Source organism: Catharus ustulatus, chromosome 28, assembly GCF_009819885.2.
Source record: "Catharus ustulatus isolate bCatUst1 chromosome 28, bCatUst1.pri.v2, whole genome shotgun sequence".
NCBI classification, from domain to species: Eukaryota; Metazoa; Chordata; class Aves; order Passeriformes; family Turdidae; genus Catharus; species Catharus ustulatus.
In genome coordinates this window covers 4,006,447-4,128,342 of record NC_046248.1, presented here as the reverse complement: position 1 = coordinate 4,128,342, position 121,896 = coordinate 4,006,447, and the positions used below count along the sequence as shown (strand labels likewise).

General features: G+C 51.8%; 4 protein-coding genes across 5 annotated transcripts; all 4 read left to right on the top strand.

Annotated features, from left to right (window-relative positions):
- Positions 1-333: 333 nt before the first annotated feature.
- On the top strand, positions 334-20,914 carry TBCEL (tubulin folding cofactor E like). Its single transcript, XM_033081736.1, has 8 exons — positions 334-416; positions 4,590-4,739; positions 6,912-7,051; positions 8,980-9,161; positions 10,129-10,385; positions 11,952-12,078; positions 12,585-12,701; positions 16,724-20,914. Exons 2-8 carry the CDS (start codon positions 4,607-4,609, stop codon positions 17,040-17,042), a joined length of 1,275 nt encoding a protein of 424 aa, XP_032937627.1. The 5' UTR covers positions 334-416; positions 4,590-4,606; the 3' UTR covers positions 17,043-20,914.
- Positions 20,915-22,893: 1,979 nt separating this feature from the next.
- On the top strand, positions 22,894-47,539 carry TECTA (tectorin alpha). Its single transcript, XM_033081735.1, has 24 exons — positions 22,894-23,138; positions 24,396-24,460; positions 26,100-26,233; positions 27,705-27,992; positions 31,265-31,402; positions 31,949-32,114; positions 34,086-34,498; positions 34,758-35,328; positions 35,821-36,413; positions 36,772-37,345; positions 38,017-38,627; positions 38,888-39,449; positions 40,086-40,285; positions 41,505-41,888; positions 42,341-42,627; positions 42,725-43,005; positions 43,106-43,216; positions 43,567-43,769; positions 44,043-44,206; positions 44,324-44,572; positions 45,011-45,173; positions 45,441-45,528; positions 45,637-45,753; positions 46,647-47,539. The coding sequence occupies exons 2-24, from the start codon at positions 24,397-24,399 to the stop codon at positions 46,745-46,747; spliced, it is 6,462 nt and encodes a 2,153-aa protein (XP_032937626.1). The 5' UTR covers positions 22,894-23,138; position 24,396; the 3' UTR covers positions 46,748-47,539.
- A 1,471-nt stretch (positions 47,540-49,010) lies between these two features.
- Positions 49,011-52,614, top strand: SC5D (sterol-C5-desaturase). The gene is made up of 5 exons (XM_033081873.1): positions 49,011-49,116; positions 49,614-49,831; positions 50,511-50,643; positions 51,038-51,138; positions 51,393-52,614. Exons 2-5 carry the CDS (start codon positions 49,622-49,624, stop codon positions 51,855-51,857), a joined length of 909 nt encoding a protein of 302 aa, XP_032937764.1. The 5' UTR covers positions 49,011-49,116; positions 49,614-49,621; the 3' UTR covers positions 51,858-52,614.
- A 4,204-nt stretch (positions 52,615-56,818) lies between these two features.
- Positions 56,819-102,562, top strand: SORL1 (sortilin related receptor 1). 2 transcript variants are annotated; one of them, XM_033081601.2, is made up of 48 exons: positions 56,819-56,890; positions 65,635-65,751; positions 66,054-66,179; positions 66,446-66,607; positions 67,281-67,348; positions 67,590-67,770; positions 69,554-69,655; positions 70,356-70,525; positions 70,677-70,869; positions 71,051-71,168; positions 71,645-71,718; positions 73,294-73,382; positions 73,477-73,655; positions 74,455-74,641; positions 75,596-75,724; positions 75,951-76,036; positions 77,575-77,747; positions 77,906-78,037; positions 78,154-78,245; positions 78,869-79,115; positions 79,479-79,617; positions 80,817-80,990; positions 81,120-81,233; positions 82,204-82,326; positions 82,672-82,791; positions 84,900-85,022; positions 85,227-85,334; positions 86,031-86,162; positions 86,387-86,518; positions 87,118-87,252; positions 87,517-87,672; positions 88,021-88,170; positions 88,476-88,604; positions 90,104-90,230; positions 90,753-90,922; positions 91,136-91,248; positions 91,530-91,634; positions 92,616-92,688; positions 93,773-93,855; positions 94,105-94,201; positions 94,768-94,952; positions 95,339-95,458; positions 95,541-95,705; positions 97,009-97,183; positions 97,536-97,642; positions 98,488-98,680; positions 99,437-99,649; positions 101,068-102,562. In XM_033081601.2, exons 2-48 carry the CDS (start codon positions 65,662-65,664, stop codon positions 101,133-101,135), a joined length of 6,327 nt encoding a protein of 2,108 aa, XP_032937492.1. In that variant the 5' UTR covers positions 56,819-56,890; positions 65,635-65,661; the 3' UTR covers positions 101,136-102,562. The 2 variants fall into 2 exon arrangements, with proteins under 2 accessions (XP_032937492.1, XP_032937493.1); XM_033081602.2 differs by having other exon boundaries at positions 56,832-56,890; positions 84,897-85,022.
- Positions 102,563-121,896: the final 19,334 nt, after the last annotated feature.

Genomic DNA, 121,896 nt, shown 5'->3' with positions numbered 1-121,896 from the left:
TTGCCTGGGCCCTGCTCGGAGCCCTCCCTGCAGGCACTACAGACAGGGGTCAGGTCCCTTCTGGCCTTGAACAATTCCCTCATCAGCAGGATGCTCCCGTCCCTCGTCTCTGCCACCCTCGCTGGCCCCGCTGCAGGATGTCCCTGTCCCTCCTGTGCTGAGGAGCGCAGAGCTGGACACAGCACTCCCGATGCGCCTGCCAGGGCCGGGCAGAGGGTCAGGATTCCCTCCCTGATGCGCTGCCATCGCTCTTCCCGTCGCATCCCAAGGAAACCCTCCGTGGTGACAGGGATGACGTCATCGGCGTCGCCGTCTCCACGGCAACGGGGGAGCGCCCCGCCACGTGACCGCGCGCGGTGTCACGTGATGTTTGGAGCTGCTTCCGGGTCGATGCGGGACGCGGCGGCCGGGCCTGGGTGAGAGGGGCGGGGGACAGGGGGGGACAGGGGACAGCGGGGGCTGCTGGCACCCCCCGACACCGCCCGGGCACCCCTGGCACCCCTCGGCTGCGGCCCCGGGAGCGGCGCGGTGCGGGAACGCCGCTGTCAGCCGGGGAGAGCTCGGGGCCGTGTGAGGGGCAGGGGACAGGCCGTGTGAGGGGACAGGGACAGGCCGTGTGAGGGGACAGGGACAGGCCATATGAGGGGACTGGGACAGGCCGTGTGAGGGGACTGGGACAGGCCGTGTGAGGGGACAGTGACAGGCTGTGTGTGGGGCAGGGGACAGGCCGTGTGAGGGGACTGGGACAGGTCGTGTGAGGGGACAGGGACAGGCTGTACGAGGGGACAGGGACAGGCCATACGAGGGGACAGTGACAGGCCGTGTGAGGGTACAGTGACAGGCTGTGTGAGGGTACAGTGACAGGCTGTGTGAGGGGACAGTGACAGGCTGTGTGTGGGGACTGGGACAGGCCGTGTGAGGGGACAGGGACAGGCCGTGTAAGGGGACAGTGACAGGCTGTGTGTGGGGACAGGGACAGGCCGTGTGAGGGGACAGGGACAGGCTGTGTGAGGGGACAGGGACAGGCTGTGTGAGGGGACAGGGACAGGCTGTGTGTGGGGACAGGGACAGGCTGTGTGTGGGGACAGTGACAGGCTGTGTGAGGGGACTGGAACAAGCTGTGTGAGGGGACTGGGACAGGCTGTGTGAGGGGACAGTGACAGGCTGTGTGTGGGGACTGGGACAGCCTGTGTGTGGGGACAGTGACAGGCTGTGTGTGGGGACAGGGAGAGGGCTCAGGGCTGACACCCCAAGCTGTCAGGGGGCAGCTGTGTGCTTGTCCTGCCCCAGCCCCAGCAGCAGGGACAGGGGTTTCCAGCAGGGAATAATTGCTGGTGCAGTGGGACAGGGTCAGAGTCAGGCCAGGAATGTGCCAAGGGATAATTTGGTGTCTGTCACATGCTCTCTGGTCTCCTCAGTGCTGTGCTGGGGGAACAAACAGCCCTGCTGGGTTTGAAGGGGGCCTTGACAGAGTTTCACCTGCTTGGGTGGGTTGTCCTGGTGGCTCAGAGGGTCAGGCTCCCTGCCCTGCTACAATCCCTGATAAATCCTGCTGGGATTTCCCTTTCCAAGGCAGGGAGCAGTGGAACTGAATGATCTTCAAGGTCCCCTTCCAACCCAAACTATTCAATGTTTCACTTCTCTGCCTCTTGAGATCATCTCAAAAATAATTTCCCTGAATCATGTCTCGGGAGAACGATGTTCCAGCTCCTTGCAGAGATGTTTGTGCTGTTCCTCCATTCCTTACGCTTTGTTTTCCGTGTATACAAACACATCAGGATGTGTTTGCTGTGTGACTCTTCAGGATGTGCCCCAAAGGCATTTGAGTGGCACTGGAATTTCATTAGCATGCTATTGATGATATCATTCTCCTGAAAGGTCTCCTCTTCTCCTGGAAGGCTCACAGCACAGGGGATGGAAATATTTTCCGTGCTGTTTTCAGTGTTCTCTTTTCACTCATCAGCTGCAGCAGCACCGTGGGTTTCCCTGGAATCAGTGTCAAGTCAGGGTCATGCTTCTCTTTCCAGACACTTGGGAATCCCAGCACAGGAAGGATGTGGAGCTGCTGGGGAGAGTCCAGGGGAGGCACCAGGATGATCAGAGGGATGGAACAGCTCTGCTGGGAAGAAAGGCTGGGAGAGTTGGGATTGTTTACCTGGAGAGGAGAAACTTTGGGGTGACCTTCCAGTATTTGCAGGAGTGACAGGACAAAGAGGAATGGCTTCAAAGTGTCAGAGAGTGCATACTGGGGAGAAATTCCTCCCTGTGAGGGTGGGGAAGCCCTGGCACAGGGTGCCCAGAGAAGCTGTGGCTGCCCCTGGATCCAGCCAGGTTGGATGGGGCTTGAAGCAACCTGGGATAGTGGAAGATGTTGGAATCAAGGACTGGAATGTGATTATTTTTAAGGTCCCTTCCAACCCAAACCATTCTGAGATTCTCTGTCCTTTGTCACTGGGGCCACAGCCCTGCAGCAGAGCACTTAAATATAACAACAAAGGCTATTTGTTGACACCTCTCAAAGCCCAAGTGCCTCGTTTGCACCCTGTGCTGTCATTTAGAAAACCCAGTTATTTTGAGACGTGAATTGTTCCTTGTGCTGTCAGCAGGGACACACTCAGAAATGTGCACCTTGCAGGTCACCCTGTGCTGCCCTTGTGCTGACAACATTCCCTTGAAACCTGTCATTCCCTTTGCACATCCTGCTGCTCCCTGCTCCCAGGCAATTGTAGGGATTCAGAGAAGGCACGTGCGTGACAGATGATTACAGGGGATGTGAAATCCCTTGGGAAGGGAGGTGGGAAAGGTGACTGCCCACCTCACGACATTTTTGTCATCTCACAATGGCACTGGTGTTCAAAAGTAGAGCTTGAGGAAGAAAATGTTGGGGATTCAAAGCCATTGGATGCAAATGTCAGTGGTTTTTCTTCTCAGTTCTGGATTGCTCTCACACATTTTGCTCATTTAAGGTGAGTTTCTCCTGTGGAGTTTGCAGCTGATGTTTGTTCAGCAGATAAAGAGGGATGGAGCTGATGGAAAAGCCACGTGAAGTTGGGAGTTCCAGAATTTCCAGCCCAGGAGGTCTGAATGTGTTGTTTAGAAAGTCCTGTCTGTCTGTGGATGGTGCTGAGCTCCCAGACCACTCTGGAATGAGGCCTTTCAGCCTAAAGCTTTGGCTGTCAGTGCAAATTGTTCCTGTACCATGTGGAATGGTTTAGCCTAAAACTAAATGCCTTGTTCCTTTCAAACTCCAGTTTGAGGGTTTAATTTTTGATTCTAGATAAAGTAGTGACATGAGGCAAGTTTGAGCTATGAATCAGCCAAGCTGTTGAGAGATGAAAATGGTGGGGTTTGGGTTTTTTTTAAGACTAATCCTGTAAGTTGCTATTTGTGAAATTTAAACTTTTTATATAATATAAAAATGATAACATGCTTCTGTCAATTGCTGCTTATTGTACTCAAATCCTTTTGGTTGGTGGGTTTTAGTCTGGTCATGAAGAAGTGAAGTGGAACTTGTTAAACAGGTGATTCTCAGCAAAGGGAGCCTAAGTGAAATCACTTTTGTTTAGAATTTTGTATCTAGATTTGCCTGTAACAAGCCTAAAGGTAAGAAAAGGGCAGATACTTTAATTCAGGATTAGCAGCATGGCTTGCAATAAATGTGTGGCCCCAGTGTGAGGTTTAAAAATGTGATTTTGCTATAATTAGTAGAAATGGTGCCCTATGACTCATTGTACAGTGTAGGAAACCTGCCCTGGTCCCTGCATGCTCAGGATTGTGATGCTGTGTCCATGATGGGTAGCAGGACTGGGAGATCTCTGGAAACAACAATCTCCTCATTCATGAGCCAAGCTCTGCTCCTGTGTTAGAAACCCATCAAATGCCAAGTTCAGGAAAACAGGGCAGAGAGAGAGGCTGAGTCCCACCTGGGCAGGGCCATGGAGGGGTCCTGGTGCCAAAAACACTCCCAGCTGCCTCTCAGTATCTCTGCAGGCAGCTCAGCAGCTGTGATGAGGCAAGGCCTTGTTCCTGTGCTGTTCTGTGCCATGCCCAGATATGAAGGGCACAGTTATTATCTCCCAGATACATTAGGCAGCTGCAGAATGGAATTGGCAGGAGTTGCCTTTGGGCCTGGCCAGATGATGTTTGGTGACACAGCAGAAAGGGGAAGCTGGCAAACAGCTGTTGGAGCAATCTCTTACTCACAAGCAGCTGTTTGCCCCTTCCCCTCCTGGCTGCCCTGGAAATGTGTTTGAGAGTAGCTGTGGATTTCTCTCAGTGCTCGTGGGAGGGGCAGAAGTGACAAGGACAGAAGTCACCTTTTGCAGCCTGGAATTATCCTGGGAGAGCATGTGGGGTAAGGAGGTCTTGAACTTGGCCTGTAATGCTGTGTTTGTACAGCACCAAACCCTCTGGCTTTGGGTTCTTTCAAGAAATGTTTTATTTCAGTCTTCAGTTTGAAACAGGATCTGTTGGATGATCTGGAGCTCAGAAATAAAACCTGTGACCCATCTGCTTGCTTTCCCTGTGTTCTATTAGAATTGTTACTTGCTGACTGCTCATATGCTCTATTTTTCTCTTTTTTTTTCCAGAAGTCCAAGAAGGGAGCATGGACCAGCCCAGTGGAAGGAGTTTCATGCAAGTTCTGTGTGAAAAATACAGCCCTGAGAACTTCCCCTACCGCCGTGGGCCTGGCATGGGGGTGCATGTCCCAGCAACTCCACAGGGCTCACCTATGAAAGGTAAGTTCTGCTTTTTCTGAGCATCTGGGAGGAAGCAACTGAAAGAGAAATCTCCTTGAATTGCCCAGAAAAAGAACCATCACAATTTGTTTTTTTACTGGAGAGTTGAGAGACTGGAATCTAATGAAGGTAGAAAGTGACAGAACTGGTTGCTGTAAAAAAAAAGATTTCTCTACAGCATGACAGAATCAGAGAACAGAGTAGAATCATTTGGGTTGGAAGGGATCTTCCAGCCCTGTGAGGGGGAGATGGACCTAAGGCCCTGTGCAGTCTGTGTGTTGAGGGTTCAGCAGTCCTTGGAGCTTTTTTTCAGGCCACTGATCCTGTTTTATTATTGGCTGCAGAAACAGGTGTTTTGGCAGAGGTGGCTTAAAAATACATAAAATATCTAAATTTGAGGTTGGTTCCCATGCCACCAGCTTGCTTTGATGCCTGCAGAACCAGGAGCTCAGTGTACCCAGGAGGGGACATATTTCAAGCAGAGTGATGAATTGTTGAACCTCTAGCCAGGCTGCTTTGGTGACAAGTGCCTCAGGTGAACTTGCCGTGTACTTTGTCTTCTCAAGGCACCAAATACTTTGTGACCTAGTGAAGAATTGCCCTTTCCTGTGCTCCTGACCTTGCTACCTCGAGGGAATTTAGCCAGATGTGTGTCTGAAGCTCTGTGCTGCTCGTGGATGTCCTTGAGCCTCCCAGACTGCAGAATCTATGTCACCACCTCCTCTGAACTAGATCCATGTGACACCCTTTAGTCTTCCTGCACACTCTGATGTTGGCATTTAATTCTTGGTTTGTGCAGATGGGTGTGAGACTCACATTGATCCCATCAGAGTTGCCCCTGCTTTGTGTCACACATCTTACCCATCATGATCTGTAGGAGTAATCCAAACATCCATCTGGTCAATTTGTGTCATTACCAGCCCCAAAGGGGAAAATAGCCATGGAAATCAGCTGGATGAAGTTTTCAATAACTGGGTTTGACAGAGGAGAAAAAAGGGCCTGAGTTCAGTTGAGGATAAAACACTCTCAAAATGAACAAGAACAGAAAATGGCCTGATGGAATGTTCAGTCAGTACTCTCTGCAGGTAAATTTACATTTCTCAAGCTCACCTGAGCTGTTTGTGTGCTGAAAAGAGGTCACATCTTAAAACATGACTCACAAATACTGCATTAGTCATTCCCTAAGTGCCACACTGTCCTTTTAAGAAACCAAACTCTTTTGAGCCAGAAAACTTGGAAACCCAGATCACTCCAGGTAATTGTTTGCTGCTAAAATCTCTTTCTAGTCATGTAGCTGTCAAGTGTTAAGGAGAAAAGAGGCCACCTATTTAAGAAAAAGCTTGTGCTTAGATTGAAATGGATTTCAGTACTCCAGAGAGGTGGCAAAGCCATGTTGTACATGAAAGTGTAAGAGACTGATGGCTTGCCTTGGCCCAATGTGGATTTCTTGTGTGGAAATTGTTTCCTGTCACAAACCCCCAGCTTTTTGTCATGGTTTACCTTAAGCACAGCAGGCTGTGATTGAGGTCCAAGTCCTTGGTTGTAGCTTTGAGTACATTTACATGAAGAGGAGCTGGAGCAAAACCAAAACAGAAATGGAAAGGCAGAGCAGAAACCTGAGTCTGTGTTCTACACTGAACCTTGGGAAGGGAAGGCTTAGAAAGGAAATGTTTAAATACCTCCTAAGAAATGTTTAAATACCTCCTTAGAAATGTTTAAATACCTTCTAAGAAATGTTTAAATGCCTTCTAAGAAATGTTTAAATACCTCCCAAGTGGGCTCAGGGCCCAAGTGGGCTCAGGGCTAGTGGATAAGGGATTGTGGCTGTGCAGCTGACACTCCCCTAGTCCTGTGTCCTATCTGCAGCAGCAGCTGCCTGGGGAAGAGCAGAAGTTGTGGCAAGGACTGATAGGATACAAGCCATAAATGACAAAGGACAGGGCTGAAATACACAGAAGTACATGGCAGAACTGAAGAGCACTGATAGGAGTGGTGCTTCATGTTTACAACCAAGGTGCCAGTTATAAAATCCGTGTTTCACCTGACATTGGTGTAAATTCTGACATTACTGCTGGGTTTCTCCTGCTGGCTGTAACATCCACGTTTGGGGCTGGGTTCTGTAACTCCAAGGCAGTGCTGAGCAGAGGCAGCTTCTGTTTTTCCCTGTGCCAGACCGCCTGAACCTGCCCAGTGTGCTGGTGCTCAACAGCTGTGGCATCACCTGTGCCGGGGACGAGAACGAGATCGCCGCCTTCTGCGCCCACGTCTTTGAGCTCGACCTCTCTGACAACAAACTGGAAGACTGGCATGAGGTAAAATGGTGATGGGCACCTTACTGGGTACCTTTTCACAGCTATTACTGACTGCAAATGTATTGCATTGATGAGAGTTCCATTTTTGTGGTTTCTTTCTCATTTCTGAAGGTGATGTTTATTTACTTTGACAGCAGCTGAGCAATACATGTGACAAAATTAATCCAGTGTGGCACTTCACTCCTCTAACTTGTGACTTACAGTCTTGGCCCATGGGTGAAAAATCAGTATTTTTATTTTATTTTGTCATGCAAAGCACTGGAACTGGCATTTCTAACACCAAGAAGTTAATGAGCAGTTTAGTTTCTAACAGAGTGGCAGTTGATTCCCAGCTTTGCCACTGCAGTGGTGGGCAAGGTACTTATTCCCTCTCCATATTTGTTGCCTTATCTGCAGAACAGATTTAATAATATTTATCACAAAGGGTATTTTTGCAGCCTCATTAATTAATGCTAAATGCTGTTGTAAAATCCTTTTGAAGTGCTTGGGTGAAATAATGCTCAATAAATGCAATGTAACAGGAGTGAAACAATCTCAATCCATTCAAGTGTCATTAGGTTCCTCACTAGATTATGCTCTCCTTTTATGTTAGTGTTTATTGTTGGAAATATGTGGAAAAAACCAGGATATCATGGGGTTTTGTGCCATCAGATTCTCATGTCTTTAAGCAGGGAGGGAATGCAGTGTTTGCAGTGTCCCAGCTCAGGGGCTGACCTCATACCTGGTCACTCACAAGCTGCACATCTCACACCTGCTCTGTGTTCAGTCTCTTCAGGCTGCCCTGGAACTGAAAGGCTTCTGTGTGTGCTGGCCCCTTCCCCTGAGATAGGATTAAGTTTTCACAGCCCATCCACACCAGATAAATATCTCCCCAACCCTAAAAGCTGCCCGTGCTGGGGATTCCAGATCCCTGGGTAGCCTGTTCCCATGCTTGGCTAATAACCTCATAGGCTAAACTGTGTAATTTAAGTCTCCTGTGCTGCAATTTCAGCCAATTTCTGCCTGCCCTGTTCTCAGCAGGCAGGAGGAGAATCATCACTGTTCTTTATACAACAGCTTTTTATACCCACTAAGAGCTTTAATGCCTCCTTTCCTTATTTTAGTATAATGCTGAAAAAATATAACCTTCTTCCAGGCATCCATCATAAGTGACTTTTTCCTAAATCCTGTGTTTTTGCTGGACTGATGTCATCCAGTTTGCCTACTTAACTCCTGAGGTGTAGCACCCAAACCATGACATCACCTGAGGGGAGGTGTGAAGTGAGGCAGGGTCATTACCTCATGTTTGCCACCCTTGAATTCATGAGACAATCACCCTTTGCCAACAACTGGGCATTTATTGACCCCTGTGTGCCTGGTCTGCCCATCTGTGCCCATCCCAACTCTTTGTGGAGTGCAGCCCTCCAGCCAGGTGTTCTCTGACCCAGAATTATTTTCTGCATTGATGTCTGCTGGTGTTTGAACCACTTCCCACTCAGTTGCCCAGTCAGGGAGGGAATTAGGAATTGGCTGAGCTCTGTGGGAGCAGTGGGAAGCTGGATAAGTGCTCAGAGTTGGCCTTGGAGGCAGGAGAGGTGTCCATGGCCCCTGTGAGCGAGGGCTGGCTCCTGGAACGTGCTCTGCTCAGCCTTGGGCCTGAGGTGGATTTTATGACCTCTCCCAAGGGACTGCATTTCTCTTATCAAGCTGTTCCTAGAGTGTAATTAAATGAACTCTTGAGGAGAATGAGCAATTAACCAATCCATCTAGATCAGGAATGGCTGCAGTATGAATTACAGGTAGATATCCCTATGTTTTTCCCCATATCATTGCTCTATGATGATTCCACAGGGCCCTTTTAGGAGGTGGGATATTATTGCCAGAGGTCTGATTTCTGCCTGATACACATTTCTTTCTTTCTGTTTTTTTTTTCTTCCCTCCCCACTTAGGTCAGTAAAATTGTGTCCAACGTCCCCCACTTGGAGTTTCTAAACCTGAGTTCCAACCCTCTCAGTTTGTCCGTTTTAGAGAGAAGTTGCGCTGGGTCTTTCGCTGGCGTCCGCAAACTTGTGCTCAACAACAGCAAAGCTTCCTGGGAAACAGTGCACACCATCCTGCAGGAATTACCTGAGTAAGCCTGGGAATCTGGGGGTTTGCTGCACTCAGGTCAGGGCTGGGTTATGGGGTTGTGGTGAGGGATGAGGGGGCTGGGAGGATGCAAACATCAGTAGAGAAAAAGGGATATTTTCCTTTGGGAGTTTGGGAACTCCAGGTGAGGTGCTTTATGTTGTCCTAGAAACCAAACTTGGTGGTTTGGTGGTGCTGAAAAACCCAGGCCTTCTCTTCCTCCAAACCTAAATACCAGAGATGAATAATGACCCCAAAAAATGTAGGAGGGTCACACTTCCCTCTGAGTCACTGTGCAGTGAATGGTGCAGGGCATACCTGTTAAATGGGAGGTACCTCTGAGGGTCTGGCCACTTGTCAAGGAATATTTCAGCCTGCTTTTCTCTGCTAAGGTGTTGATTTCTGTGGTTTGGTCACAGGCCACCTTGGCATTCTGCTCCCATGAATGTCCTCAGTGGCTTCGTTTTGATGACAGATCCCTCTTTGTGTGGCTTTGTAAGCAGAGATGATGACAACAGAATGTCCTGCGTGGCCAGCCTACACTTCTCTGGGTTTGGGACTGTCTGGAAACTTAGTGGGACCTGTTCTTTCCTTAATGGATCTGTTCTTTGTTTAATGGGAGTCTTTGGCAGTGACATGGGGGAAAAATCATCATTGGTGTTGTATCAAAACCTCATTTTAAATTAAGCTGAGAGCACTGGGAACAGATCCCAGTCACTGTTGGAGCTGGGTTGGTGGCTGGTTGGGCACAGATGTGGAAGACAACCCCAAGCAATCTGTTATACAATACTGGGAGAGACTCCCTTGAAAGGTTTTTTAGATCTCTGAAGATATGGATGGGAGCAGAGATATAGTTGAAACACCATGTGGAGTGCTCAAAGGCCTTCTCTACACCAAGGCTCTCAGCTGTTACAGAAAGTTGTGTTAAAATCACCTAGAATTGATGACATGATCCTTTCTGCCCTGTGCAGCTTGGAGGAGCTCTTCCTGTGCCTTAATGACTACGAAACAGTGTCTTGTTCTCCAGTGTGCTGTCAGTCTCTCAAGCTACTCCACATAACTGACAATAATCTTCAAGACTGGACTGAAATTCGAAAGTTGGGAATTATGTTTCCATCACTGGACACGCTTATCCTGGCTAACAACAACCTCACAACCATTGAAGAGTCAGAAGATTCCCTGGCAAGGCTCTTCCCCAACCTAAGATCCATCAACTTGCACAAGTCAGGTGAGAGCCTGGTATCTGGGATGGGTTTTGTGGTTGATCAGAGTCTCTCCTCCTGTACAGATGAGAAGCAATGAACTTGCCCATCTGTGTGATCTCCCTGCTGCTTTGGGTAGTCAGTCATTATCAAAAGATGAGTCAGAGCAGTGTGGACCAGTTAATCAAAATGAACTGGAAAGGTTTTTTATGTTGGTAGTTTCCCTCTGTTTCCCATCCCTGCCTCAGGTACTCCAGGCTGGGGAAGGATAAATAGAAGTCTGGCAGTGGAGGGGATGAAAGAATCCCATTTTCCCTTTATTCCCTGTTTTATCTCGGGTAAAATGAGGACATGTGCAGGTGTGCAGCATGGATCAAGCATCCCCCAGCAAAAGCTGTCTGTCTTCTGTGCTCAGTCATTACAGCCTCACAAGTGATGCTGGAAGCTGCTTTTACACTCCAGCCCCAGAGAATTCTCAGCCAACGCTCCAGAAAGAGAATGAGCAGTTGGAATATTGGGAAGAGCACCCTGTGCTGGGAGAGAAGGAGCTGCAGGGCAGCTCGTGGGGGCTCTGACGTGTTTGTGTATGACACACAGCAGAAATTCATCTGCAGGAGTGCTTCATGCACCAGCAGCTTTTGTTCTTTACAGCTTTATATGCTGTGCAAGTGCTGCTGAAGTGTCAGGCAGGTAGAAGGGACTTTATTAACATGTCCTACAATGTAAACATCAAGGAATCCCTGTAATAAAAGCTTAACTAGAGGAGGAAAAGCCTGTTAGGCTGCATTTGAAAGCACTGTCTCACCAAGGAACAAGTGCTCCTCTGGTAAGTAGTTTTGCAGTTTTGATGCCAGGTGCTTAAGAACTCTGGGCTCTGTGTTGCATTTTGATGTTTTGGGAGCTGAAAGTCAAATAGAAATCCCAAGGAGCTTGTTAAAACTTTTTTGGGGGTTTTAGAGAAAGCTGCTGCACTCTGAATGTCTGGCAGGTGAAGACTCCAAGGTGAGTTGTGTTATCTGGTCACACAATCACAGCTCTGCTCAATCCTCACCTTTGTTTGATTTTGCCCTCCCTGCCTGCTTTGTTATCCCAAATGTCAGGTCTTGAGGGGGCTGAAAACGAGTTAAAACCTTTTCCATTAAATGGCTGGATGGCTTCTGGGACTGTTTCACCATTGGGTTGTGAGCAGAAATGGGACCCAAGGTGGTTGTGTGTGTGAGGTAAAGCTTTAGTGATGCCTGGAATGGAAGAAGTGCTGGTGACTTTAGCACTCTGAAGGCAGTGTCCCTTCATAGACACAACACCACTGATGCTGGTCAGTCCCCAGCAGTGAGGCCAAAGGCTGAGTGGTCCATAAAAAAGCCATGGAGAGCATCCTTCTAGATTTGGGAACAGCACAAGAGTATTTCAGCTCCTCTGTCTTGTAAGCAAATGTTGACTTTTTTAGCAGCACATCGTGAGCAAAAAGCCAAGTTCTCAAAGGAGCAGCAGTGACACTCTCCTGACACATATGTTCTTTGGCTGTGCCTGATTATCTTGGATCCATGATGTGTTTTCTGTGTTTGTTAACACAGCTCTTTCCCCCTGAGCAGGTCTGCATTGCTGGGAAGACATTGACAAGTTAAATTCTTTCCCCAAGCTTGAGGAAGTGAAATTGCTGGGAATTCCTCTGCTGCAGTCTTACACCACCGAGGAACGCAGGAAGCTGCTAATAGCCAGGTCTGTTGGTTTGTTCTGCTCAGCAGAAACGTGACAAGGCAGGGAAGGGGTGGGAGCAGGTAATCAGAGGCTGGCAGGAGATGAAGTTCAGTGTGAATGCAGAAAGATTGAGGCTTGATTTTTTGGGTGGGAACAGTTCATCAGAGGAAGAGGTTGGTAGGAGAAGTTCTGTGTGAATGCAGAAAGATTGGAGCTTGTTTTGTGGAAAAGTCAGAGAAGTTAAAATGTCAAATCTGGCTGCTCTGTTTCTCAGGAGATTTTGTGAGTCTCCTACAAATCTGTGCACGTGTGGTGCATATCTGTGGTGAAATGAAAATGCTCAATTTTGAATGTTCTTGTGAAACTACGTGGAACTTTCCTGCTCTCTCAAAGCGATTGAGGCCTGAGCTTCCTGGCAGGCATTCTCATGGTGTTAAAGCTGAGGCATTTTTGATGTGGCTGCCTTGTTGCTGAGCCTGTCTGGGCTCCCCTCCTGGCTGACTGTGGCTCTTGCTGTGTGCCTGCAGGTTGCCATGCATCACCAAGCTCAACGGCAGCATCGTGGCCGACGGGGAGCGGGAGGACTCAGAGCGGTTCTTCATCCGCTATTACATGGAGTTCCCCGAGGAGGAGGTGCCTTTCAGGTAGGAGTTCTCAGTCCTGCAGTGCAGAGCAGGGACAGAAGGGTGGGGATTGGCCAGGTGATGGGAAATATGTGCCAGCTGTTCCATGGAAAACACATCCCTCACCTTCCTCTGACCTTGGCCCCTTTGGTCTGTTTGGGCTGAAATTGTTATGGTGTTGTTGTCTGATGACTTGTAGGGTCACTCCTGAGGCAGATTTGGTTTTAAAAGTGCCTGTGTGGAGTGCCATTAAACAACAGGACTGTTCAGGTCATGACCTTCATTGTTTCCTGACCTCTCCCATGGCTCCCTTCATAATCCACCTGTGTTTGGGAGTGCCCAAAGCCAGGACAAATCTGCTCTCCACTGCCAGACCAGGGCATCTAATCCTCTGGACCATCTGGTGTGTGGATGTGGCTGGCAATGGGAAGCTGTCCCCTCACTTTCAGGCCTGCAAATCACAAGTCTGATGGGTTTTCTTTGCCAAAAAAGTGCATCCAATGATCCGTTCATCTTGGTAAACTAATGAACTTGGACAGATGCTGTTCAGTCTGTGTCTTTTTTGTGCCAGCATCCACTTACTGCTTCTAATGGGCTGAGGAGGGATCATGGAGCATCAGGCCATTGCCTTTACCTGCCCTCTGCCCTAAACCCTCATTGTGCTTTTGGACAGCAAAGCTTTATTACCCCTTTTTTACAGAAAAGGAGTAGGACAGGAGTGTGTGTGTGTGTGTGACTCCGAGGGCACAGACAGAGGTGGGGACACACTGAAGGTCACAGCTATTGTCTGGCATGGATGACAGAGGTGCAAATGGAATCTGCTCAGTGTTTTCCTCTGCTTAACTCTCAGCTGAAATGCCTCTTGTTTTTCTAAAGCACTGGATATGTGACCTGCCAATCCAGTAAGGGGGGTGGGAAGGCTGGAATGGGGAATGAGGGCATGGCATTTTGTGTGAATATTAATAGGGTCAGTGATTATAATATTTGTTAAAAGCATGCTGGGGTCAGTTCAGAGGCAGAGGGCACTCATGCAGTCAGGGAGACAAGACAGCTAGTCCTTTTCTGAGGACAAGTCCTGACTTGTAATTTTAGAGGGCCTTGAAGCGTGAAAATTGAAGGAAATATTGGAAGAAATAACAGCAGAGACAGAGAATGCAGGAGAGGGGAAGGAGAAGGGGAGACTGGGACTGTGAGCTCATAGTGCTGCTCCCAAAAGGGATTAATTTCCATAACATTTCATATTTCTTGTGTTTGGTGGTGACAGAATGTCAGTGATCCATAGATTGCTGGGAAGGACACAGTGGGGTACAGCTGTAGGCACTCATGCTGCCTAGGACCTGGATTTTGGGGACAGGCTGTGTGTTACACATCACCACACAACACTGGGATTGGTTTGTAGGTGGCATCTCACCCATCCAAGAAAACCAGGCTGATTTTGACCAACAGGCCAGCTTTATGCTAGAAAAATTACCTCCCCCTCAGATTTCTTAGCCTTTAAACACTGGTACTGCTTTTTTCATGTTCAAAGGCCCCTTTGTCCAAATCCCTTCATCTGTGCAGTGTTTCCAAGAGACTTCTGCAGCTACCAGAGAGGGTTGTTCTGTCCTGTGGAGGGGTTGGGTGCCACTGCAGACTCTCTCCTAGTGAGGCTGCAGATGGCTGAGTGTCCCCAGTGCTGGGTTTCACAATCAGCAGCCCTTGTCTGAATGGAGACCTGGCAGTCCTTGCAGAGGGATTTTGTGTCTGTTTGTTGCTAAAGCTTCCCTTTCCTCGCTCCCAAATCTGGTGTGGTGGCTCCAGAAGTGGTTTGTAATTAGAAACTAATCAGGGCACACATGTTGTGGCTGGGGTCTGACATCTGCATTGCAGTGCTGCCTCGAGCAGAGGGAGAACAACTTGAGCAGGGAAAACTTCCCAGTGGGAGCAGCCCCCCTCCAGACTGGCAAGGTGCAGGCTGTGATAAGCTCTGTCTCCAGAAGCCCCCTGCTTGCTGCATTGCTGTGTGCAGCTGGAAGGGATCAGGCAGGCAGGGAAATGGAAGGAACAATTTATCTCAGTGGATGTCGTGGTTCTAGGGAGCGCCGGGTGCACAATCCAATATTGGCTGTCTTGTGCAGCCACGGCCTCGTGTCTGGGGGGTTTTAATGAGCCCTCTGCTTGTCTGCTCCACTGTTTATCTGCACAGTATCACAGGCACTTTCAGCCAGGCTCAGGTCTTCAGCAGCCTCAGCGTCTGCCAGGCTGCAAGGGGTGATTAGAAAAGTCTCCAGGGTGCCTATTATTGGGGTCCAAAACATCCATGTACCAGTCTGCCTGGTCCTGATTGATTTGAGAGCAGCCAGTCACTCACACTCCCCAATTTCTTTGCAGCTCACATACAAAGGAGCAGGCTGCAAAGCTCATTCTGCCCTTCCTCAACACAAGAAAATTTCAGACAGCGTTGCTTGACCACCACATATTTGCAGCACATTTTTGGATAATCATGGCTCTCTCATGATGGTTCTCTTGTCTGAAATTTGTCCCCCTCTTTATCCTCTCCCCATCATCAGCCCAGTCCACTCTTAGTGCATGAATCATGACAGTAATTGTGGCTGGCTCAGAAGTTGTTGCTGGTCTGCAGCAGCAGAGATGCTGAGAATTAAATAGATATCCCAGAGGGGCTGAGGGTTTGGAGCAGCAAGAGGTGGGTTCCTCTCTCCCTCTTTCCCATGGGATATTGCTGCTGGCAAATCCTTCCAGAGAAACAGAAACCCTTTGCACTGCTGACACATTGGCTGGCATTTGCTCTGCCTGCAGGTGGGTTAAACGTGAGGAGTGTTGTTTCCCCTCAGCACTAATGGCTTTCCCAAATAAATGGGGCTGCTCCTACCACCCCAGTGCTGTGAGAGCAGGGCACCATCCCGCCTTGGATGTGTCCATGGGACTGGGGAAATCCTAGTGCCTTGTGGCCCTCAGCTCAGTGCCCAGCACACAGAGGGGCTGCTGTTCTCCAGGAACATTCCTGCCTCCAGCAGCACTCCCTGGGGTCACCCCTGCTGCCAGCTCCCATCGCTGCTCTGGGGCTGTGACACCGCGCTGAGCTCATTCAGCTCCGCCTGGGATCGGGAGCACAAAGCGCTTTCTGTGCAGGGGCTCTGAAACGTTACCTGTCCTCAGCAGCTCTCAGCCTTTGTCATCCCAATCCCATTGTGTTTTGTGCTGCCATTCCTCCTCTTTCCCAGCCAGGCAGGGAGATCCAGCCTGGCCCGATGGGAGCGATAGCAGGGGGGCGGGGGTGACACAGACTTTCCATCGCAGGGACCTTGGGAAGAACACTCTGAGAACTTGGCTGCAAGGACAAGGTGACAGTGGAGTGTGTGCCTCTGCTAGTAAAATTCCCATCTTGTTTCAGAGCAGGTGTGAGGGATCAGCTGGCAAGAAGTGCCCTGTTTGTTATCAGCTCTCAAACTGTGCAGCAGCTCACCTTGCTTTAGTGATCTTGATGATCCTGTGCTCAGTGGGGTGTAACATTTGGGACCTAGCTGGCCTTTTGGAAAACAGCAGGAATGTCTGATGATCAGTTAAGTTGTGAGGCCACAGATACTGGGAATCTAAACTGAAGGCTGTGTCCTTTTTGTGAGCACTGGCTTGATTCTGGCACTCTTCAGTGAAGTGTTTTCCCTGGACAGGAGGTGTAGAGTTGTGAGCACAGCGTCCTCTCTTTCTTCCAAATCCCACTGCAGCCCCGGCTGGGATTTCTGAAACTGTAGGAGCCCAAACTGTGCTTCTCAGTCCTGTCAGGAAGCTGTTTTGAGACCAGCCAGCTCTAACATCTCAGGCTACTGCTGGTAACTTCACATTCCTCAGCAAAACACTTCTCACTAGTGGGACACTGAGCTCATGTCAGTGCCACGGTGCAGCCTGGGGACTGTGGGACAAAGTGACGGGACTGCTTGGGCTCTCTGGGCTGGAATCAGGGTCAGTGTTGTCACATGTGGGGAACACTCAGACCTGGGAAATGTGCACTGGCTGCACCATAACTCTGGACTTGTTGAATTTTCCAGGTATCACGAGCTGGTGACCAAGTACGGGAAGCTGGAGCCCTTGGCCGTGGTGGATCTGCGGCCCCAGAGCAGCGCCAAGGTGGAGGTTCACTTCCAGGACAAGGTGGAGGAGATGTCCATCCGCCTCGACCAGACTGTGGCAGAGCTGAAGAAGCACTTAAAAACTGTGGTGCAGCTGTCAACAAGCAACATGCTGCTCTTCTACTTGGACCAGGAAGCTCCTTTTGGTCCCGAGGAGATGAAATACAGCTCGCGGGCGCTGCACTCCTACGGCATCCGGGATGGAGATAAAATTTACGTGGAGCCCAGAATGAAATAGCCTTTTTGCCCACACCCACACGCCCCCACACACCCACACACATGCATTGGGGAGTTTTTTGCAAGGTTTTTGTTTCGGTTGGTTGGTTGGTTGAGGTTTGGTTGTGTTTCTGTAGCAGGTGATTTCTTAGCCCGGAGGAAGTGCCCTGATCTGAGAACCATGCCCACCATCCACTGCAGGTGACCTTGAGGTGACAACTGACTTCAGGACGTGTGTTTCAGTGTGGGCAATACCTTGATGTTTCCTTTGATGCTCCGGTATACTCGTGATTTGGCATGAATGGTCACTTGTTCAAGCTAAACAATGCCAGGGTCCATAAGGGAGGAGACAGCTCGGTGCAGAATTTGACCTGTTGTTTTCTTTCCCTAAATTTTTTGGTGTTTTGCTCCACCAGAGCTCCCTTTGGCCTAGCTATCCAACTGTGGCTCGAGCTTGCTGTAGTATTTTCTTGCAGCTTGGTGCTGTCTCAACCTTTTGTTGTGCTCGAGTTCACAGGAAAGATCTCCATCAGTATTCTGCTTGATTCAGAGCTCAGGTACTTTAGTGCATCCACTTCACTCCACTGGTTTTCTTTCTGTGAGTGCACAAAATGGGGGAAAAGAAAAAGAACTTCCCAGAAAGAAACTTTCTTTTCAAAGTGCACGCTCTATATCCACCTGATTTTGGGGGAGAAAAAAGAGTTTTTGGTTGCTGTACCCATCTCACGTGGTGCCTGCAGCCTGTGGGGATAAAGGGTGTGTTGGAAAGTGAATTTTGGGAGGTGGTGGATGAGTGCTGCCTTGGAAGGGCTTTCAGAACAATAGGTCAACAAGGGGTTAAAGAGCAGCTTCCCCCTTTGACCACTGTCCATCCTGATGGTGAAGAGATCTCTGTGCACTTCACCGTGTACCAGTGGGTGCTGCAAGTGGAATGGCTAAAATTCCTCTCCTGGGAGAGAGGAAGAGTCAAGTTGAAGTTTGTGTTTGTTGCTGTTGCACCAGTTCAAACCTAGCACTTTCCCCGGGGCCCCCGGCCGGGGGTCCCTGCGTAGGCTCCGAACTCGGAGGATGTGTTGGCTCGGATCAGCCTCTGGAAGTGGAGGAACAGAGCAGCTGGACTCACCTTGGCTGTTCAGCAGGTTTCACTCTCTCTTGGCTTCCCCCACGCCCCCCGTAGGCATCGCGTGCTGCTGCTTCACGTAGTCCCTGTTTTCTACTGCAGAGCAGATTCCCCTGCCTGCTCACTGAATCCTCCTTCCTTTCTCTTGGTTCGCTTTCTTGTGTCTTCCCTGCTCCAAGTTCAAGACTTTCCCAATTTCCTGGTTCCAAGCAGCTGCCCAGCAGTTTTTGGAGCTGTGCAGCGAGGGCTCTAGTTACACATGAACTCCTGACCTTCATTTTGAAACGCTCCCTTTGTCCCCACGTGCACTTTTCTTCCCCAGGATGCTTTTGCCCACATCACCGAGCTCCTTTGGTATTCTTGGAGTTGTGTATTTCTCTTCACATTTTACCTGGATTGTGGGGTGGGATCATTGGGGAGGGGATGAAGTATTATTATCTCATAGTCTTCAGGTTTAGGATGTGGGGATTGTTCAGAGGGGATTAGTTCCTTATCCAAAGCGAGGGTTCAAACGGGAGGATTTAAAACAAGTCACTAATTTGTGCCTCATCCCCCTGCCAAAAAACAGCAATTTCTTGGCCCTGTTGAGATGAGCAATAGGGAAGGGAGCAAGATTTTCCATAGGTAGCATAGATTTTCCAGAGATCCATGGTACCTGTAAACTAAACAGCAGGGAGATAGTGGCAGTGTAACATAAAATGATGCTTTTATAAGCTAGAGCTTTACTGAAGATGTATTTTCCACTGGGGCAGCAAAAATAATTTGCTGCCCCATAGCAGAACCCTTAAGCCAACACTTCTGTATGATATATACATACCTACCAATAGGAAAAGTTGTGGTTAATAAGATATTTTGTTATAAAGCAAAGTTTTATGAAGATATGGTTGTTTAATATTAGAAGCCTATTTCAGCCCTTGACCTCCAGTCTAAGTAGTTTATCCCTGAGTGGCTGCAGGGTCTGAGGCAAGCGACCTGTGGGGATGCAAAAGTATCTCTGAGCTGATTCTCCAGAGCAGTAGTTACCTCTGTGGGTGTATTTATGGCATTGTACCTGCTATTAATGAGATGCTGTAACTCTTGACCAACTTCCTCAGCACAATTAAGTGTCTGGCTCTCAGAGAAGGGAATAAACAAAGGCCATTAAAGAGTGGAAGGGATGATAAAGAAGAGCCAAGTATCTGCTTTTAAGTTTGTTTGCCCACTAAAAATTGGACTGTCCATGGAGGGACCAGTGCTGTCATCAGCTCAGAACTGGCAGTAAATCCTGATTTTATTTGTGACAGACCTGGTGGGAACTGGAAGATGGAAAAAGAGACCACAGAAGGTTAACAGGTGCTGGGGAATTGGTGCTGACACCCAAACCTGCTCCCCTGGTCTGTGATGGTGATTTCATACCCACCCTGCCACTGCTCCAGGGAAGGTTTTTCTCAAGGCATTCACCTTGTGTGCAGATGGTGGAGCAGTCATGGATAGAAACCAAGAATCTTGGTTGGCTTCCCAAGGAGAAGGACTCACCCCAAGACCCAGAGAGAGTTACTGTGTGCAGATGATCAGCTGTGGGAAGTGAGAACAAAATGGCACACAAGGATGTGGCAAAATACCCCAAATCATGGGACCTTGTGGGGAAGGGTCTTGTGTGTGTGCCACCCAACAGGGGACCCTGTTCTGGGGAGAGAGGAGAAGGTTCTGAGTGGGACAGGAGGTTTGGCAAGAGGTTTGATTTACACCTCTGCTGTGTCAGGAGGGGCCATGTCCAGGCATTGCCAGCATGTGCCCACTTCAGCTGAATGTCCCTGGGTCTGTCACATCCCCTAGAGAAAACAGAACAGATTTGCAAGCTTGCCTGGTTTGTGTGTCCTTCCATCCAAGGGCTGCTTTTGTCGAGAGCTGTTGTGTTGTTCCTGTTCATGCATAATAGTCAGGCACAGGCAGCCTGCACAGCGGGCACAGCACCTGCCCCACGAGGACTTGGGTGACAGCTGTGTACCAAAGTGTCACCCAGCTCTGTGCCCAGCTCAGTGCTGTGCTGTTGTGCTGTTGGATGTGTTCCTGTTGGATATCCGTGGGTTTGGCCAGATGTTCCGGGCGGATCGCGTGTCGGGCGCTGTTATGAATATGCACACGGAGTGCTGGCTGTCCTCTGCTCCCTGGCTGGGATTTGTAAGCTGGTTTTTTGGGAGCTGCAGGCATGCTGGTAGCAGGTGTGACCCGTGGTGGCTTGGAGGGAGTGCTGCTGGGGACAGGCTCTCCCTGTGCCTGTGCTCCTCGGGTCTGGAACCCGCAGCAGCTCTGCCCCCTCGCCTGTTGGTGAGATTCTGTAGGTTCTGCTCGTGTGCAGCATTTGGGAATGCAAACGAGGTGCTTAAAGCAGCCCAGAGGCTGAAATATTCCTGGCAGCTGTGCCTCCCTCGTTTGGATGTGGCACTTTTGTAGGCAGCAGAGAGATGCCTTCCCCAGAGCGACGTTAGAGGGGCTTCAGCCGTCTCGGGCCTTTGCCTCTGTGATTGCTTTTCTGCAGCTCCTGAAAACTTCAAACATGATTTAAACACAAAGTCTATTCTTGCTCCCTGTTAATGTTGCATCCATATGTAATTTCAGAGAAGAAGAGCTGTAAGTCCATCTGGTTTTGTATTCTGGTTTCTCTCCCCAGGGATACACCTCCCACTCCCACGATTTGCCTTTGGTTTGCTCGCAGACTTAGCGGTGGAATTCAGGCCAAAATAGGTCATTGGTTTGGATCAGTTCAATAAACTTATGTAAGTTTTTACACAAAACCCCTCTGTGTCCTGAGCTTTGCAATTTGCATCCCATGAAACAAACATGTTCCCTGTTGGCACCCCAAAAGTGTGAGGGAAAACTGCTGGGATTTGTTTGTCCTGCTGATGGTTTTGTTTCTGTCCATGACCCCACCTGTGCAAGGTGCCACCTGTCAAAAGGAGGACTCACAGAGCTGGAAGATTTGTTCCTCTTCTGGACTGTATTTCCCCATGACTGGGACTCATCCCCACTTCCAGGTGAGGAATAAAACTCGAGCTCACTCTCAGAGAGACTGGCCTTGAGGTTAAAACAAATTTCACCCTCATGGCCTGCACCAAATGAGGACAGAGATGCTTCTCTGGATGGGAAACAGCTCCTGGCAAATCCATTGCCAGGGCATCTTCCATGGGCTGTGCCAGGTCCTTGAGATGGGAACAAGACAAGGCACTGCCTGTGGTGCTGTGCCAAGGTCGAGCAGCCACAGAAACCCTTGGGGCATCTTTGAATGCTTGTTTTTCCTTGAGGTAAGGCATGGGATGAAGTTTCCTGCTAGAAGAATTAAGAAAAAAAAAAATGAAGAAGTGTTTTGTTGTTCAGCTCTGATGTGTTCAGCACTGCATGATGGGAACATCCCCTGCCAAAAGAAGAGAGGCTGGAAGACAAAGTCTTCCCCAAAGAGACACTGAGACCTAATCAAACTTCATCAGTGTTCACTTGCTCAGGACAAACAGCACCAGAATATTAAACTGACAAAGGAGCAGAGGGAAACCGATTTTCACCAGTTTTCTGTGTTACAAAACAGAATGAGGAGAGTCAATTGATTTTCCTGGAGCTGGTTGTGTTTAAAATGTATGGGAGAGAAGGGAAGAGCCGGGGTGCAGGCTGGAAGTAATCTGCCCCTGGAATATCAGTCAGTGCTGATATCCCCCTGCCCTCCTAAAATAGCTGTTGGCTTAGAAAAGGGTAAAAATAAATTAAAAAATGAAAGATTCCTGCTAGCAAGGCCATGCTTGGAGGATGGAGGGAAAGCAAATTCTGGGATTTGCTGTGGAGGCAGCGAGCTGCCTGGTGCCCTGATGTGCTAAAAGAGATTGCTGAGGTAAGAGACAGCTTTTGGGGGGAACTTACTGAACACACTGCCAGGAGCACCCAGGGAAAATAGTCTGGGCTTCTTGTTGGGCTGCTGGCATTCCTGTCTCCTCTCTGTTCCTGACAAAGGGTGGGGAGGACAGGAGGAATTAAGGCCTCCTAGCAGGGAAAATAGGGAATAAAAGGCCCCCACCCAAAATGACAGAAGGGAGAATCAGCCAAGCTCGGGCTGTTTTCTCACAGCTGGGTTGGAGCAGTGCCTGTCTGACCTGAGCCTTGCTGCAGGCTGAAAAACCAATTCTAACGTGGCTCTGCTGCTGTTCCAGCTCTCCCTCACCCAACATGGGAATGAACCAACCCACAGCAGTTGAAATCTTTTTTGGGGTACAGACTGGACTCAAATGTAGAGCTGTGGGCAGCCCAGAAGAAATCCCTGTGGAAACTGCAGCTGTACAAGTGGAAATGATAATTACAGTCACAGCAATCCCCCAGTGAGTCCCCACAAGCACCAACCCCCAGAGAGGGTGGAAATGGGAACAGCCAGGAAAGCTCTGGGCTGCACTGGGTGAGTTTTTCCTTTTCCACCTGTAGAAGCAGGACTTGGATGGCAAAGCAACTCCACTGAAAGCTCAGGGCAGCGCCTTTGAACAGCACTTTGAGCCTAGCACTGTTTAATGCTAATCCTGTAACTTTATATAGATGGGCTTTTTTTTTCCCCCTTTACACAAAGGAGGAAGGGGCTCAGTTCTTCTGAGGGTTGGGTTTTCTGTTCCCTGAGCAGCAGAGCTGCGAGCCCAGCTCTGTCTCGGTGGCATTTCCATCTGAATCCACCTGGAGGGGGTGAGCTTTGGGGAAGAAAGAGGCTTCTCTCCCTCTCCAGGCCAGAATCTGATCTCCAGATTAGCCTGCTGGTTACCAACAGAGGAGCAACAGTTGTGATTGCAACTCAACACTGCTCCAGCCCTGGAAGAGCGTTGAGGAAAACAGAGTTTTCAGTTGGGAGAGCAAAGGACTGAGGCATCGTTTCAGTCACCAGCAGTGATTGGCACGGGAGGACGGGCATGCATTCTCCATTGACATAGGATTTTGCTCTGCTCTACCAAGACTGGTCTAAAATTTCAGACCTGATTGCTCCTCTAGCCTATGAAACAGGTTGGTGATTTTTTATTTTTTTTTCCATGCCTAAAAAATTGTAGTTTTGGATGGGATGTGTTCAATAGCGTGTTCTTTGCTGTCTGTCCTGTTTTGCTCTTGTCCTTGCACTGCCACAGTCCCCACTGGTCACTCTCTGCTAATGAGACTCAGATTTACAATCTATACAAAATTCTGTCACTCTCCTTTCACCTTTCCAAGACAGGGAATGTGCTCAAACTTCCCCTTCGTGGAATGAACTTTTCCCTGTGGAGAGTGGGCTTGCATTGATGCGAGCAAAGAACTTCCCTTCCACTGTGTTCCAAACTTTCTGAGTAATGGGGGTCAGGAGGGAATGATGTGGGATAAAAGATGGGATTTCCCCCTGTAATCCTGTGCTCTGTGTCATTAGGAGTTGGATGTGCTGATCCACATTTTCCACAAGCACAGATCCATGGGGAGAGCACAGAGAGCCGCTGGGTTTTTTGGGGAGGTTTTTAAGGCTGGGAAGGTGGGGAGACTGCTGCTGTCACCTGGACTGTACATAATGCACACATTTGGTGTGGGAAGCTCCCACATCCCTTCCCAACACTCTGGGAGAACTCCAGACCTTGCTGGGAGCTCTCCCTGAGCCGTGCCCGTGTGGAACAAGAGCAATAGACAGGTGGAGAAATCAAAGCAGGTGCTTTAGCAATATTTTCTATTGGATTAATAATGAGTAACAAATTGCATTAGGCACAGAAGGAATTACAGCTGGCACAGGATTTCTCTTTCATTTTGTATCTGTGCTCTCTCTGTCTCTCATTGATTCCTGCACAAGGAGCTGCCCAGCTGTGGAAGTGTTTGTGCTCCTTCCATGCTGATCCAAGCCCTGAGTGATGGCTGTGGCAGCCAGGGCAGAGGATTAGCTGGAACTGGAGCCCCTGGACCATGAGAGCTCCCCCTGGGATCAGCCAGGAGTGCCCATCCCTGCACTGGGTGGATCAGGAATTGTTCCTGAGTGCTCAGGAGAATAACGAGCCCAGAGAGAGCTGTGGCTGTTCACAGCTTCCAAACATGAACTCAGCTATTCCTGTTGTTTCTGGGCTTCTTTGGCAGTGAAGGAAGCCTTTCCTTTCCCTGTTACCACCAGGGAATTCTCCTCACACCAATCCATGGGACAGGCATTTCAGGGCTCCCTGGCAGGTGAGGAACCTGCAGCTCTGGAACCTCCACGAGTGAGCAGCACTCAGGCAGTTCAGGAACCCCTCAGTGATGTGTTTTGTCTCCTTCCTGTAGGATGAACAAGAGATCATTTCTGGGAGCCTGGGTGGCCCTTTTGGTGATAACAGCACGGCAGAGAGGTGAGTAATTCCCACAGGAAAACATTCCCCAGCTGGGCTGTGCCTAGAGACCCCAGAGGGCTTGGAAAATGACCCCAGAGGGTTTGAGAAATTACAGCAGAGGGCTTGGGAAACACCCCCAGAGGGCTGGGAAACACCCCCAGCTCCTTGGCTGGAGCAAAAACAACAACCTGGGTGAACTGAGTGTTCCTCATGGGGAGGGAAGGACTGAAAATCCTAAGGGGTACTTGTGTTTATAATTTATATGGCTGTGTGTGCACCTGGAGCATTCCAGAGGGAGCAGGAGTTTGGGAAATTTCTGTGTTAGGGCTGCTGAGCAGGTATGGTTGTGTGGCACTGGTAGAAAAAGAAGAAGAAAAATTGAGGAATGTGTGCTGAGCTTCTGTTTAAAAAAGGAATAAAGTCCTTGTAGCTGTGCCTTGGCTGTGATAACTCATCAGGTGTGTAACAGCTGTGAAATGATTTATTTTACTGCCTGGCAGGAAGAATTTTGCTGTGGCCCTTTGGATATGATTGTGGAAATGGGGCTGTGGCTTGGACACCATCAATGCCACCTCCCTTATGTCCAAAAGGGCACACAGGTGTCTTAGGAAATCAGCATGCCAGAGGGTTAGGCCAGATCTCCCCTTATCTCCTTTTCCCAGGGAAATTTGGAGCCTGTGAAGGGTCAGTCAGTGACTCTGCTCCTCCCAGCATGGAGCATCCTCAGGGCTGAGCAGCAGCAGTGTCCCTTCCCTGTCCCTGGGAGCTCAGAGCAGCCTGGCCTTGGCTGGAGCTCAGGGCAGGGCCCAGGACATGAAAGCATGTCCTGAATCCAGGTGAACAGAGCCAGGATTGTTCCAGACCTGGGGGCTCTGGCATTCCAGATTGAATGTCTTGAGGCTTTCCTACATCAGAAAGGGGAGAAGGGGGAGGCAAACCCAGAAAAATCCCTGTTTGCTCTGTGAGGAGCTGGCTGGAGGAACAGGACATGGAATGACAGCAGAAATCTGGCTGGGACAAGAAGGGATGTGTGCCCTGGGGGCAGAAGTGCCTTCTTGTGCCTCAAGCTGATGGATTTTAGGCTGGTTAAAAAAGCAGCAGGCTGAAATGTGTCAAAACCATCTTCTGAAGTACTTTGGGGAGAGATGATGATGCTCACTGGCAGTGCCTTTTAGCAGGAAACTTAATTTTGCTGGGAAGTGTCAGAGCTGTGGTGACCCCTCCAGCAGGAGCCCTGGCAGGCAGGAGGAGGAGGAGGAGGAGGAGGAGGAGGAGGAGGAGGAGGAGGAAGGTGGGCAGTGCCAGGAACATTCTTGGGGGCTGGAATTGGTGCTGCCTGCTGCCCTGAGCACCTCACAGTGTGGAACAGCCACATCCTGCAGCAGGGCAGGGATCTGTTGTGTTTGTGTGGAGCCAGGACTGAGGGGTTTGGCTGGGTCCCAGTCCCAGTGAGGAGCAGCTGTGCTGCACCTTGGGGTCTCTGCTGTGCCCTGACTAACCTGGATGAGGCTTTTCCTCCTGAGCCTGTCCCACATCCAGCAGCTCTGCCCTGGCTCTGAGCACCCTTTGGCTGCTCAGGCTGGGGTTTGGTGCTGTTTTCTGTTCCCTCTCTGCAATCAGGACTGTCCTGACACTGCCCTTCTCCCTCTCCTTCCAGCTCACACCATGGCAAACCTGTATCCCTTCTGGCAGAATGACACCAAAACCCCCAAAGTCGATGATGGGAGCTCACCTGAAATCAAGATCTCTGTGCCATTCATCTTTTTTGGAGCCCCATACAGAAGCATTTATGTAAGTGGAGAAAGCAGATCTTCCCTTCATCCTTTTCCTTGCCATTATTGGCTGCGTTTTAAACACGCTCTGCCTGTCATCAGGAATTGGAAGATTTATTAGCAGCTACCTGACAAGTTCTTAGATTTCATGAACTGATAGGTTTTATGATTAAGAAAGTCAAAGGTATATTTAATGGGATAATGTTCATAGGAAAAGAATCTAACAGGCAATAAATTTTCTTTGTGGGTGATTAAATGGCACAGCAAAGCGAAGGGCTTGACACAAGGGACATTATTCCAGCTCCATGACAAGAAACAAGAACATGCAGGACCTGCAGGGGAGAAAAGGGGCAGCAGTTTTGTGGAGCCCCCAGACAAGGACAGGCTGCTGCTACTCCCAGGGGATGGCACAGCAAAAACCTGGCTAAGGGGACACCAGGGCTGGGCTGAGAGGGGTCCCCTGAGCTCACCTAAACCTTAGACAGAGCCTAAGTCAGACTGACTGTGCCACAGCCCAGGTTTTGTGGTCTCTGTGGGATCAGAAGAGAGGCAAACACTCATCCATTCTCCAGTTTGTGTTGGTGCACAGCAGCACTGGGGAAGCAGAGCCCCATTCCAAACCCTTGTGTGCTGGGGGATTCCAGCATCCAGGGCAGCAATGCCTTTTGTTTTCCATTCTTTCCAAAAATGTTGTTTTGGGGAGCATCTTCAGCAAACTCTGGGGAGGCTGAGGTGGCACCTCCCTGTTCTTGGGGAGCCCCAGGATCTGTCAGAGATGACAAAGCCAGAGGCAGTTTTTTCCATCACTCGCATCCAGTGCTGCAGAGCTGCTCTCCAAAACCTGAGCAATCCCAGGAGCCCAAGGCAGTGTCTCACCAGATTTGGGTGCCATCCTGCTCTGATGGGTGCCTCTCCTGTAGAACCCTATTTTGAAGACTTTTCAGGGGTTTGTGCTGCTTTTGGGGCTGCCTGCCCCAGCTCTTGGCCACCATGGGGAGGATGAAGCTGAATCTGTGCCCAATGGTTGGGCTGTCACCCTCTGCCTGTGTATAAACCCAAATCCTCTTTCCCCACATTTCCTGTCTTAAATTGACATCATGACGCTTGTATCCCCAAATTGACTGTTCTGTTAGTTTAAATAATGAGTTCTGCAACTTTAAGACTGGTTCCAGGAGTAAAAGAAAGAGAAAAGTGCAAAGTTTGTTATCAGAGACGGCACTTGCTCCCCTGCATTCTTCACACAGACCATGCTGTCGGCAGTGGACAGCAGGAGAGAAAGAGCTCTTCTGATTTTAATTAGTTTTTCCTGAGACAAAGAAGTTCCCTGGACTGTTCTTTCCCCTTTTTCTTAGAACTATTCAAACCTACTCTAGACTGAAAACCCAATGGGAGCACCGGGCGTTTACTCCCAAATTTACCCTGACAAAGCTCTGTGCTGGTTTATTCTACAAAACCACCTTGGCTCAGGCAGAGTGGGGGTCTCCACGCAGGTCAACAACAACGGTGTGATCTCCTTCAACGCCCTGGTGAGCCAGTTCACACCCGAGGCTTTCCCGCTGACCGACGGCCGCGCCTTCGTGGCGCCCTTCTGGGCGGACGTGCACAACGGCATCCGCGGGGAGATCTTCTACAGGGAGAGCACGGAGCCAGAGCTGCTGCTCAGGGCCTCCAGGGACATCCGCAGGCACTTCAGGGACATGGCCTCCTTCTCGGCCCGCTGGCTCTTCATTGTCACCTGGGAGGAGGTGACCTTCTACGGGGGCAGCAGCACGACGCCGGTGAGTGGCTGCTGGTGGGCGCGTTACGTCTTGTCCCATCATCTGTGTGTGAAATTGGGTCAGACACTTTGTGCTCTGCTCTCCAGGGTGGGAATATCTATGGGGGTGATGGGCAGGATGGTCAGGACAAATGGAGTGATCTCTACAGGCAGGTCTTGGAGTTTGCAGTATATTTATATTTGCAGTTTATTGTATAGAGCGTGGGTAAAGAGGGCTCTGCTTGGAGCTGCCAGGGCAGCAGGAGAGTGTGGGGTGGTAGGAGTTCTGAGTGAAAGGACAAGGTAAGAAAGAATAAAGAATAAAAAGCTAAGAGAGAGAATAAAGCGAGAGAATAAAGAGAGCAACTTTCCCGTTACAATACAATAAATCATCCTCTATGTTGAATATTCTAATTTCCACTAACCAATCTAATATAAGATACAGATTCTCTAACATTTGCATGCAGCCTATAGAAATCACTATATTACCATGTTGTACTGCTTTCTTATCTCTAAACCTTATCTCAGACCCTTCCTGTCATGCCTGGAGAGGGTCTCTGCTGGCTCTTTGGTATTTGTGGCATCTGGCATTATCCAAACAAAGGAAGGAGCCTTCAGACATCCACATTGCTGCTCTCAGGCACACAGTTTAAAACTACTATCATTTTTATCTTGCTTATGGTTTCCATATTCCCAAAATCCTTTGCTGGACAATCACATTTATAAGGTTTTCCTGATTCATCCTCCCCAACACCCCAGTTCCCTTCTGGGCAGAGGAGCACCACAGTCCTTTCATTCTCTCCCCTGGGAGCCTGCAGGAGCCTCTCTCTCTGCTTTAAGATCTCCAGGGAAATCATCTCCTCCTCAGTGTTTGTAGGATCTAAGCAAGGCTCTGACACCAATTAGGACTTTTTGGCTTGATCACAATGCATTTCTTGCATACAAATTCAGATGTTTCTGATGGCAGCTCCCTGCCTGCATGGGAGACTGATCACGCTGCTCAGAGTCACAGTAATGACTTGGCCATGTCACATGGCCATAAATGTGTGAGCTGAATCTCACAGGAGGGGGATGGCAGGGGGATGTTTGTCAGGGCATGGACAGCTTTAAATATCTGGTGAATTTGTGAGCTGTGACTGCAGCTGATGTCGGGAGGTCCCTGCTGGACTGCTGGGAGGGCCTGTGCTGGAGCTTGGGGTGAGGATAGAATCAGAGTGGTTTGGGATGGAAAAGATCACCAAGGGCAGGGACCCTTCCTCTAGACCAGGCTGCCCCAAGCCTCATCCAACCCATTCTTGAATAGCAAGTGAAGGATCCCAGCTATTGTGTGGATTGTTCAGGATTAGCTATGTGCTGTGAGTGCCAAATCCCAGCTTCTCCTGTCTCGAGGAGTTGGCTCTGATAAACAGTTCAGCTCTTTTCCATTTGTTAGAGAAGCTCTGAGATTTGATGCATATTTTTTGCCAGTCCTGGCAGCACTTGCAGAAAAAAACCCCACATGTATATATTCATATATATATATATATTTGCAGACAGCAAGCAATATAGAGATTCATGTATTGCCTGAAGAATTACATTTGCAACACAATGCAATTTATTTTGCTCTGGAGCAGCCTTCCTGCTCAGCAGCAGCCAGGGCTCGGGGTTGGCACAAGGAACAGCACCATGCAACTTAAGCAGGAATTTCATCGCAATGCAGAAAAACTGCAGGAAATTTGGGAATGTGGCCTCAGGGACGCTGCAGTTGCTGCCTGGAGATGTCACCTGAAAAAATGGGTTCATTTTCTGAGGGCCTGGTTGGACAGTGGGGGTGGTCCACGATCAGGAGATGCAAAGAGGGGAATTTTGGGGGTTGATGGAAGTGTTCTGCATGAGGAGAGCCAGGTGTGAGAGTCACCTCCTGCCACCCTCCCAGAGGCTCCTGAGCACAGCAGGGTTTGTTGCTGCATGGAAAAGCTGCTGTGGCCTTCTCCAAGTGGCACTGCCTTTATGTGTGATGTGTTTGTGATCTCCCAGCACGGCAGAGACTTGGCAAAGGTGAGCAAGAGGAAACCACGAGCAGGAGGAAGAATCCCAGGGAGAGGATGAGGAGTGGAAGCGGCTCTGCTTTAGCTGCCTGCCCTGGTGTGAACTGTGCCATTTGCAGCTGCTGAGGCAGCTCTGCCCACACCTCTCTCTCCCTCCTGACAGCTCCCAGAGCTGCTTTGCCTCTGTGCTGGAGAGCTCTCCTGGCAGGGGCCTCGTTTCCTTGGCTTGCAGGCAGCAGAGCAGCCCTGGGCTCCCCTCTGAGGCATCCTCAGAGCAGGGGGTTTGCTCCAAGGGGATGGAAAATGCCCCCCCAGCCCTCCCCTCCCTCCAGCAGCCACCAGCTTGCAGTGCTCAGGAAGCCCCTGATGCTTTCCAGTTTGATCCATGGCTTTCCCAATCCCCTGGGAATTGGTTCTGGGGCTGCAGTTTCCTCCCCAGTGTGCAGTGCCCAGGTAGCCAGGCTCGAAGTGTTGATCTGGAGTAACCAAAAGAGAGGCAGCCCACACTTTGAGCCCTGCTAAAATCCTGCTTGCTCAGAGGCAGGAGGAACTGTTCTCATGGCATGGTCCCAGGCAGGGGTGGGAAGGGCAGGAAAATGCAGGGAGCTGATAGAAGTGACTGACTGAGTTCCCAGGGATGAGCTCTGCTGCTGGATCTGCAGGGATACAGGGGATGTCTCAAGGGAAGGAGCTGCTTCTGTCTTTCTGCACTGCCCTGAAAGGGAAGATGGGCTCTTCCCACCTGGATCCTGGCTGGAATGTGCCTGGGGTCTGTGGGGCTGGAAATGCAGAGTCATTTCAAGTGGAAGGAGGTACACGAGCAGAGGATTTAGCAGGTAGGGAGGGGATTTGGCAGCCAGCAAAGTGCAGGATATACATGGCTGGCTTGGATGTAATCCACCTCAGCAGCTGTAGGATATGAATGTGGAAGGGAACCAGGAAAGATAATGCAGGAATAAAGCTAAGACAGGGTAATGGGAGATAACAACAGATCACAGCCACCCAAATCCTGCCCACTGCTCCTTCCCTGTGAGCTTATTCTCATGCTGCCATCTATTGGTGCTCCCTTGGATCAGGGATGGTCTTCACATGCTCCCAGGTGGAGGAAGGAGCAGGAATGGGAGCTGCTGGAGCTGTGGCAGCAAGAACAAACATATTTTGGGTCTCATTCCACTTCTGCTCTTCACTGTGAGGCTCACACATCAGTGTGGCAGAAGGGCAGGAGAAGAGCACAATCAGCTGGGAATGTGCCCGTGGCTTTCCACAGGTAAACACGTTCCAGGCTGTGCTGATCACAGACGGGGTCTCATCCTTTGCTTTGTTCAACTACCACGAGATCAGCTGGACCACGGGCACGGCCAGCGGAGGGGACCCCCTCACTGGGCTCGGCGGGGTGATGGCACAGGTGAGGCTCCTGCTCCTCTATCCCCATCCCTGCTGAGCTCTTGGATGGATTTTCCAAAGTGTCCATGCTTGCTCAGGCCACTGGAAATGGCCTTGCACTGAAATTCTGGGCACGATGGGATGAGCACTCCAGTATTTGGTAGTGGCAGCAGTGCCACAGCCTGTCCCTCAGCCTGGGGAAGGGGACATTCCTGCATAAGGATTGCAGGAATCCTGCATCCCCATATTGCTTCCTCACTTCATCTCTCCCTACATTGCTCCCCCACTTTATTTTGGCCACTCAATTCACACAGCCTTAGATCTATATGTACATACAAACATAAATCTGTGAATACACATCCCTGATGCTTGTAGTGCCCGTTTAGCTTTTCATTCACATCCAGACTACCTGAAAACAGAAATTATTACTACCTGAAAACAGAAATCTCCAGAAAGAGCTGTTAAAACTAAAGAAGATGCACTCAGGGGGAAGAGAGGAGTGAGGAAATGCAGCATCACTTTCCCGTTGTCAAGAAGGGTGATGGAATTTGCTCTCTCTCTGGTTTAGGCTGGCTTCAATGGTGGAAATCTCACCAACTTTTTCAGCATCCCAGGCTCCAGAACCCCAGACATTGTCAATATTGAGGAAACAACCAACGTAAATGTCCCTGGGCGCTGGGCTTTCAAAATAGATGGCAGAGAAATAGACCCGGCCAACGGCTGCAGCCTGAGAGGTAAGGGACAAATGGCATTGCTTGTCCCCAGATTTTGGGGTGCAGGGTAACAAAAGGTGATGCTGTTGGGGTTCTGTATGCTCTGTGCTTTACCAGGGCATCCCTGCAGCTGCAGGGACAGGAACACAACACAGGGCTCAGTCCTTGCACATCTCCGAGTTCCTGCCGTAATTGGTGGCAACAGGAAAGACCTGGGGACAGCAATTTCCTCCTACCCATAAATTAGTGAAGCTGAACTTTGGTGCCATTTCCCTTGTTTGTGCAGGAGGAACAGCAGGTTTTGCAGGCAGGACAAATGCCATGTGTCTGCAGCAGTGACAGAGTCTGTGCCTGTCACTGGCAGTGCCGGCCATAAAGGGATTATTCGATGCACACTCTGACTGCACAGGGACTCTGCTGCTGAAAGATTATTGCATTTCCATTTGACAAATAAAACTGTCAGGAGCATCCACTGTGCTCCAGGAGTCTTTCCAGCAAGAGAGGATTGTCATTTGCTGACAGACACTGGAGACATGTGGCTTCTTCATGCCCTAACTTAGGACTACTGAAGGTCCACGAGATTCCAAGGCTCTTGCAGCACCAGCAAAGTTTTGGGTCCAGCTGTTCCAGCATTTTCCAGCTGCTGACCCCAGGAAGAAAGGCTGGACTTTGCAGAGAACCTGGAAATTGGACTGAGCTCTGTGTGTGACAAGAGGAGTGAGAGTACATCCCTCCACTGGATTAAAATCTCACGGTGAATGGCTGATTGCCCTCCACGAGAGGAGGTGTTGGACCTGAGTGACACCCCTTTCCCAAATTCCCCACACCAGGATGGTTGCAGCGTGAGCCTTGCCAAGAGGAGACATTTGTTGCGGGGAAGCAGAAAATGGCTTTTTTTTTTTTGGTAGGAGGCAGGGAAGAGAACAAAAAGTTTAGGAGAGGTAAACTCAGGCAGCGCACGGCAGAAGCCACGCGCCGGAGGAGTGTGAAAAATGGCCAGATGGAGGGGAGAGGAGCTCTCACGGGGACTTGCCACCCTTGTTCCCCAGCCTTCTCCCTGCCTCTCCTGTCTCTCACCAGCCACAGCCGCTCCCTCTCTGCTGGTGGAACACGTCTGCTCCGTCTGGGGCTGTGCGATCACTCAGCGCTCTGCCGGCGCTCCCGTGTGGGGTGGAAGTTGCTTATCAACAGCTCTTTGGTGCTGTAACTGCTACGAGCTCTTCCTGAATGGGAGTAAATTGTTCCTGGGGCTGCTGATGACAGAGTGGCTTTTTGACCAGCAGAGTTATGTGAACAGGGGAACCGTGGAAATGACAGCAAAGCTGGAAACTGCCTCCAAATGGGGCTTTTCCATTGGGAAAACAGCACGAATGCCTTTTGTGCTCTGCAGTACTGAACAACCAGAGTGGTGGGTGTCCAAAATGAGTGGAATAACCTTCAAGTTTTCCAACCTGCATGTGACAGCACTTGCAGCACTCCAGGGACTGGTGGCATGGGTAGGACTCGACGAGGATGCACCACACGTTAGAATCGAAGCTTGGGATTTGCTGAGCGGCTCTTGCTGGGAGTTTGCACAAACAAAGCAGCTGAGAAGCCCAGCAGCAGGACATGGTGGTGGTGGTCTCCATCACAGGAGAAGCCCAGCAGCAGGACATGGTGATGGTGGTCTCCATCACAGGAAAAGCCCAGCAGCAGGACATGGTGGTGGTGGTCTCCATCACAGGAGAAGCCCAGCAGCAGGACATGGTGATGGTGGTCTCCATCACAGGAGAAGCCCAGCAGCAGGACACAGTGATGGTGGTCTCCATCACAGGAGAAGCCCAGCAGCAGGACACAGTGATGGTGGTCTCCATCACAGGAGAAGCCCAGCAGCAGGACACAGTGGTGGTGGTCTCCATCACAGGACCAGCACACCCCCCAAGGGTGCACTCAGAGCGTGTTTCTGTTTCAAGAAGTGATGTAGCGTGGGTTTTTCCCTTTCTGTCTTTCTAGGACAGTTTCTCCGCCAAGGGGAGATCTTTTGGGATGACGCCAACTGCACCACCAAGTGCCGCTGCCTGGACTTCAACAATGAGATCCTCTGCCAGGACATGGCCTGTGGCCCCTTCGAGGCGTGTGAGACGAAGAGAAAATTCTTCCAGTGCGTGCCGGTGGAGAGCAGCACCTGCGTGGTGTTCGGAGATCCACATTACCACACCTTCGACGGCTTCCTCTTTCACTTCCAGGGTTCCTGCTCCTACCTCCTCGCCAGGCAGTGCTGGCCAGGCTCCCAGCTGCCCTACTTCAACGTGGAGGCCAAGAATGAGAACCGAGGCGGCTCCTCCGTCTCCTGGCTGAGGGATATTTTTGTGGAGGTCTACTCGCACAAGATTGTTCTCCCCAAGGGCGGCTTTGGGAAGGCGAAGGTAAGAGCTCTGCTGGAAGGGGAGAATTTACCGGGTCAGCTCCTCTGAGGGGGCAGCAGCACTGTGCTGGCAGCCTGGAGAGTGTGGGGTGGCACTTCTGGGGGGAATGGGCATGGGTGACACAAAGTGCCTGTGGCTTGTCTGTGACTGTCCCTGTGTGTGTGTCCCTACCCCAAGAGCCCACAGTCCTGTCTGTGTCCCAGCATGAGGGCTCTGCTGTTCCATGCACTGGCTCAGCTGCTGGGTGTTGTCCCCACAGGTGGACGACCTGGTGGTGTCCCTGCCCATCTCCTTGGAACTGGGTGCAATCAAGGTCTACCAAAGCGGCCTGTCCACTGCCCTGGAGACTGACTTTGGCCTGCTGGTGACCTATGACGGACAGCACTACGCCTCCGTGTCCGTGCCGGGCTCCTACATCAACGCCACGTGCGGGCTGTGCGGCAATTACAACAAAGACCCCGAGGACGACGTCCTGCGCTCGGACGGGAGGGCGGCCACGTCCGGGCCGGAGCTGGGCGAGAGCTGGCAGGTGCCACACCCCGAGCGCAGGTGCTCCACGGGCTGCCTGGAGAACTGCAGCCTCTGCGACCCCGCCACCGAGGCTCTGTACTTCAGCCCCGAGTACTGCGGCTTCATCAACAAGAGCGGGGGGCCCCTCTGGGAGTGTGGCTCTGTCGTGGATCCCACTGCCTTCATCCACAGCTGTGTCTACGACCTCTGCAGCGCCAAGGACAATGGCACCGGGCTGTGCCAGGCCATCCAGGCCTATGCTGCCGTGTGCCAGGCCCTGGGCATCTCGGTGGGAGAGTGGCGGAGCCAGACGGGATGCGGTGAGTGTTTGGGAGGAGAGGAGCAATGCCAGGGGTTTGCCTGTGTGCTCAGTGAGAGGAGGGGGAGGAAAATCCAAGGGAGGGAATTGCCTGAAGTGGAGGGAGGTGGGAGAGAACAGATTGGTCCCTCCTCTCCATGGCATCACACCCTTGGTCCAGCAGAAGTGTGGCACAAGGCAGGTGTGAGGTGGGAGCTCCACATTGCTCTGAAGATCATCAGCTGCCATGAGAAGAGTTGGAGGCTGGACTGGAATGGGGACTGGTTGGTCAGTCCACCATCCTTGTGGTCTTAAATAGCTGTGGGTGGCTCAGTGGCTCTGGGGCTATTTTGGAGAAGCCCAGAACTGGCCAGGGAGGTCTGTGTGGGAAATGGAGGGGCCAATCCTACCGCTGAGGGGTTCACGGGTCGCTCTGTGTTGTCTCTGCTGTGGCAGCTGACCCTGAGCTGTGTGTGACATGTCCCTTCTGTTTGTCACCCCTCTGCGCCCACAGCGGCGGCCGTGCAGTGCCCGGAGCTCAGCCAGTACTCGGTGTGTGCCAGCAGCTGCCCTGCCACCTGCTCAGACCTCACAGCCCCGCTGGCCTGCACGTCCCCCTGCAGCGAGAGCTGCGAGTGCCCCGAGGGCCACGTCCTCAGCGCCGACCGCTGCGTCCCCGTGCAGGGCTGCGGCTGCGACGTGAACGGCCGCTACTACCCCGTCGGGGAGTCCTTCTGGGCATCGCCAGACTGCACCGTGCAGTGCCACTGCGAGCCTGGCGGGGAGGCCGGGTGCTTCAACACCTCCTGCCCCGAGGGAGAGATCTGCACCATCGAGAACGGCTACCGCGGCTGCTACCCAAAGCGCGAGACCGTGTGTTTGGTGGGGCAGGACCAGGTGCTGCAGACTTTTGATGGCATCACCTTCCCCTACCCGCTGGAACAGTCCTACACGCTGCTCAAGACCTGCCCAGAGAGGGCAGACTTCATTGAGGTGGACATCAACCAGAAGAAGGCCGGCTCGGCTCCCAACGGGCCGCGCGTCGTGCGGGTCCAGGCTGCTGGCCAAGAGGTGAAGATTGGAGGCACCAGGCTGGCAGACATTAAGGTAAAGGTGCTGCCCGGGAGAGTGATGGCTTGTGGTGTGATCCAGTGGAGAAGGGCTTATGGGTCTGTGGTTGTGGACACACAGGGACACTTGAACCATCATGAGGAGGCCCTTTGGGTGCTTGTCAAGTTGTTGCCACAGTACTGCTCCTTCTGTTTACTTTTCTGCCTCTCCCTTCTCCTGCAACTAGCTTTTTTCCTGGAAGAAAAATTGCTTTTTGTGGGGCAAAACCCAAAGGTTCAGCTGTATGCCCTCACTCAGAGGAGGCTCTGGGCCCTGGAGGGTGGGTCTGGGTCAGGGAGTGTTTGGGCAAAGCCACATCACCCTCCCTGAAGCCTCTCCGCCTTGCTCCTGGTAGGTGAACGGTTATGACGTGGAGCTGCCCTATTTCCACCCCTCTGGGCGCCTGGAAATCTACCAGACTGACAACAGCACTGTGATGGAGTCTGAGGGGCTCCTGGCCATCAGCTACTACAGCTCCGGCCTCGTGGAGATCCGCCTCTCCACCTCCTACTTCAACTGCACCGGGGGCCTCTGCGGCCTCTTCAACGACAACGCCACCGACGAGTTCTCCCTGCCCAAGGGCAAGTTCACGGACAACCTGGAGCTCTTCCTGGACAGCTGGACCACCTTCGATGAGATCTGCAACGGCGAGTGCGGGGACCTGCTCATGGCTTGCAACAACGACTCGGAGCTGCTCAAGTCCTACAGGAGCCGCTCCAGCTGCGGCATCATCAACGACCCCACCAACAGCTCCTTCCTGGAGTGCCACAGCGTGGTCAACGTCTCAGCCTACTACAGGACGTGTCTTTTCCGCCTGTGCCAGAGCGGGGGCAACGTGTCGGAGCTGTGTGACTCGGTGGCACGCTACGCCAGCGCCTGCAAGAACGCCGACGTGGACATCGGCCAGTGGAGGAGCCACAGCTTCTGCCGTGAGTCCACCCAAGCTCTTCATCACCCAGGGTGGGGAGAAGAGGGTTTGGAAGCCACCAAACCCAGGCAGAGTCTTTTTGCTGGGGATTTGTGGGCGTGCAGAGGCAGAGCAGCTTTTTGTGTGGGATGCTGGAATTGCAGGCAGTAGTTTCTGGTGCCAGCAGAGACAGATTTCCCAGGAAGTGGTTCCAGGGTGGCATTTCAGGAGGCAGCAAAAGTTTTATGGTGTGCTGTAGGAGCGTTCTGGAGCTGCAGATGGTGTCTGGCGGTGTTGTACGCCACCACCAGAGGATAATTTGAATAACACTGGTTTTTAGCTGTCGCTGTAAACTTGCAGTGGATGGGAGAACATTCATAATCCAAAAGAAAATGTGAAAAATCCCGAGTGTGGAAGTAGATGGTGGGAAGGCTGTGCCTGTTTGTTCCTCAGAGGTTTTGGGGAGGTGTTTGTTTGGGAAATAACAGGAGATATTTGGTACACGGCAGGACAGGTTTGAGATGTGAGGGGGGTGATGGCTGAGGGGAGAAAGGGCTGCAAAAGGATGAACCAGTGGCCACAAATCCTGCTTTCCCCTTTTCCCCTGAATCCGTCACCACCCGCCTTCTGCCCATTCCTCACCCCGTACTGTCGGAGCCGGGGGCTCAGGCTGTGTGTTTGCCAACCCTGCAGCTCTCTCCTGCCCGGAGAACAGCCACTTTGAGGAGTGCATGAGCTGTGTGGAGACCTGCGAGAGCCTGGCCTCGGGCCCCGTGTGCAGGGACACCTGCTCGGAGGGCTGCCAGTGCGACGAGGGCTTCGCCCTGCGCGGCACCCGCTGCATCCCGCGCCGCGAGTGCGGCTGCAACTTCGAGGGCCGGCAGCTGGCCACCAACCAGACCTTCTGGATGGACATCTCCTGCCACTTCCTGTGCTACTGCAACGGCTCGGACAACAGCGTGTACTGCGAGAACGTGTCCTGCAAGGATGATGAGTATTGCCTGGAGGAGAACGGCCTCTACTACTGCCATGTCCGCACCGACGCCTCCTGCATCATCTCGGGCTACGGGCACTACCTGACCTTCGATGGCTACTCCTTCGACTTCCAGAGCAGCTGTGAGCTGGTGCTGTGCACCACCATCTCCCGGCCCAGGGTGGAGCGCTCGGACACGTTCCCCACATTCACTGTCACGGCCAAGAACGAGGACAGGGACACCTCCCTGGCCCTGTGGGTGAAGCAGGTCGTGGTGGAAGTCTTTAATTACAACATTGTCATCCACCGTGCCTACAAATACACTGTGCTGGTGAGTGCAGGGCCATGGAGGTTGGGGTTATTTCTGCAGGTGTGACTCCCAGACTGTGGAGAAAACCCTAGGCATGGAGCTTTATGGCTTGCAAGGTTTTCTGGGGGTCAGAATGCTTGGGGTTGCCAGGCACAGCTTTTGGAGAGGATTTCTGTTTTGGCTGCCTGTGTAGAGGTAAGGTCAGCAGGGACCTTTCTCTGGGCATGCTGAGCCACCCTCATTTGTGTCCCCTCAAAATGTGCCCTGTTTCCTCCCTGCAGATCAACAACGAGCGTCTCTACCTGCCCCTGAAGCTGGGCCAGGGCAAAGTGAACATCTTCGCCTTCGGTTTCCACATCGTGGTGGAGACCGACTTTGGGCTGAAGGTGGTGTACGACTGGAAGACCTTCCTGTCTGTCACCATCCCAAGGGGCTTCCAGAACCTCACCTACGGCCTCTGTGGCCGCTACAACGGCAACCCCGAGGATGACCTGGTGGCGGCGGGGGGGACCCCGGCCAGCAGCATCAGTGACTTTGTGCAGAGCTGGGCCAAGCGGGACGCGTTCTGCCGCGTGGGCTGCGGGGACCGCTGCCCGGCCTGCGGCAAGGTGGAAGGATTCTGGAAACCCCAGCAGCTCTGCAGCCTCATCCCCAGCCAAAGCGGTGTCTTTGCCAAGTGCCACAGCAAGATCAACCCCGGCTTCTTCTACAAGAACTGCCTGTTTGACACCTGTGTGGATGGGGGGGCCATGCAGACAGCCTGCAGCTGGCTGCAGAACTACGCCAGCACGTGCCAGACTCAGGGCATCGCCATCACTGGCTGGAGGAACTTCACCTCGTGCTGTAAGTGCCACCCTGCCTCCAGGTCCTTCTTTTCCTGGGGTGCAGGGGAGGGGGAGGCCAATGGCCTGGCAGGCAATCCCTGCCATGCTTGCTGGGTGAGGTGGGTGAAGCCTGGGACACTGTATTCTCTTGGAGCTGTCACAAAGTGCATATGGTACAACAGGAGCAGGGATGGAAAAGGAGAAGTCTCAAGGTCAGAAGGGACAGGGATGGAAAATGGAAAACCTCAAGCTCAGAAGGCATCAGCCATCCCCCACTGTTAAGCAGGGATTGTATCAGTCAGCCTCAATTCCAGCAGTGTGTGTTTGCTCTAATGAAGCTGCAGCCCCTTGTCAATAAGATGACGATGTGCTGTTCAATCAGGCTCCTGAGGATGGGCACTGCACGCATCCCTGGCAGCCAATCTGTCTGGCAAATCAGATGGGAAGTAATTGTCTTTGCTAACGAGACTGAAAATTAAATTTGTGTCGTTTTTCCCTTCTAACAAGCAAGCTCATGGCTCAGGGGCCCTGCTCTCACGGGGTGGTGAGGCCACAGGCTGGCACCATGCATGACAGGTCGGAATCAGTCCCTGGTGGGGAGCCAGGCTGGTTGGGCCCATGGAGCTAATCTGTGTCTGTTCTGTCCCCTGCTCAGCTGTCAGCTGTCCCCCCAACAGCCACTACGAGAGCTGTGTGTCCCTGTGCCAGCCCCGATGTGCTGCCATCCGGCTGAAGAGCGACTGCAGCCACTACTGCGTGGAGGGCTGCCAGTGTGACCCTGGCTATGTCCTCAATGGCAAGAGCTGCATCCTGCCCCACAACTGTGGCTGCTACTCTGATGGCAAATACTACGAGGTACGCAGCTCTTGGGGCCTGCTCCCCTCCTCTGGATGATATTTCTGGGCAGAGTTTGAGTGGGGATGCCAGTCAGGATGGACTGGTAGCAGGGCTAGAGAGGAGAGGGATGTCCTTCCTCGGTGTGCTGCACAGGGAGTCTTTCTATCCAAAAAAACATCATGCAGTCATTGGGTGAAGGTGACCTGGATGTCAAGCACAGGAGGGAGCTGGTGGAGGTGGGATGGAGAGAAGGATGGTGACTGGGAAGACTCTTTGATGAGTGCCAAAGGCCAGTATTGTATGATCATGTTGTGCTAGGAATTCACACATCACAGATTTAGTGTTTCACATGAAATTTGCTTTTTAGTAGCTACTAGATGTCACTGAGGAGTTTGAAGCAGCAGAGTGCAGCAGAGTGGTCATATCATAGCAGGTTGTATTTTGTGCCAGTGAAACTGCTCTGTGTAAGGTGCCTTTGCTCCATGAGGAGCCAGTATTGGGGTACTGTCATTTCCTGGTGGCTGGCAGAATGTGAGGAAGAGGCCAAGGGGGCATTAGGCACTGTGGCTTTGTGTGTGCACAAGAGGTGAGGGAAGTTGTGGTGGCAGTGCAAACCTGGGTGTGGGTAGCAGAGATGTTGCAAGGTGGGTGCAAGCTGCCAGCGTGTTTTTTGCACCCTTTCCTCTGCCCTTCTTTCCTGCTCTTGCTTGTTGTGAGACAGAGGGGTGTAAACCTTGTCCCTGCCATCCTCAGAGGCTGGTGGGGCAGCTGGTGATGGGTCCCTCTTGAGAGGAATGTTGGATTTGTCTTTACAAACAAGCTGTGGATCTGCTTGTAGATAAAAGAAACAATTGGATGGATTCCACTGATCGATAAATGGAAAAAAGATGTTTGCCTTTACAAACAAACTTTAGGTTTGCTGATAAACGAAATTGGATATTGAAAGATAAAAGAAGCAATGGGGAAAAATCTATGAATTCTCTAAAAATTAAAAATTAAAAGAGAGGGGAATCTCAGGTATCAGGTGTTCTGGGAAGTCTGTACCTCTCAAGTACCTCAGCCAATGGGGAAGGAGAAAGAGAAGTGCAGCCAGGAAAACAGGATAAAAAAAATCTGAGAGATCCCAGGGGATGACCCATGGCCTCTCCCTTTATTAGAGTAAAGCAAAAAGGACTCCAGTCTCCTTTTTGGACATGAACCTCAGGTGCTTGTGCATTAATTTTGCTGACACTTCCAGCCCAAGCAGCTGTTCTGGAGCGGGGACTGCACCCGGCGGTGCCGCTGCTTTCGGCGCAACCTGATCCAGTGCGACCCGCGGCACTGCAAGTCGGACGAGGAGTGCGGGCTGCGCAACGGCGTCCGCGGCTGCTTCAGCACCCGCAGCTCCTTCTGCCTGGCGGCCGGCGGCGGCGTGTTCCGCACCTTCGACGGCGCCTTCCTCCGCTTCCCCGCCAACTGCGCCTTCGTCCTCTCCACCATCTGCCAGAAGCTGCCCGACTTCTCCTTCCAGCTCATCATCAACTTTGACAAGTGGTCCTCGCCCAACCTCACCATCATCTCCCCTGTGTACTTCTACATCAACGAGGAGCAGATCCTCATCAGTGACAGGAACACTGTCAAGGTGAGTGTTGCTGTAAGGATGGGAAGTGGTGAAAGGACACAGCAACACGACTTTTCTTCTAAGCAGAAAGATGGAGTAATTGTATTGAAAAGCCATGGCATTTATATAAGGAAGGTTGCAAAAAACAAAGTAGAAAAGATTCATTGGTCAAAGAGGGCAATACCTCTTTGAAAACATGCTATCTGCAAAATATCACGAGACACACGGCTCATGGTCAACAGGTGAGGTCTTGTTGGGGTGTCCAGCCCCTCCAGAGTGGGGCTGGGAGGGGATAGTGGACACCAGGCCAGGCTGCACAATGGTCTCCACAAGGACCCCAGACTACACTTAATGTTTGCACAGCTGGGGTAGTGGGCAGCAGTGGTGGAATCATTTATAAGTGCTTCACGCCTACATTCATAGGCAGAGAATATGGGCAGGGACATCAGCTCCGTGTCCTTCTCTCGCGCCAGGTGAACGGAAGCCTCGTGAGCATCCCCTTCGTCACGGGGCTGTCCACCAAGATCTTCAGCCAGGAGGGCTTCCTGGTCATCGACTCCAGCCCCGACATCCAGATCCGCTACAACGGCTTCAACGTCATCAAAGTCACCCTCGGGGAGCGGCTGCAGAACAAGGTGTGCGGCCTCTGCGGCAACTTCAACGGCGACCGCACCGACGACTACGCCACGCTGCGGGGCAAGCCGGCCGTCAGCAGCGTGGTGCTGGCCCAGAGCTGGAAAACCAACGGCATGCAGAAGAGGTGAGTGGACACACAGCCCTTTCCCACCAGCTGGGAGCGGGAAGGGGAGCAGGGCTGGCCGTGAAAGGAGCCCCCACGACGTGTCCGGTGCCCACAGCTGCAACGAGCTGCAGTACTCGCAATACGCCGCCTCCTGCGACAACGTCCAGATCCAGGAGCTGCAGAGTGACAGCTACTGCCTGAAGCTGACCGACATGAAAGGCTTCTTCCAGCCCTGCTATGGCCTCCTGGACCCTCTGCCCTTTTATGAGTCCTGCTTTCTGGATGGCTGCTACAACCACAAGAAGGTGCAGCTGTGCGGCTCGCTGGCCGCCTACGGAGAAGCCTGCCGCACCTTCGGCATCCTGGGCACCGACTGGATCGAGAAGGAGAATTGCTGTAAGAGAACTGGGGCTGCTCAGGCTGAGAAGGGCTAGAGGTGGCTGCCCCACGGTCTGAGGGTAAAGGTTGTGTCTGTGCTGTGTCTTGTGCTGTTTAGCAGGAGTGGTGGAAGATCCCTGCGTGGGCGCCGACTGCCCCAACCGCACCTGCGAACTGGACAACGGTGGGGAGCTGTGCGGCTGCATCGAGCCCCCGCCCTATGGGAACAGTGAGTCCTCTGCTCCTGGCCCTATGGGAACAGTGAGTCCTCTGCTCCTGGCTGTGGGGTCAGTGCCGAGCTCCACGTTGGGCCATTATGCCACAGGGACTTTGGGAAGGGACGGGCTGAGCGCTTTGACCTCTGCCAAGGTGGGTTTCCCTGACCATGTACAGTTCAGGAGGGGAGCAGAGAGTAGGGAACAGCTTTAATGGACATCTCTGGCTTGGGAGCACTTTGAGCAGCAGGGATGTAGGATGGGCAGGGCACACCACAGGAGATGATCCCAGCCAAATTCTGGTGGTGGAAAGAAGCTCCAAGGAGCCATTTGTGGTGATCTAAAGTTGTGTCGTCTCCTCCAGCCACCCATGACATCATTGATGCGGAGGTGACCTGCAAGGCTGCACAAATGGAGGTGTCCATTTCCAAGTGCAAGCTGTTCCAGCTGGGCTTTGAGCGTGAGGGTGTGCGGGTCAACGACCGCCACTGCCCCGGCATCGAAGGGGAGGACTTCATCTCCTTCCAGATCAACAACACCAAAGGCAACTGTGGCAACTTGGTGCAGGTGAGCTGGGACATGGGGCACACAGGGCTGGGGGTGTGGGACAGTGATGGCAAGCGATGCTCAGGAGGTGCTTTAATGGGCTGGGGGTCAAGGAGAACACAGGAAGGTTTTGTAGAGTTAGGATGCAATTCCAAGCCCACCATTCCATACCCTTTCTGGCCAGAGGTGGAGGGGCAGCAGGTCCCTTGCCATGCAGCCCATTTAGAGGTGCTCATGAGGAGCAGGGAAGTGGGGACAGCTGGAATGAAGCAGTGCCCTGTGTTGCCTCTGCAGTCCAACAGCACTCACATAGTGTACAAGAACACGGTGTGGATCGAGAGTGCCAACAACACGGGCAACATCATCACCCGCGACAGGACCATCAACGTGGAGTTTTCCTGTGCCTATGAGCTGGACATCAAGATCTCCCTGGATTCAGTTGTGCGCCCGATGCTCAGGTAGGAGCAGGGCCTGTCACACAGAGGGGTGAGGCAGTGCTGGTTCTGAAGCAAGGCAGCAATTTGGGGTTCAAAATCGTTCCACCAACTGAGCCAGTGTTTTCTTGTCATCATTAGCGTGATTAACCTGACGGTGCCGACGCAGGAAGGGAGCTTCACCACCAAGATGGCCCTGTACAAGAACTCGTCCTACAAGCACCCGTACCGGCAGGGCGAGGTGGTGCTCACCACCCGGGACGTGCTCTACGTGGGGGTCTTTGTGGTGGGGGCCGACTCCAACCACTTGATCCTGATGCTGAACAAGTGCTACGCCACCCCCTCGCGGGACAGCAACGACAAACTGCGCTACTTCATCATCGAGGGAGGGTGAGCCACCACGAGCCCTGCTGGTTTTCATGGTGTCTGTTGGTGCTGAAAGGGTGGTGGCATCAGCTGGGACAAGGACCCTTTGGCCAATGAAATGGTTGAGCAAAATCTGGGAAGGGTGAGGAGCAGTGTTGTTGGAGCAGGAGTTGATCTGCTTGGTGTAGATACAGCCAGAAGCCCTGTGTGTGACAGAGACAAGCACTCTGCTTGTGTCAGTGATGCTGTGGACAACACATAAGTGCAGGGCAGGGGTATACGGATATGGAAACACCAGAGAGAGGTGACAGAGGCAGGGCATGATACCCTTGTCCAGACAAGCCATGGCAGGGTCTAAGCCCCCCACTGTGGAACCTGGGGTGATGACCCTTATGGGGACAGGGACCCCAGGGAGGGTCCCAGTCACAGGAGGGTGGTGCTGAGCATCAGTGCTTTGCACAGGTGCCAGAACATGAAGGACAACACCATTGGCATAGAGGAGAACGGGGTGTCCCTGACCTGTCGCTTCCACGTCACCGTCTTCAAGTTCATCGGGGACTATGACGAGGTTCACCTGCACTGCGCCGTCTCCCTCTGCGACTCCGAGAAATACTCCTGCAAAATCGTGAGTGGGGCGACTGCAGAGGGAAGGGATGCTGGATTTGAAGGGCTCTTCCAGAGTGCAGTGAGCCCTGCTCATGTGGCATCAGAGGTGACCAGAGGTGTGAGATGGGAGGGTTGTCTGTCCCTCTAGGCTCTGCCATGTGGGCAGGGACCTGTGCTCTCTGAGCCTGGTTGCAAGGTCCCTTTGGGAGCTGGGACAGCTGGAGGGGCACAGAGGGGGACTGGGCAGAGGCTGAGGGTGACAGAGGTGGTGTTTATCCCCAAACAGAACTGCCCTCAGCACACGAGGATGGCCAGCGCCTTCGCCGAGGAGTCCAAGGAGCAGATCCTCTCAGTGGGACCTATCAGGAGGAAGCGTGAGTGTGGGACCCCAGGGGAGGCTGGGGGTTTGTCTGGCAGCCAAGGACCAGGGGCTTGGGGTGTGGGAGCATGGCTCAGGTGTTCCCCTTTGCTGTCGTGTCCAGGCTCAGACTGGTGCGAGGACAACGGAGGCTGTGAGCAGATCTGCACGAGCCAGGCGGACGGGCCTTTGTGCAGCTGTGTGACAGGGACACTGCAAGGGGACGGCAAGAGCTGCAGGGGCAAGTACTGGGGTCAGGGTGGGCACAGAAGGGGACTGCCACCCCCAAACCAAGGGGCTGTGTCTGCTGAGAAAGACAGGAGCTTCTCTTTGAAATGGAGAATGTAAACCCCCTCCCTCCAAATTATTGTAATTTTGAAATCAAGGGGCTCTCAGCAAAGATATGGGAATTAGGAATAACAGTTCTTTACTAGGGAAATTAAAATAGAAATACAGCACTACAAAGAAACAAACCCCAAACCCTGACACAGTCAGAGTACAGCCTGACACCCGTCAGGCAGGGTGTTGGCAGCAGTCCCATTCCATGGTGGCTGCATCCTCCTGCAGTGACAGATGTGGCTCAGTTGGAGCAGTGCTCCTGTACAAGGTGCAGTTTCCCTCTGGAGCTCCAGTGGTGATGTGGAGAAATCCGGTTTTCCTCTGGAGTCCAGTGGAGAAAGGGGCTCCCTTAGTGTCCCAAAACCTCTGTTTTTATCTTGGTAAGAAATGCTGGGCTCTTCCCCCTGGCTGGAGCAACTCCCAATGGGATGCAGTAATTTTATCAGTGCCACAGTGGGACTCAATGGCCATGAGCAGAAAATGACTGGCTGGGGGAAGGATGGGTTGTGAAAAGATAAAGAACACTGCCCTGCCTGGTTTCAATGGATGGCCCATTAGCAGAATATCTCCCACAGAGATCAGGATCACTGTCCCCACCCTCAACAGATGGTGATAGAACAGATACCTTTGACCACATCCTGTATTGTAACGTGCAGCTTATAATCATGAATTTACTGTAAATGCCGTTGGCAGAGTCTGGGAGCCCAGCAATGAGGTCGGGCATTTGGGTGGGCACCAGCCTGGCATGGTTTGAGTGGAGAACCCCAGCTCACGTGGGTCTTGTTGTGTTGGCAGCCTCCAGCTCTTCAGGGGAGCACCGTGCCCGAGTGACCCTCCTGGTGGTGGCCCAGCTGTGGCTGTGGCTGCGCTCAGCTCAGCAGCACCTGACCTCGTAGGCGCGGCCACGCCGCCCAGCCAAAAACTGTTCTCGCGCCAGCCTGAGTCTTTGTAGGGTAGGAGACAGCCCCCCCTGCCATGGCCACGCTGCTGCCAACCCGGCCATGCTGCGAGGAGGCAAAGGGATGTGAGCTGGAGACAGGTTGGATGCAGACCTGGATGTGACGGTGACTTGCAGCCAGCACAGCGGCAACAGCAGCAAGACTGAGCAGGATGTTTGCCAGCAGCGATGTGGGGCTGGGGTTTGGGGTTTTTTAACAGCTTTCCATCATTGGTGTGGACTCAAGAATGGGGTTTTGCAGCTTTTCCCCAGGCTGTCCCTTGTGGCGTGCACTGTAGGTGGGTCACACCACTGTTGGTAGTGTGGGATGGGATGGAGCACGTGCTGTCCCCTCACTGCAGGTCTCCACTGTCCTTGGGAGCTGCCAGCAGGGTTTTGGGAGCTCACAGACTCAACCAGAGGTAGGTGCTGGGGCACAGGTCATGGCCAGAGCAGTGCATTGCCATCTCTGGATGCTGTGACACCTTGGGACCGTGTCACCCTCTGACTCTCTGGAGCAGAGGTGGTGCTGAGGTTTGGTTCAGAGAGCCAAACTCATCCACGAGGGTCTGCAAATCTTGGCATTGTGCTGTGGTGGTGCCAAGCTGGTGCCAAGAATTGGAAAGAGGTGCTTTGTGGTGGGCAGAGGAAGGAGGGATGAAATTCCCTGCCGTGTTTGTGTGGTGTGCAAGGGCTGAGGGTCAGAGCAGGGTTGGGGTCTGCAGTCACAGGGCAGCATTGGGGTGCCTGGTGAGAGTGGGGAGCAGCCTTGGGGTGCTGGTGGGTGTGGGGGGGCTGTCTGTGTTGGTGTCTTGTCTCGTGTTTGTACTCTGTGAAACGGCTGCGTGGGAATAAAAAGTGTTGTAATCCTTCGTAAGCGCTGGTCCTGTGTGATGGGGAGCACCTACAGGAACCCCAAATCTTAACTGCTGACCTCAAATAACCCCAAACTGACCTAAAATAACCCCAAATTTTTCAGGAGAGAGTGAATTTGAACTCTTAATAACCCAAATGACCTTTAATAACCCCAAAGTTTAATTTTTGACCTTTAATAATCCCAAACTGACCTCAAGTAACCCCAAAACTTAATTTTTGACCTGTAGTAACCCTGAAATGACCTAGAGCAACCCCAAAAGTGACCCAAAGTAATCCCAAAAATTTTCCCACCTCTATAGGATCCCTGTTATCACTGGAATTGGTGGGGTTTTTTTTTAGGATTTACTATTGCTTTGGGATTCAAGGATGTGGTTTCAGCTCTGCTCAGAGCCTCCATCCATCCAGATTTCCACACTGAGTTTAGGATTTAAGTCATCCTCTGCCTCAGACTTTCACCCCACATTTTGAACATCACCCCATAAAAAAACCCCACTTATTTTGGCGGAAGCCACACTTGTATCAAAGCCAATAAAAATGTCTCTATGTTCTAATAAGAAGAGCAAACAAGCCTGATTTAAAATATTTTTTATTGAGAAATAATAGTTATGTGACACTTTTTCTTTTAACTCAGAACAAATATTTCCCTCAGCTGAGCCTAAAACCATTTTATTCTCATGCTTAAATAGAGATGATTCCAGAAGGAATCAAAGTTCTGCACAGGATTTCCTCATTGAGCAATTATGGATTTTTTCCCCTCACCTTCTTTCCACATCAATATCCTGCATCTGCCCCAGATGGATAAAAATGTGCATCAAAAAAATGGAATATTCTGGAGTCCCAGAACTAGGAAACTAGGAAAGAGGAGAAAACTCAGGAAAAAACCCAGGAAAAAACTCAACTCAGGGAAATTGGAGTGGCATACAGGAGGTGAGTCTGGAGCTAAAAGCTGTTTCAGAGGCACCTGCGGGGGAGGTGGGGAATAGAATAAAAACTCATAATTAAAATAAACAGCGTTACGAACTATCCGCGAGGAGAAGCTGTGGCTGTCCCTGCATCCCTGGGAATGTCCAAGGCCCTGGGACAGCGGGAGGTGTCCCCGCCCTGCAGAGGGTGAAACCACGGGCTCCAAGGTCCCTCCCAAGCCGCGGTGGCACCAGGGATGTCCCCGGGCACGGCCAGCGATGGGACAGCAGCGGGACAATTCCAGAGCAGGACCCGCACGGACCGCAGCTCCGCCCACCGCCAGGCCCCGCCCCATCCCCGGCCACACCCACCAAAACCACGCCCCCAAACACGCCCCAGCCAATGGCTACGCCTCCAGCGCATGGCTCCGCCCCTTTTAGCGCACTGACGTCACCGCCCGAGGTGGCGCGAGCCCTTCCGCCGGTGACGTCACGTGGCGCTACCGCTTGGCCCCGCCCCCGCCCCGCGCCGCTCCGGGACCCCGGGCAGGTAACGGGACACGGGGCTCGGGGTACGGGGTGGGGGTATCGCGACATGGGGTCACGGACGGGGGGGACACCGCCGGCATGGCCCCCGCTCCCCGCAGCCCGCGGGTGCGTCCCCGCCGCTGGCCGTGCCACCTGCGGCGCCTGTGCCACCTGTGCCCTCCCATGGCCACCCCCCTGCCAGCCGGGGATTGCTGCGGGATCGCCCCCGCAGGGCACGGCACGCAGCCCGGCGCCCGCTGTGCTGCCCCAGAAGGGGTTTTGCACCCCAGACCCGCATGCCGCTGTCACCCGTCCCGGTGCCACCCACAGCCCGCTGTCCCTGTCACAAGTGCCCCCTCTTACAGCAACAGAATTAGCGAGTCCCCCCCTCCTTGCTTTACACCCACAGCTGCATGTCCCAGGTTTGCCTCTCAGGACAGCATCCCACCCTGCCACCCCCCTGCCCTGTGCGCTGGGGAGGGACATCTCCGAGCAGTCACACAGCTCTGGTTCCTGCAGGAGCCACCATGGATCTGGTGCTGGAAGCCGCGGACCGGCACCTGCTGACCCCCTACGTGTACCCGGCGGGGTGGCCCGAGGACGAGCCGTGCCGCCAGCTGCTCAGCCTTTTTGTCATCACCAACCTGGGGGCCCTCGCCCTCTACCTGCTCTTCGGCACCCTCAGCTACTACTTCATCTTCGACCACGAGCTCAAGAAACATCCCCAGTTCCTAGAGGTGCGTGCGCCTTGCTGACTCCTCACCCTGCATGGCAGTGTCCTCTTCGCTGTCCTCTTGTCCATTCCAAATGTCACCTGCCTGCTGTGGCACGGGCTGTCCCCGCTGTCACATCCACCTCTCTCAGCCTTGATCATCCCTGACCACAAGTGCCACAATCCCCTAAACCAGGGTGTGAGCCCTGCCCTGCCCCAAGCACAGCTGTCCCCATATGAGCAGTGCCCTGTGTCCCAGCATGGCACAGATGCCATGAAAAAGGGGTGGCCAAGATGGGGCATTGGGGCACTCAGATGTCCCCTGTGCCCCTGGGCCCTGTTGTCACACCCCACAGAACCAGTTGAGCCAGATGTCCCCTGTGTCCCTGACCCCTCTTGTCACACCCCACAGAACCAGGTGATCCAGGAGATGTCCCCTGTGCCCCTGACCCCTCTTGTCACACCCCACAGGACCAGTTGAGCCAGATGTCCCCTGTGTCCCTGACCCCTCTTGTCACACCCCATAGAACCAGGTGAGCCAGGAGATGTCCCCTGTGTCCCTGACCCCTCTTGTCACACCCCACAGAACCAGGTGATCCAGGAGATGTCCCCTGTGTCCCTGACCCCTCTTGTCACACCCCACAGAACCAGGTGATCCAGGAGATGTCCCCTGTGCCCCTGACCCCTCTTGTCACACCCCACAGAACCAGGTGAGCCGGGAGATCGCCTACGCCGTGCGCTCCCTGCCGTGGATCAGTGTCCCCACTGTCGCTCTGTTCTTCGCCGAGGTGCGGGGCTACAGCAAACTCTACGACAACATCGAGGACTCCCCGTATGGTGAGTGACCTCCCTGCACCCCCTGCCACAGCAGTGTCCTGTCCCCACCTGGGTCACCTCCCTCAGCCCCCATTTCTCCCAATGACAACCCCGAGAAATGCTCCTGGGTGCCTCCTGTGCCAGGCTGTCAGCCAAAAACCCAGGTTCTGTTTAGGGGAGGCACCCATACGCCCTCCCTCAGGCTTGTGTCCCCCTGCCTGACACACTCCACCCTCCTGGGCACGGCTCCCAGCACCTTTCCCTGAGTCACAGGGGACAGCCTGACGCTCTCACTTCAATGGGGCAGACCCTGACATGACTCAGACGTGTCTCCCACCATGAGGGTCACTGTGGAGACGCTCACAGCCTCCTGATACCCGCATGTGCCACCTCTAACAACCCTGTCCCCCTCCAGGCTGGTCTGGTGTCTTCCTCAGCATGCTGTCCTTCCTCTTCTTCACTGACATGGGCATCTACTGGATACACCGTGGGCTCCACCACAAGCTGTTCTACAAGGTATGGGACAGGACAGGGGGCTCTGGATAAGAGTCCTTGTCCTGCTCTGGTGACATTTCCAGGGAATGCATGCTGGGGTGGGAATTGCTGAACAAGGCATCACCATGTGATGGGAGCTGAGAGCCTTTTAGGACTCACATCCCCCTCTCAGTTTGGGTGCTGATGGCCCAGACAGCATCCCTTGGGGCCATGAATCTGCCTGGGGGGACCTTCTAGAAGGGCCCAGCCTGACTGACAGCGCCCTGTCCCCGCAGCGCTTCCACAAGCCCCACCACCTGTGGAAGATCGCCACGCCCTTCGCCAGCCACGCCTTCCACCCCGTGGATGGCTTCATGCAGAGCCTGCCCTACCACGTGTACCCCTTCCTGTTCCCCCTGCACAAAGTCACCTACCTGGGCCTCTACATCTTCGTCAACGTCTGGACCATCTCCATCCACGACGGCGATTACCGCGTGCCGCGGCTGCTGCGCCACGTCATCAACGGCTCTGCCCACCACACCGACCACCACCTGTACTTCGACTACAACTACGGGCAGTATTTCACCCTCTGGGACAAGATTGGTGGCTCTTACAAGAGCCCCACGTCCTTTGAAGGAAAAGGCCCCCACGATTACTTGCGCAAGCTGCGAGAGAAAGAGGCGGGAGCGTCCAACGGCGTCGTGGCCTCCAAGAAAGACCCAGCGGTGTCCAACGGCGCCGTGGCCTCCAAGACTGACTAGGCTTCCTCCAAGTGTGTCCCTTCTCTGGCTGGGTCTTGTCCCATTCCTCACCAGCCACCCAAGACTGTTTACCACGGACAAAGAGCCCCTGTCCCTGATGACGTGACCAGCGTGGGGTGATTTTTGGTGAGCGTCCGAGCCTGCCCCGGTCCCAAAACGGTGGTGGTGCTCCACACCACAGATCTGCCCTGCTTCTCCTACTGCTTCCCCTCCCAGCTCCCTCTGGATCTCTGCTAAGCTCCCTGCGCTGCTTTAGTGCTGTGCTGATGATTTACAAGAGGAATAACATGGCACAAATAGAACAGTAATTTGGCACAAATTAACGTGACTCGTGGCAGGGTCTTTGTTCCACTGCTGCGCTCCTTTGTTGACGATTCATGGTTCCCATCATGGTGTCCATTGGGATGAGCTGTATTTTGGAAGAAAAGCCTACCTTTTGGAGGTGGTGTGGCTTCCTCTCATGGCTCCCTTGGTGGGACTTCTTGCACTCAGCCTCCTTCCTCTTGGGATGTCCCATGGAAACATCATGCCTGTAGGACAGAGATGTGCTTTGAGTTTTGTGGGTCTCTCGAGCTCCCTGAGAACACGAGGGGGAAGGGAGGAGGAAAAGGCACCCAGATGTGAGGGGCAGGAGCTTCTCCTCACTCAAGGGTTCGTGGCCAGCTTCCTCCCTTAAGGGCTGTGTTTTTCCTGCTGAAATCTGGTAACCCCGCCTCTGGGGTTGATCCATGTTCAATAAATCTCAATTGCCAATTTGGCTGCTGTTTGCTCCCTTCTCCCTGGCTCATGCAAAGTCTCCTGGGGCAGCAAACCCGTGAGGGGCTTGTCACAGACCTGTGCTGTGCTGGCACCAAATTTGGGCCAAAACAGCAGAAGATGGACAAAATACAGAGTGGCCAGAGCCACCTCCAGTGCCCCAAACCTCCTTAGGAGGAATCCTGTGCTTTCCCATTCCCTGGTTCCCCAGTGTCACCAGTCACTGGAGCCCTGCTGCCCTTACTGGGCATGGAGGGAGGCCCTTCTCTGAGTCCCTTGCTGTGGGGACAGCCCCTCTGCTCCTCACCCAGCCTCAGCTGTCCCCTGGCAGGGGGACACCACCCCTGTGGCACCTGCTGAGCACAAGGGGCACCTGTCCCATGTCCTGCCAGCACAGTCACACTCTGCTTTCACCTTTTCACCTGCCCATCCCAACTTGCTCTCCCCATGTGCACAGCACCCCTGACCTCTGTTTGCTGATTAACCTGGGGCCTTGAGCACTGCCTAAGGTCAAGGCACAGCCCAGATCAAACACAGTGACATCACAGTCAGCCTGATTCCCAATCCCCATGAGACCCTTGGGAAAAGCCCCAGACTTCTCATGAGCCCATCCTTCCCCCTAAGCTGAGCCCAGTGCCTGTGCAGCCCGTCCTGGGCAGCTTCAGGACAGACAGTGACACCAGGGCAGTAAAGTCCTAGGATGAAATGACCTCACTGCTGGTGCCCAGTGCTCCCTCCCTGCTCTGCTGGACACCCAGCATTCCCAGCAGGATGGATGTGCATCCCCCCGGTGCCCAGGCACGGGCAGATCGTGTCCTGCTGGTCACACACGCTGTGCCAAGGCTGCTGGCACAGGACACGTCCCCCACGGTGGCCTTGGGCCACTGTAGCTCAGAGCAGCAGCTCTGGCTCTGGTCCCCTGATGCTGCTGTTGCCACAAGATGGGGATGTTGCTCAGGACAGCCATGGCTGGAGCTGCACCTGCGTGGATGCCCTTCCTCCTCCTCCTCCTCCTCCTCCTCATTCCCCAGCCTGGGGCTCTGCCGTGCTACCTCTCTTCGAGGACACACAGGGGGTGTCCCTGCTCCAGGGACCCCATTCCTCATGCTTTTCCTGACATCAGAGCCTTTCCTGCTGATTTGTCTGCAATAGCCTTCCTGTCCCACTGCACACAGAGCATTCCCTTCCCTCCTGTCACCCCCCCACGATGCTGTGCCACACATCCTGCACTGAACACCATCCTCAGAGAGACCCCAGCACACAAAGTGACCCCTGCTGTGTGAATGCAACAACTGGGTGCCTCTGACCCAGCCCTGAGCCCTGCAGGACACCCTACAACCATCATCCTCCTCTGAGGAAGGCTCTGACACCAATGCCATGGGTAGAGTGCTGCCTTTGGCTCCTGTTTTGCTCCCCAATTCAACGCCAGCAACAAGCAATGGTTCCTTTAAGCAGCTTTACTCTCTCAGTGAGGCTTTGTGGGGAATGGCTGCTCCAGCCCCTCAGTCCCCCACACCCTCTGGGACCTCTAAAGCTGAAACAGGGGAAGGTCTCAAGGAAGAGGGGAAGGAAAACCAGGGGGGCAGGGGCTCCTCACCTTGCTCTTGGAGTTCACAGCTTTTGCTGCTGATGAAATCCAGATGGGCCTTAAAATAAACTCTGCACTGTTCCCCTCTCCCCTTTGCGTCTCTTTTCAAGAAACAAAAAATACCTTGGCAGGGGAAACGTGTGTTTCCCTGCACAAAGAAAGAGCCATTCATCTGTGAGCATTTACCAAGGCTGGGTTCACCCTAAAGCTCTCTCTGTGCCCACCACAGGGAGCTCACAGGGGGACAGGGACCAGAGCTGGAAAAGAGACAGCAAACCCCCTCAAACACCATTTCCCTCCATTTAGCACCTCAGCAAAGGTACTTCCTCATTCCCTCCTATTTCTTATTTTATTCCTCACCTCTGGATCTTTTTTGAGTCTTTCTCATCTGGCCTAGAGAGCAGCTGGCTGCAGGGATTCCCACACAACAGAACTCCCTCAGTGACTCTGCCCATACCCACGGTGACCTCGTGTCCTCCAGGGGGACATTGCTGTGAGCCAAGACCTCTAAAAGCTTCATTAGGAGGGCTTATAATTGTATGGACCCGATAACTGAAACACACTAACTGGGTTTCTAGGTGAAAGCACCTCGGGGAAAGCTCTGGACAACATTCCTGCTATTAAGGCAAGTGGAAAAGGGGGAGCAAGATTGCCTTGGGGCTGTCCATGGGATTTATAGGCTCTCATTCCTTCACTGCTGGGCCACATCCATTTTCTTGATGGGAATGCTGGAAAGGTGCATATGAGGCAGAGGGGATGAAAGCCATCAGTGTGTTCTCAGAGATACAAGAGGCTGAGCCATTTCTTAGCAGCAAGATTGTGCCTAAAAAAACCAGCTCTGGCTTACAGAGACAAGCTGGGGCTGAGCACCAGGCACAGCTCAACTTTCCTGTCCTCTCCCAGTGTCATTTGAATCTCCTGCCTCAAATCCTTGCTCCCCCTTTTCCACTTGCCTTAATAGCAGGAGCCCCAGGCAGGGATGGCACAAATTGCTCTCTGAAAGGAAGCACAGTGACCAGGGCAGCAATCCCCACACCTGGGAGTCCAGCTCCCTCAATAAATCAGAGCTGTGGCCACTGGCATCCGTCCTGTGCTGTCCCTGCATAACCAACCAAGCATCATCCCCTGCACTTTGGTGAGTTATGGGCATGTTACTTATGCCAAGTGTTCTGTGGGAAGCACACAGCACTGGCTTCAAAACAAACCCACCTGCCCTGGGTGGGAGAGGGGGCAGAAGGTCCTGGAGAGACCCTCAGGGTCTCTGACTTCCCACTCCCACCACGTCTCGCTCACCTTCCCAACTCTGCCCAGGTAAAAAAGATGACACAAGCTGAGATAAAGACTGAGGGCTGCCAGAAGCATACCAGGGGGAAATCTGTCACCAAACCTTTTGCAGCTTTTCCTCTTGACATCCATCCACACCTTCACCTTCCCATCCAGAAGCAGACCCAGCTCTTCATCACACCCAGCAGCAAGGACCTGAGCCTGTACCATGATTTTATGGTTCACAGCACTGTGATTCTACCAAACCTCACCATCTAATCCTGGGATGTTTTAGGCCCACATCCCAGGCTGAGGACACACCTGCAAGATGGAAGTGGGAGGAAAAATGAGGTTTGTTTTTTTGGGGGGGAAAACCTCACTCATTCCCCAGAGAGAAGCAGCTGCAATGCTTTCATTTGGGTTTGTTTTATAGAATCCCAGAATGGTTTGGGTTGGAAAGGATCTTAAAGCTCACCCAGTTCCAACCCCTGCCATGGGCTGGGACACCTTCCACTGTCCCAGGCTGCTCCAAGGCCCATCCAACCCAGTCTTGGACAATTCCAGGGGTCCAGGGGCAGCCACAGCTGCTCTGGGCACCCTGTGCCAGGGCTCATCACCCTCACAGGGAAGAATTTCTTCCCAACATCTAATCTAACCCTGCTCTTTACCAGTTTCAAGCCTTTCCCCTTTGCCCCTCCACAAGCTCCTAAACAGTTTCGTTTATTTCAGCACAATTTCCTTCCATTCACTCTCTCTCCTTTCAACTTGATTAATTTCTCTTTACTCCATTCCACAGAAATTAACCTGAACTTCTTATTCCACTCCATCTCAACGGGCACCCGAGCATCCCCCGGAGAGGCAGAGGAACACGAAGAGGAGAAAGGGCAGGGAGAGGAGCCACGAGGAGGGACCCCGACCTTTAAAAAACGAACCACAGCCATCAACCACAACTTACCTCACTCCCCCTCCTCGGGCATCCTCCGCAGAGGGCGAAAAACACGGAGAGGGAGGAAAAGGCGAGAAGAAGAAGGAAAAGAGCGAGAAGAGGGGAGGGGGCCGGAGCACGGCTGCCCGGGGGAGCGGCGGGGGGGCTCAGCAGCAGCGCTGCCCATGCACATTCTCTCCGGGCGGCGGCGCGGCTGCCGCTCCTCCCGGCCCCGCTCGGCTCGGCTCCGCTCCGCCCGGCCCCGGCGGCACGAACATGGCGACACGGAGCTCCGGCGGGGCCGGCCGTGCCTGCCCGCTCCCCCGCCGCCTGCTGCCGCTCCTGCCGCTGCTGCTGCTGCCGCTGCCGCCGGCCGCGGGGTCCCGCTCGCCGCCGCTGCTGCTGCTCCGAGCGCCGCCGGCCCCCGCAGCCCCCGCCGAGCCCCCGCGGGGCCGCCGCGCCGCGCCGCGCCCGCCCGAGCCCATCCAGGTGTACGGACAGGTGAGCGCTGCGGGGCGGGCAGGGGGAACCGGCATCACCTCCGTCCATCACCGCCCGCTCCCCATCCTTCCCCGCGTCCCGCCTGGGGAGGGAAGGAAAGGAAGGCTCGGAGCGGGGGTCGCAGCTTTGCTGTGCCCCGAGCTCTGCTGTGCCCCGAGCTGTGCCCGCAGCCCCCGCAGCCCCCGGAGCCGCTCGCCGCGGTCACGTTCGCGGTGCTCTCGGTGGGAGCCGCGGGCTCGGTGCCGGCGCGATGCGCTCCCGGAGGGAGCAGCCAAGGGCAGGGATTGGGGCCGGGCATCCCCGCCGCGATGGGGAGAGGAGCGCGATTCCCGCAGGGATGCTCGCCCTGAGCAGCCGGGCAGGGGAGTGACGGCGGGGAGGACATGGCTATCGGTGAGGCACCGTGTCCTTCCCCGCCTGGCTGTCCAAGGATCCTCCACCGAGCCTTGGGAAAGAAGGGGAGCGGAGTTGCTCATGGCAGGAAGACACAGAAACTGCTATTTCTGAAAGTAGGCTCAATTCACTGGCAAGCTCGCTGCCAGGACCGTGAAGGCTCCCCCTCACCCCTTCTTTTCCATCTCTTTTGGGTGGTGATGACAAATGGCACTTGGACTTTCGGCTGCCGAAAGCTTCAGCCTTTTAAAGGCTCCACTTTTTTTTTTATGTACTCACATGCTGTCTGCACTTCGCTGCCCTACTTGATCCTCTTTGCTGACACTGCTGTGTCCCCATCACGTGCCCAAAATGCTGATGGGTCCCCACCAGCCCACGGAGGGACACAGCACACTTGAGGAGAGGCTTTGAGCCTTCAGTGACATCTGCCTTTCCACCATCCTTGGATAGTGCTTTATAATTTCCCCTTTTTGCTACTTGTAGGATGAGAAGGAGCTGCTGTCGAGGCAGGGCTGGCCCTGGAGCTGCTGGAGGGGCACACATAGGGCTGGTGCTGTTCCTAAAGCCCTTCTGTTCCCTTGTTTAGGGAAAAGCTGTTCCTCCTCCCCTTGAAAATCTGCTTCGCCTCCTCTACCTCCTCAGCGTTTGGCTGTTTTTAGCATAACACAGCTACCCCATTTTAGAAGAAAACATGACACTTGTCTCTTTTCCACGGCAAGACATTGGTGGCACTTTCCCTTCTGTCTCCCTGTGCCTTCTGTCCAGCCCACCTGGCAGGTAGAGAGCTGCTGTGGCAGGAGTGTCCCTGTCACCTGCACACAGAGCTGCAGACCCAGGAGTGTGCAGTAACCCTGTCACTGTCCAGGACAGGATAATAAGAAAGCAGTGGGAGTTCAACAGTTTGTCACTGTTTGGGCTTTTCTCATTGCCTCAAGCTTCCAGAGGGGATTTGCCTGGGGAATGGAGCTGCTCTCACTGGCAGCAGGGCACACAGCACCCGTTCCTTCCTCTGCTTTGGGGCAGGAACACAGATTTTACAGTCCAGCTGTGTCACCAAGAGGAGTTGCTCATCACTAAACAACATTTCTGAGTTCTCCCAAATGCTACAGCGCTTTAAATCAGAGCTCTGCTTTTATAAAGGGGACAAGAGGGAGCCCGTGTGTCCTAGGCTGGGTTACAGATCTGACCACACAAGTTCCTAATGCCTGGGAAGCCGGAAAAGCCGTGCTCAGGGGTCTCGTGCCTGGTCACAAGCACCCAACAATCCCCGTGACCCCCCTCCCCCAGCTCTGTGGCACTCCAAAACCAGCAGAAAACCGTGCAGCCAAAGCACTGCTCTCTCAGGGCCATCAGCATAAGGGGCAGTGCTTGGAGCGAGCATCCCTGTGCCGTGTCACTGCAGTCCCTGATCTGGGACACATCCCGCTCCCGTGCCTTTGGCAGGTCACTTGGCCATATGCTACGCACTGGCTCGTGCCCCAAAGCTCCCTGTCCGTGCCTGGCTCTCTGCTGTGGCCCTGAAGCAGGCTGGTGGGACAGCTGAGAGGCCAGGCTCAGCTCAGGGCTGGGGAAGGCAGGGTTTGCTGGTGTGGGTGATGTCATCAGGGGAGCAGAGCAGGGACGCGTCGCTCTGTCTGGAACCGAGCAGGGGAAGAACATCCAAACCCTTTGGAGCTCCTCAGGAGCCAAACTCAGCTTACTCAGCACTGTCAGAGCCCTCTTGCCTTGGACACCAAAGCACAAGCACAGGATGATACTTGGATTTCTATCTGGACCCTCACTGCTGATCGCATCCTTGCTGGGCAGGCTGCAGCAAAACTTCCCAGGAACATCACCAAATAACAGGAGCAGCAGCTTAACCCCCTCTGTGGCTTTTCCTTGTTTTTTCTGCCTCTGAAGCAGCAGCAATCAGGAGACCAATGCCCGACTCTGGAGCCTGTCAGCTTTGAGACAGAGCAGGTTTTGTTCCCGTGCGCAGCCCTCACCTCTGTGCGATTGTTGGTGAGGGTTACAATGGACAGACTGTTTGAAGCAGGACTTTGACAGCAGAGAAGCATCCCCAGGGCACGAAAACTTCATCCTCAGGGCCAGCAGGGCTCCCTGAACCCCTTCCACAAGCAGGGCACCTCACCCTGCCCTCCTGCTCCTGGCACGAGCCACCAGCACAGGGGCTGCTCTGCCACCCACCCTCCTGTCCCCTCACAACCTCTGTGCTCTGCCTACACAGCCCTGCTCAGACCTGGAAACAGGGCCTGGCTCCAGCATTTTCCATTTCCATGGAACCTCCCCACCATCCCACATAAATCCTGGCTGCTGGGTGTGAACCAGCCACGAGCCACATGGACTGTAACAAACATAGGAGAGAGAAACTGTCCCTGTGGCTGCCTGTGTGTGTGCAGGGCTGAGGGTGACCCTGGGGATGGGTGTGCAGCCAGTGTTGTGTCATTTTGTGGCAGACAAAAAGGAAAATGCTGGGGCAGGAGCCCAGGTTGGGTCTGCTGGTCCTGAGGGGGAGAGGGGAGTTATGAGAGCATTTACACTGCTAAGACATGTCTAACATTTACCTGCAGACATTCCTCCCCCTTCTTTGGAAAGGGTTTATCTAAAGCCACCCCCTAAAGCACACAGCTCACAAGAAATCTTTGCCTTAAACCATGCTGGGACAAAACACATCTCTGAGGGCTGGTGGCTCCTGTGGCAGCCACTTCTTGTCACTGCTGTCACTGGAAGGCTTGAGCCTCTCCTGTGCTCATAATCTGCATGTGGCTGTCACCTCCCTGTCCCCTAAACCACAGTTAGTGCCTGCCCTAACATCATCTTTCTCTTCCCCTTTTGGGGGGAACTATATCATTGCTCAAAACCTTCCTGTTTCCTGATGACTTACCCCATCTTGAGATAAAGCCCTGAGTTTTCATCATTTCCAGGCAATTTATTACGACCTGACCTCCTATCAACCCACCACTTGACCTTGACCCTGCCCACCCCTCTGTGCTGATGGAGCCCTCAGATAACCCCCTGTGCAAAGGTGCAGAGCTGGCAGAGAGCCCTGCTGCTCTCAGGGGAGGCAGAGGTGGCTCTGCAGGGTGAGCCCATCCAGCCCTGGGAGCGCACACATCAGTCACGCCGCGTCGCAATTGAACCATACTTAATTCTGACCTACTTTGCCAGCCTGGCAGAGCCCTCCCAGATCAGACTTTAACCTTCTGGAAGTGCCCTGGGTGGTGACAGCGTGTCCCAGCTGCGTCCTTTTCCTCCTTCTTTGTGTTAGCAGGTCACCCTCCCCATTGCTGGGTCTTTCGTGGCCATCCTGAGAAAATTTCCCCACTCCTGGCATTTTGCTTTTTGCCACAGCTCGATCCCTGGAAGCCACACAGTTCCTGCTCCTGGCACTGTGGTGGCTGGGAGAGGTATTTGTGTTTTTATTCATTGTGTTCCCCTCCAGCAGATTCCTCACATATCCTCTGGTGTCCCAGGGGCATCGCTCAAGCTTTCCAGAGCTGCAATGACAAGCTCATGGCACACTCTGGACCTCTTCTGCAGCCTTCCTCCTTCCTTGTGGGGAAGTGATTTCATCAGCACTTCCCAAATGTGCTGGGGAAGCCTCCATTCCCATCACACCCCTGCCCCTCTATCAATTTAGGAGAGCCCAGCTTGTTTTTTGGGATTGTTTCTGGATTCCTGCCCTGACCCCAATCCTCCTACTCCCCTACTTTCTCCATTCTGCTGGAAACAACAGCTCGGGGAGAGCTCTTGTGGTGTGGCAGAGAGAAAACAGCCCTGCGAGCAGATGATTTCAGTATTAACTAAATTAACACGGGGCCTGGCACTCTCCGAAATGACTCACCCGTGTTTCATATCAATGATTTCAGACCCTGGCATTTTCAGTCCAAGCCACAAGCAGCGCCACGGCAGGCACAGGCTGTGTTTTAAAATACCATGGCAGGGCTGGGAGCAGATGCTCGGGAGCAGAGCAGAAGGTGCAGTAATGAAGCTTTAGCAGGAGCGTGGGGAACGCGGCGTGCCCAGAGCGCAGGAGCCACCCATGGCACGCTGGGGCCGGGCTCTTGCGTCAGCCCTGCCGGGGGGAGCACAGGGAATGGGGACAAAAGGCCTGGCACTTGTCCTCTGCAGCTTCCAGCGAGCTGGAATGGGGAGGAGCACGGTCACAGCACCTTTTCTTTTTCTGCCCTGTGCTGTCCAGGCAGCAGCTCTGCTTCTGACCCTTTCTTCAGCTTCCCCCAGCTACTGGGCACAAAATGTTTAGCCCATTCCCCTTCCCCACACGTGTCCTGGCAGCCCTGAAGCCGTGATCTGAGCTGATGGCAACACTTGGATGGTTCCAGCAGCCGCTCACAGCCACACAGGACCCTTGCTCTTTGCCACCCCCGCTTATCAAACAGCAGCAATAACTTATTAACTATCCAGAAATTCCCTGGGAACTGCACTTGTTTGTAGGCCACTGTGAGGATGGGAAAACACCCCAGTGATCCCAAGGAATCTTTGTTGTGCACTCAGTTTTACAGCACTGAGCTCAGCCCCCGAGCTGTCACAGCACATCACCTCCGAGGAATCGCCAGCGCCCGGCTGGAGCTGCAGTCCCAGCCCTCCAGCTGGAGCATCAATCCTCAACAAAGCAAACCCAGCGAGCTCCCAAGCCCCCTGGACACCAAGAACAGCCCCTAATGCTGTCCTGTCACTTGTCACTGCTGTTACAAGTCAGCCAGCACACGATGTTCCTGCAGCTCACCACAGCCAGTGGTGGGATTTCTGCACGGGGAAGTCACGCTGCCCACACAGAGCAGGGGCTCCCAGGCTGGGATTTAGAGTCCTCTGGTGAGGAAAGGGCTTGAGAGCAGCTCCAGAGAGCTGTCCCTGCCAGTCACTCATCCCCTGGCAGCCTGCACCATGGCATGTTTGTCCCATGCCATGTGGGGTGAGCCACCTCCACAACCAAAATCCTTCTCCAAACTCCAAATCTGAGCACAGGCAACTAAGAGGGATGTGACAGGAAGGGAAGCTGCTGGCTGTGGAGTCAGCACTGCACTCACCCAGGTCTGCTCCATTCCTGACATCCATCACCTCTCCAGGCTCAGCAGGACTCTTCCATCTCAGCTCCCAGACATTCCCTCTGCCAGCTCCAGCTGCATCCCTGAAGCTCATACCTGCTCTCAGATGGCAGCTCCAGGGGCTGTCTTCTTCCCATCCCATTCCTGCAGGGCATTCATTTGTTGGAAGATGCTGTTAACAAAGAAATAAATACATAGCAAAGCTACAAACATTCACTCCATTAACTACAGCTACAAGCAGCCTCTGCTCTGTCTTGGCTCCACTTTTCCCCTCCTGGACTTTATTTGGCACCTTACATATTAGGAGGAGAAATTAGAATTTCATGCATATTTCATATATACTTAATCACTTGGCAAAGACCAAAACACTTTCCCATTAAGTGGAATTTATGCTAAATGCTGTTTCCATTAGGCACCAGTCACTGCCTGTTCAGAGGTTACAGCAGTTCCCCAGGCAGGTGTCCCCTGCTAGGGGAGGTGGGGACACTGTGACAGTGCCACAGCAGCAGGGCAGGGTCCCTAACCCCTAATGTCCCTAATGGGACATCAGCTGCTGTCTGTTTGTCCTGTTTGGTGCTCCCCTGAGGCACTTGGGGCTGCAAGGCAGCAAAACCAAAAGTTTGAGTCTCATAAACCCGACCCAGCATTGTACAACCCCTTCCTGGTAGAGTTACAGCATCCTTGTGCTGCCTTCTGCTTTACTCCTTCTAGTAAGAGCTTCTCCAGCTGCTCCAAACCTTCCTGCTGAGCCCTCCTCTCTCCTACCAGGGAACCAAACCTTGCCTGTCTCCATTTGCCTTTATTTAGGGACTGCCATCATCAGACTGCTGAGCTCACCCAGGACTAACAAAGCTCAGCTGGACCCCTGAACCCAAACACATTGCCCTTGGTTTTTGGGTTTGACTGCACTTCCCAAGTTTTCAAAAAGGGATCTTGCTGTCTGCTTTATTTTACAAGAAATAAAGCTACAGAGGTTTACTGTTGAGATTAAATCAAGGTGCAGATAGGAATGTCCTCTGGCTTTCCTGCTTTTGAAACTCCAAGGGTCGGATTTCTTGTGGAAAAAAAAAAAAAAAAAAGAGAAGTACTATTAAAATTGACACTATGGTAGTAACAAACCCCTCTTGACTGAGAGGATCTAAAGGGCCAGGTTCTGTGTTCCTAACAGTGCCCAACTCCAGCCCGAGCACAGCTGGTCACCCAGAGAGGCTGCACCCAAAATAACCAACAGAGATGTCGGAGATTTAAACAGGGTTATTCTGCTTCCAGAGCAGGGGAGGGGGACTGGGAGTGCCGAGCTCAGTTCCACACCCGAGGCTGTCTGAGTCCTGTTTCCCTGCATCCTCAAACAGCATCTCTTCCTTTTAATTTTTTTTTTTAGTCTTTTATTATTATCTTTTTTTATTCCGGCGGGCACGCAGGGCTCCGGCTGCCTGGTGTTGTGGCTGCTGCTGCTGCCTGACCTAAATCTGCATCCATAGCCGGGAGCTCCAGCGGGGTTTGCCTGGTGTGGGGGTCCCTGCCGGGGCAGCCAGGGATGCTCCAGCCCCGGAGGATGCTCCAGCCCCAGGGGATGCTCCTGCCCCAAGGGATGCTCCTGCCCCGGGGGATGCTCCAGCCCCGGGGGATGCTCCTGCCCAGGGGGATGCTCCTGCCCCAAGGGATGCTCCATCCCCGGGGGATGCTCCTGCCCCGGGGGATGCTCCAGCCCCTGGGGATGCTCCTGTTCCAGGGGATGCTCCAGCCCCCGGGATGCTCCTGCCCCGGGGGATGCTCCAGCCCCGGGGGATGCTCCAGCCCCGGGGGATGCTCCAGCCCCGGGGGATGCTCCTGCCCAGGGGGATGCTCCTGCCCCTGAGGATGCTCCTGCCCAGGGGGATGCTCCTGCCCCTGAGGATGCTCCTGCTCCGGGGGATGCTCCAGCCCCAGGGGATGGTCCTGCCCCGGGGGATGCTCCAGCCCCAGGGGATGGTCCTGCCCCAAGAGATGCTCCTGCCCCAAAGGATGTTCCAGCTCCGGGGGATGCTCCTGCCCCAGGGGATGCTCCAGCCCCGGGGGATGCTCCTGCCCCAGGGGATGCTCCAGCCCCGGGGGATGCTCCTGCCCCAGGGGATGCTCCTGCCCCTGGGATGCTGCAACCCCGGGGGATGCTCCAGCCCCTGGGGATACTCCTGCCCCAGGGGATGCTCCATGCTGTGGTCAGTTCTTTTCCCCTCCTTGTGAGCCTGTTGCATAAGAGGGATTTGAAGGTTTCTGCTTGACTCTCCCCCCCGCATCTTCTCCCAGAATAAAGACCTTGTTTTTCCAAGTGTTTGCTCACTGGAGGTTACAGCAGCCCCTTCTTGCAGGCGGTGCTGCTCGCTGATCCCGGGGTCAGCCAGAGCTGCAGGGTATCAAGCCTAAGCAGGGCTTATCCCTGTATTTTTACAGCTTCCCAAGGCCCCGAGCAGGGGTTAGCAGGGCTGGGCTGAGCTGTGGCGTGCGAGGGCTCAGGCACGCACATCCTCTGCTGCAGGGAGCAGGGCACCATCCATCCCTCCATGGCCCAGCTGAGCTGCTCCCCCTGCTCTCCCAGCACGCCTGGCTGTCCCTGCTGGCTGCTGACAGCCACTGAGGGTTTGTCCTGCACTGTCAGCTCCCACCGTGCTGCTGCTGCCAGAGCTTCCCCATAGAAACCAGCCCTGTGCTGGCAGATACAGCACAGGGAACAGCAGGGCTGTGCAGGGCTCTGTGTGTGCTGGAATCACAGAATGTCCTGAGTGGAACCCATGGTCCTGCACAGACATCCAGCAATCCCACCCTGTGCATCCCTGGGATGCTCCTGGAGCTCTGGGGGCTGTGCCCATTCTCTGGGGAGCCTGGGCAGTGCCCAGCACCCTCTAAGGGAAGAGCCTGTCCCTGATATCCAGCTAAACCTCCCCTGAAACAGCTCGAGGCAGCTTGAGTCCTGCCCTGGTCAAGGCATTGGTGCCTGGCCCTCTGCTTCCCATCAGGCAGAAAGCTGCCTCTGTTTTCCTGTGGCCTCATCAGCCTGGATTTGAAAACACTCCTCAGTCCTTGGTTTGAGTTTTCATTCTCATCATCTCCTGAATCCTGTTTGTCTGAGGAAGAATAAAGTTAAAACTTCCCCTTTCAGGCACGTCCTGCCAACATGTTCAGGAGACATGCTGCTCTGAGCGAGTTTTCCCAAATTCTGGGATTTCCAAGGAAGGGGGGCATGAGCAGGTGTTGGCTGTCCCTGTGGGTGAGGCTGTGACTCAGGGTGTCCTTCTCTTGGTGTTGCAGGTCAGCCTCAATGATTCCCACAATCAGATGGTCGTTCACTGGGCAGGAGAGAAGAGCAACGTGATTGTGGCCTTGGCCAGGGACAGCCTGTCCTTGCTGGGTCCCAAAAACAGCGATGTGAGTAACACACCCTGGCCCTCTCCAGCTTCACCTTCTCCTTCTGGGCCAGGCAAGGTGGTGGTGGCTGCTGAGCTACAGCCTGACTTGCTCTTGTGTCCAAGAAACACAAAAAAGGCTCCCAAGTTGGAATTCAGAGGCCCAAAAATATGAAATGTCCTCTGTGCTGCCCCATGGGTTCAAGGCATGGTTGGGAAAATCTCAAATCTTTCCCTGCCTCATAGTTCACTGAGTTTTCACCAAATCTGTCAGAAGGGAGCTCAGAACTTTGTGCTTCTCAATGTGGGGCTTCTCCTTTGCAGGTTTATGTGTCCTATGACTATGGGAAGAGTTTTAAGAAGATTTCAGAGCGGTTCAGCTTCGATGGGGGGAACATCAGCGAGGTGGCCATCGCCCAGTTCTACCACAGCCCGGCTGACAACAAGAGGGTGAGGGGGGCCTGGCAGCTGGGCCTTTATCCCTGCTGTCCCAGGGAGCTGGACACCTTGGGCTGTCCCTGGGGCAGAGGTGGCGTGTGCCAGGCACTCCTTGTATGGCAGAGTGTGCTGGGGTGGTTGGGACAGTCTGATTCTTCTCCTCCAAAGTTTGCCCTCCCAAAGGCTCCCCTGGGATGAACCAGGGAAAACCAGACCTTCATTCCTGGCAGCCTCAGCTCTGCTCTGACCTTCTCTTCTCCCCTGTTCCTCCATCCCAGTATATCTTTGTGGACGCCTTCGCCCCGTACCTCTGGATCACCACCGACTTCTGCAACACCATCCAGGGCTTCTCCATTCCCTTCAGAGCAGCAGACCTGCTCCTGCACAGCAGGAACCCCAACCTCCTCCTGGGCTTCGACAGGTCTCACCCTAAAAAACAGGTGGGCACTTTGCTCAGGTGGGACCCAGCATCCTACCCCTGCCTGCTGTGATCTTCCTGGGGCCTGTTTTGTCCCCATGCCCCGTGCCAGGGCTTCGTGCTTTGGCCATTCAGGGTGTCTGATCTCACAGGCAGAGCTGTCCAGAGCTGACACCCCTTCCCTACAGTCTGGAGAATGAGATATAATACCTGCAGGCTGCCTGTCTTATTTCCCTTCCTTTTTCCTCCATCCACAGCTCCCAGCCACATCCATCACCCCAGCTATCGTGGTCATAACTCACCACAGAGCACTGGCAGCTGAGGCAGGATGGCCTCTGCAGTGTTTCATGTGGGCCTGTGGTTTGGCTTTGGGTCCTGAATAACAAATTGCTGCTTGAATACAAACACTTTTGTTTTTTTTTCCCCCTCTGGAGCTGTTGGGTAAAGATTGAAAATAACTGCAGCACCTTCAGATAGACTCAGTGAGTGAAACCTGGAGGTGAAACAGTGGGAAATCCTTGTAGAAGGCTAAAGGACAGTTCTTTTGTTTGGGTTATTCTGTGAGGAAAGTTGCTGTTGCTCCAGGAGCTGCCACATGAAAAGAAGCCATGAGAGCAGACACATTGGGTCTCTTGAAGGATTGGGTCTGTTTGTGTCCCAGTCCCATCTGGCATCTCTCACCTTTGTTATTTCAGCTCTGGAAATCAGATGACTTTGGCCAGACCTGGATAATGATTCAGGAACACGTGAAGTCCTTTTCTTGGTATGTGTTGCACCCAGCTCCAGCCTGCTCTCACTCCTCACCCCTTGCCCTGTGCAAATCAAGGGTCTGGGTACCAGGGCGTGTTCCAGCCCTGCCCCTGCTCCCCTGCCCTGCACTGCGGGGATGTGGCAGGGTGACAAGTGACAGCCACCCACTCCAGCACCCAAGGGTGCTGCCCATTCCCCCCACCCCATCTCCTTGCTCCTGCTCCATTCCCACCAGCCCTGCTCTGTCCTCCCAGGGGGGTTGAGCCCTACGACAAGCCCACCACGGTGTACATCGAGCGGCACGAGCCCTCGGGGGCCTCCACCGTCATCCGCAGCACTGACTTCTTCCAGAGCCGGGAAAACAAGGAGATCATCCTGGAAGATGTGGAAGATTTCCAGCTCAGGGACAAATACATGTTTGCAACCAAGTCTGTGGTGAGTGGCAGCGAGGATTCGCTGCTGAGGGTTGATGTGGGCACGAGCATCTGCCAGGGGTGGTGCCACTCTCTGCTTCACCTCTCAGATGATGTTTCCATACCCCAGGCTGGGCAGAAGTAGGTCAGCCTACAGAGGGCTGGGACCTGGGAAAAACCACAGGATGGCTGGGAAGGACATGGGGTGGGGGTGGCAGGGGAAGGGGGATGTGGCTCAGCAGCTTGGTGGTTAAAGGAGGCCGCTTGTCTGAGCAGATTACCATCAAACGTGGACCAGGTCCAAGCAGCCTAATGTGCTCCAGCCTGGAAAGAAAGCTGCATTTTCAGTCTGCTTTGCTAAGAAAAGAGGATGTGGGTGAGCAGGAGTGATCTTGTGGTCCCTCTGCAGCTGGAGCCTCTCTGTGGTTTTCACAGTTCTTGGCCAAATTCGTACAAACCTGAAAGAAAGCAAGAAAGTGTCTGTGCTTCCTCTGAGGGCCAGGTCTTTCTAGATCAGAAACAGCACCAGAGGGATAAAGTCCTGATCCTTCTAGAATTTCAGGAGCAGAAGAAAAGAAAGCATCTGCCACCTGCAGCTGCCATCAGGTGTTTTAAGAAGGAACCCTTTTTTTGAGTGTTTTAACCCTAAAAGGGTTAAAAAGGAACCCCTTTTTTAGGGGTGACTGCTGGCAGAGCCAGGGAGGGTTTCCCAGGCAGTAAGTGATGGCTGTGTCACCTCCAGCCCCCTGAGCAGGCACAGCAGTGTGTGACAGAGGCAGGGAACATTTGCAGAGCAATTTCAGCTTCTCAGGAGTCTCCCTTGCAGGTAGCACAGCCTGTAACTCCCAGGGCCCGGCCCCTTGGCGCTGTGCCTGCTCTGTGGTTTGCAGGAGATTTTATCCAGGGCTCGGTGCTGGTGTAGGGTGAAGCACTGGGGTGGTTTGTGTCTGTGCAGAGCAGCCACTGAGCTCAGGGACAGCATCCTGAAAGCATGAGGAGGGTTTGGGCTCCTTTTGGGGGTGCTTTGGAGCTTTTTTGTGCTTCTGGAGCGCTCAGGGGCCGCCAGGCAGCACGCTCTGCTTCCTGCTGCAGCTGTGATGACTGAACATCAATAAAATCACCCGTGTTCCACAGCATGGCAAGCACTGCTGGGAAACACTGAGACAGGGGGAGGCTGCCTGCAAACCCCTCACTTGGGAATCACAATGCACTTGCCTCCAAGGCTGGCCACAGCAGGGGCTGAGGAAAGGACAGGCTGGGTGGCAGCAGCGCCCAGGGCTCTGACTTCTGCTCCGTTCCGTGGGAGGAGCGGTTGCTTAGTGATACAGAGCCTGGGAAAAAAAAGGGAAAAAAAAAAAAAAAAGAGACAACAAAAAACCAGGCCGCTTATTTTTGGAGCCTAGATCTGGGTTTAGGTCCTCACCATTGGCATACTGTATGAAATATGAAGTAGGTTGCCCCCAGGTTTTTTACTTTCTCAGCTTCACGCCGGCGCCTTTTCGTTTTGTGCAAATCGGTAAAAATAGGAAGGAAGGACAGTGTGCTCTGAGGAAAAAGGAGGAGTTAAACCCAGCCTCTTTATCCCCACCTGGCTGACCAGGAGGGACAGTTTATCTCCTTGTTGAGCCCTGCCTGTGGCAATTTAAACCCTGAGTGGGGATCACTCCCAGCATTGGGCAGCTGCCTCGCTTTGCCCTTGTGAAGGGAGGGGGAAGTCCCAGGCACTGGGTGATCCCAGTGGAGATGAGAGAGGGTGATTTTGGGATTTTAGAGCCCCTCCTAACGTGCCCCTGTGCTCTGCACAGCGTTTGCTTGGCAGCTCACAGCCCTCCTCGGTCCAGCTCTGGGTCTCCTTCAACCGCAAGCCCATGCGGGTGGCTCAGTTCGTTACCAAGCATCCAATTAAGGTGAGTGGTGCTTCCCGAGCAGCTCCTGGCTCCCTGCCTTGCCAAGGACACCCTGTGGTGTCAGCAGCAGCTCCAGATGCTGCAGGAGTGGGAAGGGACCTCGCATGACCCTGCTGGGGGGGTGGCAGAGCAAAGGCTCATGTTGGGATGATCTTGTGGTTTACATGGTGGACAGTCACTGGGGATGGGGATGGCAGCAAAGCCCAGATACCAGAGAGGGGCTGATCCCACTGCTCTGACTCTGCTTCTGGGGACTTTATCTCTTCCCATGGCATGGGGTGCACTGGCATGATCTGGAGCATCCAATTCTTGCAGGCTGGGGAAGCCCAGGGCACCACCAGGGCTTGCAGAGAGTTCCTGATCCTTGAACCAGACATGCCATGGTGTCCCCAGGCTGGTGGGGATGAAGAAGGGCATGAGGTGCCAGTTCTTGGTGCTTGGCAGAGCAGTGGGGTGCACTTCCAGCCTCGGGGGGCTCCAGAGATCCAGCACACATGGGGCTTGGCAACCAATGCTGCTTCCAGGGGGCTGTGCAGGACAGGAATCACTGTGGGGGGAACACAACAGGAAAAGCAAAGTGAAGATTTCCCACCTGCTGAGTGGAAAAAATACAAAAAGGTGGAAGCAAGCTAAGAGGGAATCCAAAGCCTGTGTATAAACCATGCACACACACATGGAGCCTGTTCTTGGTGTCCCAAAGGAATATTACATTGCTGACGCCTCGGAGGACCAGGTGTTTGTGTGTGTCAGCCACGACAACAACCGCACCAACCTCTACATCTCGGAGGCAGAGGGCCTGAAGTTCTCCCTGTCTCTAGAAAATGTGCTCTACTACAGCCCAGGGGGAGCTGGCAGCGACACCTTGGTCAGGTAAGACAGGACCGACCCGATGGAGAATGAGAACGACCAAAACCCGTGATTTTTGGCTGTGCTGCATCAATGCATTCCCTTTGCCTGACAACCCCCCCACATCCCCAGGCTTAGGGGGAAGGCTTCCATTTCCATTTCCCTGACCCCACAGGTACTTTGCCAACGAGCCCTTCGCTGATTTCCACCGCGTGGAAGGCGTGCGGGGCGTCTACATCGCCACGCTGATCAACGGCTCCTTCAGCGAGGAGAACATGCGCTCCGTCATCACCTTCGACAAGGGCGGCACCTGGGAGCTGCTCCAGCCCCCAGCCCAGACCCACTACGGGGAGCACATCGACTGCCAGGTACCACAGGGGGGTGGGGGACAGAGAAAACCCCCCCAGGTGTCAGCCACAGGCTTGGCAATCTCAGATCTTTTCACAATGCCACCACGGAGTCTCTCCTTGCCTTCCCAAGCAGAAAGGGATCTTGCCTTGCCTAGGTAGGGTGAGGGGTGGATGTTGATCCTCTGTTCTGCTCTCCCAGTTGTCCCAGGGTTGCTCTCTCCACCTGGCCCAGCGCCTGAGCCAGCTGCTGAATTTCCAGCTGCGCAGGATGCCCATTCTCTCCAAGGAGTCGGCTCCAGGACTGATCATTGCCACTGGTACCGCTTTTCCCTTGGCTTGGGGGGTGTTGTTGTCAGGCAGTATTTAGTTTGTACAAGCAGGTAATAAAATGCAATTAAATGGAGCATTTTGCTGTACTTTCTCTGCTGCAGTCCCCGTACAGTAATTACAGAATGAGCATTTCACTGCAGCTCAGAGATGTGAGAAACCTGCTCTGTTCTCATCCTCTTTCCTCGTCAAGGGCTTCTTGAAGATTCAGAAATTCCTGTTTGTCTCGCTCTGTTACTGAAGAACGCACACATTTTGTTTAATCATGTTTGTAGCCATGGGTTTTTCCCCCATCTGCTTTTGAAACTTGTAATAGTCCTTGAGATATTTGCTTTTGAAGGGATTAATTTATAGTGTGAAAAATCATCTCCTCAATCACAGATAAAAATAGTTTGGAGGTGTCTGGCTTCCTTTTAAGCAATCACTTTGCATTCCTCAAGAAGGATGATTTCTCCCATTCTCCCAGGCTCTGTTGGCAAGAACATGGCAAGGAAAACCAATGTTTATATCTCGAGCAGTGCTGGAGCAAGGTGGAGAGAGGTAAGGCTGCTCTTACACCTGCCAAATCAGCCAGCATGGTGGGGGAACAGAAAGAATTTTGGCAGCTATATTGATGAGTTACATTAAAGGTGATTTCATGTGAATCCAAGAGCTGGAAGACACTCAATTCCTAAAATGAGGGAAAAAGGTTTTTAGATGAAGAACCAGAATGTGGGTTGGTTGGAAATGAATCTCTGCTGTAAGAGGTGGATTCAGACACAGGAGAGCTCCCTCCTCTATTTGTCCTTTACACCTGAAGGACTTTTCCTCAGCACAGGTCATTTGATGTCTTTTGGACAGGACTGACAGCCAGGATTTTGTGTGAGAGTGTTCAGAGAGGCTCTGGCTTCTTCCAGAAAAATGGGATGCTGCCCTGGGTTTATGGGGAGTTTGCTGCTGTTTACTGAGTGCATGTTCTGGTCTGTGGCAGTGTTTGTGGTCTGCCTGTGCACTCTGCAGCCAGTGTAATGTGGTATTCCAACATCTGCAAGCTATTTAATCCTGGGAACTGAGCAGCCTCCTTCTCCCCCTGCGGTCGGGGTGAGGTCTGGGCAGCTGCACTGGTGCTGGGGACTTGCCACAGGTCTGGCTGATGCCAGAGGTGGTTCAGAGGCTGCTCCTGGCTCCAAAACCCATCTGGAGAGCAGCTGTGGGGACCCTGCAGCCGGGCAGGAGCTGACAGATGGGGCAGGGTATCCAAAACCAGAGCCTTTCAGGTGCCAAGCTGCACAGGTTTGCCCTGGAGTGCAGTTAAAACATTCTGAGGAAGTGTTCAGCACCAAGCTCCTGACTGATCTTTGTTTCATGAGCAGTGGTGCAGAATGACCCAGCAGTGGAGCTGAACAGCACCACAACTCCAGCAGCAGGCTGGGAGGCTCACTGCTCTGCACATCACTGGGCTGATCTCACAGCCCAGAGGAGAGAGGAACAATGCTTTCAGTGCCCTGAGAATGTCCCCCAGTGTGACAGCACGCCCTGTGAGCAGGGGCTGGCATGGACATGCTCCCTCTTTTCATGCTCTGGGCTCCCTGGATGGGAAAGCAAAGCTGATTGTGTGCTGGAGGTGTAGGTGAGCGTGAAATCTGAGCTTCTTGACATGGGATGGATGAATGAATTATCTCCAGGGCTTGCTTCTGCATGCCATGGCCCCACATCTCTCTGAACATTCACAAGACCTTCCACAGCCTGAGAATCAACTTCTCTGCAGTCCTGGGGAGGCCACGAGTCACTGCTGGGTGTCAGGAAAGCCTCACAGAGGTGACAGATGAGAGGAGGAGTGATGGACTCTGGTTTTGTGTCATGGCACTTCTTCCAGTGATTCTTTCCATGCACAGAGCACAGGAGGAGCAGAGACCAGGGCTCAGGGCAGCTTTTACACACATCTCTTAGGGGAAATGGGCTGGCTGTTCTCATCTGCAGAGGGTGTCCCATAAATGCTTGAACCTCTGGTGCCTCCAGATACTTGATTAGGCCAAGGCTGAAGCATTAGCTTGGGTCAGGCAGAGTTTCTCACACAGCCACTCTCCCTTCATTCAGCACAGCTCTGATCACCTCTCAGCACTGTCTCTCTTCCAGGCACTGTCTGGACCCCACTACTACACCTGGGGTGACCACGGTGGGATTCTGGTGGCCATCGCCCAGGGCACCGAGACCGACCAGCTCAAGTGAGTGTCAGGGCACAGGGACTGCCTGGTGCTCGGGCTGGGGATGGCAGAGGGTGCCCCTGGCATCTCTCCCAGTCTCCTTTTTTTGGTGCAGGTACAGCACAAACGAAGGGGAAACCTGGAAAGTCTTCACGTTCTCGGAGAAGCCGGTGTTTGTGTACGGGCTCCTGACCGAGCCCGGCGAGAAGAGCACCATCTTCACCATCTTTGGCTCCTACAAGGAGAATGGCCACAGCTGGCTGATCCTGCAGATCAACACCACTGACGTGCTGGGTAAGGGGACAGGGGGCAGAGCCACCTCTGGGGGTGCAGGTAGGAGAGAGGGCTTCTCCTCACGCCCTGTCCCAAGTGTCTCATGTCCTGCTGAAGGCACTCGTGTGCCCTGTGCTCTCCCTGTATTCATTCCCTCCTCACTGAGGAATTCGTTGAAAAGGGAAAAAAAATCCTTCTGAAGGCTTGTGCCTATGAATGTTTTATAACCCATTTCAGCTTTGATTGCGAGGCAGCATTTTAATCAAAGCGCAGTTAAACCCAGCAGAGGAATTTGCTTGACTAAAATTTATCACTGATTCCCTCGACATTTTGTTGGGAATGGATCTGTTTGGTAACCAGAACGACTTCATTCAGATTCCCTGTCACTGCCACGGAGCTGCCTGTTCCCTCCTGTCACTGCATGCTCCCAGCTGGAATTCTGCTTGCCTTGCCTTTCCCTGTGGGGGAAGTTTTGCACCAGGGGAGGGTGGAGAGAGGAGGGAATCACAGAATGAACTAGACTGGAAAAGACCCATCCTTATCAACCAAACCATGGCACTGAGAGCCACATCCAGTCTTGTTTTAAACACCTCCAGGGATGGTGACTCCACCACCTCACCACCCCAATCACTCTTTCAGTGAAGAATTTTTTTCCTGATGTCCAACCTAAACTTCCCGTGGCACAGCTTAAGGCTGTGTCCTTTCCTCCTTCTGGGAGAAGAGACATTGCTGTGGTGTGGGGCTGGATGCCAGCATCTCTCTGTCTTTAAAGCTGTGAAAGCTGCACCTTTCTGCCCCCCAACCTTGCTTCTCCTCTCAGGGGTGCCTTGCACAGAGAACGACTACAAGCTGTGGTCGCCCTCGGACGAGCGAGGCAATGAGTGCTTGCTGGGCCATAAAACTGTTTTCAAAAGGAGGACTCCTCATGCAACCTGCTTCAATGGGGAAGATTTTGACAGGCCTGTCATGGTCTCCAACTGCTCTTGTACGAGGGAGGACTTTGAATGGTAAAATACCAATTAATTTCTTCTAGTCTGGGTTGTAAATCCAAGATAAGTGTCTGTGACCAATCGCTCCGAGTGAGCAAACATCCAATTTATGTAGCTAGGAGTGTCACTGCTTCATTTTATAGCAGAGAGGAAGCTAAACAGACTGAAAACATCCTTTCATTAATATCAGGGCATGAGACTTAATTAATTGTCTTTAGAGCCTTTTGGGAGGCTCTGAAAGGTTCCACGGAAGAAGGAAGTGTTGTTAATCCATCACCTTCCAAATGATAATGGATAATTTCCCATCACAGACAGAGATCCACTAAAATTCTTTGTGGTTCTATAGCCACAGGGGTGCAGCTGGCCCTGCTATTGCCCTTTGACTGCAATTCCCACAATCCTGACACTGCACAGCTTTCAGGGTCAGGAAACACCAAGGTTTGGGGTTGAAATGGAGCTGCTTTTCAGGGACTGGGCTTTCAGTGGAGCTCACACCAGACTGCCCCTGTCTGATGCTGTGACCAAGTCTGGCTCACCACGAGCAGACTGAGAGCAGGGCTGGTGGGATCCTGCCTCAGAATTCAGCCCTGGGCTCCCTACAGAATCACACTCTCTCCCAGAGTGTTTTCCAAAGAACAGCCACACTCTAACTCCCATTTTACCAGCAGCACCAGCCAAGAGGCAGAGCAGTGACCTGAGCCAGCAGAGCAGCAGGGCTGGGGCGTGCAGCCAGCTTTGCAGAGCTCATTGCCCTGCTCTGCCTCGCTGCCTCACCTTCCCCAGCCTGCCCAGCCACTGGCACAGCTGATCTGCAAAGCGTTCTTGAAAGATCCTGTCTGTGCAGCTAAATACTGATAATAAATGAATGGTCACTTTGGCTTCTTAGAAATGCTATGCAAAAAACTCATGGTATAGCATGGCTGCATTTTTTGCTTTTCCCTGTCCCTCTCCACATCTTTCTTCTCCTTGCAGTGATTTTGGCTTCAAGCTGAGTGATGACTTATCCTTAGAAGTTTGTGTTCCTGACCCTGAGTTTGCTGGGAAACCTTATGACCCACCAGTCCCTTGCCCTGTTGGCTCAACCTACAAGAAGACTCGAGGGTATGTGCTGTGCTTGGGAGGGCAGCCTGATATTCCAAGTGCTGGAATTTATCTTACTGGTGATTAAAAAAACCCCAAACAACCACAAAACCCACAAGAGTGGCAGCAAACAAACGGCACGTTAGGACATACATGGCAATTAAACCCCACAGCTTGTTCTGGCTGCACAGGGTGGTTTGCTCACAGTTTTTCCATGGAATAAACTGCCTGGCTCTGTGTGTTGCAGCTACAGAAAGATCTCTGGGGACACTTGCACGGGTGGAGACATCGAGTCGCGGCTCGAGGGGGAGCTGGTGCCGTGCCCGCTGGCGGGTGAGTGTGTGCAGGATCTGCTCTGGGCACAAGGGCTCCATTCATAAAACCTTTGGCTGGTGCCTGAGGGACCAGGCACAGAGTCCCACAGGGCTCTCAGACAAAACCTGTGACACAGGAGCCTGGGTGGGTTACAAATCGCCCTCTCCTGTGCTGTGGCCTGAGCTTCTCAGGGTCCAGCTCAGGAGCAGTGTCTGCCCACAGTGCAGAACCTTCTGAAGCCCTCAGGGGCAGGCTGCAGGCAGGAATCCCTTCATCCTGGTCACATCCTTGCTGCAGCTGGCTCAAACCCAACCAGAAAGACAGGAATTAGATCAAAGGATCATTAGATCCCCATCCCTGGGAAGGTCCCACAGTGTGCATCTGAATGATGGTACTTTGGGGCCAGACCTTCATCCCTCACACCTCTGCCTGCCAGAATCACCCCCCAATCCTTATTTTCTCCCCTGGAACATACAAGGCACTGTAGCAGTCCCGTGCCCCTGTGCTGCCAGAGTTATTTGCATTCTGCTCATTACAGCTCTAATTTAATCTGCCGTCACGAGCTGCGTGATCAGCATTGCTGCCGTGCTGCAGCTCCAGAGCCTCAGGCAGGGCAGGGGCTCGTGGAAAAGCTGGGGAGCTGAGCAGAGCATCCAAACCCACCAGCAGCAGCTTCCCCTGCCCCGCTCTAAAATTTTTCAGCGCGCCAAAGATATCCCAGGTGCGGAACAGCGCGGGGAAGCATCCCCTGTGCTGGGACTCCTGCCAGCGCTGCACTCAGCTTTACTCCTGACACGTTATTCACCCCTCTGAGCCCTCTTGAGCTATTTGGAGAGCTGTGTTGGGCATGCTGAGAAGGGCCCTGCTGATTGCAAAATAAACCTGCGGTCCCCAGCGGGCCGGCCTTTGAAGTGCCGTGTTCCCAGAGTGTTTGCGGATGTCTCCGGATCCGCGCTGGCTCGCTCCATGGAAACACTTTCATGTACAGTATCTGTTTCATATCTCCGTATAATCTCATTAGGGATGCACAGCCAGAGTTACTTACTGACATTAGCTCTACTCATTAATAGCATTATTGGACTTGACCAGTGGTGGGGTAATGCCCAGGAGACTTTGTCCTGGACCAGGATCCCATTACCTGGATTCGGGAACAAAACCCACTCTGGGATATTTCCTGCAGGGCTGGTGTCCCTGAGGACTTGCAGAGTTGCATCACTCCCACTCTTTTTAATGGTTTTTTTTTGTTTGTTTTTTGAGGAAAAGGAGATCAGTATTTTGTTTCCCATTGGCAGCACTAATGTGGAAAGAAAGGGGCCAGGGCAGGTTCTGCAGCCTTCACCTCCTTCTCCTCCTCCTGCTGGACCAGACAATGCCCACAGTGTGTGCCCAGCCCCATGAGAGCTATTACCACATTCCCATTAACCTAATCCCACTGAGACAAAGGCTCTTTGCCTCCCCGAGCTGCTAAAACCAGGGGTGAAAAACACCTCAGATTTTCTTCTTTTTGCCCCTGGAATAGCCCAAAACAGCCACTAAATCAGGCACTGTTGTTGCAGAGGAGAACGAGTTCATTCTCTACGCCACCCGCTACTCCATCCACCGATACGACCTGGCCTCGGGGGTCAGCGAGGAGCTGCCCCTGGCCGGGCTCAGGGGGGCTGTGGCCCTGGATTTTGACTACGAGCACAACTGCCTCTACTGGGCTGATGTCACTCTGGACATCATCCAGGTGAGCATCACCTCCTTGCCACCCGGGTGTTGCATCCACACCCTGAAAAGCAAATGTTTGTCCTGCTGCTCCTCCCCTCCGAGCTGTCTGCCACCTGACCTTCAGGCTGAGGCAGTTCCTTGTCTTTTATTCTGATTATTTTTATTTTTTTTTCCCAGCGTCTCTGTCTCAACGGCAGCTCTGGGCAGGAAATAATCATAAGCACTGGGCTGGAAACAGTGGAAGCTTTGGCTTTTGAACCTCTCAGCCAGCTGCTCTACTGGGTCAACGCTGGGATTCCCAAAATCGAGGTACAGCTCTGCCCAGCCATGGCAGTGCATATTTCATTAAGGAGCAATAATTGCCTGTCACAGATTTTGTATTTTGTTGGTAGCAAACACTGTCCTGGGTTTGGTTTTGGGTCTAGGTTGCCAATCCAGATGGAGACCTGAGACTCACCGTCCTCAACTCCTCCATACTGGAGCGACCCAGAGCCCTGGCTCTGGTGCCCCGAGATGGGTAAGGAAGAAAACATCACAGGTATTTCTCTGCTATTCCCAAGGGAAATTGCTGCCCCTTCACCACTTCCTCCTCAGGGAGGACAGCTTGGTGAGGTGAAACTGGGGACAGGCACAGCCCAGCCCTGCCCTGTGGAGCCCACTGCCAGCACTGCGTCCCCAACTAAGGCACCAGCTCCTCAGAGCACAGATCACCAACTGTTTATTCCTCCCTACCCATACATATCCATGAGTAAATAACTTTTCCTGCCTGTAGAACTGGTCTGGTCAGTGGGGAAAGCTGCAGTGATGCATGAGGAACTGAGCTGTGCTCGAATTCAAGAGCCAAATGCGAGTTCCATCTTTCTGGGGTTTGGCCTTGGCTGCAAATGTAGATCTGACAAACCAAAGCAGTTCATGGCAAGGTAACCTGCAGCTGCACTCCCAGCACAGAGCTTGCAGCTCAAAAGCCTCTGAGCTGCTCATAAATCTGCTGGTGGTGTTCATTAGAATTGCAGAGCTCCCTGTTCAAAGGCGTGTAGTGCAGAGAGATGTAAAGCATTCCAAGCTCTGCCTCTCCTAACCTGGTTCCTTTTGTTGAGCTGCTCTGTGAGGATTTGGAGTAACCTCTCTGCCTGCTGCCAGGTTGATGTTCTGGACAGACTGGGGGGACTCCAGGGCTGGCATCTACAGAAGTGACATGGACGGGTCGCTGGCCGGCTGCATCGTCTCGGAGGGCGTGCGGTGGCCGAACGGCATTTCTGTGGATGACCACTGGATCTACTGGACTGAGGCCTACATGGACAGGATTGAGAGGGTGGATTTCAATGGCATGCAGAGATCTGTGATCCTGGACAGCCTGCCTCACCCCTATGCCATTGCTGTGTTTAAGGTTTGTTTTCTGTGTTGTTTTTCCCGTTGGTGCTGGAGGAGCACTCTGAATTTGAAGGATAGGGATGTCATTTGGAGCAGGTACAGCACTTGCTCTCTTTCTGCTTCTGGCACATCCCCACTAATCCCTGAAACGAGCAGGGAAGTGCAGTCAAATCCAGGACCAACATTCCCAAGGCAATGTTTGCATCAGCAGATCACTCTGTCACTCTCATTCCTCCTCAAATCCCCCGTGGGGTGGGGACACTTTTGATTCTCCATTTTCCCCCACATCCAGCATTTAGGGTGATGAGTGCAGGCAGCACTGATGAGCACAGCCCTGGTGGTGCCTCTCCTCACACTAAGAGCCAAGCCTGTGTTTCAGAATGAAATCTACTGGAATGACTGGTCACAGCTGAGTATTTTCAGAGCATCCAAAAACAGCGGCTCCAGGATGGAGATCTTGGTCGGCCGACTGAATGGGATCATGGATATGAAAATCTTTTACAAAGGAAAGACAACAGGTAAGATGCAGATGATCCTCCCTGGGATTTAGAGATGTGTTCATCCCCCCTTTCCACAGGTTCCCAGCCCACTGGGCCATCCTGGCTTGCATTTGCTGAGTGTGTCCCCATTCCTGCAGGGCTTGAGGCTCTCACAGAGACAAGGAATGAGTTTCATGAGTGCTGTATTCTGCTTTTTGGCTGCCAGGAGAGATGCTCCACAGGGAGAGAGCTCCTAGGGCACTCAGCTGTGGTGGCACCTCATGGTTTATGTCACAGATCCTGGCTTTTCCATCAAAGTGTTCCATAGACCAAAAAATTCCCAGGATTTCAGGGCTGCACCAACTTTGTCCTCCTTTAATCTTCTGTCTGCATTGTGACAAGGCAGTGCTGACCCCTGTGTGCTGTTTATCCATTTCCAGAGGGGTGCCAGAGCACTGAAGGGCTCTGCAGTCTCTGCAGGAGACTGGAGGGGCAAGGGGCACTCTGGGGGTGTAACACACATCCTCTGGTAGACCTCCAAAGCCGTTTGGATGAGATGTGTCCATTGAAGTCCCCCAAACTCCCTGGAGCAGATGGCTCTGGGCATTCCTAGGGGTGAGCTCAGCACTGAGCCCTGCAGAGCTGGCTCCTAATGGGGTCTGAACCCAAAGCAGGTGACACTGGGACCCCCATGCCAGTGACACTGAGCAGATGACATTGATATAACTGTGCCTCTGTCCTGGGCTGGCAGGTGACACTGGGACTCCCATGCTCTGTCCTGAGCTGGCAGGTGACACTGGGATATCAGTACCTGTGTCCTGAGCTGGCAGGTGATACTGGGATATCAGTACCTGTGTCCTGAGCTGGCAGGTGACACTGGGACTCCTGTGCCTCTGTCCTGGGGTAGCAGGTGACACTGGGACTCCCATGCCAGTGACACTGAGCAGGTGACATTGGGACTCCTGTACCTGTCCTGGGCTGGCAGGTGACACTGTGACTCCTGTGCCTCTGTCCTGGGCTGGCAGGTGACACTGGGACTCCTGTGCCTGTCCTGGGATGGCACATGACACTGGGACTCCTGTGACTGTCCTGGGATGGCAGGTGACACTGGGACTCCCATGCTCTGTCCTGGGCTGGCAGGTGACACTGGGACTCCTGTGCCTGTCCTGGGCTGGCAGGTGACACTGTGACTCCTGTGCCCTGCCCTGACACTGTCCCTTCCTCCTGCCCTGCTCCAGGGCACAACGCCTGCATCTCCAAGCCCTGCAGCCTGCTCTGCCTGCCCAGGTCCAACAACGGCCGCAGCTGCAAGTGCCCCGAGGGGGTGTCCAGCACGGTGCTGCCCAGTGGGGAGCTCAGGTGTGACTGTCCCCACGGCTACACCATGAAGAACAACACCTGCATCAAGGAAGGTAAAGTCCTGCCTGGCTCATGCCCTCAGGGGAGCTCGGTGTGACCTGTCCCCTGTCAGGGAGGAGGGTGGCCCGTTTCTGCAAGCACAGCCTCATGCCAACTTCTTTCTCTTGTCCCTCCTGCCCCAGAGAACACGTGCCTGCCCAACCAGTACAGGTGCTCCAATGGGAACTGCATCAACAGCATCTGGCAGTGTGACAACGACAATGACTGCGGGGACATGAGTGACGAGAAGAACTGCCGTGAGTGTCCTGCCCTGGTGGCCAGCCTGGCCAGGGCCAGGTGTCTGCTCTGGGGGCATCTCAGCCAGGTGTCTGCTCTGGGGACATCTCAGCTGAGCTGCTGGCCCACTCTCCTTTCTGTCAGGGAGAGCAAGAGGCTCTCTGAGCTCCCCTGATAAACTCCCAGAGCAAACTCGATGGGTTTTGTCCCAATCCCCTTGACCTGAGGAGGTGTCAGTGTCTCACATTTAGTGATGCCAACTGTCTCTTGCACTAATTGTCTTCTGAAGCTAATTGAGGGCACAGCCAATGAGGAAAAGAGAGCAGATAGTGCTGACATGGACCTCTTGTTGAGATAATAAATCAAGTTCACACATTGAAGTTGGAGGTCACCTTTTGAGCAAAGTTAGGAACAGCCAATGTGTGCAGGAGGGGCAGATGTTCCACAGCTTTGCACAGCCTGAAGGGTTTGGATTAGTGCACTGTGGAAAAAGGATGGGGTTTGAGGTTATGCAGGACCAGGAGAGAGGCTGTTTATGCCCATTTTGTACCAATAAAGAACTTATTTCCCTGGCAGAGTTGAGGTGCCAGTCAGCAGAGCCCAAGTTTGAGTTCAGGTGTGGGAAAGGCTCTGTGGGTGCCCATTCCTTGGAGAGATTGGCCAGCAACACTCAGCTTTTCCCTGCTTTGGCTGCCTTGTGTCATCCCAGCACCTGAGGTTTCAATCCCCTTTGTGGGGAGCAGGCAGCTCTGCAGCCTTGGCTTCTTGCTCCCTGGCTTGGGAGTGGACATCAGGAGTTTCAGTGCTGGTCCCCAGACAGAAATCTGCCCCCTGTGTGCTCTGCTTCACATGGAGCACCTAAAAATGGCATTAAAATACAAGAGCAGGAGTTCAGGTTGGACTGGCAGGATTCTGTCCCTGCACTCAGTACACACCCTCAGGCAGCACAAACCATTTCCTAACCATCACCTCCTCCTCCTCCTCCATCAGCAACCACCGTGTGCGACACCGAGACCCAGTTCCGCTGCCAGGGCTCGGGGACCTGCATCCCTCTGTCCTACAAGTGTGACCTGGAGGACGACTGTGGGGACAACAGCGATGAAAGTCACTGTGGTGAGTGCCCACACTCAGATCTGCTCCCCTGGGCAGCTGCTCTCCAGCAGCTCAGAGCTGCTCCTCGTCTGGATGCTGCTTAGAGGTGATGCAGGGAAAGATTCCCCTTTATCCAGGCTGTCTTCTCATTTACTGGGGACTGGGAATGGGGGGCAGGACCAGCATTTGCAGGGTATTTGGGAATTAGGGACTGGGCCATCCTGGGAAATGAGGGACAGGAGAAGAGATGAGGCCATGTGCTGGTTCTTCCCCTCTCTGTGTATCCAGCTGGGAGATTTCTGTGCCATTATTGTCCAGCTTTCCTGCTCTGCTCCTTGGCTATTCCCAGTGTTGTTCTGTTTGCAGAGGCTCACCAGTGCAGGAATGATGAGTTCAGCTGCAGCTCAGGGATGTGCATCCGTCTGTCCTGGATGTGTGATGGGGATAACGACTGCAGGGACTGGTCTGATGAAGCCAACTGCACTGGTGAGTGCTCAGGTGTTGATCCAGAACCTCCTGCTGCTCCTGCTTTTTAATCCCAGCCTGGGAGACATCAGCCAGTGTCTTGTGCCTCAGTTTCCTTGCTTGTTAGAGCACTTTAGGGTGATGTGATGCTCCAAATCCAAGGATTTTCCCCCCCAGGCTCACTGGGAATTTGCTGGCAGCTCTGAGATGCTCACATAGTGACCCAGCTTTGCTTTTTTACCTGCAAGGTTGCACCCACAGGCAGAGCTCTGTGGGATGGGAAGTGGTTTTGTGGTTGCTGAGCAGCCAAAGGACTCTCCTGGCAGAACGAGCTCGGGTGCTGCAGGGAGGCAGCGATCAGGCCAGTGGGCACTGGCAGCATTTCACAGCTTTCACTCTGCTCCCTTGCCATTGATTTAGTGCAGAAAACAAGCATGTTCTTTGCAGTTTCTCCACAGCTAATTGATCTGAAGAAGAGGCAGGTTTAGTTTGGGAAGTTTAGTTTGGCAGTTTTGGTCCTCCTTTGGCTGCCTCATTGCTCCATGGGCTGGAAAACCTAAAGAGGGTGTCCCAAACAGAGAGTCCCACACTCTTGCTTTTCTTATAACTCACATTGACACAGCCTGGCTGGCAGAAATAACCTTGTCCCTACTTTGCAGCAAGTCCTGTGAGCCTCAGTGTGTGTTTGGAGCGGAAAGTCACAGCTCTCCACCCTCCTCAGCACCACAGTGATGTTCCTCACAGCCTCCTGAGGTTAACACCCACACAGAGCCTTTTTCTCATCAGAAAAACCATCAGATAGCAGTGCATTGGCCTTTTCCACTAGAAACAAGCAAACAGAACTATCAGCCAAGCCAAAACCCTCAGTGCTTGCACCAGAAGAGGTTCCTCAGAGTAGGCAGAGTCCATCAGTGAAAGGCAAGGTTGTATTCACCAAGCCATACCTGGGGGATTTCCAGACAAAAGCAGTGATCATGGGGAGCCTGGAGGGACCAGCACAGCCCCTGGGAATGCTGGCAGCAACTTGGCTCAGGTGCTTTGGGACAGAGAGTGGCACCAGCTGCTGTCCTGGGGCTCTGAGAGATCCCTTTCAGGCCTTGGAGCTCCTCTTTGCTCACCCCTGTGGCATTTGCTGTGCTTGGAGCACCCAGGGCTGATCCTGATCATTAGTATTCCACGAGTGTGGCTTTCTAAGAAGGTTTAATTTATATTGGTATCACTTATCTCTCATATGAGTTTCTCCAGGGAGAATTACTACAGGAGAGGAACCTACTTCAAAAAGCGCGTCGGGTTTGTAAAGCCCCAAGTTGGAATTATCTGAGAGGATCACAATTATTTGAGGAACATTCCGTCTGACTTCACCGGGCTGCAATTATTGCTCTTATCTAAAATAATTACATTTCATGCTGAATACCTAATAGATTATTACTGCCACCAGATTGCACTGTTTCGAAATATCTGTGAGTGCATGTCACTCTCTAACCTGGAGCTCAGGATCTTGCCATTTAATTAGGTTGAACACTGCTTTTCTCAGGAACTCTGAGCGCTCTCCTGCTTGAGGAGCAGGATTTGTCTCTGAAGTGACAACACAAACCAGGCTGCAACCCCGATACCCCACAGGCAGATATTTTCCTGACAGGAGCCTAAGCAAAACCCCCAGGGAGAATCTTATTTCTTGTTTGCTGTGGCAACATAGAAGAGCCTTGTTTGCCTTAATTAAGAGCTCTCTCTGACTCTGTCCTGCGCTGGTCTGGGGACTCTGCAGCTCTGCTTGATCTCAGTGACATTTCTCACCTTCTCTGGCACGATGCCACCGCTGTCACCTTTGCCCACACACCCCAAGGACTGAGATCAGAGGTTGCTGACTTTGGGGAGAGCTTTGGGAGATCTCTACCCTGCAAAAGCCATCCCTGAGGCACAGCAGGGTGGTGAGCAAGAATGGCACAGAGGGAAAGAGCATGGAGAGCTGGGACTGGTGGAATTCTCCTGCCTGGGGTTGTTCATGCTGGGATCTGCCCTGGTGGGAGATCCTGGTGCAGGGGAAGGAGCAGGGTGTGCTGCTGTGCCCCAGCTCAGCAGGAACACGGTGACACCCCAGCTCAGGTGTCTCCCTGCTCTGGTTTCAGCAGTTTATCACACCTGTGAGGCCTCCAGCTTCCAGTGCCACAACGGCCACTGCATCCCGCAGCGCTGGGCGTGCGACGGCGACGCCGACTGCCAGGACGGCTCTGATGAGGACCCTGCCACCTGTGGTAACTGTCCTGTGTGTGTGAGGGGCTCTGCCACGGGTGGGAGGGATTTCTGCACACCCACTGAGCAGCAAACTCATGGGGAGAGCCCCCACCCCTCCAAAAGCAATCACAGCGCAAAGGCAACCATGGCTTTTTTTAGCTAATTAAAACAGCTTTAACAAAACCCTGAAAAACTCACAACATCCACCCCATTCTGCATTTCAGAGAAGAAGTGCAACGGCTTCCAGTGCCCCAATGGCACCTGCATCCCAACCAGCAAACACTGTGATGGCATCAATGACTGCTCTGACGCCTCGGACGAGCAGCACTGTGGTGGGTACCGGGCTCAGGGGGAGCTGCTGGGGCTCAGCACTGAGGGCTGGCAGCATTCCTGGTGTGCCCAGGGCTGTCCCACTGGGATAAAGCCCTGGAGATAATGGCAAAGCATTCCTGGTGTGCCCAGGGCTGTCCCACTGGGATAAACCCTGGGACATAATGGCAAAGCATTCCTGGTGTGCCCAGGGCTGTCCCATGGGATAAAGCCCTGGCAGATAATGGCAAAGCATTCCTGGTGTGCCCAGGGCTGTCCCACTGGGATAAAGCCCTGGAGATAATGGCAAAGCATTCCTGGTGTGCTCAGGGCTGTCCCACTGATAAAGCCCTGGCAGAAAATGGCAAAGCCGCCGTGTGCGGTCACGAGCCCCCTGTGAAATGGGAGGGTCAGCAAAAGGCACAGACTGGGAGGACACTGCCAGGAGGACATAAGCCCTGCTGGTGCCTGTGCCTGCCATGAGGGGTTACTTGGTGAGGGCAGCCTGTGAGGGACACTGCTCAGAACATTTGTCTTGGGAACTTTCTGCAAGTCCCCAAAACCTGCCTGCTGTGCTCAGGTCTGTGCGGAGCCCATGGGTGACACTGCTGTTGGCAAGGCCAGCAGAGTGCCACCCCCTGTCCTCCTTGGGGTGACACTGCTGTTGGCAAGGTCAGCAGAGGTGTCACCCCTGTCCTCCTGCCCCCCAATCCCTGCAGAGCCCCTGTGCACCCGCTACATGGATTTTGTGTGCAAGAACCGGCAGCAGTGCTTGTTCCACTCCATGGTGTGCGACGGCATCATCCAGTGCCGGGATGGGTCGGATGAAGATGCCAGCTATGCTGGGTGCTGTAAGTGTCACACTGGGCCAAGTAAGTGTAAGTGTCACCTCTGCCAAGGGAAGGGTGGGCACAGAATGAAGCCAGAGGCGTGGGGAGAACCCAGGGACTGCCAGCTCTCCTGACAGCTCCAGCCCTATGCCTCTAGACAGCAATGCTCTGCTCAGAAGTCTGGGATTGCCCCGTGATTCCTGCTTAAACTTTCCTTGATTTTTACACCAAACCTGTCCCTGCAGCCCAGGACCCTGAGTTCCACCGCACCTGTGACCAGTTCAGCTTCCAGTGCCAGAATGGTGTGTGCATCAGCCTGGTGTGGAAGTGTGATGGGATGGACGACTGCGGTGACTACTCTGACGAAGCAAACTGTGGTGAGCAGCACCCCCAGGGCCTCCTGCCACTGCAGCTCCAGCTTCCTTTGGAATCCAGGAGCATGGAATAGTGTCTTCCTCATGTTTTCACTCATGTGTGCATGTATGTGTGAGTGCAGCACATCACAACGTGTCCTAGCTGGAAATCAGTGTCCTTTCCCTTCTACTGCAGGCAGGTAAAGTGAAGCACGCAGAAAACCTGGCACATCTTGTGCTTCACTAACTCCTCTGTGACCATATTTACTGCTCAGACTCCCAGCCCCGAGCAGACAAGCAGTTTGCAGCCAAACCCAATATTTACCACCGTTCCCTGGGTGGCTGTAGGAGCTGTACCCAGCCAGGCGAGGCAGCCGCAGCCTCATTTCGGAGTTGCAGGGATTGCTCCTCCATTTCTGCCACGCTCTGATGGATTCTGCTCTAGTTCTGACATCAGGGGTGGTGTCTGACCATGAAGAACACAGACAAAGCAGTGGTTGCTGCAGAGTGAGGGCTGGGGGTGAAGAGAAAGGAATGTGCCTGGGCTGCTCAGGGTGGTGCTGTCTGGGCCAGCCTGAGGTGCTCCCACCCTGTGGCTCACAGGGCTCTCCTCTCCTTGCCAGAAAACCCAACAGAAGCCCCGAACTGCTCCCGGTATTACCAGTTCCAGTGTGGGAACGGGCACTGCATCCCCAACCGCTGGAAGTGCGACCAGGAGAACGACTGCGGGGACTGGTCTGATGAGAAGGACTGCGAGGGTAAGGACATGGACATGGGCATGGCAGGGACTGGCACATGCTGAACAACCACTCTACCTTCCCACAGCCCCCATGGCTCCAAAAATGCCCCTTCAGTGGGCACTTCCATGCGTATTTTTCCTCTGTATTTCTGGCTATCCTGATTACAGACGCAACACAGAGAAAACACCGCGCTTGTGATGCCTCTGCCTGGCTCAGCAGGGAGCAGGCAGAGCTTGCACAGGAGCAGGGAGCTCAGGTCAGCTCTCCCTGGTGTATTTTTAGGCTCTCCAGTTCATCCCATTACCACGCTGATCCCCCCGACGTGCCTGCCCAACCATTTCCGCTGCAACAGCGGCGCCTGCATCATCAACAGCTGGGTGTGTGATGGCTACAAGGACTGCTCCGATGGCTCTGATGAAGAAGCCTGTCCCACTTCCAGTAAGTTCAGCCTTTCCCTTCTCCCAGATCACATCCTCAAGGAATTCTGGCCTTTCAGAGCCTGGCCAGGTTACAGGATAAATTAAAGTGTGGTTTAAAATGTGCTCTGGAGCTGGGGTCACCCTCCTGCCACCAGCTGGGACAGTGCTCCAGAGCAGGACATGCCCTGCAAAGCAGAGGCTTTTCCAGCCCTCTGCAGTCAGGAGAGAGGATGGCTTAGGCTTCGTCATCCCCTCCAGCTGCTGGATGGAAGGCGATTGCCATCTAGTGGAGCCGGGACCTGGGGACAGCAGCGGGTCCCTGCTGGTGGCAGTGCCAGCCTGGCCGTGCCTGTGTCTGTGTGTGCAGGACCCAATGTGACAGCCACGTCCCCAGCGCTGCCAGGGCGCTGCAGCCGCTTCGAGTTCGAGTGCCAGCAGCTGCACAAGTGCATTCCCAACTGGAAGAGGTGTGATGGAGTCAGGGACTGCCAGGACGGCACGGACGAGAGGAACTGCCGTGAGTGTGGGCAAGGGATGGGCTCCCACCTGCATCCTTCCTTGGGAAGCTCCTTGGGAGGGCAGGGAAAAATTCCTTTATAGAGAACAGAATTCCCTTACAGAAATAAATAAACCCACAATGATGAAAAGCCCAAGTGGTGCTGTTCCCATTAGAAATCCAGTTGTTGTTTTTATGGGATGAACCAGAAGGAGACAGCCCAGTGTCTGGCACAGCCTGAGCTCCATCTCTGACATGCAGCCACATTCCAGTGCTGCTGAGGGAGCTTCCCTGCCTCGAGTCCTGAGCTGTTCTGCCTTTTGCAGCTACCCAGAGCAGCCTGTCGTGCCCCAGTGGTTTCAGATGTGAGGATGGGGAGGCCTGCATCCTGCTGACAGAGCGCTGTGATGGGTACCTGGACTGCTCAGACAGCAGTGATGAGAGGAACTGCACAGGTAAGCAGCATCTCTGCCATCCCTCACTGCTGCTCCCTGGCACACAGAGCTGCTCTCCTGGATGTGTGACCTTTCCCTCCCAACATCCTTGATTTATCTGCCTCTGCTCAGTTGTCCAAGCTACCTCCTCACCCATTTATCACCAGCTGGGACAAACTTCCCAGCAGCTTCTACACTGACAATTTGTCTTCCAGCAGCCTCAGACGTAGAAAAAAAAAGAAATACCATTTTAGGATGGATAGAGTAAAGCTGTCTATTTTACACAGCCCACAGGGGAAGCAAGAGTCTCCTGCTCTGCCCTCCTTTGCAAGGTGACCCTGGGGGATGTGGCACGTGCCCTGCTGCCATCCCTGGCTGTCCCTTGGTGGCCCTGTGGGGGCAGAGGGACAGAGCCCGCCCTGGGCTGGTAACAGTGATCGATCACTGCCTCCAGCCATGAGCTTCAGCTGCTTCCCCATGAACTGCTGGGGAGGCTGGGCATCAATCAGGTTTAGTTCTTTAATTAAATATTGATTGGGAGAGGCTAGCAGGTTCAGGGCAGGGGGAAGGAGCTGCTGAGATTCACAATTCAGCTGCTACACCAAGGGAAAACCATCTCTCTTCCCCTGGAAAAACTGTCTTGCCATGCCTTCCATGGACCCACATGCCTGCTGGATTTAATTCCAGCTGTTCTGGGAAAGCAAAACAGCAGCAATTTGCCTCTGCTCTGCCTGGTTTCTGTCCAGCACCAAAGCTGAGCAGCCCAGCAGAGCCAAGGCACAGCAGTGGGATTTGCCTCCAAGACAGAGAGAGGGCAGAGCACGGATTTGGGGATTTCAGATCAGCACCTCCCATGCCCAGCTCTGCCAGGGCTGGGTTCCAGGGTGCTTTTATCCCCTGAATGCCTCTGTGAAGGTCAGGCAGTGATTCACCCACAGAGCTCAAGTCAAGGCAAGCCCCAGACTTGAATTACCAGCTTTTGCTTGGGTCCTGCTGCTGAACACAAGATGTGATAAGGGAAAGCACACACAGAGAAAGGCCCTGGGTGGTGACAGGGACAGCACAGACTGATCACACCAGGAGAAGGGTAGCACTGAGCAGTTTGCACTCACAATATCCAAAATCCCCAGTATTTCATCAACAGCCACAATTTATGTTTCCTTAGGGGAAAGGAGATGTTTCCCTGATGCAGCATGAAGAGAATTTGGGTAGAACTGAGAGCACCAGGGGTAAATCCCTGCTCTGAGCTGCCCTTTGTGAACCCAGTCTTCTCCACTGATCAATCCCACATCTCATTTAAATGGTGCACTTTTTAAATGGCCCCTTCAGTTTTTTAGTCATTTAATTTTTTAGTAATTTAATTTTTCAGTCATTTAGTTTTCAGTCATTTCAATGAGCCCTTCAGTCAGAGCTGGTGGTGTCACCCCTGCTGCTGGTGTCACAAACAGAGCTCCTGTGTCTCTCCTGGGCACAGGGTTTGTTTCCCTGCAGTAAATGAACCTTTCCCACTCTCTGCTCAGATGACACCATCGTGTACAAAGTGCAGAACCTGCAGTGGACAGCTGATTTCTCTGGTGATGTCACCCTGACCTGGGCTCGGCCAAAAAGGATGTCCTCGACCTCCTGTGTCTACAACATCTACTACAGGTACATCACCCCTCCCTGCTGCTGGATCAGGTAAAGGGGACAAGCAGGAGCACAGGTGTGTCTGTATTTACTGCAGAGAACCACACACAATCAGGCCTGAAACATTCAGAGCTCCTTCATCCAATTCTGCCTGGAAAATCTAATATTTGGTAGCAAAAGAGACACAAAATAGGTGCACCCAGAGGGCATTTGTGACAAACTGCATTGGTTTCCTCCTTGAATATTTACTCAGACAGTAAAGTTGTTACATTCATTTTTTTTTCCACTTGAGCCTTGTATTTCTGGAACCATCAACGGCAAGAACAATGATAATAAAATTGAGCATAAGAGAAAAGCTCAGGGGCTTTTAAATCACCAAGCCATGCTTAGTTCAGGCTTCCAATGGATCTTTTCAAGATTGGTGGTGTGGCTTTACCAAAACAAGCAGCAACCTTTTAAAATAATTCCATTTTTGGGACAAATCCATAAGTTCTGTGCTAAAAAATCCCCTCCTGACTGGAGATTTGTGGCTGTGTCCTGCAGGGTGGTCGGTGAGAGCATCTGGAAGGTCTTGGAGACCCACAGCAACAAAACCAACAGCGTTTTGAAGGTGCTGAAGCCCGACTGCACGTACCAGGTGAAAGTGCAGGTGCAGTGTCTGAGCAGGGTCTACAACACCAACGACTTCATCACGCTGCGGGCGCCCGAAGGACGTAAGCACTGCTGCTGCTCCCACCAAAACCTGGAAAATCTGGGCTAAAAAAGGAGGGATATCCCTGCTGTGAGCAAAAAGGGTCTCCCCATGGGCTTGGGGGTTGTGCTGGGCTGGCAGACAGGGCTGTCCACGCCTTTGTGCTGGTTTTTTAGGGAGATGCTGCATTTCCCTGCACGTTCTGTGGCTGTCACTCATATTTCTGTTTCTCTAGTTCCAGATGCTCCCATCAACCTTCAGCTGTCTCTGAAGAAAGAAGCTGAGGGTGTGGTGATGTGCTGGTGGAGTCCCCCTGTGAATGCCCACGGCCTCATCCGGGAATTCATCGTGAGTCCTGCTGGGACATGGGGACATGGCATGGGGACAGCAGCACACAGCCAGCTGCAGGGGTGGTGGGCTTGGAATGAGGGATTTTGGGGAGGAAATCTGCTGGGAACACCAGGGAAGCTGGGAGAAGAAATGCTGCAGGCTGTGGGCAGCACCACAACCTTCGAGCTTTTATGTCTCCCTTTCTGAGATGCTGTGCTTCTCTCTGCTGATATTTTGTCTCAGAGGGAGCTGCTGACCTGGGGTGGTTTTGAGCCCTCACCTTGTTTTGGTGCTCCTAGGTGGAATACAGCAGCAGTGGATCCAAGGAGTGGACATCCCTCAGAACCACCAAGAACTACACAGAAATCAAGGACTTGCAGGTCAACACTCTCTACACAGTCAGGGTGAGCATTTCCAAAGCTCTCTCTCAAAATATTTCCAAAACTCTCTCTCAGAATATTTCCAAAGCTCTCTCAGAATATTTCCAAAGCTCTCTCTCAGAGTATTTCAAAGCTCTTTCTGAGTGCCCTCTCATTTCTGAGTGGCCCAAGTCCTGCACAGCCAAGAACTTGCTAAAAAAACCATTTTGTTAAAAAAAAAATCTTGTTAAATCCCTGCCCTTTAATGCCAACCCACACCAGGGGCTTGGCATTTGCACTGCTAATGTCTATAGTTCCAAGGCCCTTGATTTGCTCCTTTGTCCCAGAAGGCCAGGCTGGATTACAAAATCCTCCCTGCTCCTTGCCCATTCCAATGTCACTGCAATTGCACTGGATGTGGGCCAGAGATAAATTTGGTCCTTGGTGTATCAGTGGGAAAAGAAGCAAATCTGCCTGTGGGGAATGTCTGCACAGGGGAGAGGCTGGGTAATTATAGACAGAAGTAATAAGAATAGGAAATGAAAGTCTGCACAGTGAGCCCTGGGAAATGTGAGCTTTGCCATTGTCCATTCTCCTGGGTTTTTGGGGAAGTTCACTGCCAGGGGGGATAAACCTCCCCCTCCAAATCCCTGTTATTCTCACAGCTGGTGGGAGGCTTTCCCCCCATGGTCTTCCTTCCCAATATAACCCATCCCTAAATAAATTTTTGGAAGCAGATTCAGGGTTTGCATGGCCTTCCCTGCTCCATGGCCCGTGGAGTCCCAAGCTCCTTATCTCGATGGACTCAGAGATCTCATAAGAGAGCAGTTATCTGCAAAGAGGCTGCACTCCCTCCTCTTACATTCCTTTAATTGACTTCAAGCACTCGGCTTTATCTCTGCATTAAGCATTTTATTGCCGAGTAATTAAGCTATTGTTTGCTTGCAAATCTTTTTCCCAGGAGCCCGGCCAGGTCTGTAACCTTGCTCTGTTTGCTCATGTTCCCTCTCCCTCCCGTTTCCAAAGGTTGCTGCAGTGACCAGCAGAGGGGTGGGAAACTGGAGTGACTCCAAATCCATCACCACCGTCAAAGGCAAAGGTAAATGAGGTTTGGGTCAGCTCAGAGAAGGTGACAAAGAGGCAAAGCATCAGCCTGAAACAGCAGCAGCATCCAGAGACACCTCCCTGGCCTTTATTCTCACTGCTGAGCCTTTCACACTGGTCAGCAGCTTTGCTGTAACCTGTAAAAAGTGATTTTTTCACTCCTGAGCTGCCTCAGGGCTCATGGCAAGGCTGGAGGGGTCACTGAGCCCTGGCACAGGGGAGGGATGTGCTGCCCTGGAGATGAGCAGGAGCCTGTCCCCTCTCTCCCAGGCTGCAGACAGATTCCCTCAGACTTTTGTAGGCCAAATTCTGCCTCCAGATAGATAAGAAATTACCAACTCCATCACTCCCACTCTAAAAGGATGCTGGCTCATCCTTCTCCCTCTTAGCTCACAATTACTGTGGCTCCTCCTGCAGGTTTAGACCATAAAAAACAACCACAGCTCCCAAGAACTATCACAACATCACAGTCTCACAGCAGATAAATTCAAACAGCACAGTAAATTATTTCCTTCCCAACCTGTATTTTTTTTTAAAGAAAAGCCTTTTGAAGTTGTTTATATTCATGCCAAGTTTTTCATCCAAACTTATGTCCCTGAGTCAGAATTGCCTGCTGATTTGTCAGATGAAATAAGGGAAGGAAAACACCAGGCTACTCCAAGTGCAGGATTCAGATAATGTGAATTACCTGATGGTTAGAAAAACAGAGGTAGAAGGAACAGAAACAGCTTTACCTTGAGGTTTTGCATGAGTTTGGCACTGACAGCTCCTCAGCAGCTGCTCAGAGGAGCAGGAGCTGTTACCTGGCATAGGAGCTCACCCTGCTGAGCTCAAATCCCTTTGCCCAGACCCCTCCAGTCCCAGCCTGCACTGAACAAGGCACAGACAAAGCAACTTTTAGGTGGTGGATTTAAAAAATGATGTCAGGGTCTTCTCTGAGGTCTTCTCTGAGCCAAGGCTGGGGTGTCCTGTTCTGGGAGCTGGCTGTTCCACAAAAGCTGTTTTATCTGTCCCCTCTCAGTAAATATTTTTATTTCTTTGTGCTGTACTAACAGCTCTTTTTTTCTCTTTCCTCCCAGTCATTCCTCCCCCTGTCATCCACATTGAGAGCTACAGTGAGGACTCCATAAGTTTCAGCCTAAAAATGACCACGAATATCAAGGTGAGAGTTTTTCCCTCTCCATCTGAGCTGGGTAAATGGTGAATAAGTGGCTGGGAGAAGCTGTCACCCACTGAAGCATTCCAATTACCAGTTGTTTCACGCCAAATCATTTCTTCCTGCTCCCAAACTGCCCCAGGGCTCTTAATTGGGATGGAAAATACAATGCAAAGACTGTCAGGGGTCTGACAGTAACCCTGGCTCCCCTGTGCATCAGCTGAGCTGATGGCTCTGTGTCCTTGGCCTTGACAGGTCAGTGGCTATGTGGTCAACATCTACTGGACATTTGATACCCACAGGCAGGAAAAAAGGACTCTGGTCATAGAAGGAGAAAAGTCCATCCAAAAAGGTAAATTCTCCTCAAAATATAAAGTTTTGCTTTGGTCAACAACAAGCAGAAGGCTTTATGAGAGGTTGTAGGATTATTTTTTTTTCTTCTTTTTTTTTTGCAACTGGTAGTTTCTGTTTAAATAATTCTGTTTAAATCTGGACAGGACAAAAAAACAGTTCTGTTTTGAGAACCTGGAGATTTCAAGCAGATTTGGGATTTACCCCCAGAGCTGCTCTAGTCCTTTCCTCATCACATGGGGTTTTGTTTGCTGTTCCATTTCTAATCTGCCAAAGGGAGTAGAAACAGAACAAGGCTTTCTTGGGCTTGCATGCAGCACATGTCCCTGTTAATCCCATTTCTGCTTTGGGAGAATCAGTGTGGATGTGGGAAATCATGCAGGCACAGGGAAGCACAGGCTGGGTTGGATTCCAGAGCCTCAGGTGCTCCTGTATAAAGGAAATTACTGCACAGTCATGCAAGTCCAGCCCAGGAGAGGCAGGCTCCTGTCTGTTTGCTGATGCTGACCCTTCCCTCCTGCTCCCACCCACCCTTCCCTAACAGTGCCCCTTTCTCTTCTTGCTCAGTGGCCAATTTGACAGCACACACCCCCTATGAAATTTCTGCTTGGGCTAAGACGGAGCTGGGTGACAGCCCTCTGTCCTTTGTGCATGTGGTGACCAGTGGCACAAGACCTGTGTCCCCAAGCCTCAAGGCCAAGGCCATCAACCAGACAGCTGTGGAATGCAGCTGGACTGGCCCCAGGAATGTGGTAAGGCACCAATCCTTCCCTCACCAGCCACCCTGGGCTCTACTCAGAGCCTCAGAGCAGCACACAAACACCTGAAATCAGGATCATTTGTCTGGATTGAATTCCAAGGCCCTGAAATTTTTGGGGATAAAATAGAAGCAAAGAAAGGCTTCTTGTCTGCTTGTTGCACAGACAGCACAGTGCTCCAACAGCCTTGGAATCAACTGCTGTTACCTGAGCTGAGCTCGGGGGTTTTGGGTTGGGAGTTCAGAGGCAAATGGGCAGAGTGAACTTGGGCAAGACAGCGGGAAAAGCAGGAAAAAGAGATCTTTGCTTCCTGCCCCTAAAAAGTGACAGCAGTGGATGCTGTGGGCTGTGCCAAACCCTGCTGTGCTCTCCCTCCCCAGGTCTATGGCATCTTCTACGCCACATCCTTCCTGGAGCTGTACAGGAGCCCCCACAACAGCAGCACCAGCGCCCACAACATCACGGTGCTGGTGCAGCGCGACGAGCAGTACCTGTTCCTGGTGGGCTCCCCTCCTTCCCCCGCCCCTCTGCCCTCCCAGGGCTCCTCCAGGGCTCAGCCCTGACCCCTGTGCCTCCCTGCAGGTGAGGGTGATGTCTCCCTACCAAGGGCCCCCCTCAGAGTCGGTGGTGGTGAAGATGATCCCGGATAACCGGCTGCCCCCGCGGCACCTGCACGCCGTGCACACCGGCAAGACCTTCGCTGTCATCAAGTGGGAATCGCCCTACGACTCCCCTGACCAGGACATGGTAACACTGAGCCTCCTCCTGATCTACCAAAATATGAGTGTTGGTCTAATATTGATACTCAGCTGTGAGGACAAAAGACTCTCTAACAATTTAAAGTTACAAAGTGAATGTTTATTCAGCGCTGGGCAGCAGTGTGGGGTAACCCCCAATACACACTGTGAGTCTATTTATTGACAAAAGGTTCAAACAAATTCATATTCATAACACCAGCCCCTCCCATCCCTGCTTCCCATGGTAATTAGCTGGAATGGCAATTAAGCAGCGTGGTTGGCTTCTTGAATTAAGTCTGGGCTCGTTTTTGTGGGGAGGGGTCTCAAAAGGAGGAAGTAAGGTGAGTCTTCCTCACCCTGACCTTTTCTATCAATGACAATACAAATGGCTTTTGGGGCAACTCCAGTTTTGCAAAGAATGAGTTTCTGGTTGCAATTGTTTGTGTTCTTTGGACCTACCTACCAGTTTCATCCTTTCCCATTGCAAGCAGAGCTCAGCAAACATAAATTGACAGGCAATCAATTATTGAAGTTTCAGGCAACTATCTCAAGCCCAGTTTCTTTTAACTTTTAACTAAAATCCTAATTTCTTTAAGATTAGTGTTTCACTCCTGTCCCTGTGCACACAGCATCCTGGCTCAGACACAGCCTTGCCTTCCTTTGCTGGAGGAAGCCTGACATCAGGTCTATTCTCCATAAAATCATCAAAGCACCTTCATTTCCTCCCCATCACCCATTAGCTCAGGACTGTCACATTTACAAAGAGCCAGGTCTGGGATATCTGTTGCTGACCAAGTCTAAAACCAGCCCTGGGTGTGTGCCAAAACACCTTTCTGGGCTTAGGCTGTGCCCAGGAGGGCAAGGCTGGGCTGGGGCTCTGCCTCCTGCCCCAACAAAGCCCAGCTCTGTTCTCTGCCACGCTGCAATACACTCATGTCTCGCTCCACTGAAGCCCAGTCATTTTCTCAGCAAGATTTCCCCTCCCATTCTGCTCCAGAGACTTTAACAGCAAAGGTTTGGAGGTATAAACCTTCCCAGCAGAGCTGGAAACTCTGACAGGGCAGGGGTTTGCATTGCAGAGAAATACAACTTGAACTTTTCCTCCTGTTCTCATCTGTTCCTCTAACTGCATTTTCTGTATCAGTAAAAGCTGATTTTGAGCAGAGATCCAGAGTTTGGCTTCTCAGGCTTTCTGTAAAGCTCAGCTTTGGTTTAAAGCAAATTTTACCCACCCTTTCCAATGTCCTACCCCTTTTTAGCTGAAATTCTGCAGGAAAATGAGATTCTTCTCCATTCATTTCCTCTCCCTGCAGCTCTATGCCGTGGCAGTTAAAGATCTGGTGAGGAAAACAGATAAAATCTACAAGGTGAAAAGCAGGAACAGCACAGTGGAGTACACCATAAAGAAACTGGAGCCAGGAGGGAAATACCATGTGATTGTCCAGCTGGGAAACATGAGCAAGGAATCCAGCATGAAGATCAACACAGGTAAGGGACACAGAAGTGCAGAAATGTTCCTCTTGGTCCTCACCCACAGCCAAGCCCAATTTTGGGAGGCCTGACAGGGGAGGTGATGACACCCCAAAGCAACATGAAAATATCCAGTGTTTTCCTCCTGATAAAAGGAGATGGGGAAGGCACCAGTCTGGCTGTGTGCACATCATCAAACACCATTGCAGCCCCTACACTGAAAAATCCCTCCCAGCTTCCCCACCACAGCATCCTCTCCTCTTTTCCAAGCAGAGTATTGTGCTGATCCCTAAAAATCCCACTGAATTTCAGCATTTCTGTCAGAGGAAAGTGCCACCAGTGCTACAGCCTCACTTTTTCCCATTTACAGTCCCCCTGTCTGCACCAGATGCCTTAAAAATCATCACAGAAAACGACCACATTCTGCTTTTCTGGAAGAGTTTGGCATTGAAGGAAAGTAATTTCAATGAAAGCCGGGTAAGTTTTGCTGTGCCTCCTGTCCTGCTGAAAATTCTGGGGCAGAGTCAGTGCAAGGCTCCCTTCACAGACTCTGAGATCCATCCTGTCCTTGTGAGCCCTCCAGAAAAGCTCACTAAAATTCCTGTCATGGCTGAGGCTCTGAGGCTGATAGATAAAATCTGTCACCTTTGAGGAACTTAATTACCCTGCTAGAAAAGATCAAGTGTCCCATGTGTGAAAGGACTGGGAACAGGACACTGCCCTGCCATGCCAGGAGGTCTGAAAATTGTCATTATTCAGACTTGGATAGAAAATCTGTGAAATGTTGTCTGTTAGAGCATGGGCAGGTAGAAAAATGCACCAAAAAAATCCCTCACCCTCCTGGACTCTGTGCTTGGGTGGTCTGGGGTGGGTGCTAAGGACAGAGTGGACCAGACAAACCAAACCTGGGTCATTTAGAGTAGAAAAGATCTTCAAGACTGGGTCCAATCCCCACCTTGTCACCAGCCCAGAGCTCTGAGTGCCACATCCAGGGCATGGGGACTCCAAACCTCCCTGGGAAGCCCTTGCAAAGTTTAACAACCCTTTTAGAGCAGAAATCCTTCCTGCTGTCCAACCTGAGCCTCCCCTGGCACAGCTTAGGGCTGTGTCCTCTCATCCTGGCACTTGGGAGAAGAGAAATCTCTCCTCCCTGAGCTGGCCAAGGTCAGTGCACACCAGCAGGAGTTCCTGAGGAGGCTCCCATTGCTCCCTCCCAGCTGACAGCCCAGCAGAGCTCCTCAAAGCCAGATCCAGGAGAAAAAACCAAATTTCAAAGCCCTTTTGGAAGGAGTCGAGCGATTTGGGGTTTGTGTTTCCCTCAGGGCTACGAGATCCACATGTTTGACAGCCTGATGAACATCACAGCCTACCTGGGCAACACCACAGAGAACTTCTTCAAGGTGTCCAACCTGAAGATAGGGCACAACTACTCGTTCAGCGTGCAGGCTCGCTGCCTGTACGGCGGGCAGATGTGTGGGGAGCCGGCCACGCTCCTCTATGATGAGCTGGGAACAGGTGAGCCCCTGTTTTCTCCTCATCCTCCTTCAAAAAATACTCAGGGAAACCTCATGGATTCTTTAGGGATGGTGGTGGGAAGGATGAATCAGGAAAACTTTATAAATATGATTGCCTAGCAAAAGGTTCTGAGAATATGGAAACCATGAGTGAGATTGAAATGAAATCCATCTTTGAGATACCAAACCTTAGTTACTAAATAACTAAAAAACAATAAAATGGCTGGCTGAAAGTAATCCCCCCTTGACAGAACAATTCCTTCTGCTGGACAGCAAGTCCAAAGGTCAGAGAAGACCCTGCTAGCTTGGCAGAAGGGGACCAAAGAGGAGTTTAAAGTGCAACACAGCATGGCAATGCAATGATTCTTATAGGCTGGATGGAAATGCTGTAGGATTTGTATCTTGTATTAGATTGGTTAGTGGAAATCAGAATATTCAGCACAGAAGAAGATTTATTGTATTGTAATGGGAACCTTGCTCTCTTACTTTTAGCTCTTAGTTCCTGCTCTTAGTTCCTACTCATCTCTCTCTTACCTCTCACAACCCTTAGCCCTCCAAACTCTCACTACCCCCCACTTTTCCTTTCTGGCAGCTCCCAGCAGGGCCCTTTTTACCCTTCTGCAATAAACCCAAAATTCCAAGACCTGCCTACAGAGATCTCTCTGTCTCCCCACCATCCTGCCCAGCATCCCCTGCAGTTTTGTACAGATGTGCTGTTGGCACAAACATCACTTTGTGTCCCTCCCTCTCTCCCCAGGTACAGACTCCTCTGCCAGCAAAGCCAGCCCGGGCACGGACGTGGCTGCCATCGTGGTGCCCGTGCTGTTCCTGCTGCTGCTGACCCTGGGCATTGGGTTTGTGCTGCTCTACATGAGGCACAGGAGGCTCCAGAACAGCTTCACTGCCTTTGCCAACAGCCACTACAGCTCGCGCCTGGGCTCGGCCATCTTCTCCTCCGGGGATGATCTGGGTGCGTGGCCCTGGTGGCATCTGGGGACAGCACTGGGGGGGGATGGCAGGGCAAGAATTAATTATTTATCACAGTCTGAGCCACTCTGGTAGCACAGTCTCTATGGGTTTCATCTAAGGGTACAAATCACAGAATTATGGAGTTGTTAAACTTGGAAAAAAACTTCAAGATCCTCAAGTCCAACCACCAAAAGTTTTCCCAAGCAATATTTATATCAAATTAAACCCCATCTTCCAATCAAAATAACTTAGAAATGCATTGAGGATGTGAAATCAGGGCAAGAATTAATTCTTTTGTCATGGTTTGGGCCACTCTGGTAGCACAATCTCCATGGATTTCATCTAAGAGTACAAATCACAGAATTATGGAGTTGTTAAAATTGGAAAAGACATTCAAGACCATAAAGTTCAACTGTCAGAAGTCCCAACCAAACATTTTTATCACATTAAACCTCTCCCTCTGATGCAAATCACTTAAAAACTCACTGAGGATGTGAAATCAGGGCAAGAATTAATTCTTTATCACAGTCTGGGCCACTCTGGCCTCACAATCTTCCATGGGTTTTGTCTAAGAATACAAATCATGGAATAGTTAAGGTTGCACAGACCTTCAAGACTATAAAGTTCAACCACCAAAAGTTTTCCCAACCAATATTTATATCAAATTAAACCCCATCTTCCAATCAAAATAACTTAGAAATGCATTGAGGATGTGAAATCAGGGCAAGAATTAATTCTTTATCATGGTCTGGGCCACTCTGGCTGCACAATCTCCATGTTTTTTGTCTAAGAATACAAATCATGGAATCATGGAATAGTTAAGGTTGCACAGACCTTCAAGACCATCAAGTCCAACCACCAAAAGTTTTCCCAAATCAAATTAAACCCCTTCTTCCTAAGCAAATCATTTAGAAATGCATTGAGGATGTGAAATCAGGACAAGAATTAATTCTTTATCATGATTTGGGCCACTCTGCCATCACAATCTCTATGGGATTTGATCTCAGAGTACAAATCACAGAATTATGGAGTTGTTAAACTTGGAAAAGACCTTCAAGATCATCAAGTCCAACCAACAAAAGTTTTCCCATCCAAATATTTTTATCAAATTAAACCTCTCCTTTCAATGCAAATCACTTAAAAACTCATTGAGAATGTGAAATCAGGGCAAGAATTAATTCTTTATCATGGTTTTGGCCACTCTGCCATCACAATCTCTATGGATTTGATCTCAGAATACAAATCACAGAATTATGGAGTTGTTAAAATTGGAAAAAAACTTTGAGATCCTCAAGTCCAACCAACAAAAGTTTTCCCAACCAATATTTTTATCAAATTAAACCCTCCTTCCCATACAAATAATTTAAAAAGAGAGTATAAAGTGCCCCCTAACATTGGTGTTTTGGGTTTGTTTTGCAGGAGATGAGGATGATGAAGCCCCAATGATAACTGGATTTTCAGATGACGTCCCCATGGTCATCGCCTGAAGCGCATTTCTGACTGTACAAAACCAAATGGTGTAAATATTTTATTTGATAAAAATAGTTGATTGTTTATTTTAAAAAATGCACTTTGAGTTGCAATACGTTATTTTTATATGGGCCAAAAAAAAAAAAAAAAAGAAAAAATAATAATAATTTTAAGAATACACTTTGTAGTAATCAACTGTGAATTGCAGACTAGGTTGGTTGAGTAACAAATTGCTTTGATTTAACATTAATTTAGTCTTACAAGGCTATGCTTGCTGGGCATGCTTTTAAGTCTGTGAGATATTTTCCGTTGACTAAATTGGCTACTCATTTTATTTTTCTAAGACAAGAATAAATTTATTTTAAAAAAAAATAAATTCAGGAGATTATATATGTAGAGAGAGATAATATAGTCCCTGAAGGTTTTGCTTTTACTTTAGGACAAAAAAAAAAATAATTCCTTTGGACTTTGTTTTATATGAAAGTATTTTTGTTGTGTTAATTTATTGGGAAATCTGCTGTGGAACAGATTTCCAGAGTCGTCAGACATTGTACACATTCTTGTGTAGAACATGTGCCACTTTATCTTGCAAGGCAGTTGTATCTTGGCATCCCCATCATTGTCCTTGCCATGATAACAAAACCCCTCATTTTCACATAGTTTTGCTCCCTTTTAAAGACCCAATCTTTCAGCAATCTTAAGGTACAGCAGCACATTTTTAATTTTTTTTTTTTAGGGATAACTTTTAGCTTCTTGCTGCTGTGGGAAGTTAAAAACATCCCCCCACCAAGATGTGCTGCCCAAACCCCTCCTGCTGCTGCTCCTGCCCATCACATGGGGCTCAATTAATCTGGAGCTTGCAACCACCACATCACTGCAACAAAAAATTGCCACTTGCACCTTAAAACTCATTTCCCAGGTATTTTTAGGATACTCCTCTGTGGAGCTTCCCTCAGATGCCAGCACGGTGATGGGACAGAAGGGGGAGCCTCCAGTGTGTGCAAATCCACATTTTCCACACTCACACAGAGCAATAATTACTGAAAATTTAAATTAATTTGGCCCACAGCAGGGATTTGATGCTCCCTCATTGGAATTTCCTAAAAGCAGCTGCAGTTTTACCTACAGCTTTAGAATCAATATAAATACACACACACACATCCATGTTATTTTCTCATCTTACATTCCCAGCAGACACAACACTGGCTGCAGAGCCAAATGCAAAAAGTCTGCTTGCCACTGTTTGGAGCTTTGATTTTGTGACAGCAAAATGTGAATTTCACCAAAAAAAAATAAAAATAAATAAATGTGAACCTCACCAATACCTGCCAAGCCAGGAGCACGACAGGGGAGGATGTTCAGGGCTCTCCCCTGGCCCTGCTCAATATATGCAAAACTTCTCACCAGGAAATACAGCACACTGTCTTGTCACACTGTTTTTGTGGAAAAAAAAGGTATTTTTTGCTGTGTAAATGAAGTTATAATTGCAGTCTTCCTACAGATGAAACGAGAGAGGCCAGCTATGTTTTGATACACGACTGATCTGTTTAATTTCACAATAGAAAAATGTATAAAAAAAAAAAAGTTGAAGTCTGGATGGTTTGATACTCTAGAGAAATACTGACTCTATTTTCAAATACTGCTGTTAGCATTCCTGATGACAGATTTTTCCCCCCCACTCCACCAAAGCTGGGACCAAACTAGAATCAGATTTTTATAAGGAGCAGCAAGCTCGCAGAGTTGCAATATTTTTACTTTGTCAGTGGATCAGGTGCTGTTCAGGAGTTGAAATTTTGAGTAAAATCCACCCAGTACATACAGCTCAATTTGCCTGGAGTTTCAGCTACACAGAGAGACCAGACTCTGACCTAAAGGCTAAACCAGTCTCAAAAACATGAATTATAAGGTTTTATGCAGGAGAGGAAGCAAAAAAAAAAAATAGATAAAGAGTATTCTTTATAAAGTAAATTTTTTTTTTAGCACAGGTAGCTGAAAATTACAATGAAGCATCCCAAAATCTGGTGCCTCTCTGGTGAGAGATTGTGATATTTTACTCCCCCAGGATAAATCCTGCTGCAGTAAAATGAGCAGAATTTAGAGTCTGGCCCATCTCTGTCTAGCCAGATGCCAAGGGGCACCCTTGTAACCACTTTATATCCTGCAGAAATCCCTTGGCTGCAGATTTCCAAGCATCACCTGGGGGGACAGGTCACTCCTGGCCACTCTGAAAAGCTCCTGAGCAAAGCATTTTGTACCCCAAACCCAACACTTGGTTAAATCTAACTCCCAAACACAGCATGGGCAGAGCAGAGCCCTCTGTGGAGTCACCCCAGGGGTTTGGGGACACTGCACTGTCACTCAGAGCTGTCCCCAAGCCTCCCCTTCACTGCAGAAATCACCACTGTGCTCTCAGCAAAGCAACTTTCACAGGGCTAGTGTATTTTATATATAGAGATAGAGAAGTCTGGGCTCCAGGTGGGGAGTGACCGCTGCAGTTCTGGGGTCAGTTGTATATTTTTATGAACTTTTGAAGCACGGAATCTTGTTCACAGAGACAAACAGGGGGTGGGAGGGTTCTGCTGTAAATATGGTACGTGGATGTGGATGTATATTTTGTTCTGGTTCTGTTTCTGTAGCCTTATGTGATGTGACATGACTCGCTACCCTGAATTTCGGGAGGTGCTTTGGGTTTGCTTTATAGGAACCCAGTAAAATGTTTGGAAAACAAAAGAAAGGGTACGGAAAATACCCTGGTTAGGAGGAACTCCCACCACTTAATTTGTGTTTGCATCCATTTCAGATGCCCATGGCTACTCTCAAGTCCATTTGAACAAAAGACTAAGGTTGGACATGAAAATCTGTTGAGGTTTTGGACCATGAAGCTTCTTTTGCTTTGGCTCAGGTTTTTGTGAGGTTTTCTTTTTTGTGTTGGGGTTGTTTTATTTTTTTACAAGAAAGACAAGGAGGTTCTATTTCCCAGCCTGGAGACCTATTAAAGGTCATTAAAAGGCTCTTTCCAGTCTGAATAAACCCTGTGGGGTGCTGTAAAAGCTCCCTGAACCCTCTGAGAGCAGAGCCCAGGAGCCCCCAGCCCCTCTGCACCCCAGGAAGACTGAAGAGAATTTCAGAGAGGGGTGAAACATGGGGTGAAGCCCTTCCTGCAGGTATTTCATGTGCAGAATTCACACCTTGGCTCACCCTGACTTGGTGCAGGTGCTCCCACCTTGGCACAGCCTTAGGGGAGAGCTGAGGGCTCAGCACACACGTGGAGTTACAGAGAATTTTGGGAGCTCAGCCAGGGCAGGGGAGAGCTGACAGCACCATCCTCATCTTGTGCCATTGTGGCCAAAGAGTGTTTGATGGTCACCTTGGTGGTTATTTCACCCCTCCTGTTTGCAGAGTGCCCAAAAACCTCACATTATCCACCAGGGAATCCCCACCTGAGCCAAAAAAACTGCCTGAACTAAAATCCCATTCCTGGCAGGGCAGAGCTCAGTGTGAGCATCTCCATGCTTGGAATCAGAGTGTATTTAATTTAAACTTCACCTACTCACTGATGGAAAAGTAAAATTTTTTTTTCAGCAGAAAATTAACCTTTTCTGAAGCAGTTTTCAAGTCTCCTTCAAATGGATTTGAGAATGGAAATGGTGCAATAACTCAGCTACTCTTGGATCCCAAGAGCATCTATGTTCCTGGAAATAGCTGCAACATTATAATGAATCCTTCCAAACCTGCATCAGTCCGCAAGCAGCCAGCCTCTAATAGAGGTAGTGTCACCTTTTAATCAGGTTTTTAAGTGAAGTTTAATGTTATACTATTTGAAGTGCTACTCTGTGTCCTTTATATGTTTGTTTTGTTGTTTTATTTTTTTTTCATTCACTGATTTCTGCTATGTATTATTGCACAATTTTGAAGGAATTTTTGTCTGTCCGTTTTTCCCCCCCCCCACTTAATGATAATAATAAAAATGGATTGGGTAAACAAAACAGTTTCTGAAATTTTTATCCAGCATCTGTGTGTATAGTGCTGGAAAAAAAGGAGACTTTTTGCTGAACATACTTCTGTTTTACAAAACATAACAGGATTATAGAATCCATGAATGGTTTGGATTAAAGATCATCTAATTTCTACACCTTCCACTATCCCAGGCTGCTCCAACCGAGCCTTTGGCACTGCCAGGGATCCACAGCTGCTCTGGGCACCCTGTGCCAGCCCTGCCCACCCTCCCAGGCAGGAATTTTCTCCAATCTAACCCTGTGTGATCAGTGTGAAGCTGCTCCCATCCTCTCAGTGCTCCTGATGGAGCAGCAGTGACAGGACAAGGGCGAATCAGGAAAATTGAGCTTTGTGCCAAAGCAGCAGCAGATCCACCCTCATTCCTACCTCAGTCACGTCTGCCTGTCCCTTCCCTCAAGGTCACCAACACCCCCAGACACCAAACAACATTTCCAGCCTGTCCAAGCTTCACCTCCACATTTGCACACCGCCACCTCAAGCGTCATTTTCTGCACTTAAAACCCATTTCCAACAATCCCTGCCTGTACCTGTGTGCAGGTACACCCAGCACCTGAGCAGCCAAAATCCAAAATCCAAAACCTAGCAGGATTTCTCCTGGCAGGGAAAGTAATGAGCAGGCAGCAGCCTCCTCCCATCCCTCATTTCCCAGCCCTGATAATTGGAAAGGCAACATGTGATCTTGGTGGACATAATTGAGGCGCACAAGCATCTTAAGTGTTGCACTTCATTAACATTTAGCTTAAGGCAACGTTAACAAACAGTCCTTCCTTCCCTGGGTTGTGAATGGAGCTGATTTTTTTTCCAGATTGTTCCCCCTGGGAGGTACAAGGAGCTCCCCCCATTCCCAGGCACCGAATTTCTGCTGGAGGAACCGACGTGACTCTGAAGCCTCAGAGCTGTCACTGAGAAAAAACTTGGATGGAATAAAAGTTTGTGTGCTCTCCCAGCAAAACCTGCAGGTTTCTGTGGATAGGGAAGATTTCCATCCTAAGCCTTTACTGCTTTCACCACAGCAAGTAAGAACACTGTTCCCCACTTTTCCATCAAAGAGGAAGATTGCAGTTCCTGGAGGAGCTTTGGATGGAGCACAAGGCACAAACCCATCCAAAAACTGGATCCAGGCTCCCTGGATCTCTGCTCCTCTGAAAATTCTTGAAAATTCACCTCTTTCCCCCAAATAACATCAGGGCTGCTTCCTGCAACCACAAGGAGGGGAAGATGTAGGTCCTGTCTGCAAGAGGGAGAAAACCAGGTGGAAAAACAGCAAAAAATCCCTTCCCAGCATGGGTTAAGCTTTTCACAGAACTGATGGGCTCTGATGTTGAGAGAGAGCAGCTGAAGTTCTGGCTCCTTTGAGCAATCACTCCCAGTGCCGTGTGCCAGACTCCTGAACGATTGTGTTTAGCCTTTCTCAGCTGGAAAGATGAAATAACTGAGGATATTTCACAGCAGAACTCAAGCTGGAGTTTGGGACGGAGGAGCCAAGAGCTCCCAGATAGCCCAGCTGAAGGAAGGAAGGAAGAGAAGGTCTGTGGGAAGGAAAGATTCATGTTAACCATCAACATCTTGGCTCCTACCACAAACCTCCCAACCTGCCAAGTGTGGGATGCAAGAAAAATGGCATCTTCCAGGATGTGAGGTTTCTCTCTTTCCTGTAAATTATAGGCATCCAGAAGCACACAACCTCAAACTCTCAGAGCTGGGCTGACATCATGCCCAGAAGATTCTCAGGCTCTGCAGACCTGACCTCTCATTTTTCAGAGCACCTGCGTGGAGTTGTACTGGAAAAAATCCCAGGGTGAAGGAGGGTCATAAAAAAGGAACTAGACAGCAGTTTGGGCAAGAAGGAAAGACACTCAGCAGGAAGTCGTTAAATTCATCCTGAAGCCTGACACTGGCTGCACAGGAGGGGAATGGGAATGTTTTAGAGTGGAGCACCTGAGGCAGAGATGGAAGCAACATTCACATCAGCAAGCCTCTCATTCTCCAAAAGAGAAGACTCATTTTCCCTGGATTTTTCTGTGGAGGGAAGCAGACACACTCCATGGAGGAATTTGGAACCTGGATGGAAGCTTAGGGCTGGAGTGAGCCATTCTCAATCACTTTTGTGAATGGCTGGCTGTGCATTTTGTATCTCCCCAAGCCTGAGAGAGCCCACAGGGTAATGAGAGGATGGAGAAGAGGCTGGAGGCTCCTCCTGGCCTGGGCTCTGTGTAACAGCAGGCAGGATTCATCCCTGCCCGAGCTCAGAGGGTCATTCCAGGCCTCGTCTGCAGCCAAGCATGAGGCACAGCAGTTCAGAGAGTGCTTCCCTCATCCTAAAATAGGTCAGACTCTCTTTGCTATAACGGGAACTCGGCGGCGACTGCCTCACACTGAGCCTGGGGACTGTAAGACACCACAGCCTACGTGAAACGAATCCCAAAGCCGGGTTTGCTCTGGGTGAGAACGTCCCCCCTGCAGCCAGGCAGCTCCTGCAGCACACTCAGGGCTGGAGAGGAGCCCTGGCCCAACATCTCCCCTTTGTGAGCACCCCTGCCCTGGTTCCAGCACAGAGCATCCCCCCCCTCCCGCTGCCCTGCGAGGCTGCTGGCCCCCTTTGGGCTTAGCCTGGCTCTGAAGTGACACAGCTTTCCTTCCCCCCTGCCAGGGCTTTCTCAGCATCCCTCAGCAAGCCAGGAACAGCAGCCTGGAGGCCAGATCCCAGCTGTGTGCTCCGTCACGGGACCAGCTCGCTTTCCCATCCAGCTCCACTGTGCAGTAGCTGTACAGAACCACAGCCAGCCTGTCTCTGTACCCTGCAAATTACCACGGCAGACTCAGAGCTGGTGAAGACAATAGCGTGTTTGGCTCATTCTTCTGCATCAACACCATTCCCAAATGTACTTTTCCCTCCTAAACTTATTTAACCTCGCAACCAAGAGCCACAAGGATGGCGAGCTGTTTGTTCCAAGCCCAGATCTCCCGGGAGAGCAGGCACAAAGAATAAAAGGCAGCCTGGAGAGATGGGAAGAGGGAAAATCCAGAGAGGGATGCGAATGCACCGCCCTTGGAGACCGTGCCAGTGACCTGCTAAGGGTCCAGCCATCATAAATAAATAGGCAGCGTTTATTGTCTGGCCAAGCACGGTAATGCTTGAGCTGCTTCCAGCGGGTGGGGCCGGGGCTGGCCCCGCTGCTCCGTGCTGAGACAAAACAGATGTCGCCCACCCCGCGCCCGTCCTGCGGGTGATTTGTGCTGCAGCCCCTCCTCGCCCGCCATGGGTCAGGGGGTTTTGTTAATGCCCCTCCCAAACCCCCAGAACCGCAGCCAAAAACTTCTGCTCTGGTGGTGGTGAATCCTAAGAGAGGGGTGGCAGTGCCAAGGGGTGACAAAGCCATGGGGTGACAAAGCCATGGGGTGACAAAGCCATGGGGTGACAAAACCATGGGGTGACAATAGCAAGGGGTGACAAATCCAAGGGGTGACAGTGCCAAGGGGTGACAAAGCCATGGGGAGAAAAATCCATGGGGTGACAAAGCCAAGGGGTGACAAAACCATGGGGTGACAAAGCCATGGGGTGACAAAGCCATGGGGCAAAAAAGCCATGGGGCAACAGTGTCAAGGGGGGACAAAGCCAAGGGGTCACAAAGCCATGGGGCGACAAATCCATGGGGTGAAAAAGCCATGGGGTGAAAAAGCCATGGGGTAACAAAGTCATGGGGTGACAGTGCCAAGGGGTGACAAAGCCATGGGGTGACAAAGCCAAGGGGTGACAGTAGCAAGGGGTGACAAAGCCATGGGGTGAAAAAGCCAAGGGGTGACAAAGCCATGGGGTGACAAAACCATGGGGCAAAAAAGCCATGGGGTGAAAGTGCCAAGGGGTGACAAAGCCAAGGGGCAACAGTGCCATGGGGCAACAATCCAAAGGGTGACAAAGCCATGGGGTGACAAAGCCATGGGGCTACAGTGCCATGGGGCAACAATCCAAGGGGTGACAAAGCCAAGGGGTGGCACTGCCAAGGGGTGACAATCCCAAGGGGCGACAATGCCACAGCGCGACAAAGCCAAGGAGTGACAATGCCAAGGAGTGACAAAGCCAAAGGGCAACAGTTCCATGGGGCAACATTCCAAGGGGTGCCAAAGCCATTGGGCAACAATGCCAAGGGGTGACAATCCAATGGGTGACAATCCAAAGGGTGACAATGCCAAAGGGCACGGCACAAAACCTGTGGCGATTAAAGCACCGCGTTCCTGTCCCTCTGCACAGCCCCACCAGATGCTCTGCACTGGTCCCAAATCCCCCAAGCCAGACCCCTGAGAAGCAGCTCTGTCTGGACCAGAACCCAGAATTCACTTTTTAACCTGTTTTTTTGGCTGGTTCAGTCCAAAGTGAGCAGTTCCCAGCTGGCCCTACTGCCACCCATGTGCAGTAGATGGCAGCAGAAGCTTTAGTCACTGGCCACCAAACTCCCAAGGATCCCTCCTCCTCCCCCCACCTTTTTTTTTTTTTTTACTTTTTACTTTTGGTGGCCTCAAAAATTATTAGTTCCAGATGAGCTCCCGCCATTGTAATAGTCCATTTAACCCGATCCACTCTGGGCAGAGTCAGTGCAAGTTCAAATGCAGCATTTTCACGTGTAAACCACACATCAGAGACATTTTTTTTCCTGCTCTGGGCATTCCTCGTGCAGCAGAAAAGGGGAAATGCAGAAGGTTAAACCTCACACACACGGCCCCGGCCGTGGGCAACAATGGCACTTTGTCAAGGCAGCGCTGCCAGAGCAGGGCTGAACTTCTGAATTGAACCAGGAACCTCAGCACTGCTTCTCCCTTTGAAGATTAGCACTAATAAGCCAAACCAGTGGGTATTTTGTTTTATAAGGAAAGAGCATTTCAAGTCACGTACGCTGCTATTGTTGGACACAAAACATGTTCTGTCTCTGCCTGTGGTGACTCCAGCGACTGCTCCACGCTTGTCTTTTGCTGGGATTACCTTTATTTTTATACTATATTAAATTTACCTCCCACCATCTTTCAGGCCTGTTAAAACTGACGGCATTTCCCAGGGCTAACTACACGTACATAGTTAAAAACCCCGCTTTATTACCGCATTATTTTATTATCATATTCAAATTTTACGCCTTTTTTTTTGGATGAAATATTGAGAAACAATAATCAAAACTACCAGATTTCCCTCCTACTGGAATAACAGGCGCATCCCATATAAACAAGCTCCATGTAAGAGGTGCATTAAATGATTTGTTTCTGGTAAACGAAGACAGCTCTAGCACAACACATGGAAAATTTCATGTTGTTTGCTTTTGTAATTCACTGTACACACAGCCTTTAATCTGAGGATCTCTGAGCACTCTGCACAGTTTAATTAAGGCCCACAACTGCCATGTTGGGGAAGTACATTAAACGCTGTTATGCTGATTCTTTACAGATGGGCAGGCTCAGGGGCTGAGTTGTGTGCTCCAAATTTCCCTCTCCCCATCCTGGATGGGTCCTTAAAGCTTTTCCATGTGGCCTTCCCAACAACAACCAGAGAAAATAGCTGAGCTTAAAACCCCAACCAAACAAGAAAACCTGCTCTCATCCAGGGCTGAGCCTTCCAATGACATGTTGTACCTGCACAGCATCTGACTGATTCCCACTCCCTCAGTTCTGGTGGAAAACCGTGGATCAGTACAGGTTAATTCTGTAATTCTGCATTAAACACCCTCCTCACGGGTTAAACCCCAACCCCATGCACTGATGTGACCCCAACATCGGGTCAGGAGCCAGACCCCATCCCAAAGTGAGACCTGCCGGGCCCCAGCTCGTCTGTTTTGCTGCAGAAGGAGAACATCCCAGCATCTTGGCTCCCAAACCCCCATTTTTCCACGGTATTCTCTCCTGCGGGATCTGCATGGAAACCGCTCGCAGTGCCGAAGCCACGGGACAAATGAATGGGAATTCGCCCTGCCAGTGATATCCATCATGAGACACAAGGCTGCACAGGGGAGGGGCACTGAGCCCTAACCAGCTGCACATGTACAGTGTCTGCCTCGTCCAGCCCCTGAATGGCTGCAGGACTGGGAGCAGCCAGGTCACCCCTGCTCCTGGCTGGTGCCCTCACACCTCAGCCACTCGAGGCCACCACTTCCTCACCGGCCTTGGGAATGGGCAAGCAACCAGCTTTGGCCAGGGAATGAATAGGTGCTGAAGTCATTCAGCTTTTCCCAACATTGTTCCAGCTTTGGCTGCGGAGCAGTTCTCCATCTCTCCCTTTTCCGTGTTCCTTCCCCCTCTCCTCTGCAGCTCCTTTGTTCTCGTGTTTACAGCAGCATCGATTTGCTGTCAGAAAGCAACATGGCCTTGGAGTTTCTGTACACACAGCCCAAACCCAGCCACCTGGAACCTGCCCCTCTCACACCCTGACTCGCTGCCAGGGGCTGCACTCGGTGTTCAGATGTCGCTGCCCCTTCCTGCTCCTCCCAAACCCACTGGGGACAGTGGGGGCACAAACCTCACCCCCACACAGAGCCCCAGAGAAACACCTGGGCAGGACCAGCTCCTTCTGCTCCTCTTTGCCATCAGCTCAGCCATCTCAAAGGTTTCGGTCATGTTTTCCTCTTGTGATTTGAGAAAATCCCCTCCCTGCTGCCTGAACAAAAGTCTGGGCTGGTTGTGCAGAGTAAGCAGCCCCAGGACTGCTGTCCTCGCTGTGTTTGCAGAATGGATAGAAAACATGAAAGGACAGGGCATAAACCATCTCCCTCCTGCTCTACCAAGATGAAATCCAGCTTCTGGGTCTCTCCTCAGCTGAGGGATTGCTGCCAACCCTGCTAATGCTATAAAAGGGACCATGGGCTCCATCTCACCTCACGAGGGCACCTGGGGAAAACCTGCTCTCCACGCTGGGTGCTGCACCAATTTCCATGACTTGTTAAGAATCCCCTGCCTCTCTCAGCTTCCAGCAAGTGTTGCTCCAGGTTTTAGAGCAGCAGCCCTCTGCTCAGCTCTATTTATTGCCACCTCTCATGGCCATTCCCCTGGCATGTGGTAACTCAAGTGCCTTTAGTGGCTTCTCAGAGGGCTGAACCCCCTGTTTTCACTTGGATCCAGTTTCCAGATCCCCGCTCTTTTCCAAGCTCCATTGCTTTTACCTGCTTTTGTTCAGCTCTCCCATGAAAGGAGGGGTTGGGAAGGGTGACAGGTCTGTAAATATATCGGATTGTCTCTGGGAAAAAAAAAAAAAAAAGGTAGAGCAGAAAGAGTGATGGATACACTCTTCCCCTCCTTGCACTTGGGACAGATGAAGGAAGATGGCAGATAATTGCTCTTTATTGTGCCCCGAGTTCACCTTAAGATGAAGGAAGTGATAAGATTTCAATTAATGTCATTTAAGATTCCCTGCAAGCTGTCCTGTTCCTTTCTTGGCTCCTTTCCTCCTCTGAAATCGTGGTCCTCAATGCTGCTTTTGTAACCCCACGGGAGCTCCCTAAATGGGCCACATCCTCACCTGGTGAGCACTGTCAGGGCTTCACCGACAGCAGTGGAGCAATGCTAATTTAGACCAGATGCCAATCCCCCTGCAGCCCCGCTCTGGATTTATTGTAGGGCAGGCTAGATAACATACTTCATTATACAAAGCAGGGATCGTTTTCCAGCTTGCCCAAGAATGAACCGAGGAGCTTTTCTAATCAGCTTAAACTGATCAAGATATCCAGGCATGGAAAGGCTGATATGATATCCAGGTTTCTGTGTAAGGCACCTAATGCTGAGCTTTCTTACTTTCCTGAGTAACTGCATCAAATTCCTTGGGATTTCTTCCCTGAAAAAGGAGAATACAGGGAGCTGGCACCCTGTTGAATAACACACAAACACACTGGGGCAGAAATAAACCTTCACTAGATATTGGTTCTTTTAAAAGAAACAAATCAGAAAAAAATATACCAAAAGAATAAATGGATGCACAAAGCTGCTGGTGAGATTTTGCATACCAGAAACATTTGAATTTCGATCTCATTTTACCTAAAGCCAGAAGAAAGCACTGAATCACCAAGGTATCCCAGAACAAGCCCCAACATCTTGAAAACGTTCTCACTGTTCCCTGCAGATTTTCAAAATGTCTCCTCACAAATATCTGCTGGCACGCAGTCACAACATCCTCCTTTCTGACTGTGCCGCTTCGGAATAAAGCAGAATTTCCACGTAAAGAATGACTCCCAGCTTCCACAGGCTTCCTAATTCAAATAAATTATATGTATGCATTTATGGCTGCAAACAGCAGTGAACCCCCCCCACGACAAACATCCACCAAAGAGCTGGATTTCTTTGCCCCCCCTGCAGATCCACTAATGTTTATTGTACCCAGGAGCATCCATTTTCGCTCCTCTTCTATATATACACGCATGACGTTTCCATATGTTCTGCAGCTCAGCTCCCTGGTAACATCCCACCCTCCAGGGGAGGGGGAGAAGCCTGGAAGCAGGGGGGGAACTCAGCAGAGACCCCGGGTGGGGCAGAGCAGGGTGGGGAAGAAGAGCAGAGCTGAGATTTTGTGCCTCCTCCTCCTCCTCGAGCACCTGAACCCAGCCCAGTGCTGACAGAGCAAACACTGATTTTCCTGCTCCTGCCCTGCAGCAGCAAACCTTCCCCTGCTCCTTTGTTATTTTTTTGTTTTTATTTTTTAAATTTTTTTTTTTTACAATAGCCATTCCCAAGGTGTGAAATCTGCGGGGCAGGTTGGGGAGGGGGTGCTGCATCTGTGAATATGATTACAGGTTTAAAACGTGTGAAAGTCTTTTCAGATTTAATGAACCAGAATGTGACTTTCATTTTGGCTGTGCATATTTTGAACCCTAATATATGTTTATTTAGTCTAATTAATTGCCTTTAAAAAAAAAATCCCCTGTGAGAGATACCTGCTCAGCTCTCCCAAGTATTTTGCAGTACCCACACACAACAAAGGCAATACACAGGCTGAGATCTCGTTCCTGCACGGGAGGAGGAGGCTGATTTGAGAAGGAAACACTCCTCTCCAACAGATTAGAAAGTCATTTTCCTCTCCTGGGTCGATACTGAGGTGCTGCATTTACCTGATGTGGTTTGAGCAGGTGCTGTGGCTGGAGAGGGAAAAGTCAGACAGAGGGTGAGGAATTGTGCAGAGACGTGGGATCAAGGAGAGGCAGGGACAAGTGACCTCCTCAGAGAAAGACAGGGATTTACATTTGTCCTCTGTGATTTCAGTCCTCCAGCTCCAGAGAAAGACAGGGATTTACATTTGTCCTCTGTGATTTTAATCCTCCAGCTCCAGACAGGAAAATAATATGGCAAAATAAACCAGGAGGAGGAAGTCCTTGAATGCCAGCAACAGATATCAGCATGCAACCACTACTGAGCCACAAGGCTGTGAGGAGCAGGTAGCACAGCCTGGAGATGGAAAAGCTGGCACAGCCAGGAGGGAAATCCTTCCCAGCAGCTCCAAGACAAAGGGCAATGCCAGGGCAGGGTGGGAATGTTCAACTGAGCCCCTTCTGAGGCATAAAGTGATTAAACATAGGTGATGTGTAGAGCATTTACACAGTGCACACACAGAGCCTTCCCTCTGAGACCTGCTGCTTCCTCTGCCTGCTGCTGACCTGCTCCAAACCCTTTTTTATTTATCTTGATGCAGTAGGCAAAACCTCAAGTCCTGAGCATGCATCCACCCTGCTCAAGTGATCACCATTGATCACAGATGGAAAATCTGCCTGCACTGATGGGCAGCATGATCCATAAACCTCTCCCAGCCAGGGGAAAGCTGCTGACCTGCAGTGAGTGCTGGCAAGGCCACATCCCAAACCTGAAACCCACATCCCCTCTCTGCTCCTGCAGACCGGGGACTCAAATCTGAAACCCACACTGGGCAGCTTCTAATCACATTTTCCTGCCCTCGAAACCCTTCACCCCAAACATCAAACAGGATTTTTTTTTTTTTTTTCCTCTCTCTACTACGAAAAGTTTTTCAGGACAGGAAAACGGTTTCCTGTCCAGACCAGACACCGGCTTCCTGCAAGCTCTCCAGCAGATCATGTAATCCTACGCCCCTATTTGTAAAATGAAGATGATCGATTGCCTTTGTCTCCTCCACTCAAACGTCCAAGCTGTGGTCCTTAAAACCCCCACGTGACCAGGCATAACTCTGCCCTGATCTCACACAGCACTGCAGCAATTCTCATAAATTATGGCAGAGTTACGAAAGTAGGATTTACAGTAATGCGTCAGAGCGCAGGATGACAAAATCGCCTGGGTTTACTCTGAATTTACATGAGAATAAACAAGGCCAGACTTTTGCCCTCGTTCTGCACAAGGGCCCCGGGTTGTGTGTCTGTGTTCCATCTCCTCACCCCCACAGCCTCTTACGTGGAATTACATTTATTTTATCATGATGAACTTGGAAATGGAAGTTTCCCCCAGCCATGCAGCCCTGCCCAGAGCTGGCTGTGGGGGATGGATGGGATGTGGTGAGGGTTTTGCTCCATGACTCAGCCAGAGCAGGCTTTGGGCTGCCCCTACACATCCATGTGCACCCCAACAGCACACCTCACCCTCTGGAAAAATCCATACAAACCCACCAAAACCAGCTCTGCTGCAGGGGGACAGAGAACTGAAAGGGTTAACTGGCTGCTTTAGGGATGAGCTCTGGTTACACAGAGAAAATTTAAAAAAACTCCAACATTTTGGACATGAGCCACTAATGCAAATGCTCTGAAAAGTGAAATTGGTGAGGTCAGACCTGGTAGGAATGAAATGGTGGAGTCCCCAAGGACCTGTGGGGTTTCTGCCTGCAGAGCAAGAGCCACCCTCCAGTGGAGGAAGGAGCTGTGCTGGACAGGTTGGCACATTTATTCCTTCCATCCTACAGCCCTGACACCTTCTCAGCCACCTGAGGCTCCTAACACGAGCCACTGCTGGCCCACATGGCATCCAAGGAGATGCTCCTGACTCACACCAAGAGCCAGGAGTCACTGCTCTGACCCTGCACCCCACAGGGATTCAAGGCAGCCACCATCAACTTCCAGACCCCCAAAATGCCATAATTTTGTTAACTGGACCACTGAGCCTTCTGGGGCACACCCAGCTCTGACAAAGCACCCCAGGGGTGGCCACAGAGGGGGTTCACAATCCATGTGTCCCCATGGTGGGTTGGGGTTCCTGGCTGCCCAGGGACAGGCTGGGATGACATTTCAGGAAAAGCAACGTGCAGGAAGAGAGGAAAAGAAGAGGCACCAGCCCCAGGGAGGTTGGAGAGGGAGCTCCATCCCTCTCTGAGATGGGCTGTGGCTGCTGGCAAGCAGAGGGCTGGATTTGATGGCCCAGGAGGGGCTTTGCTCCATGGGGAAGGGGATGGCTGTGCAAAGGCTGGGTGGTTATGTAAGAAATCCATCCCTGCTGCAGCAGCACGGCGAGAGCAAAGAGAGGCAGGCAAACCTGCTGACTTGGCTGTTCCTGTCTCTGTTGACACCCCAAACAGGGTCAGCTTCACAGCCAGGGCTTGGAACAACGGGGTCCTGCTCAGCTGCACCTTTGACATGGATCCTTTGGGGTCCTGTTCAACTGAACCCTTTTACATGGATCCTTTGGGGTCCTGTTCAACTGAACCCTTTTATGTGGATCCTTTTGGGGTCCTGCTCAGTTGCACCCTTATAAATGGATCCTTTCTGCTCAAAGGCCTCTGCACAGGGTGTGATCCTGATGGATGGGGAAAACTTCATGGAATTAATTAATGGCAGCGATTGCAGTGTCACAGAACCACAGAGTGGGATGGGCAGGGCCAGGGGATGTCTCAGGATCCCAGGGATATCTCGTGATTCCTGGGATACCTCACCATTCCCAGGGACATATATTTCAGGGTCCCAGGACATCTCACCATTCCTGGGACACCTCACCATTCCTGGGAATATCTCACCATTCCCATGATATCTCAGGATATCTCCTCGTTCCCGAGATATCTCACCATTCCTGGGGATATCTCAGGATCCCAGCACATCTCACCATTCCCAGGATATCTCAGGATATCTCACCATTCCCGGGACATCTCACCATTCCTGGGATATCTCATCATTCCCAGGACATCTCACCATTCCCAGGATATCTCATCATTCCCAGGACATCTCACCATTCCCAGGATATCTCACCATTCCCAGGATATCTCAGGATCCCAGGACATCTCACCATTCCCGGGAATATCTCCCCATTCCTAGGGATATCTCAGGATCCCAGGACATCTCACCATTCCCGGGAATATCTCACCATTCCCGGGAATATCTCAGGATTCCAGGATATCTCATCATTCCCGGGACATCTCACCATTCCCAGGATATCTCACCATTCCCAGGATATCTCAGGATCCCAGGACACCTCACCATTCCTGGGAATATCTCACAATTCCCAGGATCCCAGCACATCTCACCATTCCCGGGAATATCTCACAATTCCCGGGAAAATCCCGGCACATCTCACAATCCCGGGATGGCCCCGCCCCTCCCTCCTTCTGACCCCGCCCCTCCCTATTTCGCTCCGCCCCCTCCCTCCTCTTGGCCCTCCCATTGGCTGGAGGCGCGCGGCCGCAGCCAATCAACGCGCGCCTTCCCCGCCACGCCCTGGCAACAGGGGCGGCGGCCGCGGGTTCATCTGAGGTGCGGAGCGCCCGCGGAGCCCGGGCGGGCCGGGACCGCCCCAGCCCCTGTCCCTGCCCCTGTCCCTGTCCGGCCCCGAGCGCCCCTGCCCCGGCCCCAGCCGCGCGGGCACCGCCGGCCGAGCCCCCCGAGCCCCTCCCGAGCTCCCCCCGCCGCCGCCTGCGCCGCCCCGGTGCGGCGAGCCCGCCCCGAGCATCGCCCGCCAAGCGCTCAAAGCATCGCGAGCTGTTGGGTTTGGTGTCACATCCCTTTCCTGGGGTGTTTAATATGCTTGTGTGTTCAATAAACTTCCATTTTCAATATAATTCCATATTCGATATGCTTCCGTATTCAATATATTTCTATATTGAATTTATTTCTATATTGAATATACTTCTATATACTTCTATATTGAATATACTTCCATATAATTCTATATTGAATATATTTCCATATACTTCTATATTGAATATACTTCCATATAATTCTATATTGAATATACTTCCATACACTTCTATATTCAATATATTTCCATACACTTCTATATTGAATATGCTTCCATATAATTCTATATTGAATATGCTTCCATATAATTCTATATTCAGTATACTTCCATATAATTCTATATTCTGTATAATTCTGTAATCAATATAGTTGTATCTTGAATATAGTTATACACTGACTATACTGACATATTCAATGTAATTATATAGTCTATATACTTCTATATTTAATGCCCCTATATAATCAATATACATATATATTGAGTATACTTATACATTGAATATACTTATACATTGAATATACTGACATATCCACTACACTGGCATATTCAATATATTTATATACTCAATATCCTTATGTACTCAATACCCTTATATACTCAATATTCTTATACTCAATATCCCTATATACTCAATATCCTTATATATTGAATAAAAAGTCTCTATATATTTAATATAGAGATGCAGCCCGCTGAGGTTGCAGAGCGAGGGAAGAGCTGAAATCCGACGCCAAAAAGGTCTTAGCAGAGGCTGCACGCTGCCTTTCCCATGTAAAGATCAAACCCCTCCGCTCGCTCTCCTCCTCGCTATCATTTTTAATTAATGAAGGCAGCAATGCCTGCGGATACGGAACCGGGGAGAGAACGCCCTCCCCATCCCTCTGCTCTATTTCCTTTAAGGAAAAAAAAAATAAAAATGGCAGGGAATGGTAATAAAAATAATAAAAATAATCTGCAAAGATTGTAATCGTGCAACAGATCCAGGTGATGGAGCAGAACATTTTCATTTTTTTGCAGGCGGGGATGAGGGGGTTACGGCTCGGGGCTGCTCCCTGTGATTTATGTAAAACATTTTAGCGCACCGGAAAATAGACAGCGGAGAAAATCCAATTCCAGATGATTCAAAAGGCACAAAGACAATGGGAGAAAAGGACCAAGTTCAGCTCGTTTAAATGCTGTTAATTGTTCATTCCCATAGTGAGACGGTTCCTTCTGCAAATGAGAGAACAAACCCTTTAACGCTGGGTTGGTTTTTATTTTATTTTATTAGCACCGTGCCAGGACTGAAGTGAACCCAAATAATCTTGATCACTGAATAGCACTCGCTGTTTTATGGCTTTTTTTAAGAAAGAAGGAGAGGGAAAAAAAGGAGGAGAGCCGCAGATAATGCCCCATGGCACAAAGAGTCACTGCAATCCACACCCAGACCTCTTGGAGGTCTCGAGCACCGCTAGAAACCCGCAAACGAGGGGGGGAAAAAAACAAAAAAAAAACCCAAAAAACCTTCCGAGAGGGAACAAAGTTCCAATTACCGCTCACCGGTGCGGGCTGCACCTCCAGCCACTTTTTTATCCCGTTTTTTACTGATTTTCGCAGGGATGCAGCGGATTTTGGGCGCTGCCAGGGGAGGTCGGAGCTCTGGCGTGACTATAAAAGGCGAGAGGAGCAAGGAGAAAAAAAAAAAATAAAAAAATAAAAGGGGCAACAAGAAGGAGAAAAGGCACAGGGATAAATGTTAAAGCCGGCAGGGACACAGACCTGGCTAAAAAATGCCCGAGATGCTCGTAGGGATGCGGGTGAGGATTCTCCTCCTACCTCCCTATGTCTGTCCCACCTGCGGGCTTCAGATCGCCACAAAAAGTGATTAAATTCCCTTTTGTGGCTGGGTTCAGCCTCTGCAGAGCAGGAGTGGCAGCGCACAGAAGTGCAAGAGAGGAAAAGCGGGTTTTTTTTTTATTGCGGAAAACAGAAAAATCCGCATCAGTGGTTGGGAAATGCAGAGGAAAATCAGCCCAGCTTGGCAATTCCTTATTCTCACACCTCGGATCTGGGTTCCCAGAGGAATTCCTGGACCAGCTGGGGGTTCAGCTCTGCTGGGACAGGGGTAAAGGGTGAGGGTCCTGCTGCAGAAAAGACCCCAAACCACCAGCACTGTATTTTTCCTGCTCTTCTCCTAGCTCATGCTGCCTTTTGGTGTGGCACAAGCTCTTCCCTACCTGGGCTAACAACAAGCTGGAGTCTCATGCTGGATGTGCAAGGAAAGGGCGTTTCCCAAGCAGGAATGGCACTGGAAGTGAGGAGCATTATCCCAGCCACATTCCCACTCCAACATGTTCAGCCTATAGCACAGGTCAAGACTCCAGCTCTTCTTCTTCTTCTGGCCACCTCCTTTCATTTCCCATCCTTCAATTCCCACCAAATGGAAACACATTCAATATTTGCAAATCCCGGCGCTCTCCGAGGAATTGCTGTCGTTAAGGGCTCCCCACATCACGGGGAAAACATTTGTTTTTGCCATTAGGAGAGGCAGTCCCCCTCCAACTGCAAGGCAGCATCTCCGTTGTGTGTGCCTGACAGTGTTCCTGCCCTGCTCCAAAGCACACCCAGGGAAAAACGGGAGCCTTTCACTCCATTTCAATGGACTTTGGAACAGGCCCCTCATGCAATATGCATTCACTCATATAGTGCTGGCAGAAAAGGCTCCTGAATGAGACAAAATATCTAATCAGCTGCATTTACCCCATGCTTCAGTCCCCCACCTGCACCAGGATTATATTTGAGAGCGTGCAAACTGTACCAGAGTTTGCTCTATAGCATCAATCACCACATTATGCTGCTGCATTTTGCATCGGGGAGGGAAGCAATTTATAATTCGAGGCAGCTTCCAGTTAGGAAGCGACTGATTACGGCTCTAGAGAAGTTTGTGGCTCCCCAGAATATTCCAAACCCCACAGTGTGTGTGGGTTTAAATGGTGCAGCGTTAAAATGGCTGGAAAGGTAGGAAAATCATTCCAGGGAGAGTTGTGGTGGGTTTGGAGACCCCTAAGAATGGAAATGCCGTCTCCAGTATGTGTGTCCCATTTCTTGGGAGTGGAAATGTGATTTTAAAAAATCCCCAAGTTGCTTCAGTCCTATAGGAGAGGTCTTTTTGTTTTAATTTGAAGGTGAGACACAGATCTGAGCAACAAAGCAGAGCTGGAAGTATTTGGGAGAGCTGCAAGCGTGGGATTTTTCCAGGCAGAAATTACATTCCCTCTGTGCTGAAACCAGCACAATTTGAGGAAAATTTTGGTGTGGTGGGTGTCAAACTTCAGCAGGGTTTTGTGCTTCTGTTTCTATTCCACGTTTTCCATGCTGACCTTGACAGAGAGTATGTTTATTAAATTTGTGGACAACACGGAGCTGGGAGAGCCCCGCCAGCATGGCAAGGTCAGAATTAGCCTTCAAAATTATCTGGATAAATTGAGAAATCGTCTGAAATGACTGGCTGAAATCCAACGGGGATAAAAGTAGGGGATATTGGACAGGAATATTGCAGAGCATAAATAAGAGCTCGGCAGAAAGGGACCCAGCAGTGGGGGAGCTGAGCAGGGTGGGGAGGATTTCTGCCTGCAGGAAAGGAGGGAAAGGGAGCATGATGGACAAGGAAAAATGCAAAAGTGGGAAATTCAAATTTAAGCCAAGCCTTGGTGCCACCATGCAGGTTGGGGAAATTCATCCTTCTCTGAACCAATTCTTGTCTTTGCTTGTTGGGTGGTTTAAGCCAAGAAAAGCCAACTACAGAGAAATTCCCTTTCCATGTCAACACAGAGGGCTCCAGTGGCTTTGTCCTCACTGGGAATTCAGTGC

What these genes read in the sequence shown, in the direction of transcription:
- SC5D (XM_033081873.1), top strand. Translation starts at nt 49,622, where the DNA reads ATGGATCTGGTGCTGGAAGCCGCGGACCGGCACCTGCTGACCCCCTAC. An exon ending in AACATCCCCAGTTCCTAGAG is followed by an intron (nt 49,832 to 50,510) that starts GTGCGTGCGCCT and finishes CACACCCCACAG; the next exon opens with AACCAGGTGAGCCGGGAGAT. An exon ending in CATCGAGGACTCCCCGTATG is followed by an intron (nt 50,644 to 51,037) that starts GTGAGTGACCTC and finishes GTCCCCCTCCAG; the next exon opens with GCTGGTCTGGTGTCTTCCTC.
- SORL1 (XM_033081602.2), top strand. Translation starts at nt 65,662, where the DNA reads ATGGTCGTTCACTGGGCAGGAGAGAAGAGCAACGTGATTGTGGCCTTG. An exon ending in CTGGAGCAAGGTGGAGAGAG is followed by an intron (nt 71,719 to 73,293) that starts GTAAGGCTGCTC and finishes TCTCTCTTCCAG; the next exon opens with GCACTGTCTGGACCCCACTA. An exon ending in GGTGCCGTGCCCGCTGGCGG is followed by an intron (nt 76,037 to 77,574) that starts GTGAGTGTGTGC and finishes CTGTTGTTGCAG; the next exon opens with AGGAGAACGAGTTCATTCTC.
- TBCEL (XM_033081736.1), top strand. Translation starts at nt 4,607, where the DNA reads ATGGACCAGCCCAGTGGAAGGAGTTTCATGCAAGTTCTGTGTGAAAAA. An exon ending in ATCCTGCAGGAATTACCTGA is followed by an intron (nt 9,162 to 10,128) that starts GTAAGCCTGGGA and finishes TGCCCTGTGCAG; the next exon opens with CTTGGAGGAGCTCTTCCTGT. An exon ending in GAGGAGGAGGTGCCTTTCAG is followed by an intron (nt 12,702 to 16,723) that starts GTAGGAGTTCTC and finishes TGAATTTTCCAG; the next exon opens with GTATCACGAGCTGGTGACCA.
- TECTA (XM_033081735.1), top strand. Translation starts at nt 24,397, where the DNA reads ATGAACAAGAGATCATTTCTGGGAGCCTGGGTGGCCCTTTTGGTGATA. An exon ending in CCCCATACAGAAGCATTTAT is followed by an intron (nt 26,234 to 27,704) that starts GTAAGTGGAGAA and finishes GTCTCCACGCAG; the next exon opens with GTCAACAACAACGGTGTGAT. An exon ending in ACTGTGGCAACTTGGTGCAG is followed by an intron (nt 43,770 to 44,042) that starts GTGAGCTGGGAC and finishes TTGCCTCTGCAG; the next exon opens with TCCAACAGCACTCACATAGT.